This window comes from Lissotriton vulgaris, chromosome 12, assembly GCF_964263255.1.
Source record: "Lissotriton vulgaris chromosome 12, aLisVul1.2, whole genome shotgun sequence".
NCBI classification, from domain to species: domain Eukaryota; kingdom Metazoa; phylum Chordata; class Amphibia; order Caudata; family Salamandridae; genus Lissotriton; species Lissotriton vulgaris.
The window spans coordinates 568,054,727-568,198,905 of NC_141700.1; the positions used below are offsets into that span (position 1 = coordinate 568,054,727).

General features: G+C 43.7%; 1 protein-coding gene across 1 annotated transcript; it reads left to right on the top strand.

Annotated features, from left to right (window-relative positions):
• The first annotated feature begins 24,024 nt into the window (after positions 1 to 24,024).
• On the top strand, positions 24,025 to 107,464 carry LOC147677758 (intelectin-1-like). Its single transcript, XM_086946498.1, has 8 exons — positions 24,025 to 24,068; positions 26,791 to 26,858; positions 39,322 to 39,534; positions 101,097 to 101,344; positions 103,006 to 103,164; positions 103,272 to 103,392; positions 105,784 to 105,887; positions 107,266 to 107,464. The coding sequence occupies exons 2-8, from the start codon at positions 26,795 to 26,797 to the stop codon at positions 107,416 to 107,418; spliced, it is 1,062 nt and encodes a 353-aa protein (XP_086802624.1). The 5' UTR covers positions 24,025 to 24,068; positions 26,791 to 26,794; the 3' UTR covers positions 107,419 to 107,464.
• The last annotated feature ends 36,715 nt before the right edge of the window (positions 107,465 to 144,179 follow it).

The window sequence follows — 144,179 nt, forward strand, 5'->3', positions numbered from 1 at the left end:
GGCTAAGGGGAGCAAGAGCTGGGTCTGGAAAAGCCATGAAGGCTGTTCTCAGTGCATAAGGGGGGCAGTGGTCCCGAGGGGAGCCAGATCTGACCTTGGCCATTAGTTTGTTCAGAGTCTCTGTGTCGATGAGGGTGAAGGAATCAGTTGTGTGGGGGCTCCTGAAGGTGGGTGAGGCAGTGTTTTCTAAGTTTATGGGGGGAATACTGGCTTAGGTGTTATTTATTTTGTCGATAAAGTAGGTGTTCAGGGAGTCGCAGAAGGTCTGAGAGGGTTTTGTTTTTATATAACTCTCTCTCTGGGTTCGACAGCTCATCTACAATAGAGAAGATTTCTTTGGCTTGATTATTAGAGATTAGGATACGTGAAAAGAAGTAAGTTGTCTTTGCTGTGACGATGGCCTTTTTATATTCCTTCATGGCTCTGGCGTAATTATCTTTCCCTTCTGGTAAATAGTTCTGTCTCCATTTCCTCTCTGATTGGCGGCGGGAGCGTTTTTGAGACTTTAGTTCGGGTGAGAACCACCTCTGAGCCTCATGCCGGCGGGTGAGTCTGATTTGTTTGGGTGGGGCGTGGGTGTTACTGGCTGCTAAGAGCCAGTTCGAGAAGGATTCCTCGTTGTTTGGTTGGGTTTTTTGTGGTTTTGTCTTTCACAAATAGCACATGCTCTGAATGTATTGTTTTATTGGTCAGTTGTGAAATCACTAACCACTTTTGTTCATTCACTGTATGTCCATTTGTGATGCAGTGGTTATACAATGTATCGGTGTTCTGTTTTCAAAGCAACTTAATGTGGTGCTGCACATGCACATCTTTTCTTTCCTACATGTTTTTGCTATGTTTCCGAGTTGGCAAGAGCAAGTGAACATATAGATCACCTTTCGACGAACTGCAATTAGTGTGTCTTCTTATTGTCCGAATGTACTTAAACCTAAATCCAGAGTCTTGGTCTGGCTTATCAGATTGTATACACTGCAGTGTCTTCATTGATACTGTCCATCTATTTTAGATAGAACCCACAGGCTATTTCACTGCTATGTGTTTTTATTCTCATGTGCACAGGAGAATCCTTGAGGATCTGGTTTTGGGAAAGAACATGGCGGACGGATAGCGATGGTCGCAGAGGCTTCAAGTCCGGATATTTTTTCGCTGGCGCTACGGGTTTAGGACGGTAAAATCATCCAGAAAGGACCCACCGTGGAGGACCGAGAGTGCAGCTTTCATTTCATAGTTGCCCCCACTTTGAAGTCAGAGCGACTACGGCGACTGCGGTGACTACAATATTACCCAGCCGGGACTGGCACTTGGCTCGAGCCGGGCTTGAGCTCTGCAGAGGTCGGAGGGCGGTTGTGCAAATCCCTGTTTCGGGAAAGAGAGGCAGAGGCAGCAAAAGTGTGGGAGGCATGCTCAACGAGTTAGTTAGGCAGAGTTTGAAGAAGTTGGAGAGCGCTGGACAGGAGCCCTTGCAAAGGAGAAGCAGCCTCGTGGGTCCAGGACGCGGAAAAGTGCAAAGGAGGAGGAGAAGCAGGGGGGCATGCAGGGGGGCACATAGTACAGATAGCACAGGGCGATTTTAATAAACAGCCCAAGCAGGCAGTGGGAGCCTCAAGTCAATCCACACCTCAATCAGCTTCCGACCTGATTCAGTTGTCAACAGCAAAAATCAGGAGTAGATTTGAGACCTTGGAAATAAATCAAATGGAGATCAGATCTGCTTGGAATGAGCTGGAAAAGAAATGTAATGACCTAACAGCTAGGACTGTGACGTTAGAAACAACTGTGAAGGAACTAACTCTTCAAACAGTGGCAAATAAGGAAGGGATTAGACTGCTGAAGGAAAGCAGAGTGGGTATACAAGAAAAACTGGAATCCCTGGAAAATAATCAAAGAAGGAACAACCTGCTCCTGTTAAAAGAACCGCAGGGGGCAGAGGGGACAACACACATTTTTGTAGTAAGGCTGGAATTCAAGTTGACTGCTCAGAACAAGACCTTATTAAAGACATCCAGAGGGTACATAGAAATCCATTTAGGCTAACACTCAATAAAACAAAGCCCAGAAAAATCTAAGTCCACTCCCAAACGTACAAAATAAAGGATGAAATCCTCACCAAGGTGCTAAAAATGAAGTCGCTAAATGTGGATGGTATCAGTTTTGAAATAAGGTCAGATGTGTTGCAGATCACTGCTAATAAACAGTGGGAGTTAGGGAAACTGTGTTATCCATTGAAGAAACTAGGAGCCACGGCGCAGTTGAAATTTACAGCTACACTGTGGGTGATGCGCAATACCAAATAACAAAATCCTGAACTTTTGGCATGTGGAAGAAGCGGAAGAATTTATAAAAACCATATCAGATACAGGGATAAGATCGAGAGAGGGGCTGGGGTTTGAGCAAATATTAGGCCCCCAGCCCTCCCATCTCTCAGTGCCTCACTTTTCCCTTTTTCCTGCTATGCTTCTTCCTTTTCTTATTTCAATTAGTAGTCTTTTCTTGTTTTTTTTTCTCTCTTCTGTTTTTTTCTCATCACTTTTCACAGCAGTTTCACACGTCATTCTTTTTGTCCAAGGATGGTCACATCCTTAAGCACATTAAGCACATTGGATAATAGAGTAGCTTGAGCGGCAAGGCAAAGTCAAGTACTATTTTTCCCCCAACTTTAAAGGCCCCCACAGGCTTTGGCCATGAAGGAGATAAATAGAGGGTTCTCCAGGGTGGTGAGATAAGGGGTAATGGAAGAGAATCCTTGAGGCTCACACCATTCTAATGTGAGACCATTGGTTTCTCAAATGAAAGAGACCCATATTCAGCAGGTGCCAATTCTTAATAATGATTTTTTTGATCTGATGTGATGCTATTTTATAAATAGTTACACAGATCAAGCTCTTGTACTGTTTTTTCTGGGGTATGCTTTCTAGTAAAAAAGTCCCATGTCTTGTTCCTAGGACTTATTTTCTGTGTCTGTATAATTTTCTCAGAACAGTTTCTTTCCCTAAGTTTGTCGTAGAATTCCTCTGTCTGGCTCCTGAAGCCTTCAACCTTATTGTGAGTTCTCCTCAATCCTAAGAATTGGTCTTATGGGAGGTTCTCCTAAGTAATCCATGGTGGGAACGGTTGTATTTCAAAATATTATTCTTATCAGTTTGTTTATGATAAGTGTCTGCATTCAGACCCCCTTGTTCAGGGTAGATTTTCACATCTAGAAAGGTGAGTTCCTCATTACTGACTGGATGCAGGGATTTTAGGTGTGCATCACAGTTGTTTAACCATGGAAAGAAAGGAGTTACTGATTCCTGATTGCCCCCCATATCAAGCCATATCAAGAGAACATGAGCTATGTACCTCCTCCAGATTTTTATATTGGTCCTAAAGGAGTTGGTAGCAAACAAAATAGATGAATGAATAAACGAATGAACAAGTGAATGAATGAAGTTAGATTTATCAGAGCGCCCACGTACTCAGAGGTGTCAAGGTGCTAAAGACTTGGTAGATCAGATGAGAAATGTACTAGGGAAATTACTCAGTTTCATATCTAGGGAGTTAGAGTGAAGAGCCAAGTTTTCAGTTCTTTTCTAAAGGAGGCATGTGTCTTCAAAATAGAGACCTGTCATGGAAGTGGGTTTCATAGCTTGGCTGTAGCCACTGAGAAGGCTCTACCTCCCCATCTTGCCTTCCGAAGTTTGGCGACAACTACCATATTTGCCGAATGAAGATTAATTCTTTCTCAAAGTTGTGTACATACAGCCCACTAAACTGAGGGAAAATTTGCTCCCCATCAAGTACCTTGCATGTGGAGGTATAGGATACCCTAAAAATCTAAGAAACTCCTTTTCACTGCTAACCTAGCCCATTTTATGAGTAAATGTCTTAGAGTTGTGTACTCTTAATTTTCAAAAAAGAGAAGTTAAACCTGCACTCTAAGGGTACCGTCTTGAGGGAGGCTTGATAAGCTCTCGATGTTGAGGTCTAATATATGTTCCTTTGGGGTAAAATTCAACGTCTGTCAAAAGGAAAAGAAAGTCGTCGGCATCATTTAGGTATGCCTTTTGAACTATTGGAGAAATAAAGGCACAAGAACGTGACAAAGTTTTAAGGACCAAACTAATACCCTACACATTAGAAAGGCTCAGCAGTGGTGCCTTGTTCTATTGTATTTTGAGGAGAGTATAGAAATAGAGGTTCATGGGCTCCAAATATCTCCGGTAGTCTGCTTCATGTTTTGATATCCCTATTTTTGGATTAATTTAGAATGTAAAATAGGGAAGTGGAACAAACCCACTATAAGTCTTCCAACTCCCACTTTTTGATTATGAGCATCCTAGGATTACACAGGAATGCCTGTCTCTTAAAGCTTTCTACCACAACTTAAAAACCCCCTGCACCACAGAGAAACAGATAGGAAGACCCTGGACCTGGGAGCGACAACAGCGAAAGGACGCCAAGCTGGAAGATGAAGCCACTTGATGCCCAGCAAGATGGACTTTGAAACTTTGACTCCAGTTGACCCCCAGGAGCAGGATTGGTATTTCCATGACCAGTGGCACTGGGCCCACCCCCTGTGGAATAGTTTAGGGAATGGGCATACTGGGGGACCAGAGTAGTTCGCCATGGAGGGTGTTTTGCTGACTGGATGGCTGCAGAGGGGCTGCACAAGATGCCTCCACCACCAGTAGAAGAGAACCAGGCAGAGAACAGGTTGGTGCAGGGGGCCCAAAAATCCAGCTCTCCACAAAGTGTGCCCCTGAAGAGGCTTGGAGGCCCAAAGAAAATGATCCTGGATGGCTAAGGCTGGCCACTAGGAATTAAACCAGTTTAATGTTATTGAAATTGCCTCTATAAGGCAAGAGGTATGCTGCCTTAAGGATTTGCCTTTTTTTGGGAAATTCTAAACAAAAGAAACCAATCGTATGGCACTCTACCCAATTCCTTGAAATTCCCATTGGGTGGGCCAGGGTCTGGGCCAGGGTGTGGATCAGCACAACATTGTTTCCTGAATCACTCACTTCAGGGAGTGAGCATGTGGGTGCAGCTACCATGCTGCTTCATGCCCCAGGAGCCCCAATCTCCCTGGAAAACAGAAAGAAAAATAACTGTCCCATGAACCTCATCACCCAGAACAGAAAGAACATGGCTGGGTACATTGCCCACCACATGCCCATGTGTGGGTTGACCTGCCCTCTTTAACCACTGCCCACTCCCACAGCAGTCAGGAGACATAGTGTAGCTACTGCCCATGGGGGTGCGCACTAGGAGTTGGCTGGGTCACAAAGGCCTGTGTGTGCCAAGGCACCCCACATCAAAGGACAAGTGAAATACAAGCAGTGGAAGGCTGCACTTGCCTCTGAAAAACCATTAATAAAACATTAATAAAACAGGTTGAGGAGTGCCCCAAAATGCCCGCAAGGGGGCTGACATTTCATCTTTTCTTGCTTCTGGTGACCTCAAAATGCACTGTGGTACCAACAACATTTAAAAAGAGTGCTATGGGTTCTGCAGGGAAAGTGAGTGTCCCACAGAAGTGCCCAGTGAAAAGTCACCTTCATTCTCCTTGGACCTTATGCACATGATTCCGGGAGAAACTCCCCACCATAGTAATCTCTCCGGATGCTGAGGCTTTTGTTTTTGGGCTCTGGAGTACTTGGACCCCTTTGTGGCCTGAAGATTGAGAAGAAAGGCTCTGATGCACATTTTCAATTTGAAAATACGTTATTGATAATACTGGTGATGAACAGTGCAATGTTTACACTTATAATGAATGCTTTTGAGAATTGTTCCGATTGATTTGAAGGATGTTACATTGACAAAGCATAACATGTGGGTATTGCTATTAATGTGGTGATGTCCTGGCAAAGCCAGTAGGCCTATGATATATACTAACACTCCTGTTGAGATGTTGCATCTGGGATAGGTGGGGTTATTGGAGTTATGGGTTTCAGGACCCACTAGTGGTGTAATATGATATGGAGATGTCACCAAGGAATTTCCATCTACCTGATGAATATATTTGTAAGTCAATGCATAGTATTTAGTAGTGTATGTGTGTGTAAGAAACCAGAACCTGTTTGTAGTGTACCCCCAGTTTTTGCCCCCATTTTGACTACTAGATGCTGGTTTTATGACTCTGATTGCACCGTGGGCTCTGCTAACCAGATCCAGGGCTGGTGCTCTGATTAAAAGGTATATGGTAATTAGGTTTAATTACAACTGGTACTGACAGCCTAACTGTAAGTCCCTAGTATATAATCAGGCATGTGGATTTAGAGGCCCCGTAGACTTAATGTACTTAAGCACTTACATGTGCACTACTGTGTTGCCTGCTGACATTTAAAAGCCAGCCCTGCTTTTCAGGCTGCCTTTGAATGTAAATTATATGCAATGTCAACTTTGGAATTAAAGGTACTTTCAAAGTCTCAAACTACCTTAATTTTACATATATGTTACCCCTAGGTGCCCCAGAGGTAGGGTGCTTTGTAACTATGAGCAGGGATACTATAAAAGATGTTTTATATGCCCTAGTGAGGGTAAAACTGTTATTTCATTTTTCACCATTGTAAAACGTTAGCTCCATAGGATAACATGGGAATACTTTATTTAAGTATAATTTTTGACAGTGAGCTGAAATATATCATTCAAAGACTCAAAATGAATATTTGTCTATTGGAACATTCATGTATCTATTAAAACTAACATAACTACTAACTAGCTCCTCTTGCTTATGTAATTTCTGCTGTCTGACCCTTCTCATAGGTAGGAAAGCAGGACTTCATTAAAACAGACAAAAGACTACCTGATCTGAGTTCCCATATATAGGAAAATAGGACTTTAGACTCCAGCTTCTGTCTGCCCACACCCAAGACTACAGAAGCAGCCATATTGTACTACTGCTTTTTCTTGGATTTACTCACACTTACTTTCAATTTCCTACCCCATTTTATCCCATGGTATGACGTTTTGCCCCTGCTCTTCCATCTTTCCCCACCCATCAGGCCTTATATTTCCCTGACCTTTGTACTATTGGTGGTCATATCTACTGGGTTTTAAACTTCCTGATAAGTCCCCAAGTTGACAAGCCTAGTTCATTTGGGATGCAAGCAAACTCTTTTCTGGACCGCCCCCCTGATTATCCCCTTTCTTCCACTTGGACACTAGTTGCTCCTCCCAACATGGCTCCTAACTCCCCAGTGCACTTGACAGCTACCTAGAGCCGGTCGGACGCATTGCCTTTAAAATTAAGTATCCGCCCAACCTATCTAAAAATGCCTCAAAGAACTTTAAACACAGACTCCTCGAATCTTACCCTAAAACATTAATCTCTGAAATTTACTCCTGTTCAAAAAAAGGTAGCTTTAATCAATGGCCTTATCTTCTACAATAATAGACGAGTGCAAGGGAAGATAGCCCTACTCTCCATGATCTGGGTCAACATCTCCAAGATAATTCCTCATGCTCAAAGACTCTTGGTTCTCAACAAAACAAGATGCCAGTACTGCTCACTGATTTAACACATTTCAATGCGCAATGATTTAAACAATTGTAGCATTACCATACGACAAACTGTGACTGTATTAATCTTTTTATTTTCTGAATATTTTCAATTATTCCAAAATAGCTTTATTTCAAAAATACTAAAGAAATTTCATAAAGGAGAGGAAATATTTAAAATCTATAGTTCATTTGGGTGTATAGATGTGGGTGTTTTTAGACACCTAAAGAAGAGAATTAGATTTAGAAGTATTGGGGCTACTATCACACATCACATTCATCATCTATCATTGAGTCAAAACAACCATCCTGTGCATTCATTCACAATCAAAAGAAGTGTGTTTCAGAAAAATGAAAAGGAGCAAGAAAAAAGGAAAAACGTGAATAGCCTCACCAGGGTTCAAAAGAACCGTTTATTAATCAATGCGGTGGGGTGCTATTTTAATTTTTAAATTTTATATTTCTAACAATAAAAAAGGCCATCAATACATTTTACAATCTCGATATTTTACAATCTTATTATCCCAAGATTAGCCTGAAAAAAGGAAGAAGGTCGACGCGTTTCGAAACCCCTGAATCATGGGGGTTCTCCTCAGGACCTTGAGGGATCAGTCCTGCAAAAGAATAAAACAACAGTTCTTACTAACCTAACCCCTGAGAGAAACCTTCGACTTTAAAACAGACAAGCGTCCTCAGCTGAATTACCTTGTCTTCTACACAATCCTGCGTGACTCCTAGTTCCAATGCACTATATCACTTTTCCAAAATTTCAAATGGAGTTCAAGAGCAAATCCACCAAGCACAATCAGTTGTAAAAGGTTGCCGTCGTCGTCTACGGAACAAGGCGGACAACTATGTGATATTTTGTGATATGCAAACAATGTGAGGAACAACATATGGCTCGCAATTCGCATAAAATTACCTTCCCAAAGAAGGGGAATCTTCCGGAAGTGAGACAGGTGCTGACTCAACCAGTTCTTATTTAATAGCTCAATAATGTAAGACAAGCGGCGTTTCAAGCGGGATATTTTTTAATTGCGCGAACATTCAACCTAGAGATTTGGCATCAGGTCTCCATGGACACGAGACAAAGACGGATGTCTATTGCGCTTAGGAAGTAACTGTGGTTGATTAAATGTCTGATGGGTTAACCGCCAAACCGACTCCACTACAAATAGATTTGTTTACATCTCACGTAGGAATTGAGCTATGAAATAAGAACTGGTTGAGTCAGCACCTGTCTCACTTCAGGAAGATTCCCCTTCTTTGGGAAGGTAATTTTATGTGAATTGCGAGCCACATGTTGTTCCTCACATTGTTTGTATATCACAAAATATCACATAGTTGTTCGCCTTGTTCCGTAGACGACGACGGCAACCTTTTACAATTGATTGTGCTTGGTGGATTTGTTCTTGAACTCCATTTGAAATTTTGGAAAAATGATATAGTGCATTGGAACTAGGAGTCACACAGGATTGTGTAGAAGACAAGGTAATTCAGCTGAGGACGCTTGTCTGTTTTAAAGTCGAAGGTTTCTCTCAGGGGTTAGGTTAGTAAGAACTGTTGTTTTATTCTTTTGCAGGACTGATCCCTCAAGGTCCTGAAGAGAACCCCCATGATTCAGGGGTTTCGAAACGCGTCGACTTTCTTCCTTTTTTCAGGCTAATCTTGGGATAATAACATTGTAAAATATCAAGATTGTAAAAAGTGTTGATGGCCTGTTTTGTTATTGTTAGAAATATAAAATTTAAAAATTAAAATAGCACCCCACCGCATTGATTAATAAGCGGTTCTTTTGAACCCTGGTGAGGCTATTCACGTTTTTCCTTTTTTCTTTCTCCTTTTCATTTTTCTGAAACACACTTCTTTTGATTGGGAATGAATGCACAGGATGGTTGTTTTGACTCAATGATAGATGATGAATGTGATGTGTGATAGTAGCCCCAACAATTCTAAATCTAATTCTCTTCTTTAGGTGTCTAAAAAACACCCACATCTATACACCCAAATGAACTATAGATTTTAAATATTTCCTCTCCTTTATGAAATTTCTTTAGTATTTTTGAAATAAAGCTATTTTGGAATAATTGAAAATATTCAGAAAATAAAAAGAATAATACAGTCACAATTTGTCGTGTGGTAATGCTACAATTGTTTACATCATTGTGCATTGAAATGTGTTAAATCAGTGAGCAGTACTGGCATCTTGTTTTGTTGAGAATCATATACGGCGCGGCCTTACTGCGCTTTAGCCAAACCCTTGTTGTTTCATGCTCTGATAGCGGACGCTGGCTCGCGAGGTCTATTTCAGGACGTAAAAGTAAGTCCACATCTAGGCTGATTTCTTTCTTTTTTGACCAATCACGTTTAGAGGTGCGCATCCTCTTTCTTCTTCTTATCACAGTTATTTTATTCACGTTGTCAGTTTTTGTTTAAGCACTAGGTCTAAGATCTACATCCTCAAGCAAAATAGGGAGAGAATTAAACAACCCTAAGATAAATTGCACTTTTCTTTGAGAATCTTTTGCGCCAAATTCCCCAAGGATTATGACAGAAAATGATACTCTGGCTTATTCAGAGGAACATATAAAAAACTCTTGAGCAACCCTCCTTTATTCGGATCAGCAACACTCAGCAGTTCAGCTAAAGTGAATAACGAGTCAGAAAAACTAACTCGGTTAAAAAAGAAACAAATTCGAACTGACCTTCACGTCGGGTACCATCCCTGGAGGACTGATCATTAGGAACATCCCAGTAGTATTTACAGAAGATCCTAGTTACAAAAAAGGATACAGCCTAATAGAAACCAAATGTAGCAGAGACTTGATGGTATTAACAGTGGAAACAGCATTACGTCTCTCTAAAGTCCAATTAGAAGAAATAGAAATTTTGGAAACAGAAATAAAAAATAACCAACATATCACAGACTCAAAAGCTCTGCTGGATAAAGTAGATAAAGACATCATTGAGTTTAAAGATTACACAATCAGCCAGAAAGAAAGTAACTTTGAAAGAGACAAGAGGAATTTCTCATTAGAGAAAGCATACCCCTACTTGCAACAAGATTTCTACACTAGACCAGAAGCACGACGTTTCCTCCCAGAAAATCAGGGAAGGTCCCGGAATAATTTTATCACTTTTTCGGACACATCTTCATCTAGTGGTAGTGAAACAGATAACACAAATTATAGACCAGGTTACGCAAGAAGAGGCTCTTTTCAACCTAATTACCAACAACAAAATTACCAACAAGGAGGACAACAACAACAACAACAGCAGCCTTTTTTAGGCCGCGGCCAACCAAAATCACGCGCAAAAACCAGATTTGTTCAACCATGGGAAATGTCAACACGGAGGCAGAACTACAGCAATTACAAAAACTAAAATCGCCAATTTTGTAACCTTTCTGACAAGGTTCTATCAACAACAGAAAGCAGCCTCTTGGAAAAAGGATTATCATTTGTGCCCACTCGGAACACAGATGTTTTCAGGCTCAAGTCAGAATTGATTGAATTCTGCAGGAAAATAAGGTTGACTACATTTTTTGCGGACAACACTCCGCCACAGAGCTCAGAAACGACAGGTCTTAGAAAGAAATCTAAATTTTGTCCCCCCGCAAGCAAGGTACCAAAAGAGGTCCTGGCCTTTGAAAAAACAATTCTCTCGGCAATTTCATTACAAGAGAAGAAAAAAGCAGGTTTCATCAAACCTAATCTATCAAGAGATCAAAGGAACGCTCTACAAACTCTTCCCAATGATAAAGACGTTATAATCCAACAGGCCGATAAAGGTGGTTCCATAGTTATCTGGGGAGTGGAAGCATACACGGCAGAGATTAATAAACAATTATCGGACCAAGGCTGTTACAAAAAACTGGACAAGGATCCCACCCAAGAACTACAGAGAGAACTATTCGCGATTATCAATCAGGGTTTTGAACAAAGTTTCCTTGGAAAAAAGGAATTAGAGTATTTGCAAAATAAACATCCGCGTATTCCCTTGTTCTATGCATTACCAAAAATCCACAAGGATGGGAAACAACCACCTGGAAGACCAATAGTGTCTGGCTGCGACTCCCTCTTTGAACCTGTTTCAAAGTTCATTGACTTTTTCTTAAAACCTTTCACGACTAAAGTCAAGTCCTTCCTGCAGGACACAACTGACTTTATTAACAAATTGACTGACTTATCTTTTGAAAAGAACAAAGACTACTTAGTAAGTATGGACATTACATCTCTTAACACCCAGATCCCCCAGGAAGAGGGGCTGGAAGTATTAAGGCTATTTTTGAACACAAGAGAAAGACCTATGAAGGTGCCAACTGAATTTATCATTGATCTGGCAAGATTGGCTCTTAACCACATCAGTGCTAAGGGAATTCCCCTGGAGTGCTGTTCCTCCAGGATCCCCATTGTTCATGACGAGCTCAGCTCGTCATGAGCACACGACCAGTGTACTGCATGACGAGCTGAGCTCGTCATGAGCAGCGAAGGGGTTAAACAGAATTTCTTCAAATTCAAAGATGATTTCTTCTTCCAAACCCGTGGTGTAGCAATGGGGTGTCCATTTGCCCCAGAACTGGCAGTGCTAATTATGAGTCAATTCGAAGAAAAATTCATCTATGAGAATAACCCTTACTTTCAATGAATCGGAGGGTGGCTCCGATACATAGATGATATTTTTTTCACTTGGTCAGGGACTGAGGAACAACTATTGTCTTTTCACCAGTGGCTAAATAATCGGACCTAATACATAAAATTCTGCATACAACATTCAAAGCATAGATTACCATTCCTGGATGTAGAAGTATACTGTACGGATGTAAATTTGGTCACCACTTTGTATAAAAAGGAGACAGATCGCAACAAAGCTTTACACTTTACAAGCTATCATCCAAGAAGTCTCCGAGAAAATTTACCGCTGGGCCAATTTTTACGCATTCGGAGGAATTGTATATTCAAAGATGAATATATGTTTCATGCCAATGCCCTAAAACAGCGACTACTACTTCGTGGATACCCAAGTAAACTTTTGAAGCGTGCGCTAAAAAGAGCTTGGTGGACACCAAAAGACATCCTCCTCATAAAAAAGACAGGAAATGACCGAAACAGAATAGTATGTGTTTCAACTTTCTGCCCCACGTCGAATTGGCTGAAAAGACAGATCTGCCAAAATTGGCACTTGGTTAATGATTTGGACAAACACCTTAATGAAACGCCACTTTTTGAGTTCAAGAAAGATAAGAGTGTGGATAACCACATAGTCAGAGCAGCCATGCCAACGAAAAAGCCCCCATCACTCAGGGAATACATGAATTTACTGCCTATCACAGGCCACCATCAATGTGGAACATGTGTATGCTGTCCGCTGACAATGGAAGGAGACTTGTTCCAACATAATGGCATTTCATGGAGGCACTCAAAATTTACGAACTGCAAAACTAAGTTTGTTATTTATGGCATTCTATGCCCTTGTAACAGACTTTACATAGGAAAAACGAGTTAAGAGGTGAGACAGCGAATAAATCAGCATAAATCGCGAATAAAAAAAGAATATCCTCACTGCACCACTCGTCCAACACTGGACAGAATACTCATACTCAGAAAAGGATCTGAAATGGACTGTGATCTCCAAGGGTGAACCCGATCCGAGAGGGGGTGACCTGGAAGCAAATTGTCTTCACGAGAAGCGACTCTAATTTTAAAATATAACTCTGCAGTCACAGGACTAAATGAGATGTCAGAATTATACCATCTCTAATGCACGAATACACACTAAGCTCGGTGACTCAAAGGACAGATACAAGGACATTTAAGCATGAAAACTTAATCTTCATGGTCCAATATCAACTTTAACGCACCACCACATCTACTATCTGACAAAGTTTTGCTGGACATTCAAATATGCACACCAAAAAATTATCAAACTACATTGCCCAAGATTCAACTCGATTCAGGCCACAAAACATTGAACCCCTTTTATTGGGGAATCACGATGAAGTCATTCATTTAGGAAAATCGTAAGACAACAAATATGTTATAAACTTCCTTGAAGAGTGTTTAAATTGTAATGAAAACCGAAGATGCTTTGAGAAAATTGACCGCCCCATCTGTGGACAAAACTACATTCCCTACAATGCCAGGCACCAGATGAACGCCATCTAACAGTGCCGGGAAAGGGACAGAACGAGAGTGCAGTAACGGACTAAGAAACGCTGTGCCGGTCGATAGGAGACCCTTTCCATTAAACAAGGTATTTCTATCTAAAGGACAACCACCATTTGAGAGGAACTGACGGTGCGATAATCTAAACCGCATGAGCTGTTAAACTGCCGCGGCTTGAGGTAGTGTTAGACAAGCGGCGTTGCAAGCGGGATATTTTTTAATTGCGCAAAGATTCAAACTAGAGATTTGGCATCAGGTCTCCATGGACACGAGACAAAGACGGATGTCTATTGCGCTTAGGAAGTAACTGTGGTTGATTAAATGTCTGATGGGTTAACCTCCAAACCGACTCCACTACAAATAGATTTGTTTACATCTCACATAGGAATTGAGTTATGAGATAAGAACTGGTTGAGTCAGCACCTGTCTCACTTCAGGAAGATTCCCCTTCTTTGGGAAGGTAATTTTATGCGAATTGCGAGCCATATGTTGTTCCTCACATTGTTTGTATATCACAAAATATCACATAGTTGTTCGCCTTGTTCCGTAGACGACGACGGCAACCTTTTACAATTGATTGTGCTTGCTGGATTAGTTCTTGAACTCCATGTGAAATTTGGGAAAAGTGATATAGTGCATTGGAACTAGGAGTCACACAGGATTGTGTAGAAGACAAGGTAATTCAGCTGAGGACGCTTGTCTGTTTTAAAGTCGAAGGTTTCTCTCAGGGGTTAGGTTAGTAAGAACTGTTGTTTTATTCTTTTGCAGGACTGATCCCTCAAGGTCCTGAAGAGAACCCCATGATTCAGGGGTTTTGAAACGCGTCAACCTTCTTCCTTTTTTCAGGCTAATTTTGGGATAATAACATTGTAAAATATCAAGATTGTAAAAAGTAATAATGGCCTGTTTTGTTATTGTTAGAAATATAAAATGTAAAAATTAAAATAGCACCCCACCGCATTGATTAATAAGCGGTTCTTTTAAACCCTGGTGAGGCTATTCACGTTTTTCCTTTTTTCTTTCTCCTTTTCATTTTTCTGAAACACACTTCTTTTGATTGTGAATGAATGCACAGGATGGTTGTTTTGACTCAATGATACTGGGTTCTTTACAACAATAGGATCCACTATTTTAAAATTTGGTTGTAGTATATGCGGGTTTAGCGAGTTAGCACATATATTTTTATTTATTTCACCGGCTGGAACATTCTACATAAGCAAGGAAGATGTATCCAGAACTGGTTTTGGTACTATTTGGACTTCTGTTAGTGTTTTAATTGGCTGATCCCGCCGTGTGGTGTTCTCTTTATGGGCCATACTCTGATTTAAGCTAGGTCCCTGTCTGTTCTTATCCCCAATATAACCTACATCATTACCGCACAGTCAGTCGCAGTAATTTAGGCTAGATAGTGCTGCGAATCTGTTTGGCCCTGTAAACATAGGAAACCCCTGTCTATCCCAGTTGAGTTCTCCAGGTGGGCCATACCATGGTCTGCCTAATCTAGGTTGTGTACTATGGGAAGGCCTCCTCACTTGTTCCCATCTGTTCCAGCTTTCGGGTCTTTCTCAAATCGAAGTCCCGTAGAAAAAGCCTAGGGGTAATATCTCAATTCCCAGTCCCCTTTGACCCCCATCGTTTACAACTTCCCTCAGTATCCTGTCCAATGGCATTGGGCTATTAAAAGGAATCACAATACAGTCCCCTTTTTTTTTATTTCATTGTTCTTCCAAGCCAGGACACCCGACGGGCCATTATGATACTATGCCCTACCAACTTGCCTTCTGAGGTGTTACTTGACAGCCAATGCACAACCTTATTTCTTAATTGGCTATAATCCTCTTTAGCTCCCTCGATAAGGGGGGGTACATTTCCTAGCACTAGAACCAAGGGTAAAGCTTGTGGTGGTAGGTCAATAACTGGAAGCGTGGCCGCATTATCAATAGTTTCAACCAGGTGCTTTGCCTCCTCAATCTGTACAGATGGAGATTTTACCACCGGAGTATTCTGCTTGCTATTATTACTATTCTCCTCTCTGACTACTTTTTTTACCCTGGGCTCCATTCGTCACGTCCTTTTTGTTTTTAGGCGACCTTAATACCTCAGGTGCTCTAGTTGATTTCAAACAGGAGATACATAAAGTGGTTTTAGCCTGCTTGCTTAGATCAATCGCAACACCCTTGCTATGGATATTCGATGTTAAATTCACCAACTTGTTTGTGTTCTCTGCAGTTGCCTTATAGAGATTATCCACCTTATCATTTAATACCTTTAGCCTCTCGATAAGTGGAAGCGTGATTGATTTTAACAGCTGTTCTATGTGAGATACGGTACATACCGCATCAGTAGGTGCACTTACACCAGCAGGTGGAAGCTGGGAACTAATACCGGTTTTAAATTTAGCTGTTGCAGATACACATATACGAGGAGTATTAAATGTTTTGGTTACTTTGGTCAAGATAGAATTTACCAGTTTATTGGATGTCTTGGGGATTTTGGGTTTCCTACCTATTTGGCAACCCCCTCCCCTTTTCCTTTTGCCCACTTGATTGGGGCGTATGGATGTATCCTTAAGTGTGTCCACAGTCTGTATAATCTTGGAGGATAAAACAATAGGGTGAAAATCCTTTGGGGATAGACTATTACAAGACAAAGTATTCTCTGAGGATAGACTATTACAGGATGAAATATTCTCATCGATAATAGGAATAGTCCCGTCTAGACTTTTACTTGGGGATATTAAGGTAATTGCACTATGTTTTTGTCTGTCAGCATATTCTGGCGTAACCGCATTCCTAAGGACACCCAGGGAAGACCTCTTAGAGCCTAGGAGTTCCATAGATAGACGCTTCTCCGTCTGAGCTATTTCTCGCTCTAGTACCACAGCTGCTTTCGTAATAATGTTATCGAGGGTCCCTGTGATGCTGCCACCATGTTTCATAAATGCTGGTTTTTCCCCTTCTTGGGTTGCAGGGCCATTCCAGACAAAGTCTTGTTATGTCCAATATGCTCCAATCGCACAGTTATAAATGTCCCAGCTCCCCCAATAGGCTCTTACCAGCTTACTGCAAATCCTCAGGGGGGTGGCCCAGTCCAGTTTTGCCCGGCCTTGGACGGCCGTAGACGGCCCGCCCTTGTCCCAGGCTTCTCCCGGGACGCTCCCGCGTGCGGTCCAGCGACGCGGAAGGAGCGCTGATGTTTTTAGCACCTTCCGTGTGTGAAAGCAGGCGGTGGTGGGCGGGGCAACAGGTCAAAGCAAGGGCTCCTGGGGGCTGTAGTCCCTCCGCTCGGCGGCCGCGAGTTTGACTGAATGCGGCGGCGGGGGGGGACCGGCAGCCAAGATGGGCTTCAGCAACAGGCAAGGTCGTCTGCAACGCAGCTCTCTGGTCCCAAGGTTGGTACGCTGTCCAGGTTCGTTAAGGCTCCCGCTCCCCTGCTGGAGCGCTGATGTTTTTCGCGCCTTCCGGGCGCGAAATCGGGCGATGGTGGGCGGGGCAACAGGTCAAAGCAAGGGCTCCTGGGGGCTGTAGTCCCCCCGCTCGGTGGCCGCGAGTTTGACTGAATACGGCGGCGGGGGGACCAGCAACCAAGATGGGCTTCAGCAACGTGCAAGGGCGTCGGCAACACAGCTCTCTGGCCCCAAGGTTGGTACACTGTCCAGGTTCGTTAAGGGTCCCAATCCCCTGCTGGAGCGCTGATGTTTTTAGCGCCTTCCGGGCGCGAAAGCGGGCGGTGGTGGGCAGGGCAACAGGTCAAAGCAAGGGCTCCTGGGAGCTGTAGTCCCCCCGCTCGGCGGCCGCGAGTTTGACTGAATGCGGCGGCGGGGGGGACCAGCAGCCAAGATGGGCTTCAGTAACAGGCAAGGGCGTCGGCAACGCAGCTCTCTGGCCCGAAGGTAGGTACGCTGTCCAGGTTCATTAAGGTTCCACTCAACTAACTTAGCTTCATTAACAGATAGATTTATATAAATAAAATCTAACTCTGTGTTTGAACAATATATGGACGACATTGACCCACCCTTTACCAAAGCACTCCACATAAGATTTCGGCTTGGCCCATTACCACTAGAAACATTTATTGGTAAGTGGAAAGGCCTAACAAAAGGGAACAAACTTTACCCAGCGTGCAGAGAAGCAGAAGAAACTGAAGAGCGTCTTATACTCTTCTGCTCAAGGTATTCTAGACAGCGCAATTATTGTATTGCGCCTCTGTGTCGCACCCTAGGAACTTGCTAACATCGGGTCGCACTAGGAGCCTGTAGTCCTGATACCACACCACATATATTATCTATAGATAAATATCTAGAGTCTATCTGACCTACTCGTGCAGAGATTCTTTCCTCTGTGCCCCCTGCTGATTTACCATGACCTATGTTTTCAAACTAACTGAGCAGAGTCAATGGTAGAAGAGGGTATTCCGTGCTGCATCAACTATATCAATGTTTGCCCAATAATTTTAACTGTGCACCCTACCAATGTTGCCATCCCGAGGTTGATGTATGATATCAAGGGTTAGAAGGATTAGATGTTTTTAAAACATTTTAACTAGGGTTCTTTCTAGTTTTAACTCCTTTACCTACAGGTAAAATAACCGTTCAGAGCAGAAGTAAACTAGAGCTTTTGACTACTCAGTGGAATGTAATAGGACGATATTTATCGGTGTCTGTATGACTGTTCTTTCTAAAGCAGTTTTTTTATGTATTGTGTAATTTTACTGTAGGTATGTAAAAAAATGTAATGTGTAAATAGATAAGTTGTTTGGTTTGAATCATGAATTTCAAATGCTTGGCATATTGTGTATATGTACAGGTCAAAATTGTTAATTGATTATATTGTTGCTTTTAAGGTATTTGACTGAAAAAATGTGCCTGAAATGCTAATGAATTTAAATGCTATTAATGGGTTTACAGTACTTATTGTGCCAAACACAAGCAGCCTTTCAAACCTGTCTCAGGCCTGCCACATCAGGGCCTGCACGTGCAGTTTACTGCCACCTTGACTTGATATTTGAAACCTCATGCTAAGCCTTAAAATCCCCTTTTATTACACATACGTTACCCCTAAGATAAACCCTAGGTAGTTTATAGGGCAGGGTGCTGTGCAAGTAAAAGAAAGGCCATGTGCTTTTCAGCTTAGCATGTCCTGATAGTGACAAACACTCCAATTTGTTTTTCACTACTCTGGGGCCTACTCCTCTCATTCGTTAACATTGGGATTCCTTATTCCACTCTTAAACTGTAATTGCTGATTGAGAAGGGGTAGCCAGTTCATGTTTTATATCTTTGGAATGACAATACTAAATGCTCTTTTAGACAGTTAGCATTTATCTGCTCTTAAAGCTCTGTGTGCCTGCAGCTTGTCTCCAATCTAGACCTGGGGTGGGTGGCAGCTTGACTTTGTGCATTCCCTCTAGACAGCCATGCACAAAGGGAGGGTAGGTGATCTGAGTGCCCATCTGCATCCTCGTGGTTCTTCCTGGGCAGGGAGGGAGGCACTGACACCTATGCCTGAAAGTATCCTTACCCTCCACAAAGGACTGATTATCCCCTACAGAGAGTCCGGAGTCAGGGCTGAGATGAAAGGACATGTGCTCTTCAAAGACCCTTCTTTGAAGTCACGCCCACTTCAAAGGTACAATTGTGTATAAGTACCCCATCATATCAGACACTTCTGGCCCAGTAACCAATCTTTGTCAGAAGGACTGCAGTGCTGCTTAAAGGACTGTAACTCTGCTGGACTACTGCCTTAGAAGGACTGCTTTTCCCCTACACTGCTCTGCTGCCTGCTGCTCTCTGACCCTGCTGAGGGAGAGCTGGACTCTGTCTTGCACCTAAAATGATCTCCAATGGCTTGTTGTCTTGCCTCCTGTTCTTGAGACTTGGGGAAATCAAAGTCACCACCCTTGTTCCTGTCCCTGATCCATTGGAAGTGGACCTACATACTTGCTCCAGAGAACCAACGCATCCTTTGCTTGCATGAATCAGGATTCAATGCATCAACCTGTGCCAGGAGCAGAACCCAGCGCCTCGCACCGGAAACCAGTGCACTGCTTTTAAAATCCGATGCATGGAACCGCACATCGCCGCTGCAGCAGTGCAGGGAAAGATCAATGCATCCCTCGACTGTGTGGAGACACTGGCGCATGGCATCAGAACCAGCGCTCTTAGGGTCGGCACTACATCTTCAGAATCGACACATGTCCACCACTGCATGGATAAAAATCGATGCATCTCACTTTTGTGACCAGGATCAAGGTACTCTGTTCACCGGCATTTGTGCAGCGGAGGGCAAGAAACTAGCTTGCATCACAGGAGGTCAATGTTCACTTCCCCATGTCACGCTCCTAGCCAAAGAAGCCTTCCCTAAAAACTCCTGGGGTTGGATTTCACAAAAAAAGAGTGTTCATATTCGTTTGGGCGCATGGTCACCACGACCACACCTGAATCTAGGTATCAATATAGGGATACTGGGTGTCGCTGTCCCAGACCACTATTTTTTCTTTACTTTACACACTTTTGCACAGTCCTGAAGAAACGCCACTGGATCCACTAGGGACCACAAGAGGCGTGAAACATGTCGACCTAATTCCACTATTTTATATCACCATGACCGCTACAAATACGCAGAAGGAGAATACTCCTGATCCTGCCCACTCTGTCAAGAGTATTCCCCTTGACATCACTTTTTAACCATATTACACAGACCCCAGAATAAAGTCTCTCCAGGGTACTAGTGTGATCTTTTTAACCCACCTAGCACCACACCCCACACACCCGCACCCACCACTGCGGTATTCCTCAAAAAGATCTCAGTCAAAGAGCCATCTCGCGAGCCCCGTTGGGGACTGTAGCGCCACCACCACGAGGAGCAACGCCCGATGTTGAAGCATGACACCCACTTGGGTGAATGAGGGCACTTCATTAACCAGGAGGAATGTAGTGGTGATGTAATCGATTTACTGATGTAAATGATGTATTCATTGACATGACATGTTTATAGAATATTATATGTGTAATGTAGAATGTAATGCTTTGAACTTGCGGTCTGGAGTGTTCTTGGGCTGGGAGTTCATTCAGTGAAATCAGTTGCTGAACAGACTCTGGGCTGTTGAGGCGCTCCTGATTGTGGGTGAAGTACTTCTAAAATAAACTTATGAATTCAACTTACAATGTAATGACTAAGTGAATCATTACAAGGAATTCCCCCCTTTAAGAAGCTGTCCAACTTACACTCGTCGACAGGGTTCCTGTCACCAGTCCCTCTTGCGATTGGACAGGTCCACTCTTCTTTGAGGAACAGCTACCCTCTAGTGATTGACACTGTTTACCGGGCCTGAGTGGCTCTTGTCCACAGCCCGTAATTCATCACGGTCAGCCGCGTCTGTTGACTTTACCCCAGACCGACGTGACCAGATAACCCTCATTGGCGCTATTGCTTCTAAGCACTAGAACTCCTTTTATTCTTTAAAATTCATAACTCAACTTCTACTTATCGGATATTTGTTGTTTTGGTCTTGATTTATTTATAAAATTATTGTCTATTTTTCTAAACCTCTATGGAGTCTCTTTGGGGTGTGTTCATAGTGTTACTGTGTGTTGTGTTTCACAAATACTTCACACATTGCCTCTTTAGATTAGCCTAACTGCTCTGTGCCATGCTATCAGAGGGCGCGAGCACAGGTAACCATTTAGGGCATGGGTCTTCAATCTGTGGGGCGCGACCCCCAGGGGGGGGCGTGGACTAATTCAAAGGGGGTCACGCTCCTGCCTGGATATGGAATGCAAAACGTTTGCGTTTCGAATTCCGAATAATGCGTGTCAATGTGCTCTCTGATTGGAGGACAAAAGAATATAACGTCATCCACGACTGTCCTCCAATCAGAGAGACGTCAGGATGCACACACCAGGAAATGCCGGGAGCTGGGGCCATGAATATGCACCTGTGGAATGAACGTAGAGTGCATCATTATTTATTTTGTTCGCTGCCTTGCACCCTGTTGCCTTTCCTGGACGTCCTCGTTGCTGCTGCTGCCGTGTGTAGTTCCAGCTGGTGCCCTTTCCGTGCCTCTTCCTCGTGGCTGCTCCTGGTATCTAATCGCATTGCTGTTTCCCAAGGCAACCAAAGCTTCGAAGTGCTAGTGAGGCAGCTGCCTCTTCCCCCCCCCCCTCCTTCCTCCTCATCTACCATGTCCTGCTTTTCACCCCTCAGACATATACACACACACACACACACACCCCTCGCTTTTTTTTTATTTCAAACTATGCTATTTCCGAAGGCTACATTACCAAAATACAGTTTATTTATCTTCACTTCCACTTTTACACTAACTGCATAAGCCTTTTTACTCTTTTGTTCTGCGTGGTCCCTTGATTTCTTTTAAATCAATTTTTATCATCATTCTGCCGTGACATCAAACTACAGCAAAGGACTGAAATTATGTATGGGCTATCAATGCATACTTGGGTCTTTTTTCCAAAATCATGCATTAGGAGATCGCAGTGACCAAGGTCTGGTGGCTCAATACACTTTTGTACATGCTACAGGAGTTTCTCTTTGACCACATGGTCACAGATTTGAATTCCAGTGAGTTCACACTGCCTTCCATCCTTTCGAGGTCGATAAAATAATGATTGTTGAGTTGGGTAAAAATAAACATCTGTTATCTGTCAGTGGCACCAAGGGGCCTTCTTGGGGTGAACTGGACCTTGCACTGAAATGTGTTGGCCTAAATAGTATTTATTGGCTTGAAGGTACATCATGGGGAAGGTATTCTAAGTGTTTAAATGCACATTTGCCCAATGTTTTGTTCAACCTCATGGCTTTCTTTCTCAGTTTCTCCACCCGTTGTCACCAGCGCGGAGATACTCCTACGGGAGTTTATTCACAGCGCTTTATAAACATGCAAATAAATAAAATAAATAAGTACTCTTAGCCAAAAGGTATATGGAAGACACACTGATAAAGTTAACATGTTGATGGAGCCTCCTGTGCCTCAGAACATACCTCCACTGCACTCATATTTTGATCTTCATTATTATCATCATAGATTCTGGCTGCATTATGAACAGTCTCTTTACCAGTTATATTCGTTATTAAAGCACACCGCATCTTGCATCAGTGGGTCTTTAGAGGCTATGGCTCGGAAGCAACGCTCTTCTTTTCAACATGGATAGACCAGAGCAGGCAATATCATTTGCTTCATGCAAACATAAACCCACACTCAAATTGGCCCATTATGGGAGATTAAAAAAATATTGTTATCCTCTGGTAGTCAAATTATATAGTCCACACAGCTCACCTGGCCATTAGTAGTCTGTAAATTCCCAGAAAACAGTTTGAAGATTACTGCTTGCTTTATTCATGGACTTATTCATTTATCAAGTGAGTAAGGCGCCAAAGCTGATGAACCCCAATTCTGAATATCAATTAAAGAGTGCAATAAACATGCCAACAGTGTATGTTAGAGTTGTAGAGCAAGAAACGCAACAAGGTATAGACCGACTTTAATATCACAGCTTCATGTGTGCTTATTCGAATTGTAACCATTTAAGGATTATAGTTTGTGGAGTTTTTTTTTTGTGTGGAGTTTTATATAGCGCAAACTAGACCCGAAGGTATCAGTGCGCTTTACATGAGCACCAGTTATGTTACAGACGGACACATTCATTTTTGTTAGGCATGAGGAGATTAAGTGATTTGCCCAGAATTGCAGATTGTTGAGCGTCCGTGCCGAAACTTTTGATTTGCTATACACTGTTTAATAATATTTCCCCAACATAACAATGATTTGCCGGGGAACTGCGGGCGTTTATGCTTGTCGATGATGAGGAGTACCAAGTTCTAGAAATTTTTATCAGAAGGGGGTCCTGAAGCCTGGAAATTTTGACAGGGGGGTCTCAGCATCAAAAAGTTTGAAGACCTCTGTTTTAGGGTGTATCTGACTTACCCTTTCTAGGAATGTGATTCCTGCTTGTACACAGAGCATACCTCTGCCAACCGGAACCTCAGCTTCTGAAAGGGCCTTATTGTGAAAGCTGCTCTAGCGGTTGTCGCAGACTGTAACCAAGAACAGGAAAGGACATATTCTTGTGCAAGACACGTTAAATTTCGTAATCTATGAAAGGTGGGTGGCTTTGGCAGGAACGTAAAGTCTGTGCTGCCAAAGGGAATTTAATCTCCGATAATCCCCTTGCGAAATTTAGGTGGCATCTCACCTTTTTCATCACCTGTTGCAACTTGCCCAACATCTCCAAGTACACCCGGAACCCGGAAGTTCAAACAATGGAAAAATCCTTGAGGGGAAACACGGAGGCGTGAACCAGCTGGGCTTTGATCCATAAAAACGATGGGAGGCAAGAAAGGAAAGACTATAAAACTGGAGAGAGTAAGTGAAGCCAGCTAACTACAGCTGAGTAGGTGAAGAGAGGTAGGTTTTAATGGCGCTTCTAAAAAACCTATTGGTCAGTATTTTTTGCTGTTTCTTTGTGATTTTGCCACTTCTCTTTCCATTTTCTATAACGTGACAATAAATGTCCTACATATAGTTCGGGTTTTAATCCAGATTTCACAATCTATACATTGAACTTTACAACAGACTACCATGCAGTGTTAAGGGGCAGACTTTCATTGTCTTGCCGTTGTATCTCCCTCCTACCCCTTCACCCTACCCCCTTACCCTTCTACGCTCCATTTATCTCATCTTCTATGCTCTTCAAATGTTTTACTAGTAACTGATGTAACCTGTCAACTGAAGTAATTTTGTAACTTTGTGGAACTCATGTAAAGCGCTCTGATACCCTCGGGTCTAGCCAGCGCTATATACAACTCATTAAATAAATAAAATAAATAATAAAAAATAAAACAAATACCGACATGGTCTAACTCAGCTGTTATATATGAAGATTTCTTCTTGGTAACCAGGATGTATTTAAACAGGTCATTTAGGTTAAAAGGTGGAAGGTTTGTATAAGAATTGGCTTGCATGTGCTTAGCAGCACCCTTCATCTGGAGCAGTATCCTCTCTGCTCAGCCACTCCTGATAACCGAGCCACACAATCACACCACTATCATCCCATGACCTCACACACTGACCTGACAAGGACACACACAGCCTCACAAAACTACAGATTATAACAACGACCAAGCACGTCCTCGTCTGTGAAAGGTAAACGTTGAAACTTAGTGTTTTCTCATTGCAAGTGGTTTGATTCGATCCAGCCTGATTCCCAAGACTACAACTACCAGAATCCTTTGAGGAGCAACTATAAAAAGCCAAGAATCAGCAAGTTGTCAGTTTCATTCATTGAGGCACCCAGCGCTTGGAGGATTTTAATCTAACAGAAGATCAACTTGTTAGGGTGCAATTGGTCTCTTGTGGCGAAAATCTGTCGCAACTCAAACATCTGCTGTTGCCAGACCACCTCACATTTTGCTCTTAAGAGATGTTTCAAGTTTTATGGTGCCACCAAATGTATGATGCAGTTATCCAGCCTCTATGAACTAATTACAGCATCTGGTAGCCCTTCTCAGACCCCCCACAAGTAACAGGTAGAGATAAATAATTAAAAGAGAGAAAATGTTCTTATTCTTGCTTAGTTTTCATTTACTTCCTAGAATGTGATGGCAGCTGAGGAGCAGCAGTCTCATCTGATGTGCCCATCTCCTTTTACATTGATACACCTATAAGGTCTCCAACGTCACTCTTGCATTTCAGTTTCTATTACTTTCACTAAAAAAATATTTTAATACACTATTAACTCATATCACAACGGGTTTAGAACGGTTGCTTTTAATGTTAATGTCTTTTCCTTTCACTAATAAAGTCAATTAATTGAGGGCTGGTACTTGATGATGAGGGGCATGGTTGGTACATGAAAGGCATTGATGACGTTTAAGAGGTTAAACAGCTAGTAGTGTTTAAACATATGTCTACTTGCAAGATTGATTTGATGTGGGTTTATCAATTGAAAATGAAGAACAAACAAAAAATAAATGAATTTGAGGATTACATGTCTTAAAAGACAATATTGATTTTTCAATATTTTAAGTATTCAGTTCATGTAATCGAAATTGACAAGACCAGTATTGGCACTTATATCAGTTTACTAAGGGACACTGCAGCGAATTGTGCAGTGCATTTTCAGCTTATCATTGGCTCCCTGACTAGTGAGCTAACTTTTGGAACATGCATTACAATAACAAACTTGATAAACCATTTAACTAATTAAGTGGACCAACCTCAATTTGGGATCCAAATGGGTCACCCTGAAGACGGTCATGCATTTACTCCTGTAAAGTGCAGATCCAGACACATAACGTGGTAATTTGGAGAAGGAAACATTCCTACAATTGTGACTTAAACGGGTATGGGGTTACGCATTTATACGTTTTTCCCGACAGAAAAAAAAGAAGAAAAAAAAAGAAAGATGTAGCAACTGCACTTGAGTGGAACATTTACATATGCATATACAAATGTTCAGATTCAAAAGGCATTCACATTTTTTATATACTTGGATTCATAAAGTATTTCCCATACTATCAATGGGATGGGAATGTTGTATTTCTTGAATAATCCGAGAATTCCTAAAAGTCTTGAATCTGCTTGAAACATAAGCATACATCTTTAGATGCAAATATCAATTTTATCACTATGGCACATGCAGGGTGCATTTCCTGTGATTTGCTAACTATGATGAATTATATGTCTGGAAAGTCAGAGTAGAGAACATTAAATTCCTTTCTCCCTAATTCCTTTCGGAGGTGTGTTCTGACATTAAAATATACATGATAGAAAGGAGCTGGGAAATGGGAAGTGACATTTAAAATGAGGCACTAGGAGGACTGCAGGAACGGATATTATGATGGGGCACTAATTTCAGAATCCATGATTGGGTAAACCTAACTCTGCCCATTGGAAGCAGTTGGACTCGAGTTTGGTGATGAGATTAATCCTCAGTGCCATAAAAGGGAAGGAGTATCAATGAACCATCGTAAAAACAAGGATATTCTACAACTTTAGTAGGAAGATAGTAGTGAATAGTATACAGAAATAAGTTAAAGGAGTGTAATGAGTAGAAGTGGGCAAGATATGGTTGCCCTTGTTAGCTATCCATGCATCAATGACTATATCTACCCTTTTTTTCTTGAAGGAAAATGAAGAAACTCTGCCTGCTTTTGCCTGTCCTCCTGCCACTGACTTTGGCACACTATGTTTGTGGTAAGTTAACTTTATAGATGTGTTTTAGGAAAACACAGACCTTGGTTATGAGCAAATGTATCCAGGGTGGGGGACAGTGAGTGATTATCTTTTGATACTGCCCAGTGTGAAGTTTCTCTTTTTTTAAGAAATCGTTTTAAAGGGTAAACGCCCTCCTTACAGAGTATCTATTATTTTGGCCGTTGACAAATTATGGACACCTTGATTTTCCTTTCTGTGGCAAGTAAAAACAGGATGGAAAAGTAAACACTGCAAACACAGAGGATCAGACCACTGGCTTCCAAATTGTCAACAGTACATAATATAACCTGACGAAAATGGCATGTGCATTGGCCCAGTATCAAGGCATTTGTCCCTAAATATGCTGGGATTGTGTTTTGCATAGTAAATGAACCCTATTCTGTGAGAGACAGGAAGCAAGTCTGTCTGAATTTAGAAAGTTAAAATAGACTGCAATTTTGCAGGGAAATATTTACATTAGTACTTTAGGAGTCTATGTTTCTGAGACTATATTTTTTTCAGTTATTGGTCCCGATTGACAAAACGTTTGTAGATGTACTACAATATATGTGCTCCTACACATGTACTATTTTAGAGAGACTTGAAAAAACCAAATGGCCTTCAGGTTCCAACTACTGGACCAACATATGTTAAATAAAAACAGATGCACCCAAGTCTAGACCTGGGGCAGGGCAAAGGAAATTATTTCTTCCAATCCCTATTGAACAGTTATTTGCCTCAGACTGAATAAAGTTTCAAAACTGCCAAATTTCTCTTTTACTTCAAGAAATGCAGTTTCTGTGTCTAGTAGCACCAAGAATCTTCCTGTGTGCATTGGTATTCAATGATCAAGACACCAGTGGGACACCTCTAGGGTTAAGGCGTTGCATCCCCTCACCCAGTGCCATCTGCTGCCATCCAGTACAGATCGGTCAATCTTACAGGGATTCCAGCATGATCTGCAAACACTGTCTCAGGAAGAATTGCTTCACACAGGAGTCGCTTTGTCCATCAAAGTGCTAGAGCTTATAAGAATCAATTGTGACATGTCTTTTTTTAATCAAATTGATGTTTTTCAGAAAATCACATGTGATGTGAGTTGAAACTAGTATGTAGTAGGCCACTACAGTTGGATTAGGGATGTGGTATTCCAGGACTAAGAAGTCACAAAAATAAAATCTTACATGTGAATACAAATTCAGGCATTTCAGCTAAAGTACATGTAGATAATAGGTGTGAAGTTGAATTGCCAAGCCCGAAATCCAAATTAATAGGGAAGTAACAGTATTGCTAAACAGGTAGTTCTGTCTTCAGCAAAGGGCAGTAGGTCTCAATGAAGTGGGTAGCTGATTAAATGAACAAGGAGGCGGCATGACAACCATTACCAGAATCTAGATGTGTTGGTTTTTACACTCAACATGGAGCAGGGGCCTGTTGTGCAGGCTTCAGCTCAATTGAGAGGTCATGCATCCAATATACAGAGATGCAAATCAAAAATAGGCAAGCACATGCAGAGTACATGGATTTCTACATAATGCATTGTTGCATAAGGGTCACTCCTCCTTCTGCCCAGCTCGTTTTATCAACAGTTCTGCATTAATCCATCTATTTCTGGTGCTTTTGTACCAATTGTTCATCAATAATCAGTTTTCCAGTAACTTAAAAAGGCAAACAGTACTTGTACAACAGACACAATAAAGAGAATTGTCATTGTCCACAGGATGAGGACCAGGTGACTTTAAATGACACCTGCCTATTACACATACCACGCTTGTTGAGCATAATTTCCAAAATCACACCATTACACCTCTTCGTGTGAATTATGCATATTTGTAGATACAAGTTTCATGCTAGCACCAGAATAACCCAAATGCCTAAATGAGAGTGACTGTTAAATGCGCCTTTTGAATTTTTTGCACTATTTTTTTATTCAAAAGTTGTCCTTGCGACAAATTGACGCATGAATGCATTTTGCACCACAATATAGCCCTAAATTATAGATTAATGCATAAGTTCAAGTAACTTTCATTATATTTCAAAAATTTCAAAAACCCCTCCAAAAGACTCCTGATATAAAATAGGATAAAACTATACTAAATTACACCATTCACTCCTTCACTTTCAGTTGCGCTACAGCCTGTAAAAATGTACCCCTTTGATGAAAGTAATTTTAGATGTTGAATGATTGATCGAATCACCAGCTCATATCTGCAGTTCAAAGAACTTGTCTCGATACAGGTCTCATTGATTTCCAACAAGGAGCATTCCCACACCTAAGGCCACAATCTCAGTTGGATCTTTTCATCAAATTTTAATAAACAATATCAAACAGAAAATTGTCCAACAAAGTTATGTTTTGTGTAGTACTAGAAAGTCTTACCTTCGGTTGTACCAGTTACTTCTTGCAATGTTAACCAAAATGGTAATGGCAAGTATTTATACAGGTAAGAGCAAGATTTTTAAAACTCTGTTGTCACTATAGTACTTTTTAAAAACATTTTGTGTATATTTGTGCCCTTTATAAAGACTCAAGAAAACAGTTGTTACAACCTATTCTCAAACAATATGTACAACAGATCTTAATCAGTCGTATTACATTTGTAAATTTACCACACAAATGTGTGTGGACTTTCACACATCAGCCTTTTGTTGGAAATGATTGAAGGAATTTTGGAAAGGATAGTTTTTCAATCAATCAATCAATCATGGGCATTTGCATAGCGCGCTACTCACCCTGGAGGGTCTCAAGGCGCTGGGGGGGAGGGGTCCGATACTGCTCGAAGAGCCAAGTCTTGAGGAGCTTCCTGAAGGAGAGATGATCCTGGGTCAGCCGGAGGTGGATCGGGAGGGAGTTCCATGTCTTGGCTGCCAGGTAGGAGAAGGATCTTCCCCCGGCGGTGGCTTTGCGGATGCGTGGTACGGCAGCGAGGCCGAGGCTGGACGATCGTAGCTGGCGGGTGGGCGCGTAGAAGGTCAGGCGGTTGTTGAGGTACTTGGGGCCCAGGTCCTGGGGGGCCTTTTGTACGTGGGTGAGGAGTCTAAACGTGATCCTTTTGCTGACGGGGAGCCAGTGCAGGTCTCTCAATTGGCCGGAGATGTGGCTGTGTCGGGGGATGTCCAGGACAAGTCGTGCGGAGGCGTTCTGGATGCGCTGGAGTCTTTTCTGAAGTTTGGCTATGTTTCCGGCATAGAGGGTGTTTCCGTAGTCCAGCCGGCTGGTGACGAGTGCCTGGGGGATCGTCTTCTTGGTTTCGGTGGGGATCCATCGGAAGATCTTGCGGAGCATGCGCAGGGTGTTGAAGCATGATGATGAGATGGCGTTGACTTGTCTGGTCATCGAGAGGGAGGAGTCCAGGATGAAGCCAGGTTGCATGCGTGGTCCATTGGTTTGGGAGTGGTGCCCAGGGCAGGGGGCCACCAGGAGTCGTCCCAGGCGGAGGGCGATGATCCCAGGATGAGGATTTCCGTCTTGTCTGAGTTCAGTTTCAGGCGGCTGTTCTTCATCCATTCGGCGACGTCTTTCATCCCTTCGTGTAGGCTAGTTCTTGCGGTGGCGGGGTCGTTGGTGAGGGAGAGGATCAGCTGGGTGTCGTCGGCGTAGGAGATGATGTTGAGGTTGTGTTTGCGTGCGATGGCTGCGAGAGGGCTCATGTAGACGTTGAAGAGGGTTGGGCTGAGTGATGATCCTTGTGGTACGTCGCAGATGACTTTGGTGGTTTCGGATCTGAACAGGGGAGGCGGACTCTCTGGGTTCTTCCGGTGAGGAACAAGATGATCCACTCCAGTGCCTCTGTCGCGTTCTAATCTAGGACCCCGATCAATACTGTGACCTTATGCCCCTATACGGCTATAATCCATTCATACCCCTACAATGGCATAAACGATCAAGAGCGATATTTCAGAAGCTCGTCTCTGGCCTAACACGATCAGAGCCACATTTCAGAATCTCTTCCTCTGCAGCTCATTAGAGCAGATGACACAGCAAAAGCCACTATCTAAGATTCCTAGATTACACTCCGAGTTCTTCAACAAGATAAAACTCAGCAACCTGGGAAAGCCCCGCTTGCTATGTTTTGATTAGTAATAGAACTCTAATGAGCACTGAGAGACGATCACTTCCTAGTGACATCTTTATTGACGTCTTATGTCCAAAAACTTACGTCAAACAAGGCACCTTTCAGGTACAAATATTACCAACGTTGCCTCAAGCAAACGCTGCCTCAACGACATCGATGATGGCGATGGTGTGGTGAATACAGGAGCAGAACAGCTGTCCCTTGCAGAGCCCAGCAGATACAAGCTGCCCACGGACGCTGCCCCTCCTCCTCCTCGACGCGCTGAGAGAGACGCTGTCTTTTCTCCTGCTGAGAAAATCCAGCTCCGGCGTTTTCAGCCTTCTCTTGCGAGTGACTGGGATATCGAGTCCTGGAAGGAGATACAAGACCTCCAACATTCTATTTCAGAGGTATGGTGTTGACTAAACCCTTGGAGAGAATTCTTGAAGCAAACCTTGGCAAAACCAACTTAACTAAAACTGCTACTTACTTACTCCCTCCCAAGTATTAGGCTTAGGTCAGGTACACTGGGGTAGGCATAGTTAGAAGCACCAGTTGAGTGCGTTAGTCAAATGTATATATGAATGTATATATTTTGTTCATTTTAACCATTGTATGGCTAAGAAACCATATCAATGCTTTTACAGTATTATTTCGCAATCCTCATTTTACTGTACGCACTTTTTATAATAACTAGTCTTGCAATTGTGGCAATTCATTCTCTTGCATGAGAAGAAAGACTGTTCAATAAATAATACCATTTTATTGAAGACGCCCGTCTCTCAATTTTCTCTGCATCTTGGTGAAAATAATCTGCACAACTGACTGAGTAAAATAACTGTCTATTGTTTCACACGACTTTAGAGATTGACTCTTATTCTAAGGAGCAAAGTTGTCATGTTTATGCGGTTGTTGGAAAACTGAATCCCTTCTTGTCTGTACCAGGGAAGCTGATCACTTCCTATTCAGTCAAGAAAGTTTCCAGTGACCTCTGAGATAGTTGGTAACAAACCCAATTAAGTTTAGCATAGTCAGTAGAAACCTGGAAGACCGCACCTCTACGTCTATACTACTGTTTATGTTATTCCAATGCGCAGGGCCTATAGGGAAAATAGGAACTACACTACATGGCGCCCAACGTTTGGTAAGGCGATAAAACTAACGCAAGACGTTAGAGTAACTCAGTCGTGCATTTTTCACACAGACCCCTTTCTACCGTAAATACTCCAATAGATGTCTGGAGTGGGTGAAAGGTTAAAATCCGCCCGAACTTAGTGGGAAGAGATTCCTATGTAAAGCTCTGGTTTATTCAACGTTGAAGGATACAGTGTTCCAAAATATTGTGACCTAATCTTTGTCTCCTTGGAGACCTTCTCTGCAAAAACCTTTCTGACAATAAAATGTCAGACAATGAAAACGGAACCGCTGCAGCTGCAGTAAATGCGACTGAGCAGGGTCCCGATGGTGTTAATGAACCGGGTGCGATAATCATCCCGGTCAACATAAGAAAATCTATAACGCCAAAACTTATAGAAAATGGACTGGCCACACGAGGTGGCACAGTCGTCTTCGTGATAGAGGCACACGAATATCGGCAGACAGAGGTATTTTATTCTTGGATAAAATTTCCAGCGGAAAACGCCGCAACACACGAGTTCCACTATTACAAAATAGGGGATCCACCGGAAGAGTACGCTCCTTTCGAGGAGATTGAAATCCCATTAAAATACCAAGAGCATTTGCTCTGGTTTAAAGGCACCCTAAAACATAATGATCATATTACCAGGCTCGGTCCACTAGGTAGACCAGGAGCAACGTGGCCGGTTCTAGCCAGGTACACATCACATCCGGACATTGCAAAAATGTCAAAAGAAGAGCTGCTAGTACAGCTAAAAACATTAATTAAAATACATAGACAATTAGTCCAATATGTAATGCGGACTGCTACAGTCCAAACAGCTGTTAATATACCACAGCTGACCCCTCATCAGGGGAACACCAATAAAATTACACCACAGAACATACAATCATGTCTTGGTAAAACACCCATAAAACGGGAACAAATTCCTTTCTGGTTAGCGCAGAAAATTACTCAAATAGAGGCAGTATTTCCGAATACTACCCCTATTGAGAAACACAGAATTCTGACCATCTGCCTTCCAATGGGGGTCGCACCACACGTGGAGGACTGTGACACTTGGGGTACAGTCTTTGCTTCCATTTACACAAAAACACATGGTGTTCCGTCAATGGCGGTAATACCAGAAGTGCTAAAACAGATTCAGAATGAATACGGTAGAGAACCTGCTTTAACTCTTGGTATGAAATTACTGCAAGACTTCAAGCAGGTCTCGGCTATATTACTAGCCAATATAAAAGCAGAAGCAGCATCTGTGGCGATCCGCCAGAAATTGAAAGAAACAGATATAACAGATCAACCAATTGAGCTTGCCAGAATTATAGAAAAATGTTATGAAGAACTAGGTAGAGACAGCTTGGGTGGAAAACCGGTAAAGCCCCAACTGCTCGAAAACTCCTGAAAAAGTATTTATTAAAAATAATTCAAACACTCCTAAAAAGAGCTGGGATGGAAATAAACAATCCACTCCCAAAGAAAAAGTTTTCCAGTCCAGAGGAAGGTCTCCTCGACGGAGGGAAAGAACTCCGACTCGAGAACACCAGTCTCCCCAGAGGGAGCCCTCTGAGAAAAGATATAACCTTAGAAATAGGGATAACTTGAAGAAACCTGATAGATATCACGTCCCTCTCGATCTTTTTCGCAGAAATCGGAAAAAAGAGGTTGGTCAGACCCAGGAAAGCACACCAAGTCCAAAGACAAGGAACCTGCTAAAAGTAAAAAATCTCAATTTCCAAGAAAGAAGGTAGCCAGTATTAGAGTAATCGAACATGCCGAGAATACTGAGGACACAGATGAAAAATGGGGAGTGGGCACAGACAATGCTAGACAGTGCAGCAGAAATCACCATAGCTCGCAAGATCCTGATGAGTCATCTGGAGACAGTGGACACGAATGAATACATTCAAGTAGAAACTGCCGACACCAGAGTTAGCGAGCCCCATAAGATATACGAAATAACACTGCGTATAGAGGGTGATAAGACTAGAAAATAAAGGGTCTATTTTGGGATAAACTCTCAAAAGGCTATGACATTCTGTTAGCTGAAAAAGTTTTGCCCCCAGAGTTTGTCAGGGAGTGCCCTTGTGGCGAAGAAATGATTATGCCTGCCTTCTCGAATCACATTCCGATTCACACTAAATATGTATATGCAAGGAAATGGGCAGTAGCCCAGGCACTAGCACTATATAAAAATCATGTAGGATGGGATGAGGACTCTCCTCCTCACAAAATCCAGTTAAAAAGTCAACCGACTGCACAAAGGCAGTATCCCATTAATCAAGAAGCTAAAAAACAAGTCAGGGAGATTTTAGATCAACTTGAATACCAGGGGGTGATTGAAACATGCACCTCTCAAATGAATGATCCTTTGTTTCCTGTCTCCAAACCAGACGATTCATATCGTCTAGTTTTGGATTACAGACACCTTAACTCATGTTACAAAACATTTGCAGTACAAAATTCGCATAGTGCTGCACTAATGAATAACATAGTTAGGAAAAAATATAAAACAACATTAGACATATCAAATGGTTTCTTTTGTCAAAATATTGCACCAGAAAGCAGATACTTGACCGCTTTCTCAGTCATGGGGTCTCAGAAAAATTTCTGTAGGCTCCCACAGGGATTCAAGAACAGCCCAGGACTATTCTCAGCCAGAGTAACAGAGTTACTACAAATGCATGATGACAAGGCATTATCTTATGTAGATGATATCTATCTCACAGACGACGACTTGGAGACTCACTTGAAAAGAGTGAACACCATAATACTTGGGTTCGCTGCAGAAGGTTACAAATTCAACTTTAAAAAGTCTCGAATTGCCCATCTGACAGTATTATTTTTAGGATACGAATTATCAAGTGAAGGAAAAAGCCTAGCGGACAACTTCTTAGAGAAGTGCGCTGTGCTCCAAGCACCAAAAACGCTGAAGAATTTACAATCGATTCTAGGTTTCCTGAATTTCGGAAGAACTTACATTCTAAATTATGCAGAGAGGGTTAAACCTCTCTATGAACTAATTAAACCTGATTTTAAACAGATCACTTGGACTCAAAAACACACAGAAATTTTGAGATCACTACAAACAGACATGTTAGCAAAAACAAAATTAAATACACGTGACAACACACGCAATCTTGTAATCAAAGTCATCCCAGGAAGATGCAGATTCACGTACCTGGCCTCTAATGAGGGAGAAAGGGTACCAATAGCTTACAAATCACACTTGTACACACAAGCAGAAAAAACATTCAGTCCCACAGAAAATACTGTGAAAGCAGTAGAAACTGCATTAGCGAATGAACGAGAACTAGCACATGGCAAAAGGATCAATATCCTCACAGCGAAATCTGCCTTCGAGGCGCTATTCAGCCCAGTAAACCTGCCTACAGTGTCACTGATCCAAAATGGATACAGTGTGTAAATTCTCTTGGAGCGGAAGATGTGAAATACTATTTCGCCCCGCAACTGAAAAAACGGAATGATTTGACTTATGAACAAGAATATCCTCTGCCAATCGAAATTCTGCCTCTCCAACAATACTCCTGTATAATCTATACAGATAGATTTGTACAGCATTTCAACATAGAGAACAAATCCTACGATGCAGCCTGCGCGATTGTTAAAGGTCGCTGGCTGTGCGGTAAATTCAGACCGAAAATAACAAAAACGGAATCAGTGAGGAACTGTTCGGCTCAGCGAGCTGAAATCAGATCTTTAAAGATGGCGCTTGAAAATGCAGAACATGAATTCCCGACACTAATCGTGTGCGATTCGCATTTTTGCGTTTTACTCTTACAATAATAAGTTGCAGAGCTGGATTAAAAATTACTACAAAGATTACACAGGTGCTTTGGAAACAAGTAGTTCTTTTACAGAAAGAACTACAAAAGACTCACGTGATACACACTCTGAGTCATCAACGTGATGGCGTTCACGTTGCAGGGAATTCATTGGCTAACACAGCCACAGCGGAAGCAACTAAACCGGCTTCCGTAGCCACAAAAAAGCGTTCAGAAAAATACATAGACGGGGAAACCATGCTGGCAGTAAAAACGTCCGTAAAAGGCGACTGTACAGCACTACCCGTAAACTATCCACTCAATTATGCATTGGATTCCGATGTTGTTGAGGTCCTGTACTAGGGTGCGGTGGCAGACAGTGTCGAAAGCTGCAGAGAGGTCCAGGAGGATGAGGGCTGCTGTTTCCCCGTTGTCGAGAGGGATCTGATGTCGTCAGTGGCTGCGATGAGGGCGGTCTCGGTGCTGTGGTTGGCTCGGAAACCTGTCTGCGAGGGGTCGAGGGATCCGTTTGTCTCGAGGAAGGTGGCAAGCTGTCTGTTGACAGTCTTCTCGATGACTTTGGCAGGAAAAGGGAGGAGCGAGATGGGGCGGTAGTTCTAGAGGTCAGTGGGGTCCACTGTTGGTTTCTTCAGGAGGGCGCTGAGCTCAGCGTGCTTCCAGATCTCCGGGAAGGTGGCGGTGTTGAAGGAGGTGTTGATGACGTCCCAGAGTTGGGGTGCGATGATGGAGTCGGCCTTGTTGAAGACGTGGTGGGGACAGGGGTCGGTTGGTGATCCGGAATGGATGGTGTTCATCGTGCGGGTGGTGTCTTCGGTGCTGACCGGGGTCCAGGTGCAGATGGTGGTGGTGGGGGGCGTTGGTTCGGTGGTTGGGTGCGTGGTTGGTGCGCCGAAGCTGTTGTGTATATCGGCGATCTTGCGGTGGAAGAACGAGGCGAGTGAGTCGCAGAGGTATTGCGAGGGAGTGATGTCGTTGTTTCCGGCGCTGGGGTTGGAGAACTCTTTGACGATGCTGAAGAGTTCCTGGCTGTTGTGGGCGTTGTTGACCTGTCGTTCTTTGAATGCTGTCTTCTTGGTGGTGCGGATCAGCTGGTGGTGTTTGCGGGTGGCGTGCTTGAGGGCCGTCATGTTGTCTGTGGTCTGGTCGTGGCGCCAGGCTTTCTCTAGGGTGCGGCAGTTCTTCTTGGAGATCTTGAGTTCGTCGGTGAACCAGGGGGCTTTCTTGCTGCCGGGTCTGCTGGGAGGGTTCTTCAGTGGTGCGAGGTCATCTGTGCAGTTGGTGAGCCACCATGTGAGGTTGTTGGCTGCTTCGTTGGGGTCCGTTGTGCTGGTGGGAGGGTTCTGACGGAGGGAGGTGGCGAGCTGCTCGGCGGTGATCTTGCTCCAGCTCCTGCAGGGAATCTGTTGCGGTTGGTGGTGAGTCGTGGTTCTTCTGAAGCTGAAGTGGATGCAGCTGTGGTAGTCCTGTGGAGTGGCTGAAGGAGATGTGTTTGCTGGAGGAGAAGACGGGGTCAAGCGTGTGGCCGGTGTAGTGGGTGGGGGTGTTCACCAGTTGCTTGAGTCAGAGGTTAGCGAGGTTGTCCACAGGGTGGTGGTGTTGCTGTCCTTGTTGTTCTCCAGGTGGAAGTTGAGGTCCCCTAGGAGTATGTATTCAGCGGAGGGGAGGGCGTGGGGGCTGATGAAGTCAGCGATGTCTTCGATGAATTGGGTGCGTGGTCCTGGCGGCCTGTAGATGAGGGTGCTTCTGAGGGTGGTCTTGGGGTCGGTGTGTATCTGGAAGTGGAGGTGTTCGGCGGCGGTGAAGGTGTCGTCGGGGTTGGTCGTGATGAGGCTGGTTGACGCGGTCCTTCCGGGTGATCTTGTATCCGTCCGGGATGGCTATGGCGATGTCAGGCGCTGAGGAGGCGTTCATCCAGGTTTCTGTGAGGAAGGAGACGTCTGGTGATGTTGTGTCGAGCAGGTTCCAGATTTCGACGGCGTGTCTGTGGACGGAGCGGGCGTTGAGCAGGATGCACTTCAGGTGGTTGCTGCTGGTGCTCGGCTTGTCGGGTACGGTGCAGGTCCGTAGGCAGGTGAATTTGCAGGCTTGGCAGGTGAAGGGGTGGGTGCGTTTTGGGGTGGCTCGGTAGCAGGTGGGGGTTCGTCCGGCGTTGAGTGTGTTGAGGGTGGCGGCATGGTAGGTCCGTCGTGTGGTCTGGCGTCGACGGGGGCCAGGGGTCTTGGCGCTGGGCGCGGTCCAGGCGCGGACGGGCGTAGACGGGCTTGCCTTTGGAGCGCCTTCGGCGTGCCCGCTGCGCGTGCGCGCGGGGACCATTTAAGGCCAAGTAGGAGGGAGGAGCAGCTGGGAGGCGGGAGCGGGGGGCCAATGGGGTTAACAGAAAAGAAAGGGGGCGGGGCTGCGAGGGAGCAGCGGTGGGAAGCGGGGAGCGGAGGGGGGGGATCACCCTTGAGGAACCATGACAAAAATACAAGGCGCAATAGTCCTATTTACAAAAAAGAAGCAATAAACAGTAAGTCACAGTAGAAATACAGGACACAGACAGCTGGGCACAGAGGGGCAAAAAGCGGAAAAAAACGGGCGGAAATAGCGAGCTGCAGCGAGTGGGCACCTGAGGCCAGGGATGGACCTGTGGCGCTGGGGGAGGGCCACGCCTACAGCTGGTGGGCCATGCGGTGTGGGGGTGTCCTGGAGCAGGTCTTTCAATATTGTCTGTACCACCAGAGACTATTATACATTTGTGTATTTTGATGGAAGGATAAAGTGTTTTCAAATGTTCTGTCTTATTAAACACGTGATTTAAATGCACTAGATCTCTGTGAAAATAGTCTTTTTTATGACTTTGTAAATATGGATTTAAGACATTATTAGAACATTGAGAATTTGTATATATATTCATGTCCAAATTTTATTGATAACTAAAAATGAAATAAATCAAATGTTCACTTTGATGTGTCTGGCGCCTTGAAACCCTCCGGGTGAGTAGCGCGCTATACAAATTTCTTGATTCATTGATTGGCCATTACAAAAATGAATGTACTTCCATGTCTTCCTTTCTGTCCCATTAGTCAACCATAATGCCTCCTTGTTGAAAGACTACTTGAGTATTATTTTATATACACAAACCTTTTTCCTAAACTGCACTATCTTGTGGGAAATATTAGGGATAATTCATGACTGTGACGCATTAAAGTAATAGTTTTGTCAAAAAGCTGCTGCCCAGATATAACCAGTTAAGTCCTATTAGAAACACAAATAAAGGGGAGAGCCATTGCAAGAATATAACACTTCTATTGCATGCCAATTGTGTAGGAACTTTTTATTAACTATTATATTAATTGATATCTACATATGTTTTAAGTAGATGTGTCTTACTATATTTGTATTGAGCAGGATTTCATTCCTCATGTATATTTACCAGTGTACAGGCTGAGTCATTGTCACTGATCTGCAATACCCTTTTTGATCAGATAGCTACGATCCTCTCACTGTGAAGAAGCTTGCCATTCTAGACTTGGTTGCCAAGTGGGATGACACCAAAGCTGATGACCATGGTCACAGCCATGATGACCCAGATGAGATACATGGCCAAAAGCATGAACCAATTCCCTTCCCTCAGAACAACGGCCAGAAGTTCAGCCATAGTTGCAAGGAAATCAAAGCAAAGAACCCCGCAAGCCGAGGTGGGTGAAACACATTAAATGATAAATACTTTTATGGAAATGGTTCTCTTATCACATCTGGATGGGAGTTACAAGGCAAGCAACTACAGTGTAAGTAAGCAGGACCACTTTCATGTGATCCCTAATCGCACAATGACGAGAAAATTAAGAGAATATCAATAATTTCAATGTGCTTTTGCCTACTCCATCAGTTTCCTTTTGCATTTACTATCATAAAGTAGCTTAACCTGAGTGCTAAGAGCAAAAATGATCAACAACTTAACTGATTTGAGATCCTTAGTACAGGACTTTATTTAGAGTTTGGCGGGTGGGGTACTCTGCCCGAATCTGATAGATATTGCATCTGCCATACTACAAGAGCCATAGGCTATAGAGCACTTATACCAAAGTGGGCTTTTTATTGAGTACCAAAGAGGTAGGCAAAATTCCTTTGAATGGAAATTCACAATGATCAACCCCATAATTTTAAATATCTGTATTACATTTATGTTAAAAAAATGACTTCATAATGTTCTGTCAAAATTATAGGTCCTATCTAAGTCTGTTTTCTATATCATGGTTTCCTTAAACTAGAGGTCAATTCACAAAAGCATATATGAGTACCACGAGAAGTTCCACATGAGTACTCTTTTATGTACCCTAATATGTTTTTGTGAATCTGCCTGAATGTCCCACTCTCTCTTGGTAAAAGTGCAACAAGGGAACATTTCTTTCTAGATATAGTAATTGCCTATGAATACTCTAGTTGATTCCCATGTTATTCTGATTTTAGATGTTTCAAGTCCAATGCACCAAGTCATGTAATAGTGTGTTAAGGAGTTCTACAGGAGTATTGCTAGATGAACTCCAAAATGCCTTTGTGAATAATATTCCCCATTCTGTATTACACATATCATCTCGTCATTAAAATATTAAATTTTCTGGTAAGAATTTTGATGTCTTTTCTTCAGAGGTGGTTCCTATTAATATTAAATTACAAAAACCATTGATAGAGTGCTTATAATTTATGATTATGACTAAAAGTTAGTGTTACTACTTATTGTAAGTGATGGATGGCCAAATTTCAATCTCATTCCTGTTAAGGAAGGACCATTAGCCATGTCTGATGTTGGCAGCTGGAAATATTTTTGCTTTCAGAAGTAAAGGGAGTTTTTGTCACCCTACTCTTGATCAATTGGCAATATGTAAGGCTATTAAGGGAAATCTGGTGCTGCTCTGCAAGCAGCTCTCTAGTTACCTGTATGGGTGAGTTTGTCGTTAATGCCACAGATCTCTGGACACTCTTAATTTTCTAAATGTAAGCATTTATTCCCACTTTTCAGCACTCACACCTGTGCCGTAAAAAGGACACCTACCACTCGGCTAGATGGTCAGGCAGCACTGCATTACTTTGTCAAATTGGAGAGCTTAGTGAGGGGAAAAGGTGCGTGTCTTCACCACAGATGCTTCCTTATCATCACAGGACTGGCTAGGGGTCAGTTTTGCATTCCATGCATAACAAAGGGATAGCAAGTACTTTAGGGCAGGTCTGGACAAAATCAAGAGAGGCAAGGGTCCAGTCATTGGCCAGGGTAGCTTCTTGAATAGATTGATGCCTTTTATCATGTGACCACCTGACATCATCAACATTTTCTGGACCACTTCACCAAGATGGAGAACAAGGAATGGAGAAAAGAGGACAGAATATGAATTCCTTGGCAATGAATTTGTTAGCTATTTCATACTGTCAACAGTGGCATGACCCGAGGAGAGCAGAATATATATAGATCTGATACTATGTGTTGGCACACCTTAAGGGGGGTGGGGCATCAGTTATGGAAAATGTGCTTCTGCGTTGTGTCCAGAACCTTGTGTCACATAGTGTCATACGGCTTGTACCTCTACGGTAAAACCGTGCATTTGTTGGACATCACAAACATCAGGATTGTGCCAGACCGATTTTTGGCACACCTTCAAGATATGTTGGCTTATAGTCCTGCTAGTCCACAGTGCACCATCTGCACCCCTAACCTAACAGGGTAAAAAATATGTGTGCAACTTCTGAACATGGCAACCCTGTCTCCCCAAGAAAATCATGGTAACAAACTCAGAACCCCTTTGCTTAGTTACTTATGCATACCCTAAGATATACACAAGAAATACACAACATGCGGTTTCAATATTTAATGAAGCAGTATGATTCTTGATTAAAATATGTCTGTTGCAATAATCAACAGAAGGAAACAGAAAAATGTAATTAGCATTATGAGAATGGTGAAGGAAATGAATATCTCAACAATTGTGCTATAGCAATGAAAATATGCGGCCATAAAAGTACTGTAATATAGTGTACTCCAGCCTAGCTTTTCCCTAACCTAGTCTTGCCTAGGGGGGGGGGGTAATCTGCCAAATCTGTCTAACTCTCCATTACCTGTGGGTCAATGTCTACAAGCTGCCCCTCTTGGTGTAGAGTTGGACAGCATCCATCGCATGAGTTAACAGGAATAAACTGAGCTGGAATTCCGGCATGGATTAGCCTCACAGCATCAACTAAATGCTCCTCTGAGTAAACAAAGGCTTGATGTAATAAATATATGTAATGACATCCTCCATGTTGTCATGCCGAAAGCCCAAGTCAGACCGGTACTTGTTTATTATATTATGATAGTTCTGTCGCCGAGAGGCCGAAGACAAATAACATTGTGCATGCTCAACATAACCCTTGAACAGAATGATGAAGGTGTCTTGATAGAGTGACTACGAAATAGCTTTGTAAGCAAAATTAATTTGCAGAATGTTATCCTATATGTACAGGCAAATGAATGTGAGTCAAAAGTCAATGTGTTTCAGGAGACTTTAGGTCCATGTCGTGGTCACGAACTGGACATCCCTTGTAGACATATCTGTAACCTGTTGGGCTGAAGCAACACCATGTAGACACTTCGCAAATGACAACAAATTGATCTTTTGCAAACACCCGGAAACTGATGTTTATTTATAAAAGGCGTCCTTGCCTTGGGCCGAGATCTTGATCTGGCTGCCATTGTTTGTGTGTTATAGATAGCTATGTCCCCATATGTATGAAGACAACAACCACGTTTGCACAGCATATGTATAACACTTGTACATGGTGTCAAGGTAGCATGATAGTGTTCTTGCGCGTTGATTCTGTAAGCAAGAATAGTTTACAAGAAAGTAATCCAGACTGTCACAGACGCAAATGTTTGTCAGATGTCATTGTGTAAAAGTGAAGGCAACTTCAAGAAAGACCCGTGTATATAATGGCAGTGTTTCTCTCCAGGTCTACCTGGAACACACGACACCCACTCGTAGGATATACGTCAACTAAGAAGCTATTCAAATGGAAGAACCTTATTGCTAAAAATGCAGCTGTATATGCAAAGGAAATCTTTAGTGTCATAAAAATCAAAGTAAAAACTGCGTAAAAGTCAATTATGAGATTTAGAAGCACAAAGAAAGCCAATTTTTCAAAACATAAACGCAATAAAGGGTCAATGTAAAAAACTAATTAAAACAGACTGAATACATTTTCACACCAAACGAAATAGCCAGAGTTTATGTGCTCTGAGTGGTAGAGAAAACATTTCAGTTCCCAGCAGCCTCAGACAATGATCCCAGAGGGACACCTGAGCGCAAGTTTATAGAGCAAATATGTTCCCATCCAACCCACACAGCAGTGGCCGAGGGAGTAAAAACAGAAAGTCGGGTTCCAAAGAACCAGAGCCAAGATCCAACCGATCTGGGCAGAAAGATCCCAGGGAGGCTCATAGAATGCTACCAGGAGCAATGGAATATACAGGACACAACTATACATATGGGCTTTTAAGGTGTCCACCAGTATGTTTATGTCTGAAAGCTCAACCAGTTGCGATCCCAGGCATACATCCAAGGCACACTTGAAAGTGCACAGCAGACAGCGGAACACGGGCTGAACGCAGTGAAGCCACACAAGCTGAGATGATAACAACCAATGCGTATTTAGTTCTTTATACAAGGGTGCACCAAAGCAAAGACTATGTGCTCATGGCACAGTAGCAAATGAGTTCACTCCAGAACCATTTGATCTTGTAAGAGGACATCCATTACAGAGCAAAAATCTTAAAATGACTGTCCTGGCAATCAGCAACAGGACCAGCATTTATAGATCTTAAATCTGCATTTGATATAGTGCCCCATAACAAGCTATGGGACAGTCTTAAGGAATCAGGGATGCCCGCTGAGATGTTATTTTTCATCATAAAATTACATGAATCTACTTATGCCCAAGACCGTTGGCGTCAACAGGGTGAGCTAACAAAACGTTTCCCTGTGAACAAGGGAGTTAGGCAGGGGTGTGTTCTCACCCCTACCCTCTTCTCGTTGTTCATAAATAATGTTATCTCATACTACTCCGATTATCCTACGGACGCTCCTACTCTTGCAGGACCGAGGGTTCCGCTTTTAATGTTTGCAGACGATATACTAATTTTGTCTAAAACACAAGTAGGTCTGCAAAGAGCCCTCGACCGATTTAGTCTTTTTTGTAAAGACCACGACCTTGTAGTCAATGTTGACAAGACCAAGTTCATGGTCTTGCATGAATAAAAAAATGTGAAAGCTAGAGTAGAAATGAATAATTTGTCCCTGGAACAAACCAACTCCTTTACTTATCTGGGTGTTACTATGGGCAAAAGGCTGAACTGGAAGCCACAGATGGATCTGTTGGTCTTGAGGCACAACCAACTAGCAGGGGGCCTCTTAAAAGAACACCGGCGATCCCAAACCAAACCAGTTGCTCCGGCTCTATTTACCAATGCTAGGTTAGAGCTTCAATTATTTAGGGAGCTGAACTTTGGGGCTTCAAAAATCTAGTTCCATTAGTCCAAGCTCAAAACAAGTTCCTGAGGGCATTGACCGGCCTTCCTCAATCCACATCTCTTAGACCATTACTTGCAGATTTGGGTTGTGTTTTTTTGAGGGGGCTGCGGGCTTTAGACCTCTTGCCTATTGGTGAAGACTATGGACTACCCCGGAGTTGGCTCCTTATGCACGAGCAGTTAAGAATATTAGAGAAGCTGATAAATCCAACAAAATCACATGGTTACAAAAGATTAAGTCGTGCTCTACACGAACCGCGGGAAATATGAACGAGGAGACACCAGAATGCTGAGATTGGGACAATTGAAGAATTCCCTGTTGAAAACACAAAAGAAATTAAATAACCCCCAATCACGAGGAGAAGTGATACTGGAACTTTTTTTTTAACTCTGGTGTCAACATGTATCCTTAAAATCGGAAAGAAAGACCTATAACGCGGAACAAAGCTGTTAATTGAATACAGAAAAAAATTTGTGAACTGAGATTTATCACAGTATAACCAGATTACAAAAAAACAACTATCTGGAATCAGCTTCACAATAGACAACGTGGCTGAATGGTGAATAAACCAAAGAATTGTTTTTAAATTGTCCTGAGGAAGGTGGTGCGTACAGCAAAGATCCACCGAAACGCGTCAACTTGGATTTATTTTATTCGAATGTATTGCCAAATGTTTTTTACAATTTTACATCTCTTTAGCCCCTTCGATGCTGATGACGAGCTCAGCTCGTCATCAGCCACGGGGGGCGTGTGCGGATGACGAGCTGAGCTCGTCATCTAACGCGGCTTTTGCAAAAAAGACACGTAGCGCAAAAATAACCGCAGCAGCGATGCGGTTAGAGTGTTTCAATAACAAGTATGTTAGATACGAATAACAGTATGCTGATATACATATGAATACCCGCCAAAAGAGATACATATATGTGTTTTTTATTGTGAAAATTGTTCATTGTGAAAATTTTTATGCAATTTGGAATTGTTTTTATAAATAATACAAATACCTCGGTTACGTAGTATATATAAATCTTAGATTGTCAGTGCTTTTTGCGGTTCCATTTCAGCCTGAGAGTGCAGAAAGTATGAATAATTGGGTCATTTACATCATAGTAAGACGTCCATAGGGATTTATCTGGAGATCTCCAACTCCATAAAAATCGAGGTTATAGAAACTCAAGGGAACTCTCTGCATTTGTTTGTTACAAAAGATTAAGGCCACTTTATTGGCTATGGGCCTCATCCATTTGTGGGAGGACCCTGAAGGGAATCCTTTCCCTTTAAAAATACACTTTAAAGCCATATACAGGGACATGGTTATCCAAAAGTCTTTGGCTCTGGTTAATAGTGCTTCCCTAACAGGTCTCTTTCTGGATCACAAAATTTAATATAGGCTGGAGGCTTATTGGGATACCATCACGAGCCCTGGTGACAGGAAACTCTAGCACCAATTTAGAGTGGGCTCTCTCCCCCTAAAATCTTTTACTAAAAAGTGGGGGATCAATCAAGAAACAAAATGTCACCTCTGCCCATGTGAGGAAGAGACCTTACCGCATCTTCTGTTTGTATGCCCTGCATACAAGGGTCCTCGTCATAAATGGCTTAAGCCGGTTTGTGCTATAATAGGAGCAAGATATTGTCAAACGGCTTTGTGTATCTTAAAGACTGATACTAGTGAAGTCATAGTTGCTGCTATGGCTACATTTTGGAGCTGGACGTGGGCCCTTAGAAGGATTAGTTTGCAAGGTTCTATGTAACATGATTGTGTTGAGAGTACTGTGTTTTAGTCTTCTCTGATATATCCTGCTCATAAGAATGAAGGTCTAGCCATAACCTTTGTAAATAGATGTAATGTTTTTTATTTGTTTTTAGTAGGAAAGGATTTATTATCATTTTATTGTTGGTATGTGCCTAGAATTTTAACAGAATTTCACCATGATATGTTTAATATGTTTTTTAAAAACAAAATACCTACCATGAATTTTAAATATCTGTATTGTTATATGTGTCTTTTATGATTATTTATGATGGAATAAAGACAAATTTTAATTTGAACCGGAGCAGCGGAAGACCTCAAAAGATGCACCAAAGGACAGAGTGAATAAAAGATTTAGGGCTTGATGTACAACCCATTTTTGCATGCGCAAACAGGTTTACGAACCCGTTTGGCATGCAAAAACATCATGGGCCATATACAAATCCTATTTTGCGAGTCGCAATTTATTTATGACTAGCTAAATAGGTTTTGCACACTCACAATTACCACCTACTTCAAGTCGGTGGTAATGCATTCTCAAATGGGAAGGGATCCCATGGGACCCCTTCCCCTTTGCAAATGCAAGCTAAAATATTTTTAAGGCCAGGCAGTGGTCCCAGGGACCACTGCCTGCCTGTAAAAAAGGAAACAAAAATGTTTCATTTTTTTAAAAATGCATCCCGTTTTTCTTAAAGGAAAACGGGCTGCATTAAAAAAAACAGCTTTATTTAAAAGCAGTCAAAGACATGGTGGTCGGCTGAGCCCAGCAGGCCACCATCCCTGGGAGGACCTGTCATTACCAATGGGCTCGCAAATTGCGAGAGGCTCATCATTATTAAAGAGCCGCACAATTTGCAACCCCCATTGGGAATCGCAAACAGTGTTAAACACACTGTTGTACAATTTATTCTGCGACTCACAATTTGCGACTCGCAATTAGTCGCAAATTGCAAGGCTCAAAATAAAATGCTCGTACATCTGCCCCTAAATGACTCCGAAAAATTTCTGGAAGGTGCTAACCAACCCAGAGCCTATACTTTAGAAAAAAATTGCTATTCCCTTTGTATTATACATATTAAAAATACGATGCACCAGCTCCCCAAAATGTAGTGGGAAGTAAGAGTGGAGTAGCGCCTGCATTTCTGAAGAAGACCTTGCTACCTGAAGATCAAACATCTCCTTAGCAGTAGTTAAGGCCACATACTTTTGAAACAGTATGGCTTTCAGTTTGTTCAGGGTGTTAAAAATACATGGTAGTAAGATTAATTGAAGGTCTAAGCGTCGCCTCCATAACTGTACGGGTAGGTGGAAACAGTACTTGAGTACAACAAGTAACAGCAGAAGAAACTGTCACCAGATAGGCATCTCTCGGTTTAATTCAACAGCAACCTTGACCATTCAACATCAGGTAACTCCCGTTAGAGAGTAATATGAAAGTCGGATGTATCATGGATGCCAGGGAACCTTTTAAGTATCAGGACATGTTTGCCACAGAAGCATTACAAGCCCCATGTAATGAAATATCTTTGCAAACTAAGGATACACTTAAAGTACTCTAGCAGTCTGAACTGCTGAGAAATACTTTATTCCCTTATTTCAACAACAAAACTTAAAAAGGAGTTCCCAAGACTTGTGTACAAACCCTTCTTCTAACATTTCATATCTGCCCACTTGGTGATGTTGTAGACACTACAGGAAATACCATGAGGAGATTGGCAGTGTAATATACCCATGGATTATCCAATCGACGGATACCATTTCAGCAAAGATGAAAGGTAACTTCTCTAGCTTCTCTATGTGTAACATAGTGTATTTAGCATCTTCTTGTGGCATAAGTATCCGCTGTTCTGTAAGATGGCATGAGGAAAACAGACTTGTGACGTTGATATGTCACCATGGCATATGGCCAGTACGTAGTATTTGTAATGTCGAGCTCAATAGCATAATAGACCTAAGTTGTGACTAATCATGTTGTAACATGGACATCTGTTGTTGCACAATGTCTATTACCGAGGATACTATGTTTCCCAGAGTGTATCCTAAATGATAAGGTGGTCATACCATTGTCAATCACTTTAAGAGCTTGTTCTAAATTAGCCTTATCGATTTCTCGCAATCTTTCAGCATCCTCCTGCTGAGAGGCCTTCCATATTTTGTTGTACATTGCATACAAGAAGCGCTTTTGACATGGTTAATGGGTAGCTAACAAATAGTTCCTAAGTTCCAGCTCATCTGATAAAAGGGACAAGTCAAGGTACAACTTCCCAACACTGTAAATTGTCACCACCGTTGAGTGTTCAGACAGCACGTACCGCATAACAGGCCTACTTGTTTTAAAACCCTCAGTGTTGTCGAAGAAGCATGCCTGACATCCGTTCATGTCTAGTGTCCAAACTAACTATCCCTTCCAATTGGGGTCAGATTATTTGTATGTACTCTCTCTAGGAATCTCAAAGGGGTGGTGCAGATTGAAAGAGTTAGGGCCCTGTACCTGTGATAATATTTCAGTTCAGGATACAATGCACCTCATAATGTTTTGTGACTCCTATAGTGAGATCAGAAAGAGGTTTTTATTCCCAATACTAAAAAAGGGTTTTATTCAAATAAAGCCAGCCTTACTGTATTTACAGTTATTAAATGGTCCTAATGAAATTTTTTATATAGCCTGTTTTCTTGTGGCAGCTGCTAGATTGAGGAACAGCTGTGAGGAAAGCCCATAATCAAGGGGGTTTTAGATTACTTGATTTTTAATCCTTTTAAATTATTTTAATTATGATTGAAATTTTTATGATGTGTATATTGAATTTTTTGGATGTACTGTCACTTTTTGTCATAAAATGCATTGTATTTGCCTAGTACTGTATTGCACCTTTTGCACGTAGTCTGTTGTGGCCGGATTGCATTATATTGTTGGCACTGTATTCTGTATTTTTGCACACATATGTCTGTATGTCTGTGTTGTACTTTTATGGTTTTAACTTAACCGAATAAAGTGGTTTGATGATGATGATGATGATGATGGTAAGTACCATTACACAACATTGTATCTGATGTATCCTCACTGTAGTGTGTTTTTCGTTGCCAGTTTTCAAAACGTGCAAATGTGGCAATTTGTGGTGTGTTTAAATCTTTAATCTTGGTGAGTCCAAGTCATATTTTTTGCACAGCTTTGTTCAGGAAAATCATTTGTTGTGGAATCAGGCATGCTCTAAACAAAGCCTCAGTTTCCTGAACCTGTCAGTCTCTTGTCTCCCATATAGACTTTATATCTATGGTGTACTTCCAAAAGTCAAACCCTGTACAGACAGCTGGGAAGTTAGGTGTCAGTTAGCATATTTTTCTTTGCAGGTGATGGTGCAAACCTAATATAATTTGAGTCAGGGTCAGATTTATTGTAAGCAGAAACCTAAGCAAACTTCTCTGCAAATGTTTTTTAACTACCCCATGGAGATGTAGGGCAATGTTTCCGTTGGGTCTAATTGTAAACTGCACGTTGAATACTTGCTTTATGCAGAAAATGGTAACCGTAATGATGAAAACAAACCATGTCATCATAATTTGATGTACCATCATACAATTCATCAGAAGAAAACACAGTTTCATTCATTAGAAACAGTATTAGAGGTAATGACATGATTTAAAGAATTTTTTTACAAAAGTGATATTTTTAAAGGCTCAGTGGGGCCATTCACATCATACAGTACCCTATCCCAAACAATACCAGCTGGACCTGGAACAGCTATAATGTTCACTAGGGAAAAGTCTCTTCGTTCTTGATTTGATGTTGAATGTGATTTAAGAACCAAGTTCACCAGTTACACTGCAGAGCGTTCTGGGAGGGAATTTCCATTCCGAAGCAGGAACAATACAGTCACAAAACCAATCCAAAGGACTAGGAGAAGGAAGGCAATTATAATCCAAAGATGTCTCCATGGAGACACAAAATTTGTCCTTTTCAGCCAAAGATAGAAAACAAACACTTTCAGCTTAAAAGGAAGAGGCAGTGGATGAGGTGGTGGTGGATCAGTTGAATCTGATGAGAAGTCATCAAAGTCGATCAAGCAGCCAGAGTCCATCCAATCTATTTTTGGTCGCTCAGCAGGCTTTATAGAACTGGGAGATGACTCGATCTGCGGTATATTGATGTAGACTGTGTTCTTTTCAGGTTTCTTAACTGAAGGCTTCCATGTGGACTTTCTGTACGGTAATGAGAGGAGGTAGGTAGCTACCTAGGAGCCCATGTGGTTTACTGTTCAGAATAGGCGACATAGTGTGGTTTGATCAGATCAATGGGGACAAATCTTTTGTCTTTGTGACCGGCAAGGGGCGGAAGAAGTACAGTTCTGGTACTTTCAACAGCCAGGAAAGGTACAGGTGCTCTGAAGGACGCCCAAATTCTTTCTTGTCCAACTTTTTTCTCTGACCAGATCACCAACCTTGGGATCCAGCCATGCCTTGTCGAGAATACCTTCACTTCTCCAGTGAAGGTGCTTTTTACTTGGACGTTGCTTTGCTCGTCCTAGAAGCTGTTCATTTCCTGTAAAACAGTCAAACGTTCATTGATGCCAAATGGTTTTTCCAGCGCCACTGTGCTGGTATTGTTGAGGTTTGGAACCTACACCTTAAACCCAAACAGGATTTCATAGGAATCTGACCACCAAGGCATTTTCTTGACATGTTATTGAATTCCCACTGGCTCCTATATAGGCGATGGACCCAACTGTGACCTTAGTCTAGAACTCTCGCCATTAATGACTGGTTTAGGTCACGTTTTGTCTTCTCCACAAGCACATTTCCTTCGGGATGATATGGAGATAAGAGACGCAGGGTCACACCAAAATTTCCCCTGGCCTCTTTGTAAGCCCTAGAGCTAAATGTCAGACCGTGGTCGGAATGTACTGTGCCACCTGCGTAAGTCCTTATAAAGACTCGTAGATCCTTTTATAACAGTCTGGGAGTCAGCCGACTGCTGTGGCCAAACCCACAGGAATTGAGAGCAGAAATCAATTGGTACCAAGACGTACTTGTAAGCCCCATCTGATGACAGCGGCTGGGTTGGTCCAAATTGACACAAGTCTGAGGCTTGTTTGAAATAAGTAGAAGTGTCCGGTGTGGACGTGCTATGCTGGAGCCCTTAATTTGCTGGCAGATGTATTTAAGGACAAAATCCTTGGTCTGTTTATAAAGACATGACCACCAATGGTGCTGCTGCAGTAATTAAATTGTAGCAGCCACCCCGCATGTGCAGAAGCCAGACCCTCATATGCAGCTAGTATTAACGTCAATCTGCGATCAGTCTTTGGTATTACTCTATCCCCCACTACAGGAATCTGAGCAAATTGTATGTTTTGGGCATCTAAGTTGTAGAGTACTTGAGTTGAAAGCCTTTCAGTAGGTGGGTGTCTTTGCGAGCAACATTGACGGCCACCATAATGTCTCTGTCTATCCTCGTGCTAGAACAAGTAAGTCCAGCAACCGCAGCAGTGTGAACTGCTCCTTTTGTGGCTTCATCTACCATGGAATTCCCTGCAATGTAAATCCCAACACGTGGATGACTCAATGTGTAAATTACATGAGTCAAAGGAAAGCAGTCTTTCAGCTTTGCCACCTGTTCCCAAAGCATCTCGTGCTTTATTGTGCAACCCTTTGAATCTCTGAATGCATTCTGCCTCCAATAGTGTAGGTATTCATTATAAGACTGGACACAGTAATATGAATAGCACACTATAAGTGTGAGGAATACAAGATCAGTATTTCCTAGTGCCAGAATTAGAGCCTTTAATTCTTCCAGCTGTGCTGTACAGTCACCAAGTGACTGTGTGTAGGTTTTCTCAGGATGGAATTCTCAATTGTGTATGCGCCCTTTCACAATTGCGTACACTTCGAAGTATTGGTGCTTCGTCCTTTAGGCAGGCCGGCCAGAACCATCAGTATGTATGATATAATCATGGCAATCTAAAGGCCTTATTTCATTAGGCAGAGGATATTCTTGTTCGTTCTGTAGAAAGACTTGTGTTTATAGTGTAGAATCAAATATGTAGTCTACATCTGTTGCTGTGAGTGAGTTAGCCCATTGTATCCATTGGAACACTTTCTTTGGTGATGACCTCTAAGGTCGGCACCGGGGTCACGACAATTATAAGTTTACCCTGAGCCAGGGCTCGTTATCTCACCACACGGCTCTGCACTGCTGTCAGCATTTTTTCAGTAGGTGCAAAAAGCATTTCAGCATTAGTGTACAAATGCGATTTATATGTAATTGGTACTGTTTTACCTTTATTAAACATGTCATATGTGTACTTTGATGTTCCTGCAATGACGTGGATCACCAGGTTTGTGTTTGTAAATGTTTGGAAGCTAACATTTAAGCTTACACGGAACATAAAATATTTGTGTGTTCCTTTGTACAATGTGTGCTTGAGAAGTCTGGACATATCAAGTCATAGAATTGTTTAACCTATTTTGCGTGATCGGGAATGTATGTTCTGCCAAAATGTATGAATACCAACATGGATTGTAGTCTTTTCAATGTTGTTGGAGGTTGAAGCAGCGCACATTTCTCTAAGAACCTGTATAGGGCTGACATGCGGAGTAATCTACCAATTACAGCTAGATCTGCAAAGGGAGGAAACTAGGTTGGCCTTGGTTCAGTCTGGGGACATGACCCCTTTGGACATACAGCAAGCAGAATTAGATCTCCATAGACGCATAGAGGATACCTGGGCTCCTTTCGACAGATACACCCTGAAACAGTGCAGACAGGGGCTACAAAGTGAGGAAGACAAAATGGGGCACCTCTTTGCGTGGACATTGAGCAGGGAGACCGCCTCCCCGAAAATAACGCACTTACTCACCCCGGATGGCAGGTCAGTGGCCACACAACAAGGTTTAGCAGAAACGTTTAGTTCTCACTTGCAGGAAGTGTATACAATGGACTCTGCCATCCCCATGTCAGATAAATCCCATTGCTGGATAGACTGGATGTCCCGCAGTTATCATATTAGGCCATAGAGAAGTGGGAGTCTCACCTGACACTCGAGGAACTCAAAACCTCTTTGGGCATGCTTCCTCATCTGAAATCCCCAGGAGTAGATGGATTCCGGGTTGAATTCTACCAGGCCTACCTGAGGAGATGGCCCAGTACTTGCTTGAAGTCTTCCTTGAAGCGACAGATGCAGCGTCCCTCCCTCTAACTATGTGGGAGTGGGAGATTTGTATGCTCCTGAAACCAAGGGGGGCGAATTGAACCCAGCAGCATACTGGCCAATTACTATAATCAACTCAGATGTTAAAATCTTATGTAAAATACTAGCAAACCGACTGGCCCCTCATATGTCTACCCTATTCCATGAAGACTAGTGCGATTGTATTCCGGGCAGACATACGGGAATGAACCTTAGGAGACTTGCACATGTATTACACAAAACCGGAGATCTGGATGATGAGATGGCGCTGGTCTCTTTCGACCTAGTCAAAGTATTTGACACAGTCGACTGGGGATACCTGTTGGAGGTTCTCCGACTAATAGGTTTTGGCCTTCATTATTGGGAATGGATCAAACTGCTTTACTGAGACCCTGTAGCCAGGGTCAGGGTGGGTCAAGTTCTCTTGGACACCTGGGCATTGGACAGCAGTATAATACAAGGTTGCCCCCTGTAGCTGCTACTGTTCGCCTGGGGGATCGAACCATTAGCCATCAAATCCAGACAGCAATTGCAGCCATATAGCATCCATTTAGGTGACATACACCACATCATATTGTTGTACGCAAATGACCCGCTATTTTATATCTCGTCGCCTCGCACAGCATTGCCAGAGCTCCTGCATTTTCTAGTGGAATTCGGCAGCATCTCTGGCCTTCGCATTAATCATATGAAATCTTATATTCCCGCTTTCCTCCTTGGTTGGTACCCAGACAGACAGCCTCCCCCTCCTGGGGTTACGATGGGAACTGGTAGCATTTAGATGCCTGTGAATACAGATCACTCACAGTCGGGCAAAACCACTGAGACACAATATGGGCAGGGTACTTGACTTTCTTTAAAAATCTGTAAATTTCTGGAACACATTACCCTTGTCCTTAGATGGGCAGGCTGGCCATCTCTAAGATAGTACATCTGTTGAGATGCCTGTCCATGTTGCAGAATACCCTATGTCCCATTCCAACACAAATGTTTTGTCACCTTAACTCACTCCTTACGGCTCTCTTATGGGCTTGTAGGAGAAGCAGAGTAGCTTTGACCACAGTAACCAGACCCTATTCTTTGGGAGGATTGGAGGTACCACCTTCGTACTTCTATTACTATGCTACCCAGCTGCAGCACGCAGCTTGATGGCTTGACACAGACCCTAACTAGGAAACGCATCTATTGAAGGGAAGGGTGGATGCAGAATATCTCCCAGTTATTAATGGAGGGTAAGGGCACACTGAGGGACACTCCTCCCTACATTGTATGACAGACAGATCTATAACAGTGGTTTGTAACTGTAGTTCCTAAGCACACACTGTTCCATAGAGAGCTCCCAGTCTGGATTCTCAAGCAAGTAAGGAAGATGGCTCTCAGTTTGTCCTTCCTGGCCTGGAGGGAGGGGGATTGCAAGCAATGGGGTGGGCTATTGTAAATGCTTGAGATGCATTCCATCCAGACCAGAGGCAATTTTTACAACACACAGGGTTCGCAGAAATAGCTAAGCAAGCCTGGCCAAGCTATCCAGCGGTCCTGCGGACTACCCACACTCTCGAGATACTTCTCATAAGTGGTGCAAGCAGACACTTAATTACACATCTTTACAGGACAATGAGCTCAGATGCAGTAGGCGTTCACCATCGGTCTCCAGGGGCCTGAACTTAGACCCTGATACTCTGATTGGGGATGTGGATTGACAGTGAGCATGCAAACTCACACACACAGACACACACAGTCTCGAGCAATGCCCTCTTTCAGCTGATACACAATAATGTCCTGCAAAGTACCTATTTAACGCCCATGAAACTTCACAGAATGGATCGGTCTCACCAAGACACATGTACACGATGTAACACAAGTGGGGCAAATTTCCTACATTTGGCATGGTAACGCAACACCATACAATCCTTCTGGCAGCTGGTAGTCGGTGTATTGACACGGGCCACATGGCTGCATATTGAGCTGACGCTCCCAATGCTGCTTTTGGGTTTTTTTTTTAGATGCCAGAGGGGCCGTAAAAATTACTTATAAATTTGGCCAATTGGCAATGGCCCGGCTTAGAGCTGTTATCACGTGGCTGGCCCAACACACCCCAATGAAAGAACTCTGGCACAGGGATATAGCTGAGTGAAAGGACGGCAAGGTAGATAGCACGATAAATACATTACAGGCTCCGACAGATAAGCTCCTAGCCGGCACCTCTGGAGAGACAGCGGACACAGACTCAGACCTGACACACATTAGGCAAAACACCTCAGCATGGGGGAAGTACAGGCATGAATGTGCAGGGGAACACCTTGACCTGTGGCAAGGTCCCCACAAGGGCCCTCGAGGAAAGGGGAGACTTCAGTCCAGTTCCAGGATTACATGGAAATGCTATATGGCAAAGCAAAAACAGGGAAATGATGGACGGAGTACTGATACTTTTCAGAACCTCACTCCCAGTCACAGATGAGTCTGTGGCAAACGCTCTTTAAGTTTTAACACCTACCCCCATTTTTGTGCTGTGTGGTATACCCTATGGAATCTCTAAATCCATTCTGGCTCCAATAGTGTAAGTACTCATTGTAAGACTGGATACAATAATACGAATCACACACAATTGTATGGGAAATCCGGAATCTGTATTCTCCAGTGCCAGTATTAAAGCCCTAGTTCTGAAAGCTGTGCTGTGCAACCACCTAGTGACTGTGTGCAGGTCTTGTGATGGTGGAATTCACCATCGTCAATTCTATCCCTAACAGCGGCGCATGCTGGCAAGTATTGGTGTTTTGTCCCTATGACAGGCTTTGCAGAAATGTCAATATAGATGGTGTATCATACTGTTCAAGAGACATAACTTCATTAGGCAGTCAATATTCATTTTTGTATTGCAGGTATGCTTGTGTCTAAGTATAGAGTTTAATCTGTAGTCGACATCTGTTGCGGTGAGAGAGTTGGCCCACTGTATCCATCGTAAATGTAAAGGGTTAGAGGTATGAATGCTGGCCTTTGTGACAGAGTCAAGGGCTGGAACTGGAGTCACGACAATAATGCATTTCCGCTGAGACAAAGATCTTTCTCTCACTAATGCTGTTTGTACCGCCATCACAATCTTCTCGGTTGGTTAAAATGCATCTCAGCATTGGTGTATAAATGTTATTTAAATTCAATAGGTAGAGATTTAACGTCGTTAGTGTGACAAAGGTATACCCGCAATGATACAGATCATCAATTTGGTGGTGTTTACACGTGTGTAAGTGTTTTTAGGCTAGCATGTCAGCTTGTACTGAACGTAAAGTGTGTGCTTGAAAAATGTTTATGTATTAAGTCGTAAGGCAGTTTAACTCGTTCTGCATAATGTGGAATGTAAGTTCTGCCAAATGGACTCAAGTTTCTTCAGTGTGTTTTGTGGTTGTAAGAGTGCACACCTGTTATGGCCGGATTTTCTGATTAGATGGGATCAGCCACTAGGGGCCCCTCTAACCCAGCCAGAACGTAACCACATCCCTCCTCAGGACCATCTATCCAGGCACCTGGGTACCTACCTGAGGATGGGGAACTCGCAATATACAAGCTCATATTATTAGAAACACCACTAAATCTATAGGGATACTAAGAATACTCGCTGATTACTAAGGATATCCATGCCCTACACCACACTCATACCTTATAGTCTCGCGGCCACTCAGACCCAGACTGATCTACCCCAGGGCAGATATGACACACAATCCGGCGTGTCTACACATGGGCCTGCAGAACCCAATGCTCTCTTTTCCAAACGGTTTACAATCCGGCAAACCTCCACGTTGGTAATCCCCCCCAACGCTCTCACTTACACAAGCCACAATCCTGTGGGTATACACGTTGGTAATCCACCCCAACGCTCTCACTAACGCCGTATATCAACGACGACCACATTCCTATGAACACCTTCAGTTATATGTTGGGAAGTCTCTCTCTCCCTATTCACTAAGGGCTTGCTACTACAATATTAGGAGTTAGCCAATTAATATAATGTACCTCTTATTCTTGGCATCAAAGGTTCACTCGCTCCCTATTTATTTGATCACCACTTACCTGATCGGGATTGAACATCCGTTCACATAAACAATCATCAACTAGGAACTACATTTACCCAGATTGAACAAGAATACAAGGCACATTTCAGTTCACTAATAAACTGGGGTTTATTAACAATATAAACACCTACACAGATCTATATTGTAATGGACACATCCACATGTAACTGACAAAGACTATAGATAGAACACACCGCTGCAAGGAAAAGGATTAGCAATACAATAGCTTAGGGAATAAAGACAAGATTAAGATGCAAGTGTAAAGTAAACTAATATGACAGGACCGATATCACCTGATTAGTGTGAAGTCTTGTTCTAGCTGTCATCTGGGTTCCTCTCTCGTCTGTGCCTTGGCTCATCTCAGACTCTCTCTCTCTCCTGCACTCTTGGATACACCTCTGCGCTGATCATTTTGCACTGGACTCCTCTCCCCCACGAACTGTCTCCACCTTCCAGCTTCAATCTAATGGTTTCTGACGCTCTGATGCTCTTCATTCCACTAGCTTGTTCACTCTGTTTTAACTGTCTCTGTGCCAATGTCCAATTAACTCCAGCTGCTCCCACAGGTTAGTCCACGATCTCTCCTCCGTCTCTTCTAAAAGGCATTACTTCAGACTCCAGCTATTCACACCTCCTCCTGATAAGTAACTGCTTCTGACTGCTTCCTTCAGTTCCAGCTCACTGACTGTTTGTCTTCTCTCTGTTCCAAGCATGTCCTGTCTCTTCTCCTCTTGCAATTCCACTCCTCCAACTCTACCAACACTCTCCGCTCCTTCAATTCAACTCAGCTCTCTCTAGCTTGAACCCTCTCTCTCTCTCCTACTCCAACAGCTCCTCACTCTTCTACCACTCCAGCTTGACTCCTCTCCGCTCCTCCAATTTCACTCGACTCTCTGGCTCCGCCAACTCCACTCGACTGCCTGACTCCGCCTCTGCACTTCACTGATATAGAATGCTGTTTCCTCATGGAAAGTTCCAGACATCAGCCCGCCGCCCATCAGATCCCTGCACCACTCCGCGTCAAGGACACACACCCAGCCGGCCGGCCTTTTGTTGTGTCTTCCACACAGAGAATAATACAGCCTACCGATAAGGGCTGGCCCAGACCGGTTCTCTCCAAGTGAAAAACAGCTCTAACTATAAACTTTACCTTTACTCTAAAAGCCTCTCAGCTCCATCAAGATGGAGTCCCTCTAGTTCTAGGCCTGTAGGCCTGAAAGGGATGAAATACCCCTTAGCTCTGTCAGAATACCTACATAAACCATACCAATGTGTCAAGTATGTCAAAGCCAATAGGCAATAGACAGGTTAGAGTCAAGAATAAGGGATCTATCATCATATTAAGCAGCTATCCTCTTCTAGGTCTGGAAAAAGGGCTTAAAAGGGCCAACACAAGCTAAGAATACCTATCCTAGATGTGAGCAAGATTAAAGTCTATATCACTGCTAAATAGAGCCAAAAACCCTGCCAAGACATTCCACCCTTAGACTTTATTTTGCGAACATCTATAAACAACAACATCCATATAAACAAACATCAACACAATCTATCAACAAACCAAAAACCAAGAAAACTCTCTAAAATGAATAACAACTTAAGGAAATTCCACCTGAAACTCAATGTAGGGAATACAAATCTAACAACCAATTGAAAACAAATCAAAGCACCCTTGACTTGAATGCTGAAACATATCTAAGATTTGATCTGATAACAACAGAAACTAACCAAAGCATCCTCAAACTAAATGTGCCTCAACTACTAGTGATAACTGGTGAAATCTAGTGATGTAGGGACTTATGTGTTGAATGAAAACAGCAAGGGGCCTAAATGGGGCCTAAATGGGGCCTACTATGGTCAACTTAAGCTAATGATGACTCATGAAATCTATTGGTGTAGGGGCTTGTTTGTGGGATGAAAATAACAATGGGCCTAAATGAGGCCTACTGACATTGGTCAACTTAAGGAAAAAATTTGGTGAAATCTGAGAAGTAAACATGACAAACGGTTCTCAAGGTCTGGGCAAACATTAATACATAATCATACTAAAAGACACATCTCCCAGGACAACCTAAAGTCTAGGGTAACCACCCTTTGATCAATCAAGGTGAAAGTGTAATAACAGGAAAATAAAGACAACCCCATTTCTACAAGATAGCTGGTGTAGCACCAAGCATAAACTTGGTGCATACAGAAAAGCACAAAACAGTTAGCACCTAGTTTCTTCACACTGTGGAACACATGTGTGCACCACCATTCTTTTTTTTTATCCCTCCATACTGTTTTGCAGAAGGCAGGAAAACTATAATAGGTGACTGCATCCTAAAAAGCAAAGATAGTACTACATAAACATCAAAACCATGAAGACATATTTTTTTTTTTTTAAAGAAGTGGGGCCTGTTTGTAGTGATTGCAAAGAAAAACATGGGAATAATGCAGGCCAAGGAATAACAAAATCCTTTTGCGGGAAATCATATCATGATGGATTCTGTCACCACTAAAAAAAGTTGTATTGTTTATGTCAAAAATATAAGTCCAATGTCAATTTTGGGACATCAGTGTAGGTCACCACCCGGCATCTTCGGTATCCGGACACTTCCTTCGATGCGGCCATCCACCACCAATCCGGTCTGGTCTGGTCTGGTTCCATCTTCCAAAAATAATAAACTAACATAAAAACATGAAAGTAAAAAACTAAAATAAGAAAGGAAGTGGGGGGGGGGGGGGGGTACCGACGCACACACCAACACCACAACCCAGCAACCTAGGACAAGAAAAACAAGTATCATTAATCTTGCAAAATAAAATTTTCTATTTAAAAAGCACCCCAAGTGCTTTTCATTATTGAAAAGAAAATATCCTAATTAATTAAAAACATTAGCAAAATCTAATTTTTAAACACATCCAGAAGGGCCTAGTAATACCCTAATCCTCTGTGAGACAGCCCCTCCCTTCAGAAGGAGGTTCGTGCTCAGAGTTTTGAATCTGCTCCAAAAAAAAAAATACGCAGAAGCCAGGCTACAGTGTGAAGTAATTTGAATCACTGCCAAGTGATGATCTCATAGCAGGAGCAGGGCGCTGCAAGCCTCACTTTCCCTAATCAGGGAAGCCTACCCAGGTCTACTGTATCGAACTAACTCCAAGGGCCAAGAGTCTGCCAACTACTCTGCATGTGCAAGAATCCCTTATCAGCAGGCAATGAAGCTGTCTGCGCCGACAGCCAGGAGGAGCGAGTTGACCCCCCCTTACATAAACATTCCGTCCTCGGAACAAAATTGGATTTTGGCCAATCATAACAAGACAGGCCGTGTTCGGAGCCTGCAGAGGAAAAAACCCGCCTTCACAAACCAGCTGGTCTGCCAAGGTCGACAAACACATTCTTTGTAAGCTGTTCCCAGGCCTAATTCTCTAACTAACGAAAGCTAGCATTTTAAAAAAAACAATTCTGTTACAATGTACTGCTACTTAAAAGCTCCACTTTCTAAAAAGACTTTAGTCTAACTAATTCAGCTAAAAGACAAGACATTTGAAACAGGGGCATTTATTTAGCATGCAGATCAACACACAAAAAGGGGCAATTTACTTCTGCACACAAGAAAATGCATTCTGCAATTGAAAAAACGAATTATCATGGACTATTGGGTTTAATATTTCTCTGCACATACCCTTCTATCAACAGCTTGTTTACCGTGCAAGGTATTACCTTTCTATCAACAGCTTGTCAAAGTACATAGGCGAGCCTTGTAACTAAATGCAAATTAAACTAATGTAAGGGACACATAGATAGATGGTAGTGTGTTATAGTTATCATTTTTAACAATATATTCTGCTCCACCCTAACTATACACACAAGCATCCAAAAAATAAAAATATATACTGTCAGCTGTTGAAAGAGAAATAAATTTAAAACAACATAAAATGCAGACACATTTCACCATTGTATTTTGTTCAACCAGGGACAACATGTAATTATGCATTACAGCGTAATTTATAGCGCAAACTTTTCAATTCAACCTAATAAAAGGGCCACATTCAGATATTATCAAACAGCCATTTATTTTCTAACTGAGTGGGTTAACTTACATTTGCATATTAAAACATCTACATTTGAAAAAAGTTCAGCTTGCGTCAGGGAAAATCATAATGAGAACACATTTATTTTTAAAAGCACACGGTTGCCTTTCACTAATTAAAAGCACATGTTACCATGCACTGTCGAGCAAGATTGATTATTCTCAACCTGTGATCATTACAAAACATCGGCCAGCACATTCCTTTCTAGATGGAAAACCCTCAAAGAAATAATTAATGAAAACAGCCCGTAGCGTGCGCACACCAACTGGGCCATCTTCTAATATTTCACTCATTTTAAATCATGCATTCAAAAATAATTCTCCACACGTCTGTGGATGCATATTAAGAAGCACATTTAAAAGAACACAGCTCTCTCCGTGCAAACCCTTATCTCAATCCGACTGGCTGATTTATAACTTACCGACCTCTAAGAGTCAGACACATGAAGTCATCAGTTCCAAGGCAAACCCACACAAATTCGTAGACGCATTTCAAAAAGAATGTTAAATGAACAGAGCCCTTCGCTCAGCACAAGATGTTACCTTTCCTTCAAGAAGCTGACAAAGCACGTAGGCAGACCCAGGAACCAATAAAAGTCAAACTCAAACCACCAATCATCAAAATATTCACTGACTTTTAGAGTCAGCTCAAATAACCATGCAAGTTAAACAGCATGTTAAAATAAATACTGCCATCACAATTCAAGATATTAACCCTTTGGCAGCTCAAGCACAATCATTCCCCAATGTCCGCGGATACATGGGAAAGTCATGAACTCATCTCTCCACGTTTACAGATAACACGTACGCACATCTTCAAAACGTTATCCCCAAGCACCCGAGAGAGATCCAGCCGTAATGATAACATGCCCTGTCCAAGCCATGACCACATGGCGCTATTCACAAGCCATATTTACAAGACAAGCTCTCCACAAGTAACATATCCAAGGCGCAATTCACAAGGAACACAGCAAGTCAAAATGAGAACATGCTCCTCACAAGCCACATTAACATGGCGCTATTCACAAGCCATATTTACAAGGAGCTATACGCAAAGAACTCCACAAATCATATAACAATGAACACATTTCACATTGCACAGCATAAGCAGATGCAGCAAGCAATTTAATGGACAATTTAAAAGCATTTTTCACACACATTTGTACAATTGGACCATCACAAAGATGTTACTGGCTCCCTCATGTAATGCCATCCTTCAACCCTGACAGTTCAAACACCAAGATGAAAACCATTTCTTCCACCCTGAATAAGCCAAATGCCATGATGTAATGCAATCTCCTCACGCTGCAACTGTTCAAGCCCATAGGTCACACAGGCTACATAAACTGCCAAACTACGCCAGATAGAACTGGCGCTCAGGGCACTCCCTCACAACACATGGGAAACAATCTAAGCACATGGCCAGGCACACAGGATACGTATCCTGTTCGTGACGCCAGATGTTATGGCCGGATTTTCTGATTAGATGGGATCAGCCCCTAGGGGCCCCTCTAACCCAGCCAGAACGTAACCACATCCCTCCTCAGGACCATCTATCCAGGCACCTGGGTACCTACCTGAGGATGGGGAACTCGCAATATACAAGCTCATATTATTAGAAACACCACTAAATCTATAGGGATACTAAGAATACTCACTGATTACTAAGGATATCCATGCCCTACACCACACTCATACCTTATAGTCTCGCGGCCACTCAGACCCAGACTGATCTACCCCAGGGCAGATATGACACACAATCCGGCGTGTCTACACATGGGCCTGCAGAACCCAATGCTCTCTTTTCCAAACGGTTTACAATCCGGCAAACCTCCACGTTGGTAATCCCCCCCAACGCTCTCACTTACACAAGCCACAATCCTGTGGGTATACACGTTGGTAATCCACCCCAACGCTCTCACTAACGCCGTATATCAACGACGACCACATTCCTATGAACACCTTCAGTTATATGTTGGGAAGTCTCTCTCTCCCTATTCACTAAGGGCTTGCTACTACAATATTAGGAGTTAGCCAATTAATATAATGTACCTCTTATTCTTGGCATCAAAGGTTCACTCGCTCCCTATTTATTTGATCACCACTTACCTGATCGGGATTGAACATCCGTTCACATAAACAATCATCAACTAGGAACTACATTTACCCGGATTGAACAAGAATACAAGGCACATTTCAGTTCACTAATAAACTGGGGTTTATTAACAATATAAACACCTACACAGATCTATATTGTAATGGACACATCCACATGTAACTGACAAAGACTATAGATAGAACACACCGCTGCAAGGAAAAGGATTAGCAATACAATAGCTTAGGGAATAAAGACAAGATTAAGATGCAAGTGTAAAGTAAACTAATATGACAGGACCGATATCACCTGATTAGTGTGAAGTCTTGTTCTAGCTTGTATCTGGGTTCCTCTCTCGTCTGTGCCTTGGCTCATCTCAGACTCTCTCTCTCTCCTGCACTCTTGGATACACCTCTGCGCTGATCACTTTGCACTGGACTCCTCTCCCCCACGAACTGTCTCCACCTTCCAGCTTCAATCTAATGGTTTCTGCCGCTCTGATGCTCTTCATTCCACTAGCTTGTTCACTCTGTTTTAACTGTCTCTGTGCCAATGTCCAATTAACTCCAGCTGCTCCCACAGGTTAGTCCACGATCTCTCCTCCGTCTCTTCTAAAAGGCATTACTTCAGACTCCAGCTATTCACACCTCCTCCTGATAAGTAACTGCTTCTGACTGCTTCCTTCAGTTCCAGCTCACTGACTGTCTGTTTGTCTTCTCTCTGTTCCAAGCATGTCCTGTCTCTTCTCCTCTTGCAATTCCACTCCTCCAACTCTACCAACACTCTCTGCTCCTTCAATTCAACTCAGCTCTCTCTAGCTTGAACCCTCTCTCTCTCTCCTACTCCAACAGCTCCTCACTCTTCTATCACTCCAGCTTGACTCCTCTCCGCTCCTCCAATTTCACTCGACTCTCTGGCTCCGCCAACTCCACTCGACTGCCTGACTCCGCCTCTGCACTTCACTGATATAGAATGCTGTTTCCTCATGGAAAGTTCCAGACATCAGCCCGCCGCCCATCAGATCCCTGCACCACTCCGCGTCAAGGACACACACCCAGCCGGCCGGCCTTTTGTTGTGTCTTCCACACAGAGAATAATACAGCCTACCGATAAGGGCTGGCCCAGACCGGTTCTCTCCAAGTGAAAAACAGCTCTAACTATAAACTTTACCTTTACTCTAAAAGCCTCTCAGCTCCATCAAGATGGAGTCCCTCTAGTTCTAGGCCTGTAGGCCTGAAAGGGATGAAATACCCCTTAGCTCTGTCAGAATACCTTCATAAACCATACCAATGTGTCAAGTATGTCAAAGCCAATAGGCAATAGACAGGTTAGAGTCAAGAATAAGGGATCTATCATCATATTAAGCAGCTATCCTCTTCTAGGTCTGGAAAAAGGGCTTAAAAGGGCCAACACAAGCTAAGAATACCTATCCTAGATGTGAGCAAGATTAAAGTCTATATCACTGCTAAATAGAGCCAAAAACCCTGCCAAGACAACACCTCTCTTAGAAATGCATTGCAAGGCTATTGCCTTCACTTTACAGTTTATATCCTAGAAACAGGACACTGAGGTGGGTAATTTTTGATTTTTTTAAATTAAATTTGTTGCTCATGTGAGCGAATCCCAAAACAATGCGATCCCCTCTTGTTAAGTGCGTAGAACGATAATCATCCATTAAGTAAATGTCATTGAGATAGGACAATGCCTGGTCAACAAAATGTTGTAAAAGTTCAGTAGCCCAAGCTGAAAACAGCCCTGGGCGGTTCTTATACCCCTGGGGATCTTGACCGCATTTAGCGGGCTGGAGTCTCAAAAACGGTCCTGTTTTGTGAACCCATCATGCTAAATGTGGTCAAGTTCCTGCTTTCAGGTGCTATATTTTGGTAGAAAAATCTATTCGAGATATGCAGTGAATGTTTTGTATTTCTTTCACACTATGTTGTTCATTACCCCCGCGCAAGGAACGTCTTGTACAGCAAATGTACGTATAGCTGTGTTCAGGTGTCTGTAATCAAACACCAGAAGATATGAATGGTCCGGTTTTATTACTGGAAACAAAGGATTATTCATAAGGGGTGTGCAACTTTCTATTACACTTTAGTATTCAAGTTGTCCGAGTCTCTCTCTAACTTGTTATTTAGCCTAATTTGTAATGGGGTATTGCCTTTGAGGTCATGGGTTGACCTCACTGGTACGACCTGGTAAGGGAAAACAGTCATCCCATCCCACATGGTTGTAGATAACGCAGTAGCTAGCGCTAATGCTCACTCTTTGTGTATGAATGTTTTACTGATTATGGAATGAGGTCGGAAAAAGCTGGTAAAATGACAAGTTCTCTCTCCGGGCAATCCATCACAAATTTAGCGGGCTAATATTTTTCAGCCAAGAGAATGTCGTAGCTGAATGGCAAGTTCTTCCAAAAGAGAACATTAATGTATGTAATGTAATGTATGTTCTCCTCCAATTGGACTTGCATCTCATATAAACGATGAAGCAAATTCGCCCTAGTATCTGATGTTTCCATATGGATATAGTCATTCAATGCTACTGCCACCAGACAATTCATCAGGTAACGGCAAACTATTCTGACTTCTGACATGTTGTCAAGCGTCGGCGGAGTCCACTCCCCACTCAGAAGCAGTGTCCTCAATATCCGTGGCATGTTTGACTTTCAGTACAATCGCCGCCTTCTTTTTGAATTGAGGTTTTGACTGTTTTGGTTTAGCTTCCTTTTTTACTATGTATTCAGAAGAGCGTAGTTAGTCCTTCTTCAGTTTCATGTACTCCTCTGATCTGCGCTCTGACCGTCCTCGTCTCTCCAAGCATTTTTTGAATGAATCCTGAAAGGATCAAACAGTTTCCTGATACCCATCAGGCATCTTAATATTGTTACGATTGCACAGGTTGTAGCGCTTTTCGGTGGCCTTGTGATGCGGAGAACTTCTCTGTGACTTATTTTTTTTCTTTATGTTTCTTATTATCCAACTTCTTTTTAGTTCAGGATCTCACTTTGACTTATCCTTTTGAGAATTACTCTTAATATGTGTGTTACTCGGTCTGGCTCCCAAATTATCTCGGCCTACTATTGCATAGGATTCCTCAATGATTGTAGGTAACTCGAGCTCAATGTTCTCCTGAGTGAAGTTGGTGAGTTGTTGATGTACTGCAAAAGCTGCTGCTTCCCTTTTAATGTTACTCATCATTATGGCAGACACTGTGGCAAAGTTGCCTATCGGTTTCATCCCCAAATCCAGCGCAAGGGCTGCTCCGTACTAATTTTAAATCTGTTTAAGCATCTCTGGCAAAACAGCTAATGTAGGAGCACCATGAGTTCTGTTATATACTGCAGCAAAAAACTTTACTCCTAGTTGTGCAGTCTTCCAAAGGAGAAGCCACCCCCATTGGCAAGTATATTGTAGGAATCCTCTGGTCGCATATGGGGAAACACTACTTGAAGCTGACTTGTTTTTAGTGCAAGTCAGAAATTCCTCCAGTCTGATGGGAACTTTATCCATGACTGCATTAATCAGTTGTGGGCTTATGGTGAATAAAATGAATAGCTCAGCCATTGTGCAAGAACATTGAATATATGCAGTTATATAAGTACTGTGTAACTGTCTATTCCTACCTAGCACTCCCCATTACCTGTGGGTCAATGCCTGCGAGGTGCCAGTCTTCTGGGTCCATTACGATGTCGGGTGGTTTGCCTCCGCCAGGTGGCCCGACATCGCAAGCACAAATCCCCCCCGCCATATTAGGATGGCGGAGGGGAAGGTGGCGGTGCAAAATACCGCCCGCCTGATTTCCGCCCCGGTCGCCTTGCGGCCGGGGCGGAAAACGAGTATCATGGAGGCGGTGTTAGACACCGCCCGCAATATTACCATGGGCTTCTTTCAGCCACGGAAAGGCATGCAGTGTTTACTCTAGGGGCCCCCTGTGGGCCCCGAGAGTGAAGGCCAAATTAGGGTGGCACACGGGGGGGTACCTGTGGTACCCCCCTGCCTTTGCATAATCAAAGAGGCGGTGCCTGCCGCTTCGATTGTGCAAAGGCGTGCTTTTGTTTCCTAACATTGTGGATGGCGGTGCAATGAGCACCGCCCGCCACAATGTCAAATTGAGGAATGCGCCCGCCACTGTGGCGGGCGCATCCTAATGGCAATGTTGGGACCCCCGCCCTTTAGGCGGCCGGTCCCGATTTCCACTAGGGTGGCATCCTAATGTGCCCCTTAGTTAAAGCTCCTTTGAATAAACAAAGGCTTGATGTAGTATATAATAACATCCTCCACATGGTCATGCTGAAAGCCCCAGTTTGGCCAGTATTTGTTTATTCTATTATGATAATTATGTCGCTGAGATGCCAAAGACAAATAACATTGTGCGTGCTGAACCTAGCCCTTGCACAGAATGTTCAAGGTGTATTGATAGAGCGCCTATTAAACGGCGTTGTACACAAACTGAGTTCAAAGGAAGTTATCCCATATGTGCATGCAAATGAATGTTTGTCAAAAGTCATCGTGTTTCAGGAGAGAAAGCAGCTTAAGAAAGTGCACATGCAAAACGGTGATGTCTTAACTGGGCCTCAACAACCCCTCATGACAGTAGCCTGGCCTGAAAAGTGCCAAGAGAAAGCATAATACTCCTGGGGTTCAAGTGTGATGAAAACCACTCCACTGGATCTGAACTGGAAATCCCTACTCAGGGGGGCTCTTTGCCAGAGGTCTTCAGTGTAGTTTGGTGAAGGGCCCTGAATGATGGGGTGTGGGAGTGTGTGCAAGATGAGTAGAGTGGGAGTGAGTGTGTGTCTAAAAATAGCTATGAGAGTCCAAAATAACTTCATTCGGAGGATGCTGATGCTATGATTAAAACCAACTACGTGAGTTGTGGCTGGCTAGGAAAATTAAACTTGCTGCATCTGAAGGTGAAAGGTGAAGTGCGGGAGTGGTCAATTGGCCGCCATCTTTCATGCCTCAATTCTCCAGATGGATGAGCTGCATTTCATCAGGGCGCGGGGGGGGGCGGTGGGGGGGGGCGAATAACCTCATCTGCTCTGCTAAAGGAAGAACAGTCGAGTCCGTGTCCTTGGAGGCTCCGCCCCTGAGTACAGAATTCAAAGTCAAATTCGAGGTGCAAAAGGAGGGTGGGAGTAAAAAAACATCTACCTTCTGGTAATACCTAGAAGGGATTATGGGGAGGCCCCAACCTGGATGGCCCGGACACTAGCAAAACTGGCGAGGGTGAACAACTTGGAATTAGCTGCTCCTGCTCGTGGTTCCTAACCACGTCCGGACATCGGGTGTAAATATTCCAATCTGACTATGACAACGTAGTTGAGAAAGCTATGGCGGCTGGCAAGTGGGTTCAAGTCAGGGGGTCTCCAACCTTTTTGCTATTAAGAGCTGCTAATGTTCAATAAAAATCATGTCTAGCTACTAATATTAGGGTCATAATAGAGATCATATTGGATTGATTACATTAGGTGACTAAATGCAAGATTGCTACAGTGATGACCTCAGTTCATTAGGTAGAGTTGCATGCAGTAATAGAAAAAAAGACGTTTTTTGCCAACTTGGAAAGCCTTACATGAGTAATACAAAGCGTCCAAAGCTCTAGTGCCCCCAACAACATGTTAATATTGTTTGTAATTCTTCCTGCGGTAACAGGATTTATCACTCAAATATCAGCTTTAAATATATTTAGGAAATGCAGTAATTTTATTTCCGATGTTGTTTTACGAGTTCTGAAAATACACTCATTTTTTTCTGTAATACATAATCTCAATTTTGGTATGCAGATATTAGTTCAACCAAGTAAAAGCTTCTAATTTAGTAGGATGGCCTGTGCCTAGGTGAAGAATTTACAGGTAGCTGAAGAGTTACTAGGAGCTCAGGAACTACTCGTTGGAGAAGCCTAGATTAGGTAAACTGCTGGCTTGTCTACATGAATGCGCATGCCATCAATTTAATCTTGGTGTGTAAATAAATATGTCATACCACAAGACTCAGACTGGAATTTAAATTATCCTGTCACAACAGAAGCAGAACCTCCTGCCTCCAACTTATTTACTGCAAAGTGCTCTTCCACTGTTACTACTGGAAGTAGAACTACACTTGGCTTGGATTAACCAACTCTCCTCTGTGTGCAAAAGGCCAGCCAATCACCACAGCAGCTAAATACAAATATTGCGAGGAACTTGGAGGACAACTTTTTTCAAGCATTATTTTCCTTTACTTTACTCACAGGCTTGTTGCTGAGCTTGTTGTGAATGTTGAAATGAGGAGACACAAGGAAATAAAGGTATTTCTCCTCACAATCGTAGTCTAGAAGGTCGAGGAAGGAATATTGAGTGGCCAAACCAAGTAAATCACAAAGGATGGATAGAAAAGATTGTGTACCATCCATCAATCAGTGGAATTGTAAGCGCACTACTCACCCATGAGGGTCTCAAGGCACGTGGGGGGGGGGGGGGGGGGGGGGGTTACAATTGGCAGACCTTCATAATATATGAGAAATGCTAAATGAAATGTGAAACTAAATATCAAAAAACCTGAAAACATAGGTGCAGAACATAGAGGTGCATAAGAGATCAATATTTTTAGAGTGAACGTAGTCTTACAGGCATGCGCTATATTGGACTTCACGAAAAGTATTCTTTTTTTTGTTTATTTTAAGCATTTTGTTGATAAATAACGTAATACAAGAATGGCATAGAAATCATCACCAGTATATCTTGGCATCCCCGAGAAGGAATTGTGGTTGCAAAAGTGTCCAATTCACAGCAGGCATGAGGTAGACAGAAGCGATCCAACCCATTCATCTGTGTCCCCCTTCCTCTGTCCAATTGTGAGACCATGGAGAGCTCGGACATCCCTCCTCTCAGTCCTCATATTTTATCAAGCTTCTCCAAACAGCCCCGTGATACTCGATCCCCTCCACTTGCCTCATGGGAACAGTCCAGCCCGAACTGCCAAGTCATGCCTTCCCTGGACCGGAAACATGCTTCCGTGGACCGGTTTCTGGCATTCCAGCCGTCTTCAGCCCGGCTTGCTTGAATCCAGTGGTGTGGAGAGCATGGGACTCACGTCTGAGCATACCCATCCCACTCAGGGTGACAAATGCAAAAACCACAGTTGATGGACAGAATGCAGAACAATGTCATACATTCACCCCAGTACAGAGATCTGGGCCTAAATCCATCGTTTTTTTGCACTCCACACCACCCCAGTTCAGACATGGCCATATACAAATCAGTATGACCCTGTGCCTCATGGGAACAGTCCAGCCCGAACTGCCAAGCCATGCCTTCCCTGGACCGGAAACAAGCTTCCGAGGACCGGTTTCTGGCATTCCAGCCGTCTTCAGCCTGGCTTGCTTGAATTCAGTGGTGTGGAGAGCATGGGACACACGTCAGAGCATACCCATCCCACTCAGGGTGACAAATGCAAAAACAACAGTTGATGGACAGAATGCAGAACAATGTCATACATTCACCCCAGTACAGAGATCTGGGCCTAAATCTATCGTTTTTTTGCACTCCACATCACCCCAGTTCAGACATGGCCATATGCAAATCAGTCTGACCCTGTGCCTCATGGGAACAGTCCAGCCCGAACTGCCAAGCCATGACTTCCCTGGACAGGAAACAAGCTTCCGAGGACCGGTTTCTGGCATTCCAGCCGTCTTCAACCCGGCTTGCTTGAATCCAGTGGTGTGGAGAGCATGGGACTCACGTCTGAGCATACCCATCCCACTCAGGGTGACAAATGCAAAAACCACAGTTGATGGACAGAATGCAGAACAATGTCATACATTCACCCCAGTACAGAGATCTGGGCCTAAATCCATCGTTTTTTTATACTCCGCACCACCCCAATTAAGACATGGCCATATGCAAATCAGTCTGACCCTGTGCCTCATGGGAACAGTCCAGCCCGAACTGCCAAGCCATGCCTTCCCTAGACCGGAAACAAGCTTCCGAGGACCGGTTTCCAGCATTCCAGCCGTCTTCAGCCCGGCTTGCTTGAATCCAGTGGTAAGGAGAGCATGGGACTCACGTCTGAGCATACCCATCCCCTTTCAGGGTGACAAATGCAAAAACCACAGTTGATGGACAGAATGCAGAACAATGTCATACATTCACCCCAGTACAGAGATCTGAGCCTAAATCCATCGTTTTTTTTGCACTCCACACCACCCCAGTTCAGACATGGCCACATGCAAATCAGTCTGACCCTGTGCCTCATGGGAACAGTCCAGCCCGAACTGCCAAGCCATGCCTTCCCTGGACCAGAGACAAGCTTCCGAGGACAGGTTTCTGGCATTCCAGCCGTCTTCAGCCCGGCTTGCTTGAATCCAGTGGTGTGGAGAACATAGGACTCAAGTCTGAGCATACCCATCCCACTCAGGATGACAAATGCAAAAACCACAGTTGATGGACAGAATGCAGAACAATGTCATACATTCACCCCAGTACAGAGATCTGGGCCTAAATCCATCGTTTTTCTGCACTCCACACCATCCCAGCTATCCTGGCTGAAGACGGCTGATAGCCAGACACCGGTCCTAGGATGCTTGATTCCGGTCCAGGAAAGACATGGCTTGGCAGTTCGGGCTGGACTGTTCCCATGAGGCACAGGGTCAATGCTGATTTGCATATGGCCATGTCTGAACTGGGGTGGTGTGGAGTGCAAAAAAACGATGGATTTGGGCCTAGATCTCTGTACTGGGGTGAATGTATGACATTGTTCTGCATTCTGTCCATCAACTGTTGGTTTTGCATTTGTCACCCTGAGTGGGATGGGTATGCTCAGACGTGAGTCTCATGCTCTCCACACCACTGGAGTCAAGCTATCCTGGCTATAGACGGCTGATAGCCAGAAACCGGTCCTAGGATGCTTGATTCCGGTCCAGGGAAGACATGGCTTGGCAGTTCGGGCTGGACTGTTCCCATGAGGCACAGGGTCAAGGCTGATTTGCATATGGCCATGTCTGAACTGGGGTGGTGTGGAGTGCAAAAAAACGATGGATTTGGGCCCAGATCTCTGTACTGGGGTGAATGTATGACATTGTTCTGCATTCTGTCCATCAACTGTTGATTTTGCACTCAGAGTAATTCAAGCGGTCATAAATGAGGCAGCACTTATGAAACACCAGAGAAAATTTCCCTTCACAAGAGGGATCCATAAGTTATGCAGAGTACCAGAGTGTAGCTCCATTGACTTTAATGCCATGTTTGGTGAAGGGCTATTTCTCATACATTGTAAATTAAAAGTTCCTGAATTGCTCCTCAACATTCTTTTGCTTACCAAGTACCAAGCACTCTAACATGAAACATATTGCACTGCCAAAGTCACTTAAATTGTCACCCAGCATACTCTCAAGGAGATGTTTCACATCTACACCAATTATGCTGAACATTTGGTAGTCAAGGGTGTTTACAGACCCTCGTTTTTTAAATATGTCCACTACAGCAGTCATGCTTTCCTGTAAAAAACTAAGAATGCAATAGACTGTCCTTTTTTTCAAATCACAATCAATAAGTGACCAAAGATCCTCACATTTCTTGCCTTTGGCATCATTACTCAGCAAAAGTTCTGTAAAAGGTTGCCACATGGATAATATAGCATTCATGCCCTTTAGGACTGAGAACCACCAGCTAAGTGATACAGTTGGGATGACTCTTTTTGTGATGCCACACAAAGCACAAAATGAGAAGAATTTGCATTTTAGTTTCCGTGAATAACAAAATAGTGCACCAGAATAGACTAAAAAGTCATCCTCTCGCTCATGAAGAATCCCGAAGACACCAGACTCTGCTTCCAGGAAGGAATGAAGAATGTGGCAGCCTGGATGAATCACAGCTGCCTGAAGCTTAACTCAGAGAAAACTGAGGTCCTCATCCTCGGACCCTGCTCCACCGCCTGGAACAACACCTGAAGGGCCTCCGCCCTCAGGAACCGACCCCTACAGACCATGCTCGGAACCTCTGCATCATCCTGGACTCCTCCCTCTCCATGAACCGCCAGACCAACGCCGTCAACTCCACCAGTTTCAACTGCCTTTGCATCCTCCAGAAGACTTTCAAATGGACCCCCCTGACTGCATAAAGACCGTCACCCACGTACTCATCACCAACAGACTGGACTACGGCAACGCCCTCTATGCCGAAACCAATAAAACTCTTCTACACAAACTCCAAACCATCCAGAATGCAGCAGCCAGACTCGTCCTCGGGACACCGCGCCACAAGCAAATGACCAACACCTACGAGGCCACCACTGGCACCCCATTGAAAAAAGGGTCACCTTCAAACTCCTCACCCACGCCTACAAATCCCTCAACAACATTGGACCCAAATATCTCAACGAGAGACTATCCTTCCACGTATGCAAGAGAAACCTCTCAAGACTGGCTCTTCGACTGACCCGGAGCCGCTGCCCCCTCTCCCCCAGCGCCTTGAGACCCTCGCAGTGAGTAGCGTGCTTTATAAACCAGATTGATTGATTGATAGCCTTCTTGATTAACTCTGAAGATTATAAAGTTGTTTTCAACATACCATCTAACAACCAGCAAGGATCTCTTACAGGGAAGCACTTCAGCTCAGGTATCAATTTTGACAGATCATCACACAACTTTTTCATATATGTAGCTGAATCGCTGAAAATACAAACAATATCACCCCAAACTTTGTTGAACTTGGTAAGAACTTTTTGCAGAAACATTCTAAGTGACATTGTGTTCCATGTTTTCCAAAAGTCTGGTGTCATGTTTTCACCAGTATCCCAGATGCTTTGTGACTGCACCCTTTTCACATATACCTGTCACTATACCTTGCTTTGACTGTTTAAAGCTTGGAATGTTTGTCAATTCACCTACTATCAATACTGACTCACTAGAAAATGGGGCTGATGTATCAAGGGGTTTTACCCTTTTTCTGTGGATAAATGTGATAGTACATATTGGGAAAGATTCTAATGAAACCTAGATGTTTCCTATCAGTGAAAGGATCAAATGTAGCCAAAAAATCAAATATGATTTTGATATTCCCTGATTCACTACAGTTTATAAAATAAATAAACAACACCTAAAACATGCTTCTAACCCCTGTATCTTTAGACCAAAGACAACAAAACTGAAACAGGAAGAAGAAACAATATTTCAGAGATATCCCAAAAGAACAAAACTTAAGCAGAATAATGTTAACCCAGTCTTTCTTATTGCTACTTTATATGACAAAGTTACATTGTATTGTACCCTTATTGAGGAAATAAAAATGACTTTCACTCTCCTTTTCCTTTCTTTGAATGGCATTTACTTTGTGTATGTGCACGTTTTTTCCCAGTTTTTATATATTTACACTGGTGAGGGCTAATTCCCTTCCGGTGAGGTTTTATCAGTTATTTTAGGTTTAAACCTAAAACCAGACAGTCTACTGATAATCTATGTTGCATGGCCACTGGGCTGTTTCCATGCCACTAATGTTTCTGCGTAGGGGTTTTTAGTATTCAGAGAAATTGGTGTGAGTAAAAAGGCTACAAAAATGAGGACGGTGCTACTAGGTCAGGGGGAACCCAAAAAAACCCTGAAAAGGAGTAGGCAAGGCCAACCCTACATAATGCATACACAAAGTCCTGAGCACACGTCAAGTTAATTATTTCAAAGCACATGTACTGTGCAATTGTCAAGTCTCAACATAAATAACAGAAATAGGAAAACAAGATTGACAAGATAGTAGTTGATTTTTTTTCTTTTATGTGATTAAGGTCCTCCTTCAAAAGGAGATCCCCAGAAGAAACCAGCCGACACGTGTTTCGTCAACGGGTAGTAATCTGTGACTCTTCAGGGCTGAATAAAATGCAAACTGCACGGGATCGGTGAACCGGTGATATTTCCAACCCGGTCCTGAACGGGTTTAATTGGTAAAGAATGGCCATCGTAAGCCACGAAAGTTATGTGACATCAGGTCCCAATGTGAAGGGAGCCTTATGAATGATGGGCTGATACAGCTGTCAAATGCGGAGTAATGTTTGGCGCTGCAGGCGCGTGTTGCTGAACAGAAAAGCTCAAACCGGATACGCCACGTCTACCTCTAGCGGTCTGTATTCCCCCCACATGTGTGCAAGGTAATGCACCTGCACATGAGTCACAGTGGCCAGGTAGTCCTATTTGAAAACAACAGGTGACATACCTCCACCTTTATTGAAAATGAACAAAACATATAAGAAGCCAACAATACAGAGTCAGTAAATCACTAGAAATATAATGAAAGAATTGGTTAGCATTATTAAAAAATCAAAGCTATTTTAAATGTTATAGGGAATGAAGGGGAAAAGAGGGTAAGGGAAAGAGAGAAGGGGAAATGAGGTGAAGACATTATATACATTGGTATACTAGGGTAGAGCATATTACAAAGAAATGTGAAAGAATAACAAATTAATTAATTCCATGCAATAAGCCAACAAGGGTTAAAAAATAGAAAAACAGAAAAAAACATATATTCAAGGAGGTTTAAAGTTTTCAGAATGTAAACAATTCTTATCTGTTAAGGCTAGTTGATCTGAGTAATTAGTAAGAGGTAACCAAAAAAGATCTCTATTAATCCTTGGCTTACAGGCGGAGGCGAAAGCAGTGTAAAGTCGATGAAATTGGCAAAGGCTATTCCAGCAGTGTAGTATAGAAATTTTTGTGAGTTTTTTCCAGTTGAGAGAAATATGTTGGAATGCTAAAGCAAGCATAAGATCGTAAAGGCCATGATAAGAGGAAGGCAAATCTTTGGAGTTAGAGAGACTTCCAGAAAAAAAGAAGAGGAATAGAATAAGGTATGGAAATATGAAACAAGTGAGAGATGTAGGACCAAACTTTCCCCCAAAAGGTAGAAACTGAAGGGCAAAGAAAAAGAAGGTGTATGAAACTAGCATTAAAAGAACCACAGGTCCGACAATTAGAATCAGAAGAAAGTGAAAAGCGCGTAATTGATACAGGTGTGAGATAAAGTCTTTGATAAAGGAAAAATAGAGATTGTGTAAGTGAAGCGGAACAAGATATTTTTAAAGAGCGGGACCAAAGTTTGTCCCAAAAGATTCTATTCCATTCACATTCCAGGTCAGATTCCCAAGAGAGTTCCCACTTGGATTTTACACAATCTGGATTAGAGACTAAGAAGTATTTATAAATAAGGGAAGCTTTAGGGAGAGGGAAGAATATTTGAAGAAGAGAGTTTTGAACAATAGGAGGGGACGAAGAGGGAAGAGAGTGATAAACACCCAGAAGAACTGTCATTAGATTAGTGAATTTCTGTAGAAAAGAACGGGGACAGTGGAATAGGGATTGAAAATGGGGAAATGAGCATGGGGACAGTCCATAAAAAAGATGTATGACCCAAATTATACCTTTTGACCTCCAAGTTTCCAAAAAAATAGGTCTGTTATTAATGAGAATAAGTGAGTTGTGCCAAATAGGGGATTCTAAAAAGGATTCCCTAGAGATGGGATGTGGATGTACTAGATGTTTCAAAAGGGAACAAGTGTGTTTAAACAAAGGAAGAGTGGTTTGGGGTTTTTTAGCAGAAAAGGCTATAACTTCCTTTAAAGAGAAGGGTAGTGATAAGATTTGTTCACTATGTAGCCAAAGAGGAGTAAAGGGAGAAGGATCGGGACAAAGCCATTTCGATGCCTGACGAAGAGAAAATGACTGATGGTAGAGACGAAAGTCAGGAAAGTTCACATCACCATTAGACTTTGGTCTACGAAGGGAAGATAAGGAGATCCTGGCCCTTTTATCCTTCAAAGAAATTTAGAAAGATACGAGTCAATCCGCTTAAAATAAAAAGCAGGAATATGAATAGGAAGCATAGATAGTGTATAGATCAAAATAGGGGTAATCATCATTTTGGTTGAGTCTAGCCGACCCCACCAGGAAAGAAAGAGGGATTCCAAGAGGAAAATAATTTATCAATTCTGGATAAGACTGCAGACATATTTAACTTGATAGAGGAAGCAATGGAATTAGAGAACCACATACCCAAATATTTAATTTTTGAATTATTCCAGGCAAAGCCAGTGGTAGAAAAATCATGGGGGAAACAAAATGTTGTGAGGGGGAGGATTTCTGTTTTGTATGAATTGATTTTATAACCGGAAAGAAGGGAAAAATAAGTGAATTAATGTAATAAAGGAAGAATAGAAGTTTTGGATGCAAAAATAAAGAGTAAGATATCATCTGCGTAAGCAGAGTGTTTTAATTGATGGTCACCATAAGAAAACCCAAAAATTGAGTCATTATTAGAAATAGAAGATAGAAAGGGTTCAAGAGTTAAATAAAAAGGAGAGGGGAAAGAGGGCAACCTTGGCGGACACTACGTTGAAGAGGAAAATAAGATGAAACACACCCATTAAGTAAGACTGAGGCTCTAGGAGCAGAATACAGTAAGGAGATAAGAGAAATCAATTTGGGACCGAAATCATGCCATTTTAAAGAAGCAAATAAGAAGTACCAATCCACTCTATCAAAAGCTTTTTCTGCATCAACAGAAATGGCCGCCAAGGATGTGGAAAGGGAAGGGATTTTATTTAAAACAGTGAGAAAGAGAAAGAGATGAGAATTTTCGGAAGTAAGTCTGCCTTTGACGAAACCACACTGTTCCTTATAATTAAACGGGGCATAAGTGGGTCTAGGCGTGAAGCAAGTGATTAAGCAAATAGTTTATAATCAACACTGACCAGGGAAATCGGACGATAATTCTTACAAAACATGGGGTCACGACCCGAGGCAAATTGTACCTTCCTGAAAGTTACCTTCTATCTTACCAGCTAGAACAAATGACTGGAAAAGATTTAAGAGTTTAGGGAGTAGTAATTTGGAGAAGTGTAGATATAATGCGACCGAAAAACCATCTGGGCCAGGAGTCTTCTCTTTTGTCAAAGTATTTAGGGCATTGGATAATTCAGTAAGGGATAAATCTGTTTCGAGGTCAGAAAGATTAAGATGAGAGCTGGAAGGAGTTGGAAGTTTATTTAGATAGTCTTGGATAAGAGTAGAAGAAGGAGGGGATTCAGGGTTGTAAAGATCTTTATAAAAGAGTTTGAATTTATTGAGGATTTCTTGATCTTTATGCACGAGGGAACCATTTGGAGAATAGATAGAGTACGGTCTTTGCGTGTTTTTAGATAATTTGGCAAAAGTTTACCCGCTTTATTACGGCCAGCGTAATAGCGAGCGCTACTACTGAGAAGTTTAGGGGACGCGTTATCAGTAGTAGTTTTATTAAAGGCTAATTTAGCGCGAATCAACTCTGGTGAGATCAAGTCCATTAAAGACGTATAAAATGTATGTTCTAAGAATTTAATATTCGCCAATGCAGTCTTTCATTGTTGAAGGAAGCGTTTCTTTTTCTTTACAACAAAATCTATGATGAATCCTCTCGTAGTTGCTTTAAAAGAGTCCCATACAATATGGGGTGAGGACTCAGGTCATTTTTAAGTAAAGAAATTCATTTACAAAAGAGTGAGAGGAAGAGGAAAAAAGAGGGTCTAGAAGAAGAGAATTATTAAAACGCCATCGGGAAGACCTGTGATGTGGGGGGAGAAAATCAATATTGGTTACTATTGGAGCATGATCTGAGAGAACTATAGGCACAATAGAGGAAGATAATAGGTTTTGAGACAAAGATTGAGAGAGAAAGAGATAATCAAGGCTGAAAACGGAGGAGTGAGGAAGAGAAAAAAAGTAAAGATTATCTGGGTGGGAGAGTCTCCAGGAATCTACAAGGTGTGCTTGAGATAAAGTGTTAAGAAATTGTTTGTAAGACTTTTGAGGGACAAAACGAACTTGTCACTGGCGGTCAAGAAATGGATCTATGACTTGATTGCAATCACCTCCTAGAAAGAAGATTTCCTCTCTCTAAATTTAATACATTTCTGCGTAATCAATGGCCAAAAGGAACAATCAGGATTTGTAGGCCCATAAACATTAAAAATAGTTAACCGCATGCGCGCTAGCGGGTTTTCCCACTGCGCGCTGGAATTCCAAAAATCCCGCGTTACGTGACAAAGCCAGCTCGTCATGCGCGCAGCGCAGGTAACGCCCATGACGAGCTGGCTTTGTCACCCGCATCGAAGGGGTTAAAGAAACATTATTAATAAACAACTTCCCTAATAACCATCTACCGTCTGAGTCGATAACTTTACAATTCAATTTCTTGTGACATAAGATTATAACAACATTTTTCCTATTGGCAGATGGGGAGAATAAAACTGAACCCACCCAGCCTCTTTTTAATTTTAACGCTTCAAGTTCTGTAAGATTGGTCTCCTGCAAGAGAACCAGATCAGGGTCATAGGAGGCAAGATGGGGAAAGGATTCTCTGTCTTTTAATCAGATTATATAAAATCCTTCACATTCCAGGATATAACTCTGAATGTGAATCCATTAAAATTGTATACACAGCAAAATATGCAGTAGTGAAAAAATGAGAGAAAGAACAAGAAAAGATAAAGGAAAGAGAAGTGAAAAAAAGAGAGGAGGAAAAAAGAGAGCAATAAAAGAAGACAGTACATGTCAACAATTAATACAAATTGGAGAGATTAACAAGAGGAGAAAAAAGGGAAAGATTGACGACTGTAATACGTACCTTTAAAGGGGAATAACTAAAAGAAGCGGGTGGGAGATAGCGACACAGAGAAGACGACGACACAACTAACCAGGGAGGAAGCACCACAATGGGGAACCAAAATGGAATGATTGGGGAACAAAGAGAGAGAGATATCAAGGGAAACATCTGCAAAAGAGCAAAAAGAATACATTCACATGAAGAGGTAAAGATAACTCATTATTAAGTAGTCACCATCAACAACTTGTAAGAGAAAACAAAAGAACAGCAAGTAACCATACATTATACTAAATGAGAGAGTCACGTTATGGGGGACATTGTGGGAAGAAAGAGGCCCAGAAGTTTCCATAGAAGAGGAGGAATGTGAGTGGATACATTTCTTCAGGTCAGCTGGATCATCAAAAGAGGAGGTATTGTTTTGTAAGGTAATCTTGAACATGCAGGGATGGAAAAGTCCGTAACGTGCTCCAAGCGAACGCAAGGCTGGACGAAGATCCAGGAACTCTTTCCATCGTTTAGCTGTTGCCTGTGAAACATCCTCCTGCAAAAAGTAAAGTTTAGAGCCTAGCCAAATTACCTGCTTTTTGTGCTTGGCTGTGTTTAAGACTAGTAACAGATCTGTACATTTCAAAAATAAAAGATCACACCGTTTGGCTTAGAAGGCGCAGCAGCTGAGGATTGACGAGGACCTAACCTGTGAGCGCATTGAATGCTGAGCGTTGTAAGGGGAGAGGTCCAGAAGTTTTATAAGAAAGGTGTTGAAGAACTGTACTGGGTCAGACCCCTCCAAACCTTCAGGAAGGCCATACAGGCGTAGATTATTGCGTCTGTTTCTGTTTTCAAGGTCCTCTGACGATTTCTCGAGCAGAGAGATTTCCCTCTCTAAAGTTGATATTTTACTAGAAAAATTCTGAAAGTCACCGACTTGATGTTCCACATTAGTGATACGGGATTCCATAGTCGCCCATTTCATGTCCAACAGCTGGAGACGTGAGTTAGTCTCATCAATGAAAGGGCGTAAGGCGCGAATTTTGTCAAGGACCATATCTATGGAAACAGGAGAAGCCGGTTTCGGTGAAAAGGAAGGATCTTGCTTGAGACGCTTGACAGTAACGGCAGGAGACTGCATTTTGGTGGTAGGTACAGATGCATTTGAAGATTTTGAAGAACCAGAATGCGCCATTTCAAAGGCACCACTAAGCGCAGAATCCAAATGAGGGGATTTCAAAACAGGGGTGAAGGCCGGAAATCTCCTGCTGATAGTAAGTGACCTCTTACTCCTACCCATAAAATGGAGGAGCAACACACTTCAGTGATGTTAATCTCCATCTTGACCATACTGAGATGACCAACTCTACAGCTCTTCTGGACTCCCTTCACCTGGCCAATCTTTCACAAAGAGTTATGTTCCTCACACACCATAGAGGGCATACCTTGGATATCATCTGCTCTAATTTCCCTATATCGGTGGTGAGGCCGAGGCTGGTCACTTTGTCAGATCACTTTCCCATATTCTTCTCTTGGGATACAAAGTATTCTTCACAACCAGCTAACTGCCACCGCCCGCCATCTACTAGGAAATTGGACCCAGGACAGCTCAGTGAATCGTTGGCCGCTTCTCGACCCTCCAATTTGGGGGACCACGAGGAAAATGTGTCTCAGTTCACCATGCCAGCCAAAGCTGAAGAGAGAGTCCCCCTCTAAGCTTTGGTTCACTCCTGAGCTGAGGTCTTTGAAACATGCTTGCAAAATATTGGAGAGAGCATGGTGCTCCAGTGGCTATTGCCCTACGGGTAAACACGCTCTTAGAGCCAAACAAAAGCTCTATAATGCAGCTATTGAAGTGGCTAAACGCCAGCACTATTCCGCCCGCATTGAGCGAGCCAATAACAACTCTAAAGAAATCTTTGCAATTGTGCAGAGTTTCTTGACCCCCAGCGCCCAGGTGGCGATCGCACCTGTCTCAGAGACTTGGTGCAATACCTTGGCAAAATTCTTTAGGGATAAAATAATAGGCATCCAAGAGACGTTCTCGACTTCTCCCAAGAAGCCCATAGGGGCTGTACGGGCATTGCCAATGGCAGAACCTGTCCCCACTTTTTCGGCATTTAGGTCTGTTGATCTCTCTAGCTCCCTTAGAATTCTTAAGGCCCTTAAGTCGGGCTCACTTAATGACCCTTGTGCAGCCAGGCTCTTTTCTGATGTGACTGATACCATTAATTCAGAAGTAAATTTTATGGTTAACAAGTCACTTCGGGAGGCCCGTGTTCCAATGCTATGGAAACAGGAGCTAATTCTTCCCCTACTTAAGACGCCGTCACTCGACCTTCTGCTACGTGAGAATTACCGCCCGATCTCGATTTTGCCAAGTTTGGCCAAGGTGTGTGAGAAGGTGGTTACGGCTCAACTCACCAACTATGTTGAGGTTTCAGGTCTACTTCATCCAGCACAACCTGGCTTCCGAGCTTCGTATAGCACAGAGTCAGCTTTGTTAGAGGTGACAGAGACGATTCAGGAGTGTCTGGATGCCAGTGGGAGAGCAGCATTGGTTATGCTTGATCTCTCGGCGGCATTCAACACTGTGCCCCACTCTCTGCTCCTGGTCCGTTTATTGGAAATAGGTATCTTTGGCCTGGCATTGCAATGGATTAGGTCTTTCTTGGAAGGACGGTTGCAGCAGGTTTGACTTCCTCCGTGTGCCTCTGCGCCTATGCGGATGACTACTGGTGTACCGCAGGGGTCATCACTTAGCCCCCTACTTTTTACCATCTATATGACTCCGCTGGTTCACCTTGCGGAGTCAGTGGGGGCTAAAGTGATGGCCTACGCCGACGATGATGATTTGGTTGTGGTAGCCCAACACTGTTTGTCCTCAGTCTTTCACTGGCTGGCGAACGCACAGCTGAAATGCAATGAAGGAAAGTCTGAAGTGTTGCTGTATGGCTCCTTCTCGATGCATTTCAGAGAGAGGCTCTGGCCTCCTGGTTTTCCACGACCAATGGCGGGCAAAGGCGCCGTTAAAAATCTAGGCGCTTGGTTCGAGGAAAATCTAAATTTTGCGACACAAGTGAAGAAGTTGGCTGGCATCTGCTTTGGCACTCTGAAAATCTTGAGGAAGTTTCTCCCCCTTCTGCCAAAAAAAATGTGGTCCGTGCCCTAATTCTGTCCCGCTTAGACTATGCCAACGCCCTCTTGGTCGGCTGCCCAAGTTCTCTTGCTAAGAAATTGCAAGTTGTTCAAAATTTGGCAGCCAGACTTCTTTTGGGTTTGTCATCAAGGCATAGTGTTCGCACCCATTTGAGCTCCTTGCATTGGCTCCCAGTCCAATCTCGTCTGAAATTTAAAATATTGTCAATCACTCAACGGGCCCTTTATGGCCTAGGCCCTATTTATTTGCAGAAGAGGTTGGCCTTTTATACACCAGGGAGACAATTGCTCTAGTCTGCTCAGCAGTTGATACAGACCCCTAGGTTTAACCGCCAACGACTGGGTGGGAACTCCTTTGTGCGTAAAGCGGGTCTAGCCTGGAACTTGCTGCCCCTGGCCCTTCGGGATATACAGGACCCACTGCTGTTAAAGAAAAAACTTTAAACACTGCTCTTCTAATTTGTGATGGCTGTGCATCTTTCCCTTTCTGAAGCAAGCGCAGGGACACTTTAGAGTAGCCTTGTGCTGTATAAATCAAAATAACATAACATAACATACACAAGAGAAACCACCAGCAACAACCACAGCGACTGAAATAACTGCACAGAACAGAATAATGAAACTAGTAATGTTGAAATAGGAAGAAATACAATTGCGCTTAGGAAATCAAGTACCTCGTAAATATAGCAAAACTTAAAGCCAAGGGGTGAAAGTAAGGTACATGAAGAGAAGCATTATAGGTGAGGTAAATTCATAGTTGAAGTAAATCCAGAAATTTGAAGCAGAACGCAGCACAATCAAGATGAAAGTCTACTCCTGGTCATACAAGAAAGTAGTTATTCCAAAATAACAGATGTTATGATGGTAAAAGTCATTGTGCGCGCAAATTACCTGAAAAGATTGAAATGTTGGTTATAGAAAAGGAAACAAAATGGTGTCCGGAGCCGATTTTCCAGAAGACTATGCCATTACAGGAGAAACAGACTTTGTAGGCGCGTAAAAAGGAAGAGAACCCTGCAGCAGCACTTCGTTTCACCGATGAGAGGTTGCTGGAGCCTCGGTAATTTGCGCAGCAGTCCCCGCTGTGGTATGGAGCTCCGGGGCTCGGCGGCCATCTTCGATGGTGCCGCGTGCGCTCCCCCACACTGCGTCACTTCTAGGGTGCCACAGTCAGCATCAAAACCTTATGCCTGCTTGCAGCAGGCGTAAGAAGTGACGCAGTTTAGTGGGAATAGGCCTAAAAACGCATTTCTGCCATGCGACACAACTCCACTTTTCCCCCAACAGATGCGTCAGAGTTTCTGACTCATCTGTCAATCCTTGTGCCATGGTGCGCTGTATTGTAATTACAGTGCATCCATGGTGGCGCAAGGGTTTCTCAGGGCTGCGCAGGGAAAGTGACGCATCTCTAAAGATGCGTCAGTTTCTTGTAAATCTGCCCCATAGTGCATGAACTGCAGACAGTACGGATCAGAAACATGAATAGGCTGTCACTGCTCTGTGGTTTTGTTTTTGATGAGGACAGCACGATTTTAGGAAAAGAGGGTGCACAGACCCTTTGTGAACTTGCACACTGAAGGAGGGAGCTTTCATGATACAGTCTCGGGATTAAAAGTTCAACTTTCATTCCCACTTCCTCGAAGTCAATATGAATACTCGAACTCCTGGGCTTAAACAAGGCTTGAAACTTAGCAACAACGCTTGTATAAACCCCTGCGATTGCAGTTAATGGAAAAATATTGAGTTGTATGTCTTCTTTCAACCCATTGGAAAATGCACTAGAACAGTGCATGCTGCTCATAACACAAAGAGAAAGAGCTTTATCCAGTTCTCACACAAGTGACCCGGCCTCACACTCTATTCAAATAAAAGCCCAGGTGAGTGCAGGGGCGGATTTTGCATGAGGGCGTAGGGGCTCCGTCCTCCTTATTTTTTCCCCGGTCAGCCATTGTAAAATAGACTCATGATCTATTTAAGAATATATGTACATTTACCGGTTGCTTGGGGAAATGCTGTTGGGGTCATGAATCAGCTTCTCTGCCAGTGTCACATGACACTCCTCGTCATCAATCATGAATCAGGATTGATGACGACGAGTGTCATGTGACTCTGGCAGAGAAGCCAATCCATTCCATTTTTTATGAGCGGGCCCTCCGTCTACAGTATTTGCCAGGCTGATGATATCACCGCCCTGAGGCGTGTGACATCATCAGGTCGCACCGTGTGTGAGCGCCGCGCGTGTCATGATGAGCTCAGCTCGTCATCAGCACAGCGCAACCGTGCCTCATGACAAGCTGAGCTCGTCAACAGCACGGGAGAGGTTAAAGCACCAAATCATGTTGTTTGTGGTGTAATTGAAGGTTAAGGGATGCAGTTGAATGGGCAAAGGGGGGGGAGAGGGAGACTCGCATCAGCAAAACATGCCTGGACAAAGGATGCAACAAGATCCACAGGGGGGCAACACAAATATTAAACAAGATAAGGCTAAGAGAAGGGCCCTATGAACACTTTATCTAACACATAGGCTTAAAAGGGGAATTAGAAGAAGGCATTGAAACAGCTTAAACAAGGCCACTCAGAAGAATAAAATCACGCTCAAGCGTCTATTGTACCAGAAGAGGAGGCCAGTAATAGACAGACAGGGGTGGTGTACTCCTCTACCTAATATAAAGCAACTCTATGTAGTATTAAACATTCTTGCTCTGAAGCAGATTGTACTCAAGGTGCATAATTTTATGGCTCCAAAGTGATGATATAAATAATGTGACCTATTCTACAAAATGCAAAAACAACATTGAATAAAGATAATATAACTAGCATTGCACTTCATCTTTTAGGTATTAAATGATGCAATTAGTGTTTTAAATAGCATTGATGTGCCACCTTGGGAACACTTCAAAGCAGTAGGTGGTGATGGTAATAGTTTAGGTAAGTACAGATTCTGAATCTGTGTAGAATAACAGATCGGGAAAACGTTGGCTGTCAGTGAGGTACAGCCACACATCAAAGCAAGGAATCTAGGTCTACCCAGGACATGTGAGGTAAGGTCAGGAAAACTTAGTGGGAGTTAAGGCCTGGTCCTTGTGAGACAGGGTTCAGTCAAGGGTGTGAGAAAGTGAGTTTCTGTTGCAGTACACCCCCCCCACACTTTTTGCCTGATACCTGATGCACTTTTCCTTGCTGTTCCCTGGGTCCCTGCCAATCAGGTACCCAAGGCCTGTGTTCCTTCCCTAAAAACAGTACTAAAGCCTAAACCCAATTGGCATCTCTGGCCACATGTCAGCCCCTAGTAAAGGGTACCCTAGGTACCCAGGGCATTGTGACCAAAGAAGACCCCTAAGGGCTGCAGCACTTATTGTGCTACTCTCAGGGTCCCTGTACCCTGACACACACACACTGCCTTTGCAGGCTGAGTGTCCTGGTGCAGAACTAAACAAAGAGTTGACATGGCACACATCTGTGCCATGCTCACAAACCCACTGCCCTGGCATACATCAGCCACCCCTCTAGCTGGGTGCCCTATGCCAGAGGTGTGGGTACAGGTGAGGTGCATGAGCCCTGTGCCCCTACAGTACCCAGGGATATTCCTGGACACTGTAAGTGCAGTGATGCCATTAAGAGTATATGGTGCTGGGAGGTTGTCATTACGAACTCCACAGCACCATAATGGCCACACTGAAGGCTGACAAGTCTGATATCAAACTTCTCAGCACATTAAACCCACACTGATGCCAGTGTGGGATTTAACGTAAAATGCACTACAGAGGGCATCTTAGAGATGCCCCTTGAAACCTAAACCTACAATCCACATCTTGTCTGAGAGGCTGCCTAGGCTTCCACACAGCAGACATGTTGCTGGACCCCTGGGTGGAGAGCTCCCGCTCTCCTGGGCCTGCAACAATGCACATCCTGGGACGAGGTGCCAAGCCTCCTCCCCAGGATGAACAGGGAAAGCTTCAAAGGCATTCTGCCTTTGTGAGCTTCTCCAGAGCACTTGCTGTACTCAGCAACTGGCCCCCACCAGTTCTGAGCCCCACTCTGGCGGGAAGACTGGCGGGAAATCCTATGTCAGAAAGGGGGGGTGCCAGCCTGTGCTAACCTCACCCCTCAGGTGGGAGAGGCGAGGTGAAGCATGAACCTGGGCCACGGCCATCTTGAAGATGGGGAGCCCTGCCCAATCACAGCTAGGCTCCTGCCCCCCTCTCACAGGAGAGGAGCAGGCTAGGGGGTGTACCCACCCCAGGACAGGGACCCATTGGTCCATGCCCTTGCTCTACCTATAACACACCTAAATTCAGTATTTACGGGCACTCTGAACCTTTTTTCACAGATCCAGATTATGAAACTAGAAAGAAGATCAAGTAACACGAAGACCTTCCGTACAGCTGCTAAAAAGAGGAAGACACCAACTGATTTGGCCCCAGCCCTACAGGCCTATTGACCCTCAAACCTGCTCCTGTTAAACCCCGGCATCTCCAGTGGTCAGCAACCTCAAAAACCCCGGAGGACCCGACTGCCTTGTGACTCTGACTACCTGGGTCTCCCACGAGCAGTGGTACTGCTCAAAGCAAGTAACAAGCCCTGGCATCAGCCCGGAACCGCGAACCCTGCACACTCTGCACCCGCCAAGCCTGGCCTGTGCAGGAGTGAATCAAGACCCTGAGGACGTCCCCCCGGCAATTCTGACTTGGAATCCAGTGCCCAAGGACCCTCCTCCACGACCCCGACGACGCCTGCAGCCTCAGGACAAAGGACCCCTCCAACCACAACCAGCAGGGGGTACGATCACCCGGACCTCAAAAGAAACCCCTGCACCCTGCACCCCACGGCCCCCTGTGCCTAACTCCGGAGTGCCTACCTATCCTCCAAGATCCCAACTTACCCCTCGAAGTGTTGGTCACACCAGAGGATCCTCCGTCCCCGAGTCTGCAGCCTTTGTTCCCTTTTCGAGATCTCCACTGAATAACATTGAGCGCCCGGCGGCTCAAAAGCACCCTGCACCCAGCCGCCCAAGTGGCCCTGGCAGTGCAACCTTTGTCCTAATCTACTTCCGCATTGGCCCTGAGCAAGTGACCAGGAGCCCAGCTCCCACAGCCACGTGGCCTGCTAGCCAGCAGCCACCCACCAAGGCCCCCTGCCTCTCATTTGATAACATTGGGCCTAACTACCTCTGCACCCAGCTGCCCCTGTGCCGCTGAGGGTGTACCAACTGTACCTACCTGACCCTTGGGGACCCCTGAGTCTATGTCCAGAACCTTAACTTCACCAGTTGAGTACTCACCTGAAAACCGATAACTCACTTTCCTGCCATAGGATAACATTGACTGGTTTGACTCGAAAAATCTTCTGTGTGAAGTTTTGAAACTCTAAAATATTCCTATAAAATCAGCAGAATACCGAATTGCGAAGTACTCACCTGGGATCAGGAGATAAGCCAGTACTGTACCTTGTAGCCCAGTACTAAACCGCAAAAGTAGTCCTAACCGGGTTTACTAGTAACCTGAATTTTCTCCATAGGAATCCATTTTCTGCTTCTCTGTTACATTTCTTCTGTCTACTTTTGAAAACTTGAAATATTCCTTAAAAATCGTACCTACTACTGAAGCGTAATTACTTACTGTTAGAACCAGCTGTCTCTAGTTGGCAGAGGTATGCAATTCTGACAAATAGGGACACACCTTTTCTAGTCAGGGCAAGGGGATCACACCCTTTGATAACCCCTGCTCACCCCCTTGGTAGCTTGGCTGAGCAGACAGGCTTATCTCAGAGGCTGTGTGTTAAGCATTTATGACCACATACAGTAACAAAGTGAATACACTACAAATGGACACGACACAGTAGTAATATAAAAATAAGTATTTTTATATAAGGCTTAGCACAAGACCAAATAACGACAAAAATGTACACAATCTTAATAAATATTTTGGGGAAGGGAAAAATGATAGTTCAAAGGTAGTTTCTTCTTTAGCACAAAAAGTCTTTAGTATCAAAGCAAATCTTCTTCTTGGCAATACAGTTCTTAGCAACAGGGTAACCCACACGGGGCTACAGGACGTCGAGGCAAAGTTAATCCAAAGGTTCGGCGTCGACCGCGAGGAGCGCTACGTCGAGCCCGGAGTCACACGGACCCCCAACCACACAGTACCTTTGGAAAATGAAGCACACGATGATCAGCGGCGTCGAGTGATCCGGCGTCGCGTCTTCGGTGTCGATCAGGCCTCAGCAGGCGTCGTTGTCGATGATGCGGTTGCACAGAGTGAGCAGCGCTCACGGCGTCGAGAGGGCACGAGGGCGATGCGATCAGCAGCGTGCAGACACGAGGTCCCTTGGAGCTGGAGCCGTACTCCCACTCACTGGCGTTGCTGCTGGCATCGGTCGGGCCCGGCGGCCGGTCGTCGAGGAAGCGGGACACTGGGGCCGTTACCCACTATGTCGAGCTGGATTCGGCGACGTCCGTCGGTGTCGAGGTTGCCGGCTCTCTCAGAGGTGCTGGATTCACAGGTTCCAGCAAATAGCACTTTAAGCAGATGAAGTCCTTTAGCCCTGTGACTTCAGCAGGAGACTGGCACTCTTCCAGTCCTTGGAGATTTTCTTATCAAGCGTGAGAGTACACACACAGTTCCTCTCTCCTGGTTCCTTGGCAAAAATAAAGAAGCACTGCAGGATTCCCCCCAGCAAACAGCATACTGGCAGAAGGGGTAGGCAAGTCCTCAGATCAGCAGGCCTCTTGTCCTTGGTTACAGGGTTCCTTGTCAGAAGTGATCTGATTTCTTAGTTCAGGGGTCCTTCTCTTATACCCCTTTCCGGCTTTGATCCCTTTGTCCATGCCGGGGACTTTCCCAACATCCTGGGTCTGTTGTGGGTGGAGCCAGGCAGAAGCACCTGGCTTATTCACTGAGCAGGGCTGGGTCCTCAGACGCCCAGCAGGAGGTGGAGCCAGCATTGACACTGGCAGGAGCAGAGCTATCGGCCTCCTGGCAGGAGGTGGGGCTAGGATCGTCCATGGCAGGCACAGAGCCATCAGCCGCTTGGCAGGAGGTGGAGCCAGCATTGTATCAGGCAGGGCAGGCTATCAACAACTACTCTCCCCCTACTCTCAACGCAAATGTCCCACTCATCCCACACTGACTCATCCAGACCTGTGGAGCCACCCAGCTCCTGTCACACACACGCAAGACCAGCAGAAACCAGAAATGGTTAGACAAGAAAATAGACACTTTCTAAAAGTGCTATTTTCAAACCCAGAGTCCAAAAACCATCCACACCAACGGATGCGTAATTAAACCCCGAGTTCAGGGATTCCAAACTCGACATTGCACCATGCTCCCCGAGCCAGCTAGGATTATAGCATTAATAATCCCGGCGGCCCATTCTAACTAATGGAGAGCAGGCTACCTCGCAATAGTGAAGAACGAAGATGGCGGTAATTCACTATTAGGACATGCCAACTTGGTCAGGCGTGTCCTACCTTATACTTACAATGCACCCTGCCCGTGGGCCTACCATAGGGGTGACTAACATGAAGTCAAGGGAAGGTTGGAGGGGCTGGCAAGTAGGTATACTTGCGCAGCCGGCGTGACAGTACCAGACTGTACGTGGGTCTCGCAATGACTGACCCGTAGACATTCTTTTACGAGGCCGCTCCTGTGGGTGGCACAACACGTGCTGCAAGCCCACGAGCGGCATTTGTATTTACAAGCCCCGGCACTCCTGGTGCACTAGACTAGGGACTGACAGTAAACCAAATAAGCCAAACATGGATACAATAGATACATCAATTTAACATCGGGAGCACTTGCGCTATGGCACTGATCAGCAGTGACACAGCGCCCAAAGCATATACCAGCAAAACATCGTAAAACAATGGAGGCAAACAGAAAAAAATGGAGGAGAGACTCAAGCCAATGATGTCAGGTCTAACACGTGTCCCCTCCAGCTGAAATGTGGGGAGAACTACCCTTGACCTAGGGAGTCCTCTTCACTAAGGCGGAAAAATCTGGACAGACCATCAGCATTGGCGTGATCTGTACCAGGGCGGTGTTCCACCGTAAAGTCCATCCCCTGTAGGGAAATGGACCACCTCAACAGTTTCGGATTCTCACCCCTCATCTGCATCAACCATCTGAGGGGCCTGTGGTCTGTCTGAACCCGGTAGTGAGTCCCAAACAGGTAGGGTCTTAGCTTCTTCAGCGCCCAGACCACAGCAAATGCTTCTCTCTCTATCGCACTTCACCTCGTTTCCCTGGGAAGCAACCTCCTACTGATGAAGGCTACAGGCAAGTCTCGGCCCTCTTCATTCACCTGAGCTAGAACAGCCCCCACGCCATGCTCTGAAGCGTCCGTCTGGACAACAAATTCTTTAGAAAAGTTGGGTGCCTGGAGTATAGGTGCTGTGCACATTGCAGTTTTCAGGGTGTCGAAGGCCGTTTGACAGGCATCAGTCCAGATCACGTTTCGTGGCTGCTTCCTGGAAGTCAGCGAAGTCAAGGGGTGCACAATGTTACCATAATCCTTGACAAACCTCCTGTAGTAACCCGTGAGTCCTAAGAAGGCTCTCACCTGAGTTTGGGTTTTGGGCGGCGCTCAAGCCAGGATGGTATCAATCTTGGGTTGCAGGGGGGCAACCTTGCCGCTCCCTACTTGGTGCCCCAAGTACACCACCGAACCCTGCCCAATCTGGCACTTACTGGCTTTGATTGTGAGGCCTGCTCTGCGCAGGGCCAACAACACTTCCTGGAGGTGGCGCAAGTGTTCCTCCCAGCTGGCGCTGAACACTGCGATGTCGTCCAGGTAGGCGGCACTGAAATCCTCCAGTCCAGCCAAGACCTGGTTGACCAACCTCTGGAAGGTGGCAGGGGCATTCTTCATCCCAAAGGGCATCACCCGGAACTGGTAGAGCCCATCTGGTGTGGAGAATGCTGACCTCTCCTTTGCCCCATCAGTTAAGGCGATATGCCAGTACCCAGACGTCAGATCAAACGTGCTAAGGTACCGGGCAGCCCCCAACCGATCTATGAGCTCATCAGCTCTGGTGATGGGGTGCGCGTCAGTCTTCGTGACTGAATTGAGTCCTCGGTAATCCACACAGAACCGGAGTTCTGGTGAAGCACCAGGCGCTGCAGCCTTCGGGACCAAGACCACTGGGCTGGCCCAAGGACTGCTAGAGGACTCAATCACCCCTAACGCAAACATTTTGGAGACCTCCTCCTTAATGTATGCTCGAACCTTGTCAGTTACCCTGTAAGCCTTGTGCTTCACAGGAGGGCTGTCTCCGGTGTCAACGTCATGGACACACCAATGAGTGACACCCGGAACCAAGGAAAACAGATCCGGGAATTGTCCCAACAGGTGGCGACAATCCTGTTTCTGCTCAAGGGTCAGTGTGTCAGAGAGGACCACACCATCCACTGACCCGTCTTGCTCTTTAGCACACAGGAGGTCAGGAAGAGGCTCACTCTCCTCCTCCATTCCAGCATCTGTAGCTAGGAGCATGCCCACTTCGGACCTTTCTAAGTGGGGCTTCAAACGGTTGACATGCAGGACCCGCAAGGGGTTCCTGGTAGATTTTAAGTCCACCAAGTAGGTGACATCGCTCTTCTTCTCCACAACCTTAAACGGTCCAGTCCACCTGTCCTTGAGCGCACAAGGTTCCACAGGGGACATGACCCACACTTCTTGACCAGGCTGAAGCTCTACCAGAGTGGCATTCCGGTCGTACCACCGCTTCATCTCCTCCTGGCTGGCCTCCAGATTTGCCTGAGCAAGTTCTCTGAAGCGCCGAGTCTGGTTCCGAAAGGCCAGCATGTAGCTGTATACATCCTGGGGAGGTTTCCTGGGAGATTGCTCCCAGCCTTCCTTGACCAGACTCAAAGGCCCTCTTACCGGGTGACCGTACAAAAGCTCAAAGGGGCTGAACCCTAGAGATTTTTGCGGCACCTCTCGGTAAGCAAACAACAGGCATGGCAAGAGGACGTCCCATTTCCGCCTCATTGGTTCTTCAAGACCCATGATCATGCCTTTCAGGGTCCGGTTGAATCTCTCAACCAGCCCATTTCCTTGAGGGTGGTAAGGAGTGGTGAACTTGTAGGTTACCCCACACTCCTTCCACAGAGACTTCATATAGTTCGAAATGAAGTTGGTGCCTCGGTCCGACACCACCTCTCTGGGGAACCCCATCCGGGAGAAAACACCCATCAGTGCCCGTCCCACCACGGGGGCCGTCACTGTTCGTAGAGGGATGGCTTCCGGGTACCGTGTGGCATGGCCCACCAAGACCAGGATAAACCTGTTGCCCAGGGCTGTCTTGGGGTCCAGGGGCCCAACAATGTCAATACCCACCCGGTCAAAGGGGGTACTGACCACTGGAAAAGGTTGGAGGGGAGCCTTCTGCTTCCTTCCGCTTTTCCCACTCGCCTGGCAAGTGTGACAAGTCTTGCAATGGATGTCTACATCCCTACGCATCTGAGGCCAATAAAAATGGGTGACAAGCCTGTCATAGGTCTTGTCCTGCCCCAGATGTCCAGCTAACGGAACGTCATGAGCCAAACCCAGTAGGAAGGCTCTGAAGCGCTGGGGTACCACCAGCACACGGGCTGACCCAGGCTCAGCAGCCTTAGGCTCGCTATACAGGAGGTCATTCTCCCAGTACACAAAATGTGACCCTGACTGATCACCTGAGGATTGGGCTGAGGCCTGCTGCCTCATGCCCACAAGAGAAGGGCACACTTTCTGTTCCGCACAGAATTCCTCCCTGGAGGGACCACCATCCTGCTGCCAATGGGTCAGCTCGGGCAGGTCTCCCAGTTCGGCAATTTGTTCCCCTGTGGGTTCCAGGGCATCCCCCTCAGGGTCTACCTCCTCCTGGACCACGGGAACTACGGGGGCCGGTTTCCCGCGCCTCCTGCCTCTTCTCTTCACAGCTGGGTCCTGGGCCGTACTTTCAGGCTCCGGGACCCCATCAACACCTTTACTCGCTGTCATCGATCGAATGGTTGCACACACCCACTCTGGCACACCCAACATTTTCAAGTGCGCCTCTCTCTCCACCTTAGCCCAAGGGGAGTCTTCTAAATCATTGCCCAGGAGACAATCGACAGGCATGGCGGGCCTCACAGCAACCTGAAGAGTACCTGAAACTCCCCCCCATTCAAAGGAAACCTGAGCTACCTCACACTCTTTCTGGGAGTTGTCAGCAGCTATCACAGGGTAGAATGCGTGGGGAACCACCTGCTCTCTGGACACTAAGTGACACTTGACAGCTGTCACACTCGCTCCGGTGTCTCTGAGAGCTTCCACTCTATGGCCATTAATGGTCACCCACTGCCTATATTTACTAGTGTTACTAGGCAGAGGGGGTGGAGGGACCATTTGCATGTCTCCTAGCGAGACCAGGGACATCTCTGCGGGACCCCTCCCCCCATGGACAACCATCTCCTCCCCTCCCAGGGCTACACTCACCAACTGACGTGGAGGGGGGGCACGCGGTGGTGTGTTTAAATCCTTTTTGGGACACTGGGGGTCATAAAACCGGTGTCCCACCTGCCCACAACCGTAGCAGGTTAGGGGGCCCCTATGAACAGGTTTACCCGTCGGGCCCCTGGCTTTTTCTCAGGGGGAGGCTGGGAACCTTTCCCTTGGTTCCCTTGGGGATTACTTTGGGGCCCTTTCTGGGACTCCTTCTGTTTACCCTTGTCCCCCCCACTCTTCTGCTGGGGACCCTGCCCACCTTTGGCTGAGTCTCCCACTGGACCCTTGTGGACCCTGGTACTCACCCAGCGGTCCGCCTCCTCAGCAAGTTTTCTAGGGTTAGATATCTTGCTATCAATCAGGTGCTGGCGCAGCTCTGGAAAACAGTTATTAGACAAATGCTCCCAAGCAAACAAATCATAAAGAGCTTCATAACTTTCCACTTTGCTGCCCTTTACCCAACCATCCATGGCTCTGCAAAAATAAGACACATATTCAACCCACGTCGTACCAGGCAACTTCTTGCATTCTCTAAAAGCTTGTCTGTACTTTTCTGGGGTTAGGCCATACCGCAACATTAAAGCATCTTTCATATGAGCATACGACATCCTATCCTCAACAGGCATGTCTAACAGGGTATCCCTCCCCTCATTCACAAAGCGACCCCACAACCCCGCTCCCCAATCCTTCTCAGGGACCCGGTGGGCCAACAATGCTAACTCATATGCTTTAAACCACTGGCCAATATCTTCATTCCTATGATAATCTTTTATCACATCTTTGGGAAAATAAAACCTACTTTCTGCAGGCCCAGATGGGATGCTGCCACCAGAGGGATTCAACTCTAACTTCTTAGCTTGGATGTCCAACTCCCTCAACTTGGTATCACGCTCCAAAGCTAACTTCTCTCTTTCAAAATCTAACCTTTTGGTCTCCAAATCAGCTTCTCTTCTACCTCTTGCATTTTCTAACTCCAACTGCCCATTTATCTTTAGCCTTGCCATTTCCATGTTGTATGCACGCTCCTTCGCCCTTTCTTTTCGTTCTTCAGGGGAAAGACCTTTGGAGGAAACACTGCTTCCGGGAGAGGACTCAGGCCCATTCGCTGGTGCCTCCTCATCCCCTTCCACTGGCGGTACCACCACCGGATCAGTGGGATCTCTGGACTCCAACCAGGCCTCCAGAGCTTTGAGATATTCCTCCTTCAACGAGAGGCCCTTGGTGGGAACTTTAAGCTGCTTGCAGAAGGATTTCAGTTTCTTCAAGCCGTAGTCGTTTATCTTCGCTCTGTCGAATTCCTCCACGACAACAACAGGGGTAGTGACTCCGGTGTCACTCATGGTCAAAACTGGCAGTGTTAAAAAAATCAAGCTTCCGAAAAGCGGAGAACCAAAAATAGGATCCTTCCCAATTAGATTGTGACTGCGCTATGGTCTGCTTTCACTATGTAGCGCACACTAATCACTGCACATGGGTCATAAATGCAAGGTCCAAATCCTCACCGCTGCGTCCAATGTTAGAACCGGCTGTCTCTAGTTGGCAGAGGTATGCACTTCTGACAAATAGGGACACACCTTTTCTAGTCAGGGCAAGGGGATCACACCCTTCGATAACCCCTGCTCACCCCCTTGGTAGCTTGGCAGAGCAGACAGGCTTATCTCAGAGGCTGAGTGTTAAGCATTTATGACCACATACAGTAACAAAGTGAATACACTACAAATGGACACGACACAGTAGTAATATAAAAATAAGTATTTTTATATAAGGCTTAGCACAAGACCAAATAACGGCAAAAATGTACACAATCTTAATAAATATTTTGGGGAAGGGAAAAATGATAGTTCAAAGGTAGTTTCTTCTTTAGCACAAAAAGTCTTTAGTATCAAAGCAAATCTTCTTCTTGGCAATACAGTTCTTAGCAACAGGGTAACCCACACGGGGCTACAGGACGTCGAGGCAAAGTTAATCCAAAGGTTCGGCGTCGACCGCGAGGAGCGCTACGTCGAGCCCGGAGTCACACGGACCCCCAACCACACAGTACCTTTGGAAAATGAAGCACACGATGATCAGCGGCGTCGAGTGATCCGGCGTCGCGTCTTCGGTGTCAATCAGGCCTCAGCAGGCGTCGTTGTCGATGATGCGGTTGCACAGAATGAGCAGCGCTCACGGCGTCGAGAGGGCACGAGGGCGATGCGATCAGCAGCGGTGCAGACACGAGGTCCCTTGGAGCTGGAGCCGTACTCCCACTCACTGGCGTTGCTGCTGGCGTCGGTCGGGCCCGGCGGCCGGTCGTCGAGGAAGCGGGACACTGGGGCCGTTACCCACTATGTCGAGCTGGATTCGGCGACGTCCGTCTGCGTCGAGGTTGCCGGCTCTCTCAGAGGTGCTGGATTCACAGGTTCCAGCAAATAGCACTTTAAGCAGATGAAGTCCTTTAGCCCTGTGACTTCAGCAGGAGACTGGCACTCTTCCAGTCCTTGGAGATTTTCTTATCAAGCGTGAGAGTACACACACAGTTCCTCTCTCCTGGTTCCTTGGCAAAAATAAAGAAGCACTGCAGGATTCCCCCCAGCAAACAGCACACTGGCAGAAGGGGTAGGCAAGTCCTCAGATCAGCAGGCCTCTTGTCCTTGGTTACAGGGTTCCTTGTCAGAAGTGATCTGATTTCTTAGTTCAGGGGTCCTTCTCTTATACCCCTTTCCGGCTTTGGGCCCTTTGTCCATGCCGGGGACTTTCCCAACATCCTGGGTCTGTTGTGGGTGGAGCCAGGCAGAAGCACCTGGCTTATTCACTGAGCAGGGCTGGGTCCTCAGACGCCCAGCAGGAGGTGGAGCCAGCATTGACACTGGCAGGAGCAGAGCTATCGGCCTCCTGGCAGGAGGTGGGGCTAGGATCGTCCATGGCAGGCACAGAGCCATCAGCCACTTGGCAGGAGGTGGAGCCAGCATTGTATCAGGCAGGGCAGGCTATCAACAACTACTCTCCCCCTACTCTCAACGCAAATGTCCAACTCATCCCACACTGACTCATCCAGACCTGTGGAGCCACCCAGCTCCTGTCACACACACGCAAGACCAGCAGAAACCAGAAATGGTTAGACAAGAAAATAGACACTTTCTAAAAGTGCTATTTTCAAACCCAGAGTCCAAAAACCATCCACACCAACGGATGCGTAATTAAACCCCGAGTTCAGGGATACCAAACTCGACATTGCACCATGCAATCCGAGCCAGCTAGGATTATAGCATTAATAATCCCGGCGGCCCATTCTAACTAATGGAGAGCAGGCTACCTCGCAATAGTGAAGAACGAAGATGGCGGTAATTCACTATTAGGACATGCCAACTTGGTCAGGCGTGTCCTACCTTATACTTACAATGCACCCTGCCCGTGGGCCTACCATAGGGGTGACTAACATGAAGTCAAGGGAAGGTTGGAGGGGCTGGCAAGTAGGTATACTTGCGCAGCCGGCGTGACAGTACCAGACTGTACGTGGGTCTCGCAATGACTGACCCGTAGACATTCTTTTACGAGGCCGCTCCTGTGGATGGCACAACACGTGCTGCAAGCCCACGAGCGGCATTTGTATTTACAAGCCCCGGCACTCCTGGTGCACTAGACTAGGGACTGACAGTAAACCAAATAAGCCAAACATGGATACAATAGATACATCAATTTAACATCGGGAGCACTTGCGCTATGGCACTGATCAGCAGTGACACAGCGCCCAAAGCATATACCAGCAAAACATCGTAAAACAGTGGAGGCAAACAGAAAAAAATGGAGGAGAGACTCAAGCCAATGATGTCAGGTCTAACACTTACCTGTCTTAAGTTGAGACCCCAGTGCTGGGCCTAGGAGCCCAGTACTGGATTACACAAGTAACGAGAACGTACTTTACCTGTAACCTGAATTTTCTCCCATTGGATAACATTGCTAAATTTTCACTGAAAAGTTTTTAAGTGTGAACTTTTAAAATAACTTTTTATTCTTTAAAAATCATTGCAATAACTAAAGCGTTTTTACTAAACTGTTTTCAGCTTAGACCCCAGGCCTGAATCTAGGATTCAGTCCTGGAATTACAAAAGTAATCGATAAAGTAATCAGCTGCATTTATGTAGAAAACCCCCTTGAGCTCAATGTTAAATTGTGTTTAGAATTGTATTGCCTACTGCAACCATTGTACCTATTGTGTTTACAAAGTTTTTTGCCTCTTTGCAAAGTAATTACATGAGAGTACTCATATCGAGAAAAGTATATTTTGATACCTGTTGGCTCTAAAAATAAAACAATTATATCTTTGGATATAAAAACAATTGGCCTAAAGTTCAGTTCTTGAGTGTGTGAAACCTTTTGCTGACTGAGTGTGTTCAACAAATGCTTTTCATTGTCCTCTGATACTGCCTTACTGCTCGACCAAGCTATCACTTTAGAGATTAAGGTCAGACCTGACTTTAACCTCTGTTATACCTCTGGGGATTGTGGACTCTATACACACTGTACCTTACTTTGGAGCAGTACATATAGAGCCACTTTCTCACAAAGGGAAAGCAGCAATGTGTGGAAAACAACTCTGAAACCACCGAGTTTAAATTGAGAATAAAATTGATCACCTCTTCAAGATGAATCAAGTTAATTTCTAGAGGCAAGTGCTCCACTCATTCACAGGTCGCCTCCAAACTTCAATTTACAGTGTTCACTTGGGCAGAGGCATGATGAATTACAAGATCTCAAGTTCCTCTTCAAGCACTATTATATGAGTCGATTTAATAAATAAAGGCGGTTTTCCATGAATCCCTTGTGCAAGTCACATACAACCTTGGTCCTGCTCCTCTGCTGTACAGTAAGCAAACACAGGTCCATTAGTCAGGGGAGATGGGCTCAACCTTTCTGGGGATGAGATACCTTCTGGACTCTAAAGTTTAATTTGACAATCCATTGAATAGAAATGTTGGGAGTCCAACATAGATTATATTATTTTATTACATTATCTTAGTCCAACATTGAATGCCAGGGTTACAGCCCAATCATCAATGAGATGATTGGGCTATAACCCTAACAAAGAACATCCACAAGTATTTTAGAGTCTTTTTCAGGGGAAGTGAATGGGTTTGTAATGGATAAGAAGACATTGTCAAACGAAGCAGTCAGTATAATTTTGCTTGTCTATTCCATAAGGGCTTTGGTATTTTTGATGGGTGCTTCAAGTGATTCTCATGTGATATGAAGCATGGTAGATAAAGGACAGCCTTGTATATCGTGCAGTAGGAAGAATGGTGTAGATAAACCCTAATGACTTTCCTTCCAATTCGAGTAGAGTGACACGATCTTGTTTCTTAAACTCTTACAACCGAGCAAATATTATCAATCTCATTGTATTGAAAACATGTTGAAATTGAGTGAGAGGAGGCAACAATGATGGCCTGCCCTCAACCCCTCGGTTACTTCATGAACTTTTATTCAGTTTTAACAGGTTATTTTGGGAGACCATCTGCCTTGTCCTAGAGGAGCACTGACATCCTGATGAAGGAAAATCAGTCAGCTAAGATGGTCTTTGTCTCTGCACCATTCTAAACCCAGTCTTCTTTAAATGTACCTTCCATATTGGAATATAATGCGATGTCCTGAAAGGGAGCAAATAAGTGAGGTTTTCTAATACAGTAAACTGTTGGATAGAATTGTACTTGTAGCCTTACAGGGCCTGTTTCCTTCCGTTATTGTGTGGTTTGGTATTATTTAATTTTCGCTAATCAATAACTGTAACAGAATCTGGTCCTTGGCGAAGAGACAACTCAGTGGATATAGCACTACCACAATTAAGTTCATAGGGGAAGGATGCTAAATCTTCGTACTAGCCTTTGTTGGATGTCAGGTTCTGTTCATCTCTGGCAGTGCCCAAAACTCAAATCCTTACTCTTCTAAGTACACCACAAGTAGTAGGTAGGATAGCGAGTAGAGACATTAATCCTGGTAGCGAGTGCTATAGAAATAAAGGCAGTGGAATTAGTAGATGTAGCATTAGCAGATAAATGTAGCAGTTTAAAGATGTATTAACAGTTGCAGAATAAATATAAAAGGATCTATGAGACAACTATAATTGATGGTGCGTCATAAGCGTCACATTGTAAGATTTCATAGAATGAGTAAAATATTTAAGACTGTCTTCTAATTCAAAAGTGTAAGCACTTGATTGTGTAGCCTGCTTTATATTATTTAAACTATATCAATAGCTTTGCTGCTGGTCAATAGCCTATGATTTCTGTCTGCTGATGCTATGGCTCATCTTCGCAGCCGGCTAATAGACTTTAGTCTTTGTTTAAGAATAGATGGAATATACTCTCTCATCACTGAAAATGGAGTGGTGTACCAGACCTTCTGCGACATGACCACTAATGGAGGTGGCTGGACCTTGGTGGGCAGCGTGCATGAAAACAACATGGCTGGAAAATGTACTGTGGGGGATCGCTGGAGTAGCCAGCAGGGCAACGACCCTAAAAACCCAGACGGTGATCGCAGCTGGGTGAACTATGCCACCTTTGGGGCCCCTGAAGGAGCAACCAGTGATGACTACAAGGTAAATTAGTTGTGGACTTCTTTTGCATTGAGTTGGGGGAAAGTCAGTGGTTTATGAGAGTAAATTTAAATTCGAATAGATCATCTTGGGCAAAACTACGAATCATTTGAGTGTTTCGGTCAATGTATTCCTTTGATGCAAAAAATTATCTATGGAACCGATCATCATTCAGTAAGAAAGACCAACACTTAACACAAAGTCTACAAAGTTCACTGAGGATATATAACTCTCAATGTTGCAACACGGATATTTTAACCACTAATGAGGGAATAATAAAAAGGGAACAAAAGTTGATGTCAAGGAACAGAGTGGCAGTGTATATGGCAAAGGGAAATGCCAGGCCCTATATGCTGTGCCAAACACCAAGAAATGACCAGATGATGGTTGCCGCTCAATCTAATAATAAGCTGGGTAGAGATCATAGATTCAGGACCATTCCACTATCCCCATTGTTGTAGAATTTACAATTGTATTCAGCATGGGATGATTATAAACCCATATGTTTGAATTCATCTTCCTAAGTCAACACATATGATGGCTGAGCCATCGAGTTTGAAGACCATGGATAGCAGTGGTGACCACATTGATGCTTGGCAGATTCAATATCATCTACAAATAGGTTACTTTCAGGTATATTTCTTACTTTTTGTTCTATAAGGTAGCTCCCAAATTTACTTCACTTTTCTGAACAAGCCTTTGACCTTCTCCAACTCCTCTGAAAGCAAACAGTGATGTACAACTCATCCGCATCCTGAAATAATTGTTATTGCTTAGCAACAGTATATGTTCTGGTGCATCCTGGCCCAGTTTAATTGGAATTTAATTAGAATTGCAAGGACTGGTGTTCCACTCCCAAGCTGGGTATTCTCTTTCTTGATAAAGATACCTTTCCACAAATACTTCAGGTTGCTGAACTCTATCCTTTCTTGAAAGTATACAATAATTACTACAGGTGAATCCATCAGTAGTCACTTATATAGTAGTCTAAACTATTTCACAATACCCTTCAAACCAAATGTTTAAGTACTGTGGGTAGAAATTACATAAAATGTATCAAGTCAGCAAGAACTGTGACATTAAGCAATGCTTTCAGAGTTCCGCATAATTCCTTCATCTTAGTCACACTATATGGTGAAGAATTATGCTGGATAAACAATGTTATACAAAAAAAGAAGCATCATTCCACAATGTTGTCTGTATCATCTCAGCACCAATTATTTCAAGCCCTGTCCTCTAGAGACCCTCCAATTGTTAATGGAATTGTAGGGCATCATAGCACTTTGAGGTTACCATGAATGAACAGTACCACAATGTGTTTGGAGGGGAGTGATGGTATGAACTTTGATACACGTGAGAGAAGGTCTCTGTATGTAAGTGGGTGGCTTTATTTGAGATTCAAATCAAAGACCTGCCATAATGGACCAACACAGCAGAGGACAAAAGACTGAAGCTGTGCTTTATGATCTTTATTGGATTAGTTGACTGGACAACTTCATTACCACTATATCTCCATGTTCACCTGCTGAAAAAATGGAAGTTATACGTTTTGTTTTGTTTTGTGGTCATGAATTAATTCTATCAGTGTTCATTGACAAGCATAGAACATTTGAAAAGCTTCATTCTTAATGTATTGAGCAGGGAATGTTTTCTTTTTTAACTAGAACCCTGGATATTATGATATCCATGCCAAGAATTTGGCAATCTGGCACGTACCAAACGAGACTCCAATGCATGACTGGAGGAATGCATCAATACTGCGATACCACACGGAGACTGGATTCTTGGCATCAGAAGGTGGCAATCTCATGACCCTTTACAAGGTAATAGGCGTCATTTAACACGGCATTTGAATTAACTCTAGATAACTACCTATATCTTTCTGCAAACTCTCCAAGTTATTTAAAGACCTGTGCGCTTATTCGTTTAGAAATATCCATTAGAATACAACGGTGGAAGCTGCCCAAAAGACAATGGCCCAGCAATTCCTATTGTCTACGACTTTGGCAATACTGAGAGCACCACAAAACTTTATCCACCAAATGCTGCAGGTAAGTGTTTGCTGGTTAAGTGACGCTTCCCTCAATTTACCAAGCTAGCCACTAGGACTGATCTCTTCATCACCACAGGCAATGCATTTTAAAAAGTTAATCATTTGATATATGAAATTGCTTTAAATATTAGACATGCAACGTTGTGTCTATTAGGATTCAGATGTCAGACTTTGACCCTCTTCATAAATATGTATACTAAGATCTACATTTTAAAGCCTATATTATAAGTTCTATGGCACGATGTGCTTATGTTTTGGGAAATAAAAAATGTATTGCTGTATACATTCACAAAAATCTGATATGGAGGTTAGTATTACAAAAACATAAAAGATCAATATTATATTATCTATTGTGTACTGCTGTCTTTTTCCTAAAACAAAGAAATTATGTCAAACTGGAAGTTTAACCGAGCACAATATAACAGCAACATACCTGAATACCATAATTTGGGAGGTCTATCTAACAAGCTCATAAATACCCATCTGCTTTGAGTAGGTTTCTCCATCTCATGAGAAAAGTACAGGTACTAAATTTGAGAAAATAATTGGCAGAGACGGTGGCCCAGGTTTAGTAAAGACTTGCATTGTCCTACCTTGACACAAATCATCGCAAGGCAATACAAGTCCTCATCTGAGATTTACTCAGCTACACAAAGCCCTTTGCATGTCTGTGTTGTTTATTAAATACAAAGTAACCCAAGCCAGTGCACTGTGCTGCATTGTGCTAGCTTCCATCTAGGAGGCGTTCACTAGGTAGAGATTTGGTGTCCAACGCATGGAGTTTGATGCATTCCCAGATTTACAAAGATTTGTAACCCTCGGAATATGTTCAAATGATAAACCTTCGCCAGTGAGGTGTAAAGAGGAGAACTGTCTTTATTTTACTTTGCTATTTCTTCTTTCCATGTGTGCTACATTTTGCCACCCATGTAGAAATAGGAAAACACCATTAAGGATTATTTTTATGCAGGAAGGTGTCCCTTTCTGCACAAAACCTGCTGCGTTGCATGAAAAAATAGAAAATATGCCTCTGTATGTGCTTGGGAAGAGGGTGTAGCTGATCATGTATTTTCTTACTTTTATCCTCTCACACTGCATCAAATTTAGTAATTGTCTCTGTATTGACCACAGCAGCCTATTATTTTTATTGGATTTCTTTCTAAGCAGCTACACAGTTAATTTTGTAGGCTTTCCAGGCCAGTTTTCCCATAGTTTTAGGCTATACCACAATATATTGAATTGATTCTACTGTTACGCCCTAACTACGATGTCAGGCGGACTTATCAGGTCTCAGTGCCAGGACCAACCGACCTCTGGTCGGTGGTCCCGACCGCCTAATTAGGATGCGACCGAACACTGTTCAGTCGCATTCCCACATTTCCCTATGGGAGCATGTCTCATGCTCCCATAGGGACATGGAAGGTGCTGTTAATCGCTGCAACCCGTGGCAGCCCCTCGCACGTAAGGGGTCCCTACTGGGGCCCCTAGACACGCTTTCCGACATGGTTTCCATGTTGGACTAGCTGGCATGGAAACTATGCATTGTAATCCCAAGGGTGGAAAGGCCCACTCCTTGGGATTACAAGCTGTTTCCGACTGGCCAACAGGTTCCTTGAGCCCATTGGAATCCAGCCAGAATGAGAGGCTGATCTCACTTGTGACCGGCCGATACATAATCAGCCGGTCAGACGTGAAACCAAATGTCGGAGGCCTTATGACCGCCATCGTAATGAGGCCCCAAGTTTAAATAATTTTTACCACTTGCTGAGATGTCATTCATTCAGATAATTTAATTCCAACTTCTAGTCGCTGGGAAGGCTTTATTCCAAGGTTAGATCCCATCATCATCCGCTTCTTCATCATACTCTTCATAGAGTTCCCAACTTGCTAAGACATGCTTCTGAAAGAATTTGTCATCTATTCCATTACTCATAGGTTGGGACAAGGTTTTGGAATCTACAACATACTGTTAATTTGCACGCTTTACTCATCTGTCTATTAACCCAGTATGTATTGAATTTATATTCTGGTGCAGTAGTTAGCTTGAAAGTGAAGTCTTTCCTAAACATGACCAAGTGTGATAAAAAAACAAAGACACACCACTAGAACACTACAAAACACTACAAAACACCAATACAAATAACATAATACATGGTAATGGGCAAAGGGGAAAAAATGGCTGAAGAGTTCAGAGGTCAAGGTGGGCCAGGGCCAGGGCACAGCTGCAGAACAGGGTGCAAGCTTCCACTTTTCATAATAGTTTCTTGAAGAGAAATTGAAAGTGCACATGTTGAGCACGCGTGTGAATATATTGTAAGTAATGCAGCATGTGCTTTCAGAGTACCAGCATTCTCCTGTCTAACCACATTGTTCTCTATTATTTCAACAGTGGAAATTGTTGCGGGCTTTGTTGGGTTCCGCGCGTTTAACAACGAGAAGGCGGTATTTGCCCTCTGCTCTGGAGTCAAAGCAATTGGCTGTAGCTCTGAGACTGTACGTACTGGAGGGAATGTATTTCGGTTAAGTAATCCAAACCTACTCATGGGGAATCAATGTCATCAAAGTTCTAACCTCACAAAAGTTTCAATAATTCTTTGTTCAGATTGTTTTGGAAATTCAAGTGAATTATTCTGCTCATTTCGTCAGCATGACTTAATTGAATAGAAAATCCCACAGTTTGAAATGGACCATGTATACACCTGAAACCTATATATTGGGTTACGGGACATGTGGCCTAAAGGGAGTTCAGTAAAGATTGGGGGTAACAAGCAGATGCTCAGGGACGGTCGGCCTATGCATTATTATTTTTAATTTGACAAACTTTCACCCCAAAGAAATATGAAAACCTAGAAAAATGAGGTAGCAAAGCTTGTCTGTTCTACTTAGTTAGTTACAAAGAGACTGCATTTTATGTTAACCCAGGAAGGTAATGTCACCTACTACAGTGAACTATTTTTCTATGTTGCAGGGTAATGTCTGATAAAATAACTTGTGATGAATTTACGTGCTGGGTTTGAATCATTAAATAGCTAATAGGGTTAATTTCGCTGCTACTTATAATGCATATATTACAAATGTGTATTTAATGTAAGAGCACAGATGGATAAGGCTTCTTGTGTAGAGGTCTTTATTTGACCTGCAGGCCACATGTTACAGTCAGGCATCCACTGCAAAGACCTGCATGTAACTAGCAAGGGATCATTTTAGATCTTTGCTGGTTTTAACTCAATCATTTGTTGGGAAGAAAGCTGTGACAGAAGTCAACTAAGGTTTCTGTAACTGAAGGGTGTGTGGGAGGGAGACAGGAGAAGAGGTGGGGACAGAGAAGACCATAGAGTGGAGCAATGCTTGGATTGGAGAGTGACTTGAGAGAAGGGATGACCCAGGGGTCTGAAGTCAGTATGGTTGTTGTGAGGAGATGATTGGTGTGTGTTTAAGTCAGTTACCAAGAAGATTCAATGCTGTGGCAAAAGGAAGGCACTAGACTTTGAGAGGGGCTTCTTAATTTGCTGATTCCAACAAGAGAGGCCCAGAAGGGGACTGAAATCCAGTTTTAGCCTCACAATGTATGGTGAAAATCTCTCAAGTGCTTTAGAGTTAATGAACAACTTTATTGATAGTAAAATCAATAGTTTGATGAAGGCCCATGTGGTGTTTTCAGGAGTTTTAGTCTAGTGAGGAAGTTGCTGATTGTGGATCTTAATGACTAGAGATGTGAAAAAACTGTGTGAGTTTGGGCCAACTGCTTTCTTTCTGTGTTCCCCAGTAAGCATTATATGAATACTGGATATTTAATGATGTGACAACTCCATGTGATTTACTTTAATTTAGTTCTGAAAACCATTTCTGACTCTCCTTTTTCTTTTTGCAGTTTTGCATTGGCAGTGGAGGGTATGTTCCCGAAGGTGATCCAAGGCAGTGCGGGGACTTTTCCGCCTTCGACTGGGATGGCTATGGAACTCACGTGCGCTGGAGCGCCAGCAAGGAGATGACGGAGGCAGCCGTACTGATGTTTTACCGCTGATTCGGACCAACGAGGAAAAAATAAATATTTTCCATGTATTGACCAAGTCTTGTGTGCGATAGTATTATTATTTTATCTGGTCAGCTTATCACAAATGGGTATTTAATGGTGTTTTGTTTCTACCAAGATTTATCAGTTAATCCCATAAAAAAAGAGTTGGAGAATCTACTTTCAATCCTACGTACAAAATATAGATTCTCATTTGCTCTTTCTAGGTTCTTGCTGGATTCTTGAATCCTTTGACAAGCCTGCCAAGGCCGGACATAGAACACCCCTCCTGGTGATCACACACCGGACCCTAGTTATGGGGAAAGTGAACTTGAGCTCTTCAAAGCAAACAACATCCTTGCATGTCACATCTGTCCTACAAAGAGTAGAGGAGCAGTGGGTGGCCATCAGGATCTCGCACGTTGGAGAGTTGACATAGAAAGGTAGAGGAAGCCGGCATCAGACAAGCCTAAGAATATTTTTTAAAGGCTGTGATTTTGGGTCATAAAAAGGATAAATAATTGTTTCATTTACCATTAGATTACTGAGACTGTCAAGAAGCCACAAGGCACGTCAGATTTAAAGAAGTTGCCAAAATGGTGGCCTGTCAACATGTTTCCTCCAGCAGGCTCCTCCGGGCTAGCCAAGAATCTGGGGATTAAGATCGATAATGGCCTGACGTTGAGATCACAGATCCTGGGCCTAACGGGTACATGCTTTGGCCTCCTCAGGATGCTCCGCAAGTTTCTTCCTCTGCTCCCAGAAGATCATAGGAAGATCACGGTTCAGGCCTTAATTGGCTCGAGACTGAACTATTCCAATGTCCTCTATCTCGGCCTGCCGGAGTATCTCCTGCAACGGCTGCAGGTGGTCCAGAATTCGGCAGCACGGGCCATTTTTGGCCTCCACGGGCGAGTTAGAACCTCTGGCCTCCTGCAGTCACTTCATTGGCTGCCTATCCGGAAGCGGATAGTTTTTAAGGCCTTGACCCTGGCCCATAAGGCTCTTCACGCTTCTGGAGCGAAAAATCTCCAAAAGAGGCTAGCCTTCTACTGTCCTGTCCGTTCCCTAAGATCCGAGTCTCTGTTCCTTGCCATGGTCCCTCGAGTAAAAAGGGCACGCATTGGGGGCCGGTCTTTCAGGTTGTTGGCGCCACAGCTCTGGAACACTCTGCCCGTGGCACTGCGCAGTACCTCCAATCTGTTGGCTTTCAGGAAGGGCCTTAAAACTTGGCTTTTTACTCTTTAGATACGTTCTCTTCTTTTGATTTCTGGTCCTTTTATCTCCCTTGTTATGTTTTCTGCTACAGGTTTACAATAAAGTGCCGGGACACTCCTTGGAGTAGCCGTGCGCTATAAAAGACCAATATAATATAACATAATATAAAATAACATAACAAAATATTTTCCATCTTTCCTCTCAATGTTTAAAACTCTCCTAAATCAAGTCTGACAGGAATGTTACAAGCCATTTCCAGTGTGTGTTCTTACATACACCACCATCCGGACACCAGCTTCCGATCGTGAACCCTCCTCATGATTGACACTGCCACACAGTACTTGTTTGGGGCATCAGAAAAATCGTGCCTGCTTAGCAATAGGTATAGCTGCAAAGGTTTCAGATTGGTAGGTGTGACACTTTAAGACTTTCAGTGTAACTAGAAGCGACATGTCAATAACTGAGTGACACTTTCTCGCAAGCAAAATCAAGCAATGACGTTGAGGGAAACATAAATATCAGAAATTACACCCACTTGAGCAAGAAACTCAAAGACAATCTTAAAAATACTGCAAAGCACCAGAAATGGAAGAGCTTGAAATCAAGGTTTTAAGTGGGATAAAAAAAAGAGGGGTCGCTATAAGGGGCATACATGTCCTATTCAATTAAGCGTATGACAAACAAACTACATTTCTGTGATTTCCATAGTGTGCCGTCCGAACAGTATTTTGGTTCCTCTCAGAAGATGACAACTTGACAGCCGACATATCTCTAAAACCAGCCAGGACTATTAACTTTGTCAATGGTTGTTAGCAGTTTAAGATAAATGAGTAAAAACAATGATTTTGTTGTAAATAATATTAAACATGTTTCAATTATGAAACAGCGAGGCTCTGAATAAAACAGCTAAGGCCTGTAGCAATGGCAGTGGTCTTCTGGGTGTCTCAATCACTCCTGTTAAGTTCAACCTATGTTAGTCATGTGTGCCCTTTGCATCCTTTTTCTCTCCACATCTGCAGATCTTACACAGGTGCAGTACCACTAGGGTACTTGTTTGTGTCACTTTTGCCTTGTCATTTTCATACACATTGAAAAGGACACATTTGATAATTAGACTGGAATGCAGTACACAGAGACATATGATGGGATGATAGCAGAGGTAAGGATGGACAAGATATTTAGACCCATTACTCCCAGTGAGCATGAGACTTACATCCCCATAGGTGGAAGCAATGTGTATGCACCTCGGACTGTTAAACTGAAATATTTACCTGAGCATTTTTCTCCACCTAAAAACACTGTTAAGGTGGCATGTTTATGGGGTACTTACTGATGCTGCCATTGTGTAAGGGAAAAAAAGGGGAAAGGCTGGGTCCTGTCCCTGACCGGCTGGACCACTCTTATTGAACAAACAAAACAAGTGCCGGACAGTATCAATTGGGAGAAACAAGTACACACCTAGAATAACGAATTGCTAGGCTGACAAACCATTTGTGTTTAGTCACTTGTATTTTTATGAAAAAAGATTATGAAAAAATGCATTAGCATCAAAGAGTTCACACCGCATTTACAGGGGTTCACAATTACATTGAAAAAACCATAAACAATACATTAAATCAAAACATACACATATAACAATTGTGATGAAAATAAGTAAAGACAACTGTGTAATGCCTCAAGAAATTCTCTTTGTTGAGGCACCAATCCTGGATGCAAAATAAACAAGTGGACAGCTGAGATGACAAACTAGCCTACTTGTTTTTACCACCGCTAGATACACATAAATTGGTTTGTCAAATGGTGCAAAAATAGGAAATCACAAAACTATGCAGCAATGTAGAATTGTGTGTGAATTTTGTTCCTATTGTGCCCTGATGATTCAGTATCTGGGTGGAGCAGGACGCCGACGCGTTTCGAACCCGTTCAGTTATTAAAGGGTTCTCCTCAGGACAAGGATTGGGGAGGTCGTTGTCGCTTATGCTGGAAAATGTCAGGATGCTACCTTGTGTACATGGCATGGCCACAATGGTGTATATAACAGTATGGGGGATGTTGTATGGATAAAATGCGGGGGTTTGTATTTTGGCAGTCTTAGGTCATCTAGATTTGCTTTGCGAAATCCTGTGTGAACACTATTTGAAAATGGGGCAACCGTCCACAAGTCTTATAAATGCCATTCTTGACATCTTGAATGAATGCCCACCGACAAAATGGTGTAAATAGGTGGTGTTTGTTTTCTTGGTTGTAGCCCTGAAGGGTCATGCCAGGCAGGCGCGTGCTGTTGGGGTACAATGGAAGCATTGGCCAAATTGGTTTTTCACTACTGTGAGGCCTACTCCTCTCATTGGTTGTCACTGGGAATTCTTAAGTACACTTTGAAGCTGTAATTCCTGATTGAGAAGGAGTAGCTCTGTTTTTTTTATTAACTTTTCCTCAGGCATCTTAAAATCATACAGTTCAGTCTGGACCATCATCGCAATGGGCCTATCTTCAGAATGCAAATCAACAGTTCTCGATATCCCGTGTCCCTACCTAACTCTCCCTCCCGCCTCCCCCCCTACCCCCACCCCCCCTTGTCAGTATGCCCTCCTCTATTCCCCCTATGAAATGACATAAACCTCTCGTGCTCCTGTACCCAACTCCCTCCCGAGGTTATGTACCACTACATCCAATCAGGAATCCAGTGACCCCAACTAAATGCACAGGCATGCTCCATGTCTCTATGCCAGGTTCGCCTCCCCCCTCAGCCTAATATGTAGTAATCGTCACGTGTGGTGAGGTTCCAGGTTCTAGTTGGCCCCATCACCCGTATGGTCCCTGGTTTTCCCCGCCCCAGTCGCAAGTTCCTGACTCGCTGGTGCATCCCCCCCATCCCCTTCATCTGCTGTAGACTGAAGCTCCACTACCAGCGCGCCCCACGCCCTGGCCGCGTCTAGCGCCTTGGCATTAGAGGTGCGTCTGGCTAATTGTAGTCTGAGCGTCCCTTCGCTGCTTTCCCATTGTTGGAAGCTCCCTCGCCGTCTCACAAAGCTGGGTCCCACTCTTGACTTCCAGTGCATGGTGAGTTCCCTTTTTGCCATCATCAGCCCCAGATCAAAAAATGTACTTGTGATTTTTGTGGTGGGTGTGTGTGGAAACCAAAGTAAAAGGCAAGTCCCCATTCCTACTTCAATCTGACGCTCTGTTACCCTGTTCAGCCATGCCACAACATCGGTCCAATATGTACCCAGCCCCGCGCAAGACCAAAACATATGACCAAAATCAGCACCCTCCGCATTACATCGGGGACACATTGAATGAGTTCCCCCAAAAACTTTTTGAATTTTGACCGGCGTCAGATAAGCCCTGTGTAGCGTGAAATATTGAACCAATTGAAACCGGACATTGCGCGTGCCCTTCCAGGCACTCCGCACTAGCTGCAGCCAGGTCGTCTCAGGTATCGACTTCCCAGTGCCCTTTTAACCAATCCAGGGGCGGTAGTCCCTCCAGTGCCAATCTCCTGTATAAGCAGGTGATAGCCTTGAAGGTGCCAGCAGCCATCGTGACATATTGACAGCCCATTGACGTGGGAGGTTCCACCAGGCCCATTCTCCACTGTTTCTGGATTCCCGATACTAGAGTGGCATGCAGCAAAAAGTCTCCCCTTGGCAAATCAAAGGCACTCTGCAGCTCGTGGAATGGCAACAAAGCACCATTCCTATACAAGTCCCCTATCACGTGGACTCCACACTCTTCCCAGCCCGCTAGTGCCAACCAATCCCCGCCATGCGGAATGGCGGTACACATGCCCAGAGGGATCTCCGGCGCGTACGGGACGGGGATTCCCGCTCGTTTCTGGCTACGCAGCCAACATTGTCGGATAGTACGCTCTTTAAGAGTGAGTTGATCCAGCCTGAGTTTCTGCTGGAGCACTATGAAGGACAAGACGTGGTGCGGAATAACTCTGTCCTGAGGTCCATCTGGGCCTCTAAATTCACGTGCCACCGCCTGTGTAAGCCACTGCAGCTGTGCCGCCAGGTAGTACCATTCGAAATCTGGCACCGCCAGCCCCCCTTCCTCCCGTGGTCGTAGCAGGGTGTTCAGTGCCACTCGCCTTCTGCCAGAGCCCCTGATGAACCCTATCACCATCGATCGTAGCGTCCTGAAAAAGGAAGTCGGAATCCACACCGGTAATGTGCGAAAGAAATATAGCAACCGCGGAAGAACCACCATCTTTAGCAAAGCTATTCGTCCAGCTACCGACAGCGGGAGGGTGCGCCAAAACCCCATACTGCCTCTGATTCCCCTCAGCGCTCCGCCTACATTTCCCTCATAAAGGAGCGAGTGGGTATAATAGATGCGGACACCCAGATATGATAGGCACTACGATTCCCAGCGCAGGCCCTCCAGTGTCGAGGGCCGGGTGCAATCCGGAGCCAATGGGAATAGACAGGTCTTGGTCCAGTTAACCTGCAGCCCTGATAGCCCGCCAAACTCCCGGAGGAGGGTTCGGGCCCCTCGCACCAAGTCCTCCACGTCAGCCAGGTATAGCAAGAGGTCATCGGCATATAAGGAGATATAATGCATTTCACCACGCAACAGCACCCCCTCATAGTGTCGTCCCTGCCGAGCCCGTGCTGCCAACCGCTCGATCGCCAGCACAAATAAAAGCGGAGACAGGGAACAGCCCTGTCGGGTACCTCTCTCCACCGGGCACGTCACCGACACAGAACAGCCCGTACAAACTCTGGCCATAGCGGAGTTGTACAGCAGTTGCGTCCAACGGATGAAATTATCCCCCAGTCCGAAACTGCGAAGCACACAGAACAGGTACGACCACTCCACACTATCAAACTCTTTTTCGATATCTACCGATAGCACCGCCGCACCCGACGGACTATCTCCTTCCACCCCCATGATCCGCACCAGTCGCCGTATACACGTTCCGCGTGGGGATGAAGCCCGGCTGATCTGGGTGCACTAGTGTACGCATGTGATCCGAGAGCCGCGTGGCCAAGATCCTGCTTAGCACCTTATAGTCCACTGTGAGCATTGAGAGCGGGCGTTAAGCTGTCCTTGCGGTGGGCAACCCGCCCTTCTTCAGTAGCTGCACTATAATCGCCTCTCTGGCTGATGGCGGCAACCTGCCCAGTTCCCAAGCCTCTCCGTACACCAGGGGTAACTGTGGTGCAAGAAGGTCAATATATGTGGCGTAAAATTCCACAGGTAAGCCGTCCGCCCCCGGTGTCTTTTTCCTGGCCATTTGCTTAATCGCCGCTCTAATCTCTCCAGGGAATTAACAGCACCCAATGCGTCGCTCTGTTCCGATTCTAACCGCGGTAACTGTGCCTCCTCCAGGAAAGCATCCAGACCATCTGGTGGCACCTTCAACCTGCTCTGATAGAGTGTTGTGTAATAATCCAGGAACTGGTCATTGATCTCTTTCTGTGAGTAGACCAGACCCCCCGTGGGCGTAGCCAGTGATACTATTGGATTGCCCCTGGTGTTTGGGTTGGCCAGCCATGCCAGCAACGTTCCCACCCTGTCCCTCTCCGCATGCGCACGTACCATGTATTCTCTGTAATTAAAGCAGCGGAGTCTCTCAACCTGAGTGGCCACCGGCTCCCTCGCCACCAGCACCTCTTCCTGACTGCCCGCAGCGACATGGCTATCTCTTTCCGCCTGGCGCAGGCAGGTCTCCTCCCGCTCTATGTCGCATAACAGGGTCCGACGTGCCCCCGCTGTGGACGAGAGACATACGCCCTGTATCATAACCTTGAAGGCATCCCACTCATGTGCCCTAGATGTCGTCGTCCCAGAGTTCTCCTGAAAGTAGTGTTCAATGCCCTCCCTGACCTCCGCGCTAAACACCGGGTCCTCCAGTGCCATCGGGTTCAGTCGCCATGTGGGAACCGTCTGCCGCTGTCGCGACCAGAGGACCGTAAGCAAGCAAGGGTTATGATCCGAGATGGTTCTCGCCAGGTATTCGCTGTGATGTGAGTTCCTGGGCCCCAAGCGTGCAAAGAACAGTATCAAGGCGCACATGAAGGTCGTGGGGTGCGGAATAGAACGAATAATCCCTATCTGCGGGATGGTGTGTCCGCCCGGTGTCTATGAGGCCCCACTCCTGCCAACTCCGTCGCGCCTTAGCTACTCTACGCACCATTGATTGTGCCAGCGGGGGATGGGAACGATCTTACTCCTCGTCCACCACCGAATTGAAGCCCCCCCCCCCAATAAACATCGTGCCCACCATTAAGGACGCCAACCTCCCTGAGAGTCTTGAAAAGAACGCGGCCTGATCGGAATTCGGAACATAAACACTGCAAAGGGGTAGCTCTGTTATGTTTTAAATCTTTGGAATGGTACTTATAAACCCTCTTTATTGGTAAAGCTGGATATAACATTGCTATTTTAGAAATGTTACTTTTAGAAAGTGGTTACATTTAACAAGGGCAGCCCTAATGTCTGAACATGGGGCAGATAAATATTATGGTTGCTACAATTGTCCGAAAAAACAATGACATAAAAGCAACAGCAAACTATTACAGTTTCACATAAATACAGAAAAATTTAGTTAAACAAAATCATGCAAGATTGAAAAAATCATGAAAGGTCCCCATAATAAACCAAAAAACAATTATTACTGCAAAAACATCTTTAAGACTATACAAAACTATTTTCTCAATTTTGCATGAATTTGTTTTTTAATTACATTTTTCATAATTTATGTGAAGTAGTGATAGTTTGCAATTGCTTTTGAGTAATTGCTTTCTCCAATAATTGTAGCGGTCATAATAACTTTTAGAAAGTAGACATTTCTCTGCTCTTAAAGCTGTGTGTGCCTGCAGCCTGTCTCCAATACATATCTGGGGCACGTACCAGCTTGACTTTGTGCATTCCCTCTAGACAGCCACACATAAAAAAGGTAAGGTGTGTCTGAGTGCCCATCTTCATCCTGATGGCTAATCCTGGCAGGATGGGAGGGCAGAGCTGCCACCTTAATAGGCAGTTTCCTGTCCCCTGTGTGGTGAGTCTGGCACCAGGGTTAAGAAAAAAGGACATCTGTGCACTTCAAAGACCCTTCTTTGAAGTCACCCCCACTTAAAAGACACAACTGGGTATTAGTACTGGATCTCTGACCCCACTAGATCAGACACTTCTGGCCATGTAAAGATACTCTGTCAAGAGGAAGGACTGTGATGCTGCTACAAGGAATGTCACTCTGCTGGACTGCTGCTCCTGAAAAAATGCGTTTCTGTTCTGCTGCCGGTTACCCTTCGCCCCTGATTAGGAAAAACTTGACTGTGCTTGAACCCCGAGCGATCTACAAGGGCTTGTTGCTGTTATGATTTGTAAATGTACACCAATATAGGCTTAGGTAGTCAGTCAACCTTTCACATATACTTTTCCTACCACTACGCTACATAACGGTTTTAGTATCGACCTTTACCTAGTTAAAGTGCTGCATAAATGTCGTGTGGTTTTCCAAGAAAACTAGCCTCATTTATTATGCATGAGGATTGTCGGAATAACGGCAGGACTACCATATTCTGCATAATAACTATGTATACGGGTCATCCTTTTAGTAACCCTCGACCAACGTGACACAGCAAGGTTGAACCCCTGAGGGTACCTCTTTGGGTATATAAACACCTGATCCAGCGTTCAGGGATCAATACATTTTCACAAAGGAAGGACTATTTACACTACCCAACTGATCCCTTTGTGCTGGGATTGTGTTATGCAAGTTTATACCAGACTTACCAAATACACAATAGAACCTGCATTTCTCCTTACAAAATGTAAATAAATGTGGTGACAAACGTTTTGGATGTTGAAAAGTTGATAGCAATACTTACTTATCCTTTACTAGTAAATAATAACAGACTGAGTAAGTAATTTATAATATTTATCGACAATGTGAAATAAATGCTCATCAAGTACCTTCATACAATGCAAATTGTGGACTATCACAGAGGAAAAGTATTAGCAATGTACAGAATCAAACTCATATCAAATAAACAATGCATTGAAGAAGTGGATAGGCAAAGAGAGAAAAGTTTCAGGGACAAAATACATTTGCAATAATTATGCAAAGACCGGATATTATCTATACTAACCCAGGTAAGAATCAGGGAAATCTACCCTCTGGCTAAAGGGCAGTAAGGCCCTTGAGAAGAGTCGAGTGGCAAAGCCTAAGTCAGGAAACAGGTAGGCCTCTATCTGGAAACACGAAACCGATGACAGCGACGATCTCCCTCTACCTAAACACCAGATGACCACTACAAACCAGGCCACCAGGCACCTCAAATATATCCTAACACCTAAATGTCCAACCCACATTTGTTTCAAAGTGAGAACAAACTTATTGACTAAGGATAGGGGTGTTCTATCACACCACTCTCATCATGACCATTTTATTAACATCCTTTTGCCCTAAACTTTCAGCATTATGACAGATTATTCCCAGGAAACAACTTTGAACACAATCATAGTACATATTTCCTGCAGCACATTTAATGTATCAAGTCCTTGCGCTTCTATTGTTTGCTTCTGCCATCTCGTGAAGGAAGTGGTCTGCTTCCACAGATCTCAAATTTTTATTTTCCGTAGCTTGGCAGTCACACAGTACACTACAAAGGTCACGTTCATGCCTTTGCATTCTCTCTTCTCATTTGAAACCCTTTTTTGGCCATTTTAATTCCTCTGCCAAATATTAACCCCAGACTGGCAGGCAGATGAGTAAGCCCATGCTTGCTTTTTTTTACAGAAAATAAACACATAACATTTATTACTTTTATTAAATGAAATTTCATTTGCACACCATCCCAACATTGCACTAACCCATGCACAACCCAAGTTATTTTCCTAGCAATCATTATTAATGTGCACAAAAGCAGTATTAATCTTTCAGTTTTCTTTAGTTAAAAGTGTCTGCAGCCTAGTTTCATGCATTAGTACACACATGCGCAACATTTTCCCAGTATTTCAGCGTTCATTAATAATATGTTTTCCCAGCACACTTAATAAATGTTTTCTCAAAATCCTGCTCCATCAATCTCCCCTTTGATGGCGTTTTTGAGCTATCATCAAAAAAACCAACAAAATACAAGTTGCCACTTATTTAATATACTGTACATCTCTCGTTTTATCACTCTTCCATCTAAATCTTTCATGATCTCAATATATTTTCCTCTCATGTCCTCTAATTCTATCTCTTCTCACTCTACGTTTAAGATCCGATTCCTCTTTCTACATTTGTATTTGCAACATTTATAAGTCAAAATAATAATTAATATCTCTATAACTACTGAAGTAACAGGTATTAATATTTTTCCTAATAGGCTACCCCCTAAAGTAGAAAGCCAATTTCCCACTGAGGAAAAACTCTTACCAAATTTCTCCCATTCACCATCAACCTTCAATTCAGGTAAATCTTCATGAAGTTCTGTAATATTTCTAATATACCCCTCAAGATTTAAACTCTTATCAGGGATAGAAGTACAGCATTGTTGCATGTTCAACATGCTACAGACTCTACCCTCTTTTGCCAATAACACAATAAGGGCAAGTCGATTTTGCAAAACCATTGATCTAATTGCAACCATTTCAGTATCCATCATCAAAAACCCACCAGCAGTATCTGTTGATAAACATCAACCACTGTGGCCAATTTTTTAATTTTATGTGAATTCAAAATGAATCCCACTGAAGGTATCGGTGCTCCAAAAATATCCCCCATTATTTCAGAATACCTCGCTCCTCTCTTATTACGTGTTAGTTCTTGTTTCATTTAATTAACTCTATTATTCTTGTCTATATGATACACTTTTGGAAACGCTATGCTTAAAAAACATCCATACCAATGTGCAGGTAACCTATAATAGGCATTCTTACCACACAAAATAGATTCCCAGGAAAACAGGTTCAGTTCCTCCTTTCAATCCCCAGTTTCCTTTTATCAAGAAAGTATGCTCACATTCACTAGTGCCAATGAAGTAACTATTAAGTTTAGTCTTTTCTCTAAACACACAAACCTTTCCTCTATGTTGAAAATCTAGAGTCATGGCAGCGGGAGTCTCACCCTTTTTGAAATCGCCCTCTATGAAAGCCGATGGAGGTACATGAGACTTTTGCTCAGCAGCTTTCTTTTTGAAATATCACCTTCCATCTTCTACCATATTCATACATTATTTTCTTCATGTTATAATTTACAGGTTAGCTTAGTTTTATGTGCATCTATTGTATCTATTGGTTTGTTACGAATGAAAAAATCACCCATGTAGGCTGCATAAACAGGTCCAAAAACAATTGTTAAATCTCCCCTAACAGGAATTCCTGAAAATATTATATCAAAATCAGGAGTAGTAATACTCTAATCCTTCCCTCTCATAAAATATTCCTGTTAAAACACTACAAGACACACCATAAGTTAAAGATAGGTGATGATATGTCACCCCCTCTGAAACAGACAATGGTAAATGCAAACACAGATAACAATCCCTCACATTCATTGTATTAACATATTTATACAGCAATTTAGTAAAAACATTTAACAAAAAATCATTAATTGATTTATCATGATGATAAATACTATCATCTATATTTTCTATATTAGTGTTAGAATTTTCTTTAGTAATAGAATCTATTCTCTCACTTCCCACATCATTAGTAATATTTTTGTGATTGGTCACCATTAGAACAGGCACAATAACAATCTGTATTAACCACACCAACATTAGTAATAAAAAAACGACGTAAGCAAGCATTAATACATCTACGTTTAAAACTATGATTTTGATATCCAATCTCTGTTACCTTTGCGATTTTAGTCACTATATAAAAATCTAAGAAAAAACCCTAAAATCTTAAGAAAACTTGAAAAACGTATCCAAAAATCATCTAGATTAGTGTATCCTTACACTTTAGGCCTCTCTTCTTTACAACCTCTTTTTATTTTATTTATATAGCTTATTTTCTTTAAATCTTTTGAAATTCTTCAAATAATCTTCATTGAAATTGTTGCACCTTCATTTTCACAGTTCTTTGTAAGGTTGTTTTAATTTGCTTTCATCACTTCGATCAGTACCAGCTTCTTTTTGATTTGTGTTTTCAATCTATTTCAATACCACATATGTTCATTCTGGAGCTGTGTATTTCTTACTCTGAGTTCTTATTCTTTTGTTTTTTTGTACTAAATCTTCTTCTGAGTCACTTTGTTCTGTTTGACTCGATACTTCATTTATTTGATCTGGCCTTTTCTTTTCAAGAGTGTATTTCAATCTTTTCACTCCTATTGGCCATTCATCACCTTTTCTTGCTTTCTTAACTTGAACTGCTTCTTCAACTTCTTTGTCAGGTTTGCAAGTCCTTTTATTCTGTTCTCTTTGTTGTACTTGTTCTTGATTTTCACCAATCACTTTCTCTTTTTCTTTCTCATCAGTCTTTTGAGACCCAGTAGCTGGTGCCCACTTTATTCGACTTGTGCATGGTTCTTCTTCATTTTCAGCCCTATCCGAGTCTGTTACACTAAATTCTATAGCTTCATGTCCTTTAGCTTCTGTTCTTTTCTCTGGCAGTTGCTGCTCTTCTTCACGTCTTTCAAGAGGACTTGGGACTCTTCTTGTATGACTTGCATTGATCTAATTAGGCAAGCCACCACACTTCACTGCTGTGGTTGTTACCAAAATAATCTGGTATGGTCCGTGCCATCTGAGTTTTAAACACGACTTCCTCACGTGTTTCTTAACCAGAACCCACTCTCCTGGACTCAAATCATGTGCTAGATCCGGCTGGGTTGTGGTTGCAATTTCTCCAACTTGATGAGACACAGAACGTACCAGATCAGCCAATCCCTTGCAATAATTAAGCACTAGATCATCAGTAATATTCATCAGTTTGTTTGCTGGTACATTGGTTTGTAACATTGCTCTCCTCATCAAAACTTCATGAGGACTTAATCCAGTCTTTTTTATCAGGAATGCTTCTAAGACTCATCAATACCAGGAGTAAAGCATCTGGCCATTTCAGTGCTGTAGACACACACACTTTTGACAGTCTGGACTTAATAGTGCCATTAATTTGTTCGACCACTCCTGATACTTCAGGTCAATAGGCACAATGCAGCGTTTGCTCAATTTGTAATGCTGCACAAATCATTCCAATTATCTCATTTTTTTAAATGAGTTCCTCTTTCTGTTTTTAAAGAGACTGGAAATCCAAATCTGGTAATTCTCTCTTACAAGCAATTGTGCAACTGTCATTCCTTCTTGTTGGGTAAGCCTTTACCCAAACAGAAAAAAAACACCAACACATTTCAGACCTTTACTAGGGGGAAGATCAATAAAGTCTAACTGTAATATGGTAAATGGTCCTGCTACTTTACCAATCCGACCCCAACTAACAACCGTCTTTCTACCTGGATTCTGGTGCTGGCAGAATATACACCACAGGCTTAGACTCTGCAATAACCCAAAATTTTGGATTATACCAGGACTGCTTGAATAGTCTAATCATAGCATCTCTTGCAACATGCGCAATTCCATGGTACATCCTTAACATTTAGAGAGTAAACAATCCGGCATTACTGGTCTTCCATCAACATACGCCAGCGGTTCCCAAACTGTGCGCTGCAGCTCCCTGGTGCACCGTGAAAACTAGCCTGGGGCGCCACGAACAGATGAGCACACAGTTTGGGAATCAGTAATAAATAGTAAGCTGCACTTATATGCATCTGAGTTCAACACTGCTCAGTGTGATCAGGCCTGCAGTGGTTGCTCTGGGCCATAAGAGGGCAGTGCAACCTCACTTTAAAGGCGTCTTGTTTAATTACAACTTTTTTGTAGATTTACCAGCTTAGCTAATGTCTTCATCTCCTCTCCCCTCCACTCCCACAACGTGTCCATGTGTATCCGAAAACTTCCAGTGAGGGAAGGTGACTCATGTGCAAAGAATGCCAAATGCAAGGAAAGAGAGGCCTTGGAAGAGGGGTGCAATTGCAAATTCTTATGAAACTTTTGTCTGAATACAAGAGAATACTATCCTATTTATGTGTGCTGCTGATATGCAGATCACTAAAAGCAGTGCGGTTAATTCAGGTTCATGGCAGGCAGCCCCCCCCCCATTGAAACCGAGCACCGGACCTGCCACTTTCTGCCAAGAAAGAAACAACACACAATTAAATATTAGTTAACTCCCTGCTCTGATAGCCAGAGAATATCACCCATTTTCTATAGTCTGGATCCAGTGATCGGCTCAACAATAACATAAACTAAACTAAAATGATGGTGGTGCTTAGCAGATAAGGAAGTACATCACATGTCTAGTGTATAATCTTTTTGACTTGCGCACGAAAACTATTATAATTCAAGATATTTGGGTAACATTTCCAAGCCCTTACAGCTGCTTCTCTGTTGCACTTGAAAGCTAAGAGCGCTTGGAGAAGCCTTGAGCTGCCATGGCTGAGTAATTAGAGATATTTTCCTAATCAAAACTGTTGGGGTTTTATCACGCTCAACTGTGAGTGTTTGTGAAGGTATGGGTGTGTTTGAGATGACTATGTTGTGTGCAACAACCTTCTTACTCTCCCTCCCCACTCTTTCAAATATTCACCACTATGTAAAACTTTTGGAACATGGTAGCACAAGTGTGCTCATAGATGTATGAGAGTAGGGTCTGCTTCCTATGGTTACCCCTACTTTTTGCTGTGATTCTCTGTTTTTTTACTTTAGTGTGGCCGTGGACCTGCTAATAAGGCCCACACCTCTGCTGTCCTCTCTCTAAATTGATACCATGTACTTTAGGTACATACCAGATTGGTTACTGGGGCACACTTGTGAGCCTCTGTATAGTGTACCATAGGTACCCAGGGCATAGGTGCACCCTAGGCCTACCAGGGGTTGCAGCATGTATTGTGCCATCCCTGGTTTCCCTTCCAAACTGACACTACAGGTCTGTTCACACAGCCTGGGTAAGATAGTGTAATCACCCCTTACTTAGAGATAGTATACCTATATATACAAAGTTCAAAATTCCTTTATTCGGTTTCCATAATTTTTGGGAACCATAAAAGTACAAATAAAAACATATGAATAAATACATACAATCAATATATTTTGTAAATTGCGGATTCATTGATTAAAAACGGAGCGATATACTACAAAGTGTTTCAAAGTTAAAATGCTAGTGCATATGGATAAACATTCAAATAGATATCTACAGACGGGAAAGTAAAACAAAATAATTCAAGTTGGAGAACTGATACAGTAAGAGTTATACCAAGTTTAAACGATATCTGACACAGGCCTTTAAAAAGCAAGCAATGGACTTAGCATACAATTCATTTTCTAATAAGAAGAGTGATAGAAATGCAGGACGACATATCGTAATCTCATTACTCTTAGTATAGGCCCAATCCATCTCCTACGGGGATGATAAAAAAAACTGCAAAATAGGACTGTAGGAATTAAAGATTGAGGAGAAGACTCTTCGCAGGGACACAAGAAAGATTTTTTGACCAATCATTTTGATCGGGGAAGGTAAGTAAACGATGAAAGACATTAAATCTGAAGCGGGTAAGCAAAAATGTCTCATACATGTTCAGATTGTACGTTAAATATGGTTGAATTGAAAACATAGACTGAATAGCCATAATGTGTTGGACTGAACTTTTGCTGGCCTCGCCCGAAAGTCATAACTGCCCTAGATGGGATAGGCATAGATTTCTTAAATCTTTCCTCCCAATTTCAGAGATGGTCGTTGTTGGGTGATTAAAGAATCTTACTAGGTCCAAGTCTTTCAAAAAGTTCTTAACATAAGCTAGCCAACTGATCTTATACATTGAGGCTAGATTGAGACAGTCGTTTATGAGTTGTCGTGGCAAGTCACAGTGTTCAGATATCCAAACACGGTGCCACAAAAGAATGGGCTGCATTTAATGATGTCAGTTATGAACTCTAGTCCCAGTTCTAGATGGCAGCTAAATGTCGAAGAGCTTTGGGGAACTGCCAGTAGGTATCGCAGGAAGCTGTTCTCTACCTTTTGTAGCTCCTCTACATTGGCATAGCCCCACACCCCAGCGCCATAAATGGCTACACTAACGCACTTTGCTTGATACATTTTTATCATTTCCAGGGGGGACCTCTTCCCAAGCTTCTGCACAAAGGATACAAAACTTGTAGTTGCTCTCAGAAATGATAACTTTATGGCATGTATAACCTGCCTCCAGGATGCTTTGTTGTCAAATAAAATTCCTAAATAAGGGTAGGAATTTGTGGACTCCAACTTGGTATTTTCATTAAAAATCGCGATTGTCTTTTTTAATCTGTTACCCATGTGCATCAAAAACGTTTTCCTAATGTTCACAATGAGGTCCAGACTTGCCATGAAGCTACGGTATTTATTTAGGAGGTGCTGGAGCTGCAAAGGTGTTCTTGCCATGATCACAGCGTCATCGGCGTATATTAGCGCCGGTACTAGGCGACGACCGATGTAAGGCAGTTCTTGGCTCCCTTCAAGCATGGCTGCTTCCAGCACATTGGTGTATAGATTAAATAAGAAGGGAGCCAAGACACAGCCTTGCCTCACCCCCTTTACAACTCCAAAAGGTTCTGTAAGTTCGCCCATGAGTCCAAACCTTACTCTAGCTGAGGCGTCCGAGTAGAGCTCTCTGAGAAAAGTTAACAGGTGGGGATCTACGCCCATAGTGGAAAGAATCAACCACATTTTCTTGTGACTGACGCAGTCGAAGACCGCAGTCAGGTCAACATAGGCCATATGTAGAGACCCCCCCTTTAGCTTGCACATATTTCCCTATTAATAGAGAAAGGTTAAGTGCTTGGTCCACAGTTCCTAAACCCTCCCGGAATCCATACTGGAGGTCGGAAATTATATTGTTATCCGCTGCCCATTCTTGAAGGCGTTCTAGTATAATGCGGCCTGCAATCTTACCAAGAGAGTCTAGGAGGGATATAGGTCTGTAGCATGTTGGGCTATTTCAATCACCCTTTTTAAAAATGGGCATCAGAATTGAGGTGGACCATGATTTTACTAAACCTACAGAGTTAGCAGCTTTGAAGACTCTGGTAAGGATGGGAGACCATAGTTCCAAATTATATTTAAAAAGGTCCACCGGGACCCCGTCAGGGCCCGGTGCTTTCCCTCCCTTGGAGGCCTTCAAAGCGTTGATGACTTCCAAATGTGTAAAAATTAAGTTGATGGGATAAGCTTGATATTCATGAAAGGATTCCCCCCTTATTGTCAAGTTGCTCAGCATTAACATTTAATGGAATCCCAAATATTTCAGAGAAATGATTCGTCCAGGTTTTAGCATCAATTGCTACTTCTATCTTAGGCGCGTCATCATTTACATTTGCAATGAAGGGGGTTTTAACCACTCTCCAAAAGGTCGTACTGTCATTTATGGTACAGCTCATGTGCAATTGGTCCCATAATTCATTTTTTAATTCCGTTTTGCGCCTTTTTAGGGCAGCATTATAATCCTTTCTTAACCTAATGATTTCCCCTTTCTGACGTTGAGATTTATGGAGTGCAGATTTTAATTTGGTATAAGCTTTTGTGCACTCCGTGTTAAACCACACTTTTTTGAAGTTACCTTTATCATTTATTTTATGGAATATTTCCTCTTGTACGATCTTAGTAAAATTTATGTAACTTGACAATATATTTACGTGAGAGGAATCAGGATTGAGGCATGTTTAAATTAAGGGCACTGCTCGTTTGACCACATTCGCTGTTGAAATAGCTGGGTCAATTTTTGCCCACTTTATTGTGAAGCCATTTAATCTGTCTAATGTCAAGGTCTGTTGTTTCAGGAGACTTAGTGAATTAGGCTTCTCTAGGGCATTTGGCAGTAAGAGTGAAAAACTATTAGGAAAATGATCGCTAACAAGATTATTAATTGTGGCAAAATTCAAAATGTTGGGACCCAGAGCTAGGGAGACAAGTGTAAAATCATTTACGCTGGAATGTCCCCTTCCGTTAAAAGTAGAAGAAAATGTGATTGGGGAGGCCAATAATTTGTTAGCAAAGCCCGTCTCCATGACAATAAGTATTTCATTCATGCGGTTGCCAGTGTTGGTATGGGAAAAATGTGTTATGTTATTCCCCCCCTCATCCTGGATTCCGCACTTTTACTGTTGTATCTTTACAAAGTGGTATATTAAAATCTCCGCCCCATATCAGGTTAAACGTAATATTTGAATACTTATCCCGCAAATCTTGAAGGGAAGAAAAAGTATTATTTAAAATAGGAATTAAATCTATTGAGTTAAGATTATTATCAAAATTTACCAGGAAATAAGTCAGTGTCTTGCCTGTGGTTATCTTGAGAATTTGATAGTTAGTCTCTAGTCTCAGGGCGACTATTTTCTCAGGTATAATGTTGTTTGAAATATAAATCATTAAACCCCCCTTTGGCCTTCCCAAAACAGAAGGGAGGACTTTTGAGAAATAGGTCCTGTATCCCTCAAGATGTATTGGGGTACAGGACCAAGTCTCTTGAAGGCATACAATATCGTGGTTCCTCACCAGTTCTAACCAGGAATCAATTGTCAATTTGGATCGTAGCCCTGCAACGTTGAAAAAAAGACAATATCAAGTGTTGGGGTTTTTAGTATGGATTGGGCACCCAGTGGATGGAAAGATTGCTGTAAAATAACTTTGCACCTATATATACATATAGACACATATACACCTATAAGTCACTCCTATGGCAGGCCTTAACAATCTTGGAGGTTGAGTGCTTGGTTTTATGTGAGAGGGTGCCTTAGCCTGAGCTGAGCCCCTCTGCAGCTTTCGGAACCATCTCCTTATAGCAGTTCTAGGATATAGCCATACCATATACTCTTAAGTGCATTATAATCCTTGCGGTTAATGCCAACTTTGGTTTGGCTTTATCAAAACATGTCGTGTAAGGTGTCAAACACTTTGGAATGCTACCCCCCACCAGTTCTGAGACCAGGGGTAGCATTCCACAACTCTAGAGGGAGAAAACATGTAGTTACTGGTTTACCTAGTTAAAGTTAAACAGAGCCTCAGCATCACAAAATGGATGCTGCTGCCACAGACACAAGTCTGCCCTCCTGCTGCTGGACGAAACTCTGGCAGGGGAGGCCTAGACAATAGGTTTCCTGTCCAAGGAGGTGCTGCCACCTCCCCAGACATGCATTTGTGTATTGGGGCAGGGAGGGCTGCATTCAGTGAATGCTTTCCAGACACTGCCTGGGGCACACAAGGTGCTCCATGCATTTCCCAGTTCAAACCGGTTGCTGGGGCACTCTGATTGATTGATTGATTGATTTGTCAACTTGTAAAGCGCATGAATGCCCGTGGGTGTCTTGGCGCCAGCTCTGGTGCGAAACTGGACAAAGGGAAAGGGGTGTAACCACCCCCTTCCCAGGTCCACCCATAGGCGGGACCTTAAAGGTAGTCCAGCCCCCAAACTTAGTATAAGTTTAGGAACCCAGTCCCTAGGACTTTAGATTCCCCTGGACGAAACTCTGAAACATATATCCTGGACCTTCGACATTCCATTTCGACTGTAAGATGCAAGATATCTCCCTTGTGGTCAAGGAGTGACCACTCTGTTCAAACAGGCACCAACAGCAACTTTGCCAGTCTGCATTTTCGAGGCTCCCGCCAAATCCTGAAGAATCTGTGACACAGAACATGGACTTCCAAACATCTCTGACCCAACCTTCGCTCACAGCAAAGCTGAGACCCGTGGCGGACACGAGAGACGTGGGACCTGAACTCCTGGACATCCTGCATTTTGCAAGCTGCACCTCCTTCACGAGACCTCTCGAAGTTGTGCATTGGGATGCTTGAAGCCCCAGACCCGAGCATTTGCATCGAAGCTCAGAGACCCCCACTCCACGAGTGTCCCGTGGGCCCCGCTTTTGCATTTCAGCTTGACGCGTCTTTGCAGTTCCTAGTCCGTTGGCTAGTAAGCCCCCCGAAGACTTACTTTTGAATCTTACTTGCTTTCCTGGTTGCTCCAGGCCTGCTCCAACTTCCCTGCAAAGAAGAAGTTCCTCAGACCTTGCTGGTCTGCACCGAACCAATCTCGACAACCTGCATGGGTTGCATTTGCCAAGGATTGTTGGGTCCCGTCCGGATACCGACCCCGCAGTCAACTAGATCCTTTGTGGGACATCTCAAATCCAGCTCCTGGTTGTCGTCGACGCCTCCTGGTCCTCATGGCTGAAGAGACAAACTTCACCTTTTCACCTGCAAGCACCCGACATCTGGTGTCATCTTCCTATCGCCGCCCTGGTCACTGGTAAGTGACCCAGACTCTGTTCCTTCTGCTTTCAGATCTTCGATCCACCCTTGGATCCACCCGGGCACTTTTCCTCTAGTCGCCTGCAGCTCTCCATTGAAAACGATGATGAAACCTGACACGAAAAGACACCAATGCACCCGGCTTCCCTGGGTGAGGTAACAAGAGTACTCTGGTGTTCCCGTGGGTCTTGACTCTCGAAGTGTCTTAGTTTAAAAGGGTACCATCGTAGTCCATCCGGAAGTGTCTTTAAATTGTAAATTTATAATTTGTTTGTTTCTTATAGAAAGTCAATGGTAACCTGCGGCAGTGTTTAGACACTGCACGCGTCTCCTGTGGGCCTCTTACTTCCTAACCTTTAGTTGTTTAGAGTAGCCCCAGCAATTCCCCAGGCCTGCTTTCTAATTCTCACGTGGTTCTTATACCACTATTTTAGTATATGGTTTGTGAGGTCCCTAGGGCATAACGTATACTGTGCAACTTATCTTATGCTAATTGAGTAACTTGTATTGTACTTTTACCTCTGACCTCATAAAGAGTGCAGAGGGGTTGTGTTTAGAATAAATAATTTGATATATACCATGTGTTGTGTGCTTTCATTTGGTACTCAAGGGATTATAATTGGTAATACAACTTGCTTAATACACTCTCTGAAGTTTTAGCCTGATGACTGCTGGTCCATGCTACTACTAGGATAGCTTTCTATGAGGGTGACTTTACAACCACCATCAATAAGGGTCGATTAGACTTGTACAAGGTGCCCACTAGAACTAGTGGACATCCTATGCCAGGCTAACTTCTCACATAGGTGTGCAGAGGATGGGATAAGAGCTTGCATTGTTTTACCAAATAATCTTGAAAATATCATTTGAAAAATCACATCAAGGTACCTGTAGCTCTATAGGAATCAAGTCTTATAATACATAAGTTCGACTGAACTTAGCAGTTGTAGGTGGTAAGGGCTTAGCACACCCCGAGTACAACTTCTAGAGCGGTTGTAGTAGAAAAACAAGTAGTGTCGGTAGGTGCACACACCACACTAGTCATGTCTTTAAGAGCAGGAGGTAGTGCCTCTCTGCCATATGTCAGCCATGTGCAGACAAATAAGTATGAGTCTTTCACTTTTCAAGATTTGAGAAGCTTGTGTGTTGTCAGAAAATTATGACAAGGACAGAGTCCAACCACCCAGCACCTAGTAAATCTTTTAGTGCCAGATGACTTAGAAAAAGCATCAGACCCAGAGGCACATGGTAGCAGGGGGGACATCCCTCATCAGAAGAAGATCCAAGTGGGATTCCCGACCAGGATGATGATGCTGATGATGAGGATGCAGACCAGGATGAGGTTGATAAACCTTACCTGGGAAACACAGGACTACCTGAGGGTGGAGAGGGTCTAGGAAGGCCTCCCTCTATCCCTCCACATAGGCCTGATGATGTGCCCAGAAGAAATAGATCTTTTTTAGATGAATATGAACATTCTGACTCATCAGTAGGGTCCTCTGCCTCTGCTCAAAGGAGAATGACTTCCCCTCAGAGAAGAGAGCACAAAGCTAGAATGAAAGAAGTCAAGTTTAGGATCAGGAGGCAAGAAATTGTCCTGGCCAAAGAGACCCTAGCTCTTGAAAGAGAGAAGAAATTGTGTGGGTCAGAGCCCACTGGTGGCAGCAACAACCCTAGTGGTAGGGAAAGGTCTCATGGCCATAGAAACCTGAACAAAATTGTCCCTCCCTATCAGATTGGGGATGACATCCACAAGTGGATAACTGCTTTGGAGAGGGCCTGCAAAGTACCACAGGTACCCCAAAGTCAGTGGACAGCAATATTGTGGCTCTCCTTTGCAGACAAAGGCAGAGACAAACTCCTCACTGTTAGAGAAGAGAATACTGACAACTGCAATGTCCTGAAGAGTGCTCTGATAGATGGGTTTGGCTTAACTCACAGACTCAGGACTGGACAGATTTTGTAGATTGTGCTACTAAGGCTCTGGAAGGCTGGTTACATGGCAGGAAAGTAAGTGACTATACAGGATTGTATAACCTTATAATGAGAGAACAGATTCTTAATAATTGTCAGAACCAGTTATTGCATCAACACCTGGTTGACTCTGATTTGACCTCTCTACAAGAATTGGGTAAGAGGGTAGACAAATGGGTCAGAACCAGGGTGAAGCAGAAGGTACAGAACCAAGGTGGTGACCAGAAGCAGCAAGCCCAAAAGGGTGGGGAGAAAGCAAAAGACCAGAAGTCTTCTCAAGGTCCCCAAAAAGCTTCTAATGGAGGGGGTTCCCAACAATCCAAAAAGAAAGAAGGTCCAAAGAAACCTTGGTGCAAGATTTGTAAAGTAAATACTCACTGGACCAGTGATTGCGCCAAAAAGGAGACAGCTCCAGCCACCATTGCTCCTAAGGCAACTGTTCCCCCTAGTTCAGCTCCAAGTGGTGGTTCTCAACAGAAGGGTGTAGTAGGGTTAACCCTGGGAACTGAGATGGATTCTGGCCTAGTCTAAGTACCAACTCAAGCTGTTTTGATCTGTGATGGGGACATAGCCATGTCCTCTGCTGTGAGTCCCAATAACTTAGGCAAGTATAGACAAACTCCTTTGATTGATGATAAAGTGGCTCAGGCCTACAGGGACACATGTGCTAGTGTCACAGTGGTGACACCTAGATTTGTGAACCCTGAACAGATCATACTAGGGGAAAATTACCTTGTGAACAATGCTAGCAATGTCACTACCACACACAGTATGGCAGTTGTTAATTTCTCCTGGGAAGGGGGTAACTGGCTTTAAGAAGGTTGTTGTTAGCTCGGATCTCCCTGTAGAATGTTTGCTTGGCAATGACCTAGAGACTTCTGCCTGGTCTGAAGTGGAGTATAGGACACATGCAGAAATGTTAGGCATCTCAGCACGTGTGCTTGCTTTGACTAGGTCACAGGTCAAAAATTGCAACACTGAACAGGCAATGGATTCTGGAATAAAGGATCAGTTGCCTACCAGGAGGAGAAGCAGTAGGGTTCAGGCAGTGCCTTCCCCCTGCCTCAGGATGAGGATCAGCCTTCTGAGGAAGCTGATTGTGAGACCCAAGAAGGAACTGTCCTAGAAGAGCATGAGCCTGATCAGGTTGAGTTTCTTGGGACAGGGGGACCTTCCAGGGCAGATGAGAGACAGGCGCAGTCGGACTGCCCTTCTCTTGTAGCCCGAAGGCAGCAAGCTGCTGCTGAGGCTGCAGGAAATGCTAGTGGAACCCATACAGTTTACTGGGATGAAGGGCTCCTGTATTCAGAGGCTAGAGACCCCAAGCCTGGAGCTTCCAGGAGGTTGGTCATACCTTTGGCATTCAGGGGCTTCCTTTTAACACTAGCCCATGATATTCCCCTTGCAGGACATCTTGGCCAGAACAAGACTTGGGACAGACTTGTCCCACACTTTCACTGGCCTCACATGTCAGAAGACACCAAGGAGTTGTGTTGTTCCTGTGTTACCTGCAAAAACAACAATTGATGGACAGAATGCAGAACAATGTTATACATTCACCCCAGTACAGAGATCTGGGCCAAAATCCATCGTTTATTTGTACTCCACACCACCCCAGTTCAGACATGGCCATATGCAAATCAGCCTTGACCCTGTGTCTCATGGGAACAGTCCAGCTCGAACTGCCAAGCCAAGTCTTTCCTGGACCGGAATCAAGCATTCGAGGACCGGTTTCTGGCTATAAGCCATCTTCAGCCAGGATAGCTTGACTCCAGTGGTGTGGAGAGCATGGGCCTCACGTCTGAGCATACCCATCCCACTCGAGGTGACAAATGCAAAAACAACAATTGATGGACAGAATGCAGAACAATGTCATACATTCACCCCAGTAAAGAGATCTGGGCCTAAATCCATTGTTTTTTTGCACTCCACACCACCCCAGTTCAGACATGGCCATATGCAAATCAGCCTTGACCCTGTTCCTCATGGGAACAGTCCAGCCCGAACTGCCAAGCCATTGCTTTCCTGGACCAGAATCAAGCATCCTATGACCGGTTTCTGGCTATCAGCCATCTTCAGCCAGGAAAGCTTGACTCCAGTGGTGTGGAGAGCATAATAATAATAATAATCCACAGTTGTAAAGCGCAAACCATCACCCGTTAGGGATTCTAGGCGCTGGGGCCGTCGGGAAGATTAAGCAAGCTATTGCCCAGTCACATGGTGCTGGGCTAATCTGCCGGCGGCCCCGGGGATCGAACCGTGATTCCCAGATTCCGGAGTCAGTCACCCTGGCCGCGGCACCACACCTCACGTCTGAGCATACCCATCCCACTCGGGGTGACAAATGCTCCTGTGTTACCTGCCAAGCCAGTGGCAAATCAGGTGGCACTACAAAGGCCCCCCCCCTTATACCTGTGGTGGGGGTTCCCTTTGAAAGAGTAGGGATTGACATTGTTGGACCAATGGATCCCCAAACAGCCTCTGGGTACAGGTTCATTCTGGTGGTAGTGGATCATGCCACCAGAAGCTATTCCCCTTAGGACCACTACAGCACCTGTTATGGCAAGAGCCCTCCTGTGAGTTTTCTCAAGAGTGGGTTTCCCTAAGGAGGTAGTGTCAGATAGAGGTGCAAAATTCATGTATGGATACCTGACTGCAATGTGGAAGGAGTGTGGAGTGAACTACAAGTTCACCACACCCTACCACCCACAATGCAATGGTCCTAGTTGAAGGATTCAACAAGACCTTAAAGGGCATGGTTAAGGGTCTCCCTGAAAAGCTCAGGTGGAGATGGGACATCCTGCTGCCCTGCTTTTTGTTTGCTTATAGAGGTCCCACAGAAGGGGGTTGGCTACAGCCCTTTTGAACTTTTGTTTGGGCATCCTGCAAGAGGACCCCTTTGTCTGGTGAAGGAAGGATGGGAGTTACGTCTCAAACTTCCCAAACAAGACATTGTGGACTATGTACTTGGTTTCCGATCCCGGATGGCAGAGTGCATGAAAAAGGCATCCAAAAACCTTGAGGCAAGTCAGGAATTGCAAACTGCCTGGCCTGACCAAAAGGCTGTACTGACTGTTTACCAGCCAGGACAGAAAGGATGGGTGTTGGAGCCTGTGGCCCCAGCAGTTCTCCAGGACATATGGAGTGGACCCCACACTATTGTTGAGCAAAAGGGAGAAGTCACCTATTTGGTTGACCTTGGAACTTCCAGTAGCCCCCACAGGGTGCTCCATGTCAACAGACTGAAACCATATGTTGACAGGGCAGACATGGACTTGCTCATGGGTACTGATGTAGGACAGGAGGAGGAGAGTGACCCTCTCCCAGACCTGCTCTCTCAGAACCCTGATGATGGTTCAGTTGATGGTGTAGCCTTGGCAGGCAGCCTCAATGACCGACAGCAGAATGACTGCAGACAAGTTCTGCAGACCTACAGACATATGTTTTTACTGACTCCACGTCAGACTACCTGGTGCAATCATGAAGTGGACACTGGGGACAGTCTGCCTGTTAAAAGCACGATTTACAGGAAACTTGATCATGTCAGGGACTGCATCATGACAGAAGTCCGGAAGATGTTGGAATTGGGAGTCATTGAACACTCGAGAGCCATTGGGCCAGTCCAGTAGTCCTTGTGCCTAAACCTCACACCCAAGATGGTAAGAGAGAGATGAGGTTTTGTGTGGACTACAGAGGTCTCAATGCTGTCACTAGGACAAATGCCCATCCAATAACCAGGGTAGATGAGCTCATAGACAGATTGGCATCTGCCAAGTTTCTGAGCACATTTGACCTGACAGCTGGCTACTGGCAGATCAGACTAGGGGATGATGCAAAGCCAAAGACAGCATTTTCACCCCCTGGTGGACATTATCAATTTGGGGTAATGCCCTTTGGTCTGAAAAATGCACCTGCCATATTTCAAAGGTTGATGAACCAAGTTCTCTCAGGCCTCAGGCCTGGATGACGACTGTGCAGCTTATCTAGATGATCTTGCGGTCTTTAGCTCCACCTGGGAAGATCACCTTATTGACCTGAAAAATATTTTGGAGGCCCTGCAAAAGGCAGGCCTAACTATCAAGGCTACCAAGTGCAAGATAGTGCAGAGTCAGGTCATATAACTGGGCCACCTTGTAGGTCAGGTTCAACCATTGCAGAGAAAAATCCAGACCATAATGTACTGGGCTGCTCTAACCACCCAGACTCAGGTCAGAGCTTTCTTGGGCCTGACTGGGTATTACAGGAAATTTGTCAAGGGGTGTGGTTCCATAGTGACACCCCTTAATGACTTCCACGAAAATGCCTAAGAAAGTTCAATGGACAGTCAGCTGTCAAAAGGCATTTGATGGCCTGAAGCAGGTCATGTGCACTGCACTAATTCTACAAAGTCCAGACTACTCCAAAGAATTCGTTTTTCAAACAGATGCTTCTGAGTTGGGGGTAGGGGCTGTACTATAACAACTGAAAAAACATGGTCAAGACCAGCCAGTAGCTTTTATTAGCAGAAGGCTGACCGCTAGAGAGAAACATTGGTCAGCTATTAAGAGTGAGGCCTTTGCTGTGGTTTGGGCCCTGAAGAAGCTGAGGCCATACTTATTTGGTACTCACTTCAAAGCTCAGACAGACCATAAGCCCCTCTTGTGGCTAAAACAGATGAAGGGTGAAAATCCCAAACTGCTCAGGTGGTCCATTTCCCTACAGGGTATGGACTTTACAGTGGAACATAGACCTGGGAGTAACCATGCCAATGCAGATGGACTCTCCAGATATATCCACTTACAACATGAAGACTCAACTGGTCAAGGTTAGTTTAATGTCCCTGCATGTGGAGGGGGGGTTGTGTAGGAGAGTAGGGTCTGCTTCCTATGGTTACCCCCACTTTTTGCTGGGATTCTCTGGTTTATCGACTTTAGTGTGGCTGTGGACCTGCTAATCAGGTACACACATCAGCTGTTCTCTCTCTAAATTGATACCATGTATTTAGGTAAATACCAGATTGGTTATTGGGTCACCCTTGTGAGCCCCTGTATAGTGTACCATAGATACCCAGGGCATAGGTGTACCCTAGGCCTACCACCAGGGGCTGCAGCATGTATTGTGCCACCCCTGGTTTGCCTTCTAAACTGACACCACAGGTCTGTTTACACAGCCTGGGTAAGGTGGTGTAATCACCCTTTACTTAGAGATAGTATACCTATCGCTATATATACATATAGACACATATACACCAATAAGTCACTCCTATGGCAGGCCTTAACAATCCTGGAGGCAGAGTGCTTAGTTTTATGTGAGAGGGTGCCCTACCATGAGCTGAGCCCCTTTGCAGCTTTTGGAAGCATCTCCGTATAGCTGTTCTGTGATATAACGATACCATGTACTCTCAAGTGCATTATAATCCTCACAGTGAATGCTAACTTTGGTTTGGCTTTATCAAAACATGTCTTGTAAGGTGTCAAACACTTTGGAATACTACCCCCCCCCCCCCCCACCAGTTCTGGCGGCAGGGGTAGCATTCCACCCTTCTAGAGGGAGAAGACATGTAGTTACTGGTTTACCAGGTTAAAGTTAAACAGAGCCTCAGCATCACAAAAAGGATGCTGCTGCCACAGACACGAGTCTGCCCTCCTGCTGCTGGAGGAAACTCCGGCAGGGGAGGGCTGGACAATCGGTTTCCTGTCCAAGGAGGTGCTGGCACCTCCCCAGACAGGCTTTTGTGTATTGGGGCAGGGAGGGCTGCATTCAGTGAATGTTTTCCAGACACTGCCTGGGGCACACAAGGTGCTCCATGCATTTCCCAGTTCAAACCGGTTGCTGGGGCACTCTGACCCAGCTCTGACGTGAAACTGGACAAAGGGAAAGGGGTGTAACCACCTCCTTCCCAGGTCCACCCATAGGAGGGACCTTAAAGGTAGGACAGCCCCTAAACTTAGTATAAGTCCTAGGGATCCAGTCCCTAGGACTTTAGATTATCCTGGACGAAACTCTGAAACATATATCCTGGACCTTCGATATTCCATTTCGACTGTAAGATGGAAGATATCTCCCTTGTGGTCAAGGAGTGACCACCCTGTTCAAACAGGCACCAACAGCAACTTTGCCAGTCTGCAGTTTTGAGGCTCCAACCAGATTCCGAAGAATCTGTGACACAGGACATGGACTTCCAAACATCTCTGACCCCGACCTTTGCTCACAGCAAAGCGGAGACCCATGGCGGACACGAGAGACGTGTGACTGGAGCTCCTGGACACCCTGCATTTTGCAAGCTGCACCTACTTCACGAGGTATCTCGAAGTTGTGTATTAAACTGCTTGAAGCCCCAGACCCGAGCACCATTTGCACTGAAGCTCAGAGGCCCCCACTCCACGGCTGTCTCATGGGCCCCGCTTTTGCATTTCAGCTTGACGCGTCTTTGCGGTTCCTAGTCCGTTGGCTAGTGAGCCCTCCAAAGACTTAATTTTGAATCTAACTTATTTTCCTGGTTGCTCCAGGCTTGCTCCAACTTCCCTGCAAAGGAGAAGTTCCTCAGACCTTGCTGGTCTGTAATGAAGCTAATCTCGTCATCCTGCGTGGGTTGCGTTTGCCAAGGCTTGTTGGTTCCAGTCCGGATACAAAAACTGTAGTCAACTGGATCCTTTGTGGGACAGCTTGAATCCAGCTCCTGGTTGTCTTCGACGCCTCCTGGTTCTCGTGGCTGAAGACAAACTTCATCTTTTCACCTGCAAGCACCCAACATCTGGTGGCATCTTCGTATCGCCGCCCTGGTCACTGGCAAGTGACCCAGACTATCCCTTCTGCTTTCAGGTTCTTCAGTTCTTTGATCCACCCTTGGATCCACCCGGATACTTTTCCTCTGGTCGCCTGCCGCACTTCTTTGCAGCTTTGCATTGAAAACAAAAGACGAAACCCGACACAAAAAGACACCTATGCACCCTGCTTCCCAGGGTGAGGTAACACGAGTACTCCGGTGCTCCCGTGGGTTTTGACTCCCGAAGCGTCCTAGTTTAAAAGGGTTCCATCGTAGTCCATCCGGAAGTGTCCTTAAATTGCATATTTGTAACTTGTTTGTTTCCCATAGAAAGTCAATGGTAACCCGCGGCTGTGTTTAGAAACTGTACGTGTCTCCCTTGGGCCTCCTACTTCCTAACCTTTGGGTGTTTAGAGTAGCCCCAGTGAGTCCCCAGGCCTGCTTTCTAATTCTCACATGGCTCTTATACCACTATTTTAGTATATAGTTTGTGAGGCCCCTAGGGCATAACATATACTGCGCAACTTATCGTATGCTAATTGAGTAACTTGTTTTGTACTTTTACCTCTGACCTCATAAAGAATGCAGAGGGGTTGTGTTTAGATTAAATACATATATATTTGATATATACCTTGTGTGGTGTGCTTTCATTTAATACTCAATGGATTATAATTGGTAAAGCAACTTATTAATACGCTCTCTGAAGTCTTAGCCTGATGACTGCTGGTCCTTGCTACCACTAGGATAGCTTTCTATAAATTTCTTAATAAATTGACATAATGGGGAGCCGCGGACAACTGCCAGTAGATGAAGGGAGCCACGAGTCAAAAAAGTTTGGGAACCATTGACATACACCAACACTTTACAACCTGATTTTATCAAAATGTATTTTTCTTCCTCATTTGCTTCTTCCTGTAACTGTCTAATTTCTTCCCATGTTTCCAAAGAAGAAAACATCAAGTGGCAATGTGTATCTTTTTTCTCCAGCCCTCTGTTAATTGAAATAAAATTTTGTGCACAGAAACTAACCACTTGGTCTGCATATCCATTTCAATTTTTCGCATAGTCTTTTCCGGACTTGTGTGCTGAACATTTTATTACAGCAATCTTTAGGGCATTTGTGATGCATTCGATAAATCCTTAGCATTTTTACTGTTCCAGATTGGGGATCGTGAAGAAGTTAAAAATCCTCGTTGCATCCACAACTGTCCAAAATAAATGTACCACCCCAAAAAAATATTGACTATCGGTGAATATGGTTACTCTCAGATTTTTGCCAATTATAACTGCCCTTGTCAAAGCAAATCAACTCATAAATTTGAGCAGAATTTACCCCCTTCAGACAGGATGCATCAAGAACCATATCCACTGTACATATCCACTGTACATAGTGCATGAGCAGCACTCAATGTACCTTTCTCATCTCTCAGACAAGATCCATCCACAAACATCACATTATCGGATTCTTCTAGTGGTGTATCTTTTAGGTCAGGTCTTGGTTTGGTACATAATACTGTCACATCCAAAAAATCATGGTCTGCTTCACCTTTCACAACTTGAACTTGGCAACAAAGTTGCTGGATTCAATGTTGTGCATCTCGTTAGTGTCACATTTTCAGCACCCAAAATCGCTCTTTCATATCTAGTCAGCCGACTATACGTCATGTACTGAGTCAGAGTTCTTGTTAACAGGATCTCAACAGAGTGTGGCACCTATACTTTCACTGGATGACCCATAGAAATCGCTTTTCTCTGTTCACGACTCACACAAGTAGCAGTCACTGCTTTCAAACAGCCTGGTAAGGCTGCAGCCACTGAATCAAGTGTAGCAGAAAAATATGCCACTGGACGACATGCCATGTTTTTGTGTTAGGACTGAAAGTGCACATCCATCTCTCCCACAACAGAACAATGCAAAATCTTTTGTGTAGTCTGGCATTCCCAATGCAGGTGCTCAGAAAAGACTATCTCTCAAATCCAATAAAAGCTTTCATACACTCTTCATCCAACTCAAGTGGATCAACCACATCTTTATGAGTCAACCTTTGTAAAGGTTTTGCAATTAATAAAAATCCACTGACTACAGTATCTAACCATTCCCCAAAACATTTAAACTTTTTTGAGTCTAAGGATGCCCCATTTGCAAAATCACAGTAGTTCGGTCTTGTATTCCTTTTCTAACTCCTTTCTCAATTTTGTGTCCCAACTATTGAAACTCTGTTCTTACAAAACTGTAATTTTGCTCGTGACACTTTATGACCACCTTCTGCCAAATGAGTCAGTAAGGCGATTGTATCTGTCACACAGGCCTCTAGTGTTTTTGATGCCACCCGCAGGACATCAATGTCCTGCACTAACACTGAAATTTCTGGCATGATCAATGACTCCTAACATTTTTTTCAAAATCTGATTCAAAAATCGATGGACTCTCTGTATACCCTTGAGGAACTCTGCACCATGCCAAAGCCCAGTCTTCAAACCAGAAAGCAAAAAGATATTGGCTATCCGGATATAAAGGTATCGAGAAAAATGCATGACACAGATCAATCACTTTGTACCATTCCTCATCACAAGGAATTTGATAAAGAATCACTGCTGGGTTTGGCACTATTGGACAACAAAGTACTACAATCTTATTAATCTTTTATCACTATATTTTCGGCGTGGTTTCTTAATCCCCATAATAGGTGAATTACAAAGACTACTTTGTATTTCTTTTAGAATACCTTGCTCAATTATTTGATCAATTACAGGAATCACTCCTGCTGTGATTTCAGGACTCATTCCGTACTGAGGTGTGTTTGGATATATTGAACCTGGTTTAATTGTAATCTGAATAGGATCCACGCCCTTCATTAAACCAATGTCCTTTCCTGTAAAATCCCCTACATCAGATCTTACTGTTTTTCTCAACTCTGTAGATAGAAATGTGTCTGTAATCAAATATAATTCATTCACTTCTGTCCCTTGCTTTGCTAGCATCATTTTAAATGCAACATCCTCATCTGGTGTTTGAAAAGCAATATAATCTGGTGTACAATAGATGGTGCCATTCATCTTGCATAGCAAGTCCCTTCCTTAAAGGTTCACCAGAATTGTATCACATACCACAAACCAATGCATGTCTCTACATTTTCCAATATGAACCTCTATTGGTCTTGTTATTGAGTCCTAATATATTTATTTGAGACTCCCACAACTTGGATTGTTTCTCCAGAGATGGGTAGGTTTGGAATTTCAGCTGCTCTCACAGTAGAATGGGTAGCACCAGTGTCCACAAGGAATGTAATATCATTACCTTCAACTTTCCAATCATCAAAAGGACAGGACTGATCTACCTCTAGAGATGCGCCAAACACTCGCTCTTCCTACCCCTCAGGCACCGTCATTGAGATGAGTCTGAATCACTCTCAGAACACTGCAACAAATATTGCAAAACAACTTGTGTATTTTGACTCTTACCAACTTGTTCACCAGCGTGAAATCAAGTATTCACACTGTATCTCTGTGCTTGAGCATTCTTATTATTTAGCATAGGAGCCTGAGGCACCTGTACTTGTTGTGTCTGTGGTGTAACTATCTGCTGCTGTTGTTGATTCACAACTACCTCATTAAGCATCAGCGGATTGAAATTTTGACTCATTCCATTATTCTTTATTAAAGATCTACACTCATTCTTCCAATGTCCAAACTTTCCGCATGCATGACCAGGAATTTTTGTTAATTTCTTCTCTATTCATTTTACCTCTACCTCCATTTGTTTCCTGACCATTTTTATTCTGTACTTTAATTTGAAAATCTGTTTGAGAACCATTGTTTCCATCTTTCTGTTCACCTGTGCCCACATCATTTTCTCCTTCAACTTTTTCTGCCTTGATTCAATATCACTACAATATTTCGCATATCTCAGTATCTCATTGACTGTTTTACTCTGCCAACAAATCAAATGCCGCTGAATCATGCTGATTTCAGATTTTAATCCAAAAACAAACTATTTACAAAATGTCCCATATCGGTCACCTATACTCTCAAAAACACTATAATGTTTAAACACCTGTAACAATCTCTCATAATAAGCATGTACTGATTCTTTGGGTTCCTGTGTTGTCCTGTAAATTTTAACCCAATCTGTTTCTTTTGGAGAAACCTTACTTTTCAAGAAAGTAATTACTTGATTATATTTTCTCATCACTTCTTCTGAAAGTGCTCATGTTTTCACATCTCTAGGATAGTCTTCTTTAGGCCAATCAATAGTAATTTTACACTCAGTCCATAAATCAGCCAGAACTACAATCTCAAACAAACCATCTACATCTTTCAGCAAAACTTTTGAAACCTTTACAAACCTCTGTACCGGTTTATACCACTCAGCAGGTTTCTCCCTCAACCTGGGGAAAATCATTCTTAAAGGGTAATATATCTGTTCTTGTCCAAGGAACTTGAACATATCCACCACCTGGAACTTCTCTCATCGGCCATACCATTTCAGCCTGTCCGGTTTCTCTTAATGGAAATAAAGACAAATTTTTACTTGCAGACATTTCTTCCTTCTTTTTTGTCCATCTACCTTTCCACCATTCTAAATCACCCCATTTCTTCAAAGTATTCATTAATTCTTTTATTTGCAATAGTTTGCATAATGTATTCAAACTCTCCAAATCTTTATCAGTAAAATCCATTCTATACATCTTCTGCAAAACTTTAGACTTCTCTATGTCCACTTCATATTCTTGTGCAGCTTCTGCCAATTTCTCATGTAGTCTTCGGGATACTTGCCAAAGTTTTGGAAGAGGACTTTCTTTTCAGAAAGAGGTCTTGGTACTTCTTTGGTGATTGAAGGCCAAAGTTTTGGAAGCGGAACTTTCACTATTTTATGCAGTCTTCTTTCAATCGAATAGTCCCTAAAATAACAGACAGCCTTTCACTATTTGATATTACGACACAAAGTACTTCTGCAGTGTGTTACCTTTCCACACTATTCTTCTGCCACTTAGGCTAAAATAACATCATTCCGGGATCTTAGGTAACTTCGTATCCGTACTTCCTACAACAAAGTCACTAACTTTTCATATTAATAATCAATAATTATTGTCAAACTAATCAATATTTAACCATCCTCTGCTACCAAAACGGATCCAGCGTTCAGGAATCGATAATTTTTCACAGACGAAGGCCCATTTACACTACCCAACTGATTCCTTAAAGCTGGGATTTAGTGTGATGCAAGTTAATACCAGACATACCAAATTCACAATCAAACCTGCATTTCTCCTTACAAAATGTAAATAAATGTGGTGATGAACCTTTTTGATGTTGAATAGTTGATAGCAATAATTAAGTACTTATCCTTTACTACTAAATAAGACTCAGTAAGTAATTTATAATGTTTATCGACAATAATGTGAAATAAATGCTCATCAAGTAAGTCATACAAAGCAAATTGTGGAACATAATCAAGGAGAAAAAGTATTAGCAATGTACTTAATCCAACTCATATCAAATAAACAATGCATTGAAGGAGTCGATCGACAAAGAGAGAAAAGTTTCAGAGACAAAATACATTTTCAATGACTATGCAAATTCAGGATATTATCTATACTAACGCAAGTAAGAATCAGGGAAATCCACCCTCTGGCCAAAGGGCAGTAAGGCCCCCGAGAAGAGTAGAGTGGCAAAGACTAATTCAGGAAACCGGTAACGGGCAGGCCTCTATCTGGAAACAGAAAACCGACAACAGTGACGATCTCCAGCTACCTAAACACCAGCCGACCACAACAAACCCCACCTACCAGCCACCTCAATTATACCCTAAAACTTAAATGTCCAACCCACATTTGATTCAAAGTGAGAACGAACTCAGTTTCTCATTGGCTAAGGATGGAGGTTTTCTGTCACACACACCTCTCATCATGACCATTTTATTCAATATCCTTTTGCCTTAAACTTTCAGCATTACGACAGATTCTTCCCAGGAAACAACTTTGAACACAATCATAGTACATATTTCTTGCGGCACATTTTATGGATCAAGTCCTTGCGCTTCTCTTGTTTGCCTCTGCCTCTCGTGAAGGAAGTGGTCCGCTTCCACTGAGACCTTATTTTTCTTTTCCGTAGCTTGGCAGTCACACAGTCCTCTACGATGGTCATGTTCATGCCTTTGTGTTCTCTCTTCTCATTCAAAATCCTCTTTTGGCTATTTTAATTCCTCTGCCAAATATTAACCCTAGATTGGCATGCAAAAGAGTAGGCCCATGCTTGCTTTTCTACAGAAAATAAACACAAAACATTTATTATTTTCATGAAATGTAATTACACAGTGTAACATCCAGAATCTGAGTGGTCTTGAAGTAACAGAGCACGTTTTTCGTTTTCGGTTCGCACGAAAACCATGCTCTTAATGTTTGACTTTTAACGGCATGTTGGTTTGAGTTTGGGGCACTAACACTTCACACGCAACGGGATGAGGTTTTTAAGCTTGGGGCACTTTGGGATTTGCAATGTAATAACCAGATAGAACTGTCACAGTCTGTGATGTCGATTCACTACTTCGCAGAGGGAACCACAAGAGTTTCATCAAGAAACTGTGGATCCCACACTCAAGGCTACACGTGATGCGCTCATAATGCACCAAACTTTTGTCATCGGTCTTCCCCAGGAAGCAGTAGCCGCTGTTGTGATGCCTTCAGGATGCCTTTTGGGTGTACTCCCATTGCGGAAGATTCTAGTACTATAAGAGTATTAATAAAATACAACTGGAGCACCACAAGATGTCTCCAGCATGTCAAGGGATCTAGCAGAAACCTAGAAAGAGACAAGCGATAAACAGTCTGCAAAGTGCAAGCGGTGTTTGACTTTTGTCCTCAAATGGAGAAAATGTTCTACCTCCCTCTCCCCTCCCACAGGAAATACAAACATTCAACACTCATAACCAGCCCCCTCTGCAGGTGCATGTGGAAGAGCCCTGAGGATCCATTAGGATTAAGATTGGGAATGGTGGTACCAGTTTACTTTACAAATCAACTTCAGCCCAACCTTTATAACTTTGTTTTTAGGTCTCGTCTAGCGGAGGCTGCACATGCGCAGTCTCTCTGGCGAGATCTTCTGTCTCCAGAGTAGCGAGGTTTAAACCCCCCTCTCTTCTCTATTGGCTGGCTCCCTAAACAGCAGCCAGCCATTGGAGAAGAGGTTTCTGTGACATCATTTGTTGTAGCTAAGCCCTGTCCATTTCGGATTGAAGGGAGTGTTTTTTTCGTTTCTTTCTCTCCTTGAAAAACACGCCCCATAATCCGGAAAGGACGGGGCTTACAGAGCATGGCGAGCGCTTGTTCTTAAATGTGTTAGAGCTTTAATTAAAAAGCTAAAGTGATAAATGAAAGTTGAGACTTTAAAAGGTGCCATGATTCGCCGGATCAGCAAATAAATATTAATTTTCGAGCTGATCAGCTGCTGCCGGAAGTGACGCACTGTTATTGCTGGCTGCCAGAAAATGTCGGTTTCCTGTCGGGCGCTCTGGAGACGGGAGAGGGCAACGACTGGGAAGCGGAGTCGAGGG

Excerpts from the sequence above, each read along its gene's own strand:
- LOC147677758 (XM_086946498.1), top strand. The coding sequence starts at position 26,795 with ATGAAGAAACTCTGCCTGCTTTTGCCTGTCCTCCTGCCACTGACTTTG. Across the intron at positions 101,345-103,005 it reads CAACCAGTGATGACTACAAG|AACCCTGGATATTATGATAT; the intron begins GTAAATTAGTTG and ends TTTTTTAACTAG. Across the intron at positions 103,393-105,783 it reads TTATCCACCAAATGCTGCAG|TGGAAATTGTTGCGGGCTTT; the intron begins GTAAGTGTTTGC and ends TTATTTCAACAG.